This window comes from Cydia splendana, chromosome 26, assembly GCF_910591565.1.
Source record: "Cydia splendana chromosome 26, ilCydSple1.2, whole genome shotgun sequence".
Lineage (NCBI taxonomy): Eukaryota > Metazoa > Arthropoda > Insecta > Lepidoptera > Tortricidae > Cydia > Cydia splendana.
Genome location: NC_085985.1, coordinates 7620703 through 7742598, shown reverse-complemented (window position 1 = coordinate 7742598; position 121896 = coordinate 7620703). Strand labels below are relative to the sequence as shown.

At 40.2% G+C, this 121896-nt stretch overlaps 5 protein-coding genes across 6 annotated transcripts; 2 read left to right on the top strand and 3 right to left on the bottom strand.

The window, feature by feature from the left end:
* The first annotated feature begins 7847 nt into the window (after nucleotides 1-7847).
* LOC134803075 (hemolin-like) lies at nucleotides 7848-20629 on the top strand. The gene is made up of 14 exons (XM_063775782.1): nucleotides 7848-7948; nucleotides 8375-8433; nucleotides 8835-8970; nucleotides 11213-11696; nucleotides 12556-12675; nucleotides 12826-12940; nucleotides 12974-13050; nucleotides 13096-13214; nucleotides 14946-15212; nucleotides 15367-15489; nucleotides 15680-15798; nucleotides 15974-16111; nucleotides 17575-17703; nucleotides 19725-20629. The coding sequence occupies exons 2-14, from the start codon at nucleotides 8388-8390 to the stop codon at nucleotides 19847-19849; spliced, it is 1998 nt and encodes a 665-aa protein (XP_063631852.1). The 5' UTR covers nucleotides 7848-7948; nucleotides 8375-8387; the 3' UTR covers nucleotides 19850-20629.
* A 332-nt stretch (nucleotides 20630-20961) lies between these two features.
* LOC134803095 (uncharacterized) lies at nucleotides 20962-22927 on the bottom strand. The gene is made up of 2 exons (XM_063775804.1): nucleotides 21874-22927; nucleotides 20962-21105 (listed from the first exon to the last, which is right to left on the bottom strand). The coding sequence occupies exon 1, from the start codon at nucleotides 22827-22829 to the stop codon at nucleotides 21933-21935; it is 897 nt and encodes a 298-aa protein (XP_063631874.1). The 5' UTR covers nucleotides 22830-22927; the 3' UTR covers nucleotides 20962-21105; nucleotides 21874-21932.
* A 189-nt stretch (nucleotides 22928-23116) lies between these two features.
* On the bottom strand, nucleotides 23117-24262 carry LOC134803074 (uncharacterized). Its single transcript, XM_063775780.1, has one exon. The coding sequence runs from the start codon at nucleotides 24260-24262 to the stop codon at nucleotides 23117-23119; it is 1146 nt and encodes a 381-aa protein (XP_063631850.1).
* A 17421-nt stretch (nucleotides 24263-41683) lies between these two features.
* LOC134803152 (uncharacterized) lies at nucleotides 41684-46165 on the bottom strand. Its single transcript, XM_063775857.1, has 3 exons — nucleotides 45873-46165; nucleotides 45666-45775; nucleotides 41684-43362 (listed from the first exon to the last, which is right to left on the bottom strand). The coding sequence occupies exon 3, from the start codon at nucleotides 43325-43327 to the stop codon at nucleotides 41969-41971; it is 1359 nt and encodes a 452-aa protein (XP_063631927.1). The 5' UTR covers nucleotides 43328-43362; nucleotides 45666-45775; nucleotides 45873-46165; the 3' UTR covers nucleotides 41684-41968.
* Nucleotides 46166-63796: 17631 nt separating this feature from the next.
* LOC134803053 (protein TEX261) lies at nucleotides 63797-92036 on the top strand. Of its 2 annotated transcripts, none has more exons than XM_063775757.1 (5): nucleotides 63797-63966; nucleotides 80241-80320; nucleotides 86030-86251; nucleotides 87245-87356; nucleotides 90008-92036. In XM_063775757.1, the coding sequence occupies exons 1-5, from the start codon at nucleotides 63897-63899 to the stop codon at nucleotides 90124-90126; spliced, it is 603 nt and encodes a 200-aa protein (XP_063631827.1). In that variant the 5' UTR covers nucleotides 63797-63896; the 3' UTR covers nucleotides 90127-92036. The 2 variants fall into 2 exon arrangements, with proteins under 2 accessions (XP_063631827.1, XP_063631828.1); XM_063775758.1 differs by having other exon boundaries at nucleotides 80241-80324; nucleotides 86034-86251.
* Nucleotides 92037-121896: the final 29860 nt, after the last annotated feature.

Here is a 121896-nt window from a genome sequence, read left to right as displayed (position 1 = left end):
CGCTCAGGTTTGCGACGCTGGGCTACAGGTCTGCTCACTCAAGTCCTTCATACACGTCCCCGTCGACCCTGGATCTGCCGCCGCGGACCAGGGTTGAACCCACCCGGGGTTCACTGCTGGGTGGGTCGTACACCCTGGAAATGCTAGTGGTCTTAACGAGCGTCGCACTATTTACCAACAACCTCGGGCCACTAGCAGCTAAGTATGAGGGCCATACCTGGTGTGACAGTCCCACCCGCCAGGTAATCCTTTTCCCCTACCTTATCTCCCGTCTTAACATCCTGTGATCCAAATAGTCATTTCCCGTCTCTACTCCTATCTTTATCCCTCCTCTCTCTAATCCCTCCCTTCCCTATTTCCCCCTCTTTGCTCCCCTTTCCTACTCCATTTCCTCTCCGCCAATCCAAGGTGTCATACGTACCGTGCCGATGGATGCGTGGCTGGTGGCGAGACCAGTCTCTAACGGCGTCTCTACGAAACCGGGGCGAATCGTAGCAGTATTTAGTCCTTCAGTCGGCAAGCGGGGCTCTGCCGTTCTGTGACGAATATTTCCCTTGCTACTCGTGGGACGTTCATGGAAAATAATAACAAAAAATTAGAAAGTTTTGACGCCATGTCCTCAGCTCTGGACTTGATCCAGGCTGAAGGTAGTATCGGGGCGAAGGAGGCTGCAGAAGCCTCTGGCACGCCCGAGGTTTGCTCTCAGGGAGGGGAGGGGGTAGCTGAGGTCGACAGAGACGACATCGTCTCTGGTGCGCCCGGCGACAGCTCCTCGACCAAAGAGCCGAGTGTTTTCAAACGCATGTCGGGTGCTGCTCGCAAGAGGTTCCGCAGGCTTATGGGCGACGGGGTAGCCAAAGAGCAAGCCCTGTCATTGGCCCGTAAGCCTTGGGTGGACATCGCTGTGGAGAAGCCGGCCAAAGAGAAAGGCCCTGTAAAAAGGGTCCGCTCTGAGGACGAATCTCCACAGGGATCAGCGAAAAAGGCCCCGAAACTCCGCGCTGAAACCTCAGGGGAGCCTCGTCAACCGAGCTTCAGGGAGGTAGCGGGGTCCTCACGAGTAGGGATCCGTAATTCGGACCCTATGAGTGAGGACCAGATGAAGTTGGTCCACCGTCACCTAAATCTCGCCATGGTCACCCAATGGGCGAACGCGAAGGGCGGTGCACCACAGTTTCTGGGCTTCATTCACAAGACAGGCTGGATACTGGTGACCTGTGTCAACCAGGTTAGCAGGGACTGGCTTGTGAATGAGGTCCCGAAGCTAAAGCCGTGGCCGGAGGCGAAACTCTCCGTCATCCCGGAGGGTGAATTGCCCAAACCAGCCACGGCCATCACGTTCATTCCAGAGTCCGAGGCGGCCTCAGTGGAGGAAGCCTTGGCGCTGATCAGGGTCCAGAACTTTGGCCTGAATACAGAGCTCTGGAAAGTTCTCGGGGAGAAGGCTGAGCAGGGTGGCAAGGTGGTCACCTTCGCTCTGGATGAGCCTTCCGCCGAAACCCTTAAGGCCAATCGTGGGGAGGTAGCGATTGGCTTTAAGAAGGTACTGTTCCGACTAAAAGGGGGGCCAAACGCTCCCCCAGCACAGCAGACGGAGCAGCAACCCCAGCCCCTCGCTGAATCTACTCCCGGGCCAAGTACCATGGTACCTAGCGGCCGAACTCCTATACCCCAGGGTTCTCGTGGCCGTGGGGGCGGGCAACCGGCAGCTAGAGGCACAAGGGGCATGACGAGGGGCATGGTACCCGGTAGGGCCAGACCCATAACCTCGGTGACAGGAGGGCCTCAAAGGACTCCTGTTGCGAGAGGCAGGGGAGGGCCACAACGGGTCACCAAGAGGGCCAAATAAAAGGCCTTGGCCCTACGGCACCCGCGAGGGTCCTGCAAGCAAACATCCACCATGCGGCAGCAGCCACGGCCATTGTTGAAAGCCGGCTTGCAGGACACGTCGACCTCGCACTACTTCAAGAACCTTGGGTGCGGAACTCAACCATACTAGGACTGAACTCGGTTGGTAAAGTTTTATACAATACTAACGGAATTAAGCCTAGGGCTTGCATTGTTTTTGGCAAGAACATTGACTTTTTACCTGTTCCAGAGTTATGCACAGACGACCTGGTAGCAGCGTATGTAAATTTCAAGGGATGGAGCGGGCAGAGAGTTATACTCTGTTCGGCATACCTCCCTGGAGATAGGAACGACCCCTCTGCGGAACTCACAACCGTGGCCGACTATGCCCGCAAACACAACGCAGAAATACTGGTGGGATGTGATGCCAACGCCCACCACACCAACTGGGGGAGCACCGACATCAATGATAGGGGTGAGTTACTACATGACTTTCTTCTATGCAATAACTTCCAAATTCTAAACATAGGATGTTCACCCACCTTTGTCACTAGGGTTAGGAAGGAGGTTTTGGACTTGACTTTTGCATCTTCAAATCTAGCCAGGCATATTCAGAACTGGAGGGTAAGTGATGTAGAATCGTTGTCAGATCATAAGCACATCTGTTTTAATATATCTTTTTCTCTCAGCGTTCAAACGGTCATCTTCAGGGATCCCCGGAGGACTGACTGGGAAGGCTACAGGAGCTGCCTAGAACGTAATCTGGAATCCGCAGGGAAGGTAATCAAAACGCGGGAGAGTTTAGAACTTGCGGTAGAGGTGGTCTCAAATGGCATTGTAAGTGCCTTTGAAGAAAACTGTGCTCCCAAGGTCAAATCTACTAAACGTGTGGTCCCGTGGTGGAACTCCAACCTTAGGAGGCTCAGGGACAAAACACGCAAGTTATTCAATAGGGCTAAGAGGACAGGGGAGTGGGAGGTCTATCGGAAAGCCCTAAATGAATACAGTAAAGAGATTAGGAAAGCTAAGAGAGCGTCATGGAGGAGGTTCTGCGAGGAAATTGAAAATACGCCTCAAGGAGCGAGACTTCACAGGATACTCTCCAAAGCTGGAAGCAATCAAGTAGGCCTTCTCAGGAGGCATGATGGCTCCTTCACTGCTAGTGAGACGGAGACTTTGGAGCTCTTAGCTGAAACTCACTTCCCAGGGGCAGGACAGTCGCACCAGTCCCAGGTGGTCAGAGGCCTGTACAGGCCTCGCCCGGAGGACTGGAGGCAAGCTGCCCTCGTCATAAGGCCCGGGATAGTGAAGTGGGCTATAAACTCCTTTAAACCTTACAAGACGTGCGGCCTGGACGGAGTAAGCCCTGTGCTAATGCAGCGAGGAGCTGAAGTCCTAATCCCGCATTTGGTTAGAATCTTCAGAGCTAGTTATGCCTGGGGACACTTACCAGAACAGTGGAACAAGGTCAAGGTATTATTTATACCGAAGGCTGGGAGGAAGGATTATGCTTTAGCCAAGTCCTTCAGACCGATCAGTCTCTCCTCGTTCCTCCTTAAAACCTTGGAAAAGGTAATCGATAAGTATATCAGGGAGAGCTGTCTTCTGAGAAAACCCATACACGACAGTCAACATGCTTACCGCAGGGGCAGATCTACAGAGACTGCCTTGCTGGAGCTAGTTGACAGAGTGGAAAGGGCCTTGGAAGACAAGGACATAGCCATGTCGGCCTTCCTAGATATTGAGGGCGCTTTTGATAATACACCCATTCGGACACTGGTGGAAGGGCTTAGGGCCAAGGAGGTGGATTCCACCACTATCCGCTGGGTGCAAAGCATGCTCTCAAGCAGAGTGGTTAGGCTAGACTTGCTTAACACTACTCTCGAAGTGGCCACTGTGAGAGGCTGCCCGCAGGGAGGTGTCCTATCTCCCTTGCTCTGGACTCTCGCGGTGGATGGACTTCTGCACAAGATGGCGGAACTCCGAATCGACACTCAGGGGTACGCAGACGACCTTGTTGTGACGGTGAGGGGCAACTGCCAAAGTACTTTATCAGACCTTATGCAGAGGGCTCTCAACACCATAAATACATGGTGCGGAGAGAATGAATTGTCTATCAATGCAGATAAGACAATTATAGTACCATTCACGAACAAGAGGAAACTGGACAAACTTAAACCACTTGTCATGAATGGTAAAACTATTCCGTTCTCAACAGAGGTCAAATATCTGGGGGTAACACTGGACCAGAAACTGACCTGGAACAAGCATGTGGACGGAACCATACAAAAGGCTAAATCAGCCTTGGCAATATGCTGTCGTTTGGCAGGCAACAGATGGGGTCTAAAACCCAAAATTGCCTTATGGCTGTACACATCCATAGTGAGGCCGATAGTGTCTTACGCCTCTGTAGCATGGTACAGGAAAACGACGCAGAAGGTAACAGTGATGAAGCTTGGCAGCCTTCAAAGAGCTGCCTGTGTCATCGTCACTGGGGCCATGTCATCCTCCCCGACGGCAGCCCTAGAAGCCATACTAAATCTACCACCCCTCCACTTGCATCTAGAATTGGAGGCGAGATCTAGTATGCTTAGAATAGCGGGCGTGAGGAGAGGTAATTGGTTATCGCAAACTCTGAGACTGTTTAATGAATCAGTGTACGATATTCCTGTTCTTGGGATGCCAACCGACACTATGTCACCCAAATTTTGTCCACTCAAACTTTACTCAGTGGAAATCCCCAAACGGGAGGACTGGTCAAACAGTCAAATTAAGTGGAAAGAAGGAAGCCTGAGGTGGTACACTGATGGCTCCAAATCCGGATCTGAAGTAGGTTGCGGAGTATACGGTGAAGCGCCTAGGAAAAGCATCAGCTTAAACCTAGGACGTTTTTGCTCTATATTCCAGGCAGAGGTATACGCCATTCTAGAATGTGCGTCAATCAATCTGCAAAGCAACTACGGCAACCATACTATCTATATCCATTCGGATAGCCAGGCGGCACTCTTAGCTCTAACCTCCGATGTCACCACATCGAGGCTGGTTGAGAACTGCAGGCAACTATTGAACAACCTTGGAGCCAGGAACAAGGTTGTTCTACGTTGGGTCCCGGGGCATGCGGGTATCGTAGGAAACGAGAAGGCCGACGAACTCGCGCGAGCAGGGGCTAAGGGGAAGAACTACAGTCCTGAGCCCTTTTGTGGTATCCCCAAAAGCCTAACGCGGCTCACCCTAAAGACCTACTGTCACTACAAAACCATTCAACTCTGGAGAGAAACAACAGGTTTGAACCATTCCAAAGCGCTTATCAAGGCCTTCAGCAAAAAGGCGTCCTCGAACGCCTTAGCGCTGTCTAGGAACCAACTGCGCAACTTGGTAAGGGTGCTTACCGGGCATTGCGGCCTAAATAAGCACATGCGCACCATGGGGAAACGTGACATAGGGCGGTGCAGACTCTGCATGGAGGCGGAGGAGACGCCCTTGCACATCCTCACAGAGTGCCCTTGCCTAATGCGTACTCGTGACCTAATCTTGGGCGGACACATATTACGCCCGGAGGAGGTAAAGTCTCTCGAGACCAAAAGGATCCTGCAGCTATTCGAAGTTGCAGGGTTGGATCGAGAGTTGTAATAGGTGGCGATCACAATAGATCAGGAATGGTCGCAGTGATACATAGGCTTTGGAGCCTTATATAGCCCCTAATAAAGAAGAAGAAGAAGAAGAAGAAATAACAAAGAGAAACCATAAGGAAAATATCAAAAATCGGTAAAGTTACTGTTTGTTTTTAAGGTTAGAGTATCAAAAATATTTATAAATATTAATTCTAAGGCTAAACAATTTATTTCAGCTGGTAATCATAACACGGCGTTAGTCTGCTAAATATTTGCAAGTATTTCTTTAATTATATTTACAAATACGTTTTTTTATTTCTTGTAAAATGGCGACAATTTTTAAACAGCCTACAGGATAGTTGGAGAGCATTATAATCTTAGTAGCTGTGCTGTGTAATAAATAGAGTGTCTTTTACAGCTTTTGTAATTAAAACAGCTTTATAATAGAATATTTGTATTCGTTTGGCTGTATTTCGGTTCTCCGTACATAAGTTATAATTCTCTTTAGAGATCCGTATAACAAATAAAAAACCTGTACTGTAACTGTCATTCATTAAAAACATTCGTAAAAACTAAAAAACTAAAACTAGTGCCTACGTCAAATCATGGGATTAGTTGTCAAGCGGACCCCAGGCTCTCATGGGCCGTGGCGAAATGCCGGGATAACGCGAGGAAAAAGAAGATTGTAACTGTCATATATTCCTTTAGTTTTATAATACACTTATTTTCAGAAATCATTACACTACTATACTTATACGAGTGTAAAATTACGCCAAAAGATTGTTATAAGCGACTCTATCAGTAATACAGAAAAAAGCTGTACTATAGCTGCCATTTATTCATTTGGTTTTATAATACCCTTACAGACAGAAGTTATACAACTACTATTCTTATAGGAGAGTAAGATTACGCCATAAGAAATAGCTTTAACACGGGGTTGACAGATACATTTGTACAGCTACAAGTGCCAAGTGATACTACAATACAGCCTGTATACAGCTTTTACGATAAAATTAGCTTGTAGTGTTTCATAACACTTAATGTTTTAAAACGGAGTTGACAGATACTTTTGTACAGCTAAAAGTGCCAAGTGTTACTACAATACAGCCTGTATACAGCTTTTACGATAGAATTAGCTTGTAAGTCTCTCACAACACTTTTAGTTTTATAGTAGATTTTTTATATTCTGATAAAGCACCCCATGCTTCCGCAGAATCCTTTATAATGATTTTATACAGCTTGAGCTGTATAATGTCTATAAAGTACCTTTTATACAGCTTAAATCTTTTCTGACACTCTTATACGTCCCTTAAATCACTCTAAGTTCTTAATTGGCTGCTATATTGATGTTGCCGACACTTCCATGCTACTTGGGTTATTCTTTCACTGATATGTGTTAACTTATTAAATATTAATATTAACGCCATGTTTTCGAGCGATGGCGCCATAACGTTCAGCCTATGCTCGAGTAGATGGCATTAATATTTAACAAGTAAATGAACTACATAATTTACCATGACAGTAACTCTCTACTTCAAATTCTCTTTGTAGGTGCTAACCGCTTGAAATTGGGGTTTGGCAACTGTCAAAGGTTTGCATAGATGGCGCCATCATAGCTTGCCCTTTTCTCTAGTTTCTATGAGATTTGGCTTAAAGGGCTGGCATCCAGACATAAAATTCTATAAAAAAACAAGAATTTGTCACAGTTCTAGGGATTGTCAGGACAAGCTATGCTGGCGCCATCTGCTAAATACTTCGACCGGCCAACTCCAACCCCATTCACCACGAATACAGCTGAGAGAACGTTTGGCGTTTGGCTTCGTTAGTAAGTACCTACAGTCGCCATCAGATATATCGCAGCGGTCAAGGCGTTCACAAATATCTGAACACGCCTCTATTGTCAAGGCGTTAGAGTGCGTGTTCAGATATTGTGAACACCTTGGCCGCTCCCATATATCTGATAGCGACTGTACAGTCAACGTCAAAGATATGTTTACACTTTTCGCCTTATTACAAATGAGTAAGGTGCAAAAGTATAAAACATATCTTTGACGTCGACTGTACCTAACCTTTTCTGTTCCTGAAAGTTAAAGGATAATGTACTGGAGCCCAATTTTGGGTTGTGTTTTATATCACCCGCGTCCTATCTCGATGCAGTAAAGCCTTTATTATCAATATGTTAGGGTGCATGGTCAGGTATTTTTGAGCACCTTAGTCGCTCCGATATATTTGGCGGCGACTGTACCAACATTATTATTGTTTATCCACTCTGTGTGTTTATCACACGATAAACTCAGTTGTTGTCGGCCGGTTCTTTACCTGCGGTATAGCTTAGGTATTTATATGTAAGTAATACAATATTATTCAGACTGCGGGTGACGATTTATGACCAACGAGGAAAGCGCCTGTAAATATGTGCCGTATAAATACGCTCCGCGTCGGCCATGGCTGCAGTGGTTGGGTTCCCGCCAAAGTGTCTACACTTACGGGTGCGTTCAGTTTTTAATATTTCATTTTTTAATTACACATTTATCCAATATTCTGGCTAGCCAACAGTATCTTAACTGGAATTTTATAAATCTAGATGTTAAAGGTTTATTTTTTTTATTTAATAATAATATTTATTTCGGATAACTAGATCCATATATTGCAATAATTAACAATTAATGTTTAAATGACATTATTAGTAATAGCTAATTAATTTAAAGCATTGTCAAATCATAACATAAAAATGAGAAGAATAAAAAGAAATAGATAAAATGTTTGGTAGGTACTAATTTGATGTAGAAAAAAATATTTAAAATATTAAGATTGCAACTTTTATTGCAAGATGTTCTATTTTTTATTTAATATGGTCTTCTTTTCATGAGGACATGAATGGCAGGCTAGATTATGAATAATTTGTATATTTCTAGGTTTTCGATAATCATGGCTGTAAAAGTGTTTCTCCTCTTCGCTGCGAGCGCCGCTTTGTGTAAGTTTTATTTTCTATTTTGTTTCTAGTTTTATTTATTTAAATTATAAAAAAAAATAAAAAAATAAAAATAATAATTCAAATATAACTTAACCTACACTAAGCCTAATATAACCCACCCTGCATCGTACCTGGCTCAAAGGTCCCCATAATGCCTGCAGCATTCCCCCGCTGAACTGCTATGGAGACCTGTTGAACCAAGTACGACCCAGAGCGAGGATCACCACCTCTCTCTCGCAAACGCCAGCCTATTTCCCCAAAAAGTCGGCGAGCTTCCACTCCCCACGGCCCCGCTGTCTCTAGCTGTATTTTGTTTTAAAATCTTATTTTCGTATTTAAACTATCGTGAGTCTTGATGTCGTTAAGTTGCAATAATGTTAACCGTTCTTATTTGAATCCAGGCGCCGCTCAGCCCGTGGACAGCAACCTGCCGGTCCTCAAGGAGCCTCCCCGCGAAGTCACCTTCCGGGTGTCGTCCGCCAAAGCTCACCCCTTCACCATCCCCTGCGCCACCACCACGCCCAACGACAAAGTTGTGTGAGTATATACATATATACTAAGATATCTGTATACTCTGTATCTTTAGGTATTTAAATAAAAGTAAACAAAATCTACCCTCAAATGGCTCCTTAAGCCAGTTGACGGTAGTTGAAAACATTACATGATCAAATAATGGTTCAGTGACTGATCCAGCGGTAGTGGCTCTACTGCGCCAAAATTGCCTTTCGACCTTTTTTAAAATAAAAACTCTACGGTGACTGCTGGCCACCTAGCTAGACATGACGATGACATATTGACATACTGAGAACAGCCTTCATTGTTGAAAATTGCCGCATCGGATCTGTTCTTTCGCATATTAAGTATTTAAATAAGAAGAATCCTGCAAGTTAAATACATATCGCTCCGCCGCAATATATCATGAAACCGCTTTAGATTTTGTGGACAAGGACTACGGACGAACGGGGTAAGTATAGTAATCTGCGAGTATAAATTTCTTTTTAGCACCGCCGTCCACGACAATCTTATCAAGCGGTTTTGCATTTGGTTGGTTAACCAATAAATGTTATAACTACCCGAAAATGTACAAATTGTTTGTTTACTTTTTTTTAAATACCTAAAGATACAGAACAGACTATAGCGTCAGAGATCCCTGGGAGGTCGCCGTCACCGTCCACCAAACCGCACCCTTTCACCATCCCCTCACCACCACGCCTAACGACAACAGACTTGGTAAGAGGTAGCCGTAGCCTATGGACGCCTGCGAGGTATTACATGCCCGCTATGGACTCTTTAGAAACCTAGCTGTACACTCCATTTTGAAAAACCTCGTCAGGGACTACCATGTTGCTCCGGGTTGTTTCCAGACTTGTATATTTAAAGCAAATCTTAAGAGTTTTGCTCTTGTCGGTGGAGTAATCGCCAATCATTTCTTTCTTGTGCCAGTCTTTTAATTTCCTCATACGACGCATTATTTTTTATTTGGCTGAGATATAAATCGCCGCGACTAAACCGTAGAGTGAGTCGTAAGACCTAACCAACTGACTATTATGTCTATTATTTTCAATTACATAGTCCAATTTCAAATGAATCGATCATTGAAGATTTTAACTGAATCGAACCATCGCCTGGAAGTGGAACGAATCCTTAATATAGGTACCCTTCATCACATTGTGTTCAACTTGAATTAACAATAGAAACCAATGGTAGATTGTTAACCAACGGATGAAAGGCACTCATTTCTGCCTGATGCGTTCGAGCGCCAATAGTCCGAGGCTGAAATGATGCCTTTCACCCGAGTCACTCTACTTTTCATTACGAATACGAGGAAAGTAAAATGCATGTGTTTTTTTAAAACATGACTAAGTATACTTTTTTATAGTATTTTTGAGGGTACTTTCAATTAACAATTTAGGCAAAAGTATCATTATTTATAAGTAGAATGGCGAGTCAAATATCAGAATGGAAATTGTATCACAAATCCATTTATACCCAAATTTGAATTGCTTATCGTAAAAAAAAATCGTACCTACTTGGAACCTAAAATGCTCTAGTGCAGAAACGTATCATTTTCTGCACACCTTTTAGAACAGCAATGACCCTCTTTCAGAGCATGAGAAATGAAAACAATAAAGATGACGCCTGTGCATATATTTCACCTCACACACATTTATAGCTCAGATTTGTTACACTGCTTTTACCACAAGCAAAATGTAAACTTCCCTTGGCTTTATTTATTTATGCTTGAGTCATACTGAGTCAGTATAGCCTTATCTGTTTTGTCATAGTACAAGCTAGGGCTTGTGCACAAATCACGCGAGGTTCCATAGGGGGAGGGGGGATCACGAAAAAATCACGATAGATCACGTTGGGGGAGGGGGGTATAAGGAAACCTCACGTGTATTTTTCTACAGTGAACGAAAGTAAGAAAAAAAAACCTACCACATGAGTAGTACTTCTTCTCGGTTTCGTTAAACATAAATCTTCACTCTGCGCTTCAAAATAGCGAGTCTATTTAACGAAAATAGAAAAATAAACAAGATTTTCTATATACAATACTATTTATCTTAAAATTAGGTCGAATGAAAAAAAAAACACGTGAGGTTGTGTGGGGGGAGGGAGGTAGCCAAAAACCTCACCAAATATCACCAAGAGGGGGGGGGTCAAAACGTAGCCGAAAACACCTCGCGTGATTTGTGCATGCACAACCCCCTAGTAATGTGGCTCAGTTTATATCACAGTCAATTTCTGTAGGATTACTAAATTAAATAATGTTCAACAGCTACACGTGGACGAAAAACGGCAAACCGTTCCCCGTCAACGAGAAATCCCAAGACATCAAAATGCGCGCCGGCGAAGGGACTCTCATCTTCAACAACCCCAAGGACTCGGACGAGGGCGTATATCAATGCCTAGCCACATCGACTGAAGGCGTCGCTGGTTCTAGACCCATCAGCGTCAAGAAAACCTTCGTAGATATCCCGAAGTACACCCTTCAGAAGCACACGCCTGAAGAAGGCAAGCCGTTCAAAATGGAATGCTCAGTAACCAAAGCCTACCCTAAGCCGGTCATTGAATGGTACAGACAAGGGAAGGATGGCAAATACTTGGATATTATGGAGAAGAGGCTGCTGGAATCGCCGGAGGGTGATCTGTACTTTACTAATGTGACTAAGGAGGATGTTTCTAAGGATGTGAAGTATGTGTGCTTGGTTGCGACGCAGGCTGCAGATGATAAGTTGGTCGCTGCGGAACATATCATTGAGGTTAGTAACTTAAAGCTCTACCTCAACTTATGTTAACTATTACCTGTTTCGTTTAATATTGAGAAACAATTTATTATATTTGTAAAAAAATTTGCCTGTCAAATTGTGTCGAACAAACTGTTAATATCTGGGAGACCGAGCTTTGCACGGAAGACATATAAAAATTCAAAAATGCGCGTTTTCCCAGAGGCAAGACCTAGCTAGATCGATTTATCGCCCCCGAAAACCCCCATATACCAAAATTCATCGAAATCGTTAGAGCCGTTTCCGAAATCCTCGAAATATATATATAAATAAATAAACAAGAATTGCTCGTTTAAAGGTATTATACTGGTATTATATATAGATAGATAGATAGATAGATGAGTAGGTAAGGGTTTTATAGGACACAGCAACCCGCCGCGGCTTCGCACGGGTTACACAAAACCTTAACAAATGATATATCTAAACCTTCCTATTGATAGGTGAAAACCGCATGAAAATCCGTTCAGTGAGTAGTTTTTGAGTTTATCGCGAACATACTAACACAAACAGACAGACACGGCGGGGGACTTTGTTTTATAAGGTGCAGTGAAAGTGATACAAAGCACGACTCGCTGGAGTCGCTGGCCCAACTCTATGAAGGATATTTACTTACAGATGTAACTAGTGCATAATTATAATACTTTCCTTCGTAATTTCACGGATAATTCTATTTCGGTACAAAAAGCACTGAGGTTTACTGTAGTAGCATGACAAATACGAACGTTTCCGCGAAAATACGATGGAAAACAATAATACACTACATCGGTAATAGATGTATTATTAACCCCTTATGTTTTACTAAAAAGTATGAATACCCATCAACGTTCGCTTGTAGGACCTGACTCCAGCCAAGGGCCCCAAGAGCGGAGAGCTGACGCCGCAGTACCTGAGCAAGGACATGACAGCCAAGACTGGAGACATCGTCGTCATGATGTACTGCATCTACGGTGGCACGTAAGTTTGCTTGTAGGACCTGACTCCAGCCAAGGGCCCCAAGAGCGGAGAGCTGACGCCGCAGTACCTGAGCAAGGACATGACAGCCAAGACTGGAGACATCGTCGTCATGATGTACTGCATCTACGGTGGCACGTAAGTTTGCTTGTAGGACCTGACTCCAGCCAAGGGCCCCAAGAGCGGAGAGCTGACGCCGCAGTACCTGAGCAAGGACATGACAGCCAAGACTGGAGACATCGTCGTCATGATGTACTGCATCTACGGTGGCACGTAAGTTCGCTTGTAGGACCTGACTCCAGCCAAGGGCCCCAAGAGCGGAGAGCTGACGCCGCAGTACCTGAGCAAGGACATGACAGCCAAGACTGGAGACATCGTCGTCATGATGTACTGCATCTACGGTGGCACGTAAGTTTGCTTGTAGGACCTGACTCCAGCCAAGGGACACAAGAGCGGAGAGCTGACGCCGCAGTACCTGAGCAAGGACATGACAGCCAAGACTGGAGACATCGTCGTCATGATGTACTGCATCTACGGTGGCACGTAAGTCTTTAGAAAATTGCTCCTATTTACTAATGTTTGATCGTGTTTTTGGTGCAGCTAGGGTTTAGGCAAACTCGGCTCCGTTCGGCTCAGCATTGCTCCGAGCAATTATTAGGGTTGACACAACTTGACGTCCCTTTGCGTGCACGATCACAAATAAGATAATTACTTGAATTTTGACAATCCTAAATATTCGAAAGGGATAGTGCCATAAGTTAGAAAGGTCAATCGCTGTCAAACTTCGGTTTTGTAAAAAGTGTCCTTTCTGTACGGTAGTACCTACTATTAATTACTTATTCTGTGGTATAGGTAGTTAGGTAATAGGTATGTACAGAGTACAGATGTAGTGCATAATTGTTTTCCATCGTATTTTCTCGGAAACGTTCGTATTTGTTGTGCTACTTCAGTCAACCTCAGTACTTTTTGTACCGAGACTGACTGAAATATCAAGACACGTTCGTACGTTTCCGTGACAATACGTCCATAGTCTAATAAAACATGGTCTTCTATTCCCAGAGTGACACAGGCCTACGTCACAATAACATGGCCGCTATATATAGCGCTATCGCATATTATCATATAGCGCTGTCGCATGATGACGTAGGCTTGTGTCACTTAGGTGACCTAGAAAAGACGGGAATGGAGTACCAGGCGGAGTATATTATTATACCATGAATACGTCCACTATCCACTATAAGTACTAAGCTACTCTAGCTGGTAAGAAAGACAGGGAAACAACATTATTTTCTTACCCTCAGAGCAGGAAGTCTCCTGAAAAAAGAAAGACCATATTAAAATAAAAATTAAAAGGTATTACTTAATTTTAAACATATTTAAAAAATGTAAAAAACGGACAAGTGCGAGTCGGACTCGCCCTACGAGGGTTCCGTACTTTCTAGTATTTGTTGTTATAGCGGCAACAGAAACACATCATCTGTGAAAATTTCAACTGTCTAGTCTATCGCGGTTCATGAGATACAGCCTGGCGACAGACGGACAGAGGAGTCTTAGTAATAGGGTTCCGTTTTTACCCTTTGGGTACGGAACCCTAAAAAGGGGGATATTGTTAGTGAATAGAGTAAGACCAAGAAAAGTCTACAGAGATTTGTGACACGTGTCACAGCACACGCAGTGCAAGTGTTACTTATACGTCATAATTTCATAGAAGATTGACTTTTAAAATAACACCTGCACTGTGTGTGCTGTCAAAATCTCTGCAGAGTTTTCTTGATCTAACTCTATGAGCATAAGTTTGCTCATCTGATGAGGATAGCAGAGTCGCCCAACTGCGATATCTGCGACTCTGTCGAGGATGTACAGAGGGGCTACCGCGAAAACCGAAATTCGCAAATTGCTGGGATCTTTCTCTTTTACTCCAATGAAGTCGTAATTAGTGTGACAGAGAAAAATGCCCGCAATTTGCGAACTTCGATTTTCGCGGTTATAGTACAGCACTTCCTAATGGAATGTGTTCGGACTCGAGACAACAGGGCACAACTATTTGAAGCTAGGGGCTATACATTCAGTAACTGATGTTGGGATATTCCACTCGATATTGGCGGAACCCCTGTCTAAAACTGCGAAATTCGTGTACAGTTTTTTTTATATCTAGTAACACTTATTGAAACTCAAATGTAGAGCCCAACGGAGCCGACATGTCTCATTGATAAAGGCTCCTTTTAAATATGTAGATTAAAAAAAAATGATCTCATAAAATGTTATTACCCCCAGCCCTATGGCCCACCCGGACTGGTTCAAGATCTCCCGCGACGGCACCCGCACCAACGTGAACGGTCAACCCGGCGACCGCGTGACGCACCGCAACCGTAGCGCGGGCCGCCGCCTCTGGATCACCAAGGTGTTGGCCGATGATGACGCGACTTATGAGTGTGTCGCGAACAATGGAGTCGGCAAGCCGCAGAGCCATAAGATCAAGCTGACTGTCCAACGTGAGTATTCAAAATGCAAAATAAACGCACCGCAACCGCAGCGCGGGCCGCAGCCTCTGGATCACCAAGGCGTTAGTCAAGGATGACGCGACGTATGATAGTGTGTCGCGAACAATGGTGTTGGCAAGCCGCAGAGCCATAAGATCAAGCTGACTGTCCAACGTGAGTATTCAAAATGCAAAATAAACGCACCGCAACCGCAGCGCGGGCCGCAGCCTCTGGATCACCAAGGCGTTGGTCGAGGATGACGCGACGTATGAGTGTGTCGCGAACAATGGTGTCGGCAAGCCGCAGAGCCATAAGATCAAGCTGGCTGTCCAACGTGAGTATTCAAAATGCAAAATAAACGCACCGCAACCCCAGCGCGGGCCGCCGCCTCTGGATCACCAAGGCGTTGGTCGAGGATGACGCGACTTATGAGTGTGTTGCGAACAATGGAGTCGGCAAGCCGCAGAGCCATAAGATCAAGCTGACTGTTCAACGTTCAAATTCAAAATAAACCCACCGTAACCGCAGCGCGGGCCGCCGCCTCTGGATCACCAAGGCGTTGGCCGAAGATGACGCGACTTATGAGTGTGTCGCGAACAATGGTGTCGGCAAGCCGCAGAGCCATAAGATCAAGCTGACTGTCCAACGTGAGTATTCAAAATGCAAAATAAACGCACCGCAACCGCAGCGCGGGCCGCCGCCTATGGATCACCAAGGTGTTGGCCGAGGATGACGCGACTTATGAGTGTGTTGCGAACAATGGAGTCGGCAAGCCACAGAGCCATAAGATCAAGCTGACTGTTCAACGTTCAAATTCAAAATAAACCCACCGCAACCGCAGCGCGGGCCGCCGCCTCTGGATCACCAAGGCGTTGGCCGAAGATGACGCGACTTATGAGTGTGTCGCGAACAATGGTGTTGGCAAGCCGCAGATCCATAAGATCAAGCTGACTGTCCAACGTGAGTATTCAAAATGCAAATAATGGTAGGATGTGCTTGTTAGAGTTCTAAAGTTACCACAAAGATTTTAGTTCTGTCTAGCAGGAAGAAGGAATTTCAAGAATCCATAAGATTAAGCTTACTCTTCACCGGAGTGTCTCATCGGCAGAGGGCGGAATTGCTCAAGGCAAAAATCAAACGTCAATAGAGTTGGAACGTTGAATTTTATCGACTTTTTCAGCTGTCGATAAGTTCAGTCACCTTTTACATTTTATACGATGAAAATTAGTTCACAGGTGATTTGAATCCTTAGGTTGTATTATTGAAACTTACGTAGTTAATAAAGTAGTTTTTAAAATTATCGTTTTATATTGTATTTTATTTAAATGTTATTCCGTAATGTTCATATGAAATCTACTATTGTTTGCTTATGGAGTTGAGGTTTAGTTTTGTTATAATAAATAAATAAAAATACGCTAGGTAAATATAATTTCAGTTTATTCGATAGTCGATAAAATTCAACGTTCCAACTCTATTGACGTTTGATTTTTGCCATGAGCAATTCCGCCCTCTGCTCATCGGACTTATTAGTGCTATAAGATGCAAAAAAGCTTGAAGCTGAGCGTTACGTTACGGACAATTTGGAAGTTATATTTTTCATTCTGAGCCAGAGTATACTTATTTAAAAAATAGTTCATCTAAAGGTAGTCTTCGCCCCGCTCCGGTTGCGGCGCTAGTGAAGTGAAAACCACCTTAGATGAACTATGTTTTAAACATCTGATACAACCTCTTTGACAGTACATAAAGGCGACAAAATTTAAAACATGTAGGCGCGAAGGGTTGATCTTCTATAGAAAATTTGAATTTCGCGCCTTTTTCTACTGACTAGTTGGGTGTGTTTGAGTATATTTCCTTTCTCATATACCCTAAACGTAAAGGTTTGCCCTTTAACATAAGTTTGCCCACCGCGAGTACCGCGTCACAGTTTAGTAAAACCGAAATATTTAGCCTTACTGAACTGTGACGCGATGGGCAAAGTTATTTTATTTTATTTTATTTTATTTTATTGAAAAATGTTTACATGACCTTACAGACAGATCCAATGCGCCATGAAACTTAACATTAACATATACCAAAGGTACATATTATAGTTATGTTAAAGGGCAAAGTTTTATATTTTTACGGTACTTGAACTCTGCAGCGCCGGCGATCTATGGCCAAGGAGTGTTCCTTTTAAAACCAGTCATGGGTTCTAGTTCTAACCAGCTGATGGTAATTTATATACTTAACTAGATGACCCGGCGAACTTCGTTTCACCTATAATTATCTATCCTTTTTTAGCGCTTTCTTAATTTTTCTTTCATAAGAACGTTCTCCTGACAATAACAAACACAACAAAAAAAGTATTAGCGAAATTGGTCCACCCTTTCACGCGTGATACCGTGGCCAAATTAAAAATTCATCGATATAATTATCTTTCACAGAGGCCCCTGAGTTCACGAAGCAGCCAGAGCCCGTGATGCTCGCCAAGGTTGGAGACGACGTCACCATCCCCTGCAAAGTTCGCGGCGCCCACAGAATCTCCTGGTCGTTCAACGGACAACCCCTTGAAGGTAAGATTTATGTATTTTTTTATATTTAAGGCCTGGGAAAATACGTGCTTTGAATTTGACAGCTCATATAGATGGTAACTCAGAGAGCCTACCCTGAACACCGAATTAATTTGGTATAAAAGAATTGCATTGGCGAACTTCGGTGTTCGCGGTAGACCCTTTGGTATATTTGGCTTCGCGCTGATTCGCGCACGAGTGTGTGGCGGGCTTCTGTGCGGTTACTATCAGTTTGTCACTGACATAAACGCCGACGAGAACGTAATTTACTTTCTATACATCTCGCTCGCACTCGCATATTAGTGCAAACGGGATGTATAGAAAGTAAATTACGTTCTCGACGGCGTTTATGTCAGTGACAAACTGATGGTAACCGTACTGGTTATCGAAACTTGACATTTTGACAACCTAGTGACAACAAAACGTGGCGTAATACCACAGATTAATAAATAGTTACTACGTAATAGATACCTCATTCCCAAACAAATGCAAAAATACCTACGCTATAATAGCCTACAGAACCCTAATAATAATACCTGCTGCTCAGGACAAGAAGAAATGTACCATAATTACGCGCACAAAGAGTCGAGACTGTATTGCCCGCCGTTCGAGTCACGTGCCAACGCGTCATCGTAAGAATGCGCTAGGGTTGTAGCTACCCTACCTATGATGATTATTGTAATAAAACGAATGTTGCGAATCAAATATGTTTTAGTTTTAATATAATGATTTATAATTTTTTCACTTCTCGGAATTATCTGTTATTACAATTTTATAAGTAGTTGAAAATATCCTAAATCGCGTAAATAATTTTAATAAATATTCAGGAGCAAAGCAACGGACAATCAACGGTTTTTAAAAGTTGTAATACGGTGCTACCAGGCCGATTAATTATTACGTCGTCAAAATTATTTAAAAATACTTTTTCTAACCCTTCAATATAATTATTAAACTTTCAGGTGGGACCTTTAGCCCGCCATAAAAAGATGAATTTTTATTATAAGCTTTTTCCTTTGTTTTTTTTACTTTTTCACCCATCTACTGCACAATAATTACGTGGTTTCGGCATTTCGAAGCATAAGCGCGGGAAACGCGCGGTGCAATGCGGTGCGAGCGCTGAGGCGGGCGTTCGGCGGCCCTCTGTCGGTTGTATCGTCGACGATACGCCGAGCGGTAGGCATATAGCGCGTGGCCTTGAGCGTGTGACGGAGGCCTGGTAATACAGCGTTATATTTCAGCTGTCTCAAATCGATTATTTTTTTCTTACTCCTTTATTCATAAAACTTAGCAACCGCATCACTCTGAATTTAGTCTCTTTCTAAGAAACTCAGAAATGACAAGACGACGGATTATCAACGGTTTGTTGGATTTGATAAACGTTTAAGAATAATACGTTTAGGGCCGATACCACAGAATAAATAATAGTACTAGGTACAGAAGACTCACTCTAACAAAACGCGTCTGTTACGATCAGGACAGGTATGGCCGCTAGGTGGCGACAGCGCCACGCGCGGCTTATGGCTAGCCACCAAAATTGGTGTGGAACGTATGTACTTTTAGCTACCTGTAGCAAAGCGACGAAATCGCGGAGTGAGCCACGCCTGCCGATACAGACGGACTGCAACCCGACTGCAATTTGTATGGGAACTGCACGCCAACTGCAACGTCGGCGTGCAGTTCCCATACAAGTTGCAGTCGGGTTTAGGGTTACCAGAGGTCAGGAATTTTCCTGACATGTCAGGAATTTTGGCCGTTTGTCAGGAATGCGGTCGGAATTCGAAAATATCAGGGGTTTTACTGAACTGACAGACTCTTTTATTACGTACCTAAAAATATACATTATTCAAATTTACTTACATAAATCCAAAACAAATGTATCTGGTAACCCTAGTCGACTTGCAGTCCGTCTGTAGCGGTCCTTAGACTTTGCATAATCTGATTAATCTGCTACCAAAGAATCTGTTTAAACGTAAGATTGTCAATTTGTACTATTCTCATTAACATTAGTTACTATTTTTCCCCAGTCAAAGAGCCCACGGACACCCTGACCCTGAGCAAGGTGCAGAAGAAGGACAACGGTTACTACGCCTGCATGGGGTCCAGTGACGTCGGGGACGTCTACGCGGAGACCCTAGTGCACGTCGCTTAGATGTTTCACTTTTATACTCCCTTCTGTTGTTAGTAGAGATGCACCGGATATCCGGTTACTATCCGGTATCCGGCCTATCCGGCCATTATTTTAGGATAGTGACCTACTATCCGGCCGGATACCGGATAGTAACATTGCTTGAGTTCGGAGTAAACAAATTCTATTTAAGAAACAGACACGGTCATAATCGTACTTGTTTATTATTTTAAAACAATTTAATCATTCCACTGACTTTGCACATTGCGCTCATTTCGAACCTCGGAATGAGTCCGCGCGAACGTTTATTAGGAAACAGGTCAAACCTGCAGTATGCGCACCTGAAAAACCGAAATGTAGGTATAGTTCCGCTGGCCGAAAATTCGGCGGTATCCGGTATCCGGCCAAACAACTATCCGTTGCATCTCTAGTTGTTAGGTTGATACGTTGAATGCACTAGGCTATAACAGGTACAGTGTGATGCGAAATCGCATGATAAATTCGCCATGAACTTTTGCGGCTGATGGTACAGATAACATATGTTTAACCGTCAAGAACCTATTCAAAAACAAATATGTAGTGCTACACATTTATACGAGTAGCATGTTTTATGTTATTTACTCGTGAGGAAAAAACATTGAGCTTTTAAATTAGTTTCGAATTCAGTGTATTTCAATCTAGGACCAAAGATTCTCAGTCTACTTGTTACGAAAGAGGTTTAACAAACAAATAATTTATTGACCTAACGAAGAAATTTTTGTATTGCTATTTTATAAGGAATTTAATAAATAAACTTTACCAATGTTTAATGGTTTAATTTTCATTTGATACTTAATTCAATGTTTACCATTAAAATCAATTTAGTCGTGATTTTTTCATCACTTTACCTGAGCTTTACCTCTACACAAATAATACTTACACCCCACCAGGCGTGGCTCACTCCGCGATTTCGTCGCTTTGCTACAGGTAGCTAAAAGTACATCCGTTCCACCCGTTGGGGAAAGCCATAAGCCGCGCGTGGCGCTGTCGCCACCTTGTGGCCACCTCTCCCCCAGCCACTTACGGTATACAAATAAGACCGTAAAAGGGGAAAGGCGGCCACTAATTATTATTGTTTGTGTGGTGTGGGGTGTAAGAGTAACAGAATGCTTGGCATACATACCTTCATCTCCCATGAAGGATTCTTTATCCTCGCTCTCTCTGATCCACTTCTCTTGGGCCAGAGGAGCCTCAGTCTGCTTCGCTTTACTTTATGGTGGCTGGTTGTTTGACCCCGAGATCTGTGGGTTTAATTGCTCATGAATATGGTATTCTCATACAACCATCACCTTCTATACATATAACTTATCTCTACAACAAAAGAGAACCATCTTACAAGGCCTGATGAAGGTTCTAAGGACCCCCCCCCCGCGGGGGGGTCCGCCGACACATGGTCGGATAACCCGGACGCCTAACATCCGAGCCGAGGCAACTGCCGCACATCGACACGCCTCTAGCCGTGCAGCCGAAACCGCCACGGCTCTCGCACACTGGGGCGCATCTAGTCTACCCAGGTGGAGATGAAGGTTCTAAGGACCCCCCCGCGGGGGGTCCGCCGACACATGGTCGGATAACCCGGACGCCTAACATCCGAGCCGAGGCAACTGCCGCACATCGACACGCCTCTAGCCGTGCAGCCGAAACCGCCACGGCTCTCGCACACTGGGGCGCATCTAGTCTACCCAGGTGGAGATGAAGCCTGGGGCACATCAAGTCATACCCAGACAGAGAAACCTAGTTTGCCTTACCTAAGATGGTCTCAAGAATAGCTTCCACGGCAGATCCCGCGGCAAGCTAACCTCATATGAACTTACTGCTCCTGGATAAAGGGGATCATTGCATAGAGAAACCATACCACCACTGTGAGCACCAAGTAACATAAGATACTTAGCTTTAGACGACTCAGGACAGCTGTGGGCTTCCTCACTGTATATTACACTTTTATGCACTCACACGCTTCGCGCCATACTGGTTTTTACCTTACAACTTGCCACGTTGGAATAACTTACCACAGTTCCACTCAGAGGGCGCTGTTCAGTGTTGCCGCTAGGAAATTTGTATTGTGACATTAGATATTCGTGCTTGTCACGACACACCCCGCCTCAGGCAGCAACACGGCGACTAGATTGCTGGTCCATTCCTTGATCTTCTCAAGGGCTCTGAGAGCTGCCGCTCTCTTAGGTCTTGCTTCGTCGTGTTGTTCTTCTGGCGCAACTTCCTCTAGGTGGTGTGACTCGGGAACAGTGTGGTCGTAAAACTCGAGGTCGACGACCGCGAGTGGTTCTGGTTCGGACATAGACTTAGGCTTAGGCTCGTTTAACTCACTAGATATAGACTCAACTGTTTGTTTAGAGGAACACGGTTCCTCTTCTGGCGAGGCATGAGGCTGTACTTCTTCTGGTTGATCTCTTACTTCTTGAGTGGATATTTGCGCAGGTGGAGGCTCAGTAACGTCCTTGAGGGATTCCATCGTCACGTCATCCTTGTCTGGTGGACGTTGAAGATCAGGAATCTGCACCGGTTCTTCTACACTTTCTTCATAAGATGATGTTTGTTTACACTGTTCTTCTCCATCTTCGATCTCTAACGGGTAGAGATGTGCGATAGATCTTGTATACTCTGTATCTCCTACTCGTACCGTGGCGACCCTACATAAACCGTCGGCGCCTTCCTTTAAAGATACTATTTTCCCAACTTTCCAATTTATCCTGTTCTTCGTGTCACCTTTAATCTGCACGATTTGACCTATCTGAGGTGCTAACTTTGATGTTACTCTAGGTTCTTTAGTATGGTGGGAATATCTTTCTCTCAAATTTAGGAGATACCTGTTCTCAAACATCTCTTTAAATTCTCGTAGAATTATCCGTGCTTTCTTCCAACCTTTAATTAAATTGTCCTTAGTCACCGTCCCTTGCGACGTCGTAGGATCCTTATCTGAAGTTTCCATAATGATACACTTTCCCATAGTAAGAAAGTCTGAAGGTTTTAGTACATGATCCGGCTCTGAATCTACGTAAGTTAAGGGTCTTGTGTTAAGAACTGCTTCTATTTCTTTCACCGCTGTTACTAGCGTCATTCAACAAATGTTTCTGTAATGTTTTCTTCATACAGTTTTTAACCAAACCAACTAATCTCTCATAGAATCCTCCATGCCATGGTGCTAACTGTGGTATAAATTTCCATCTTATCTCTTTCTCTACGCAGTATGGGTTCTGAAGAATCTCTGAGAGTAACTTGTAGTGAGCCGCATTATCAGACGTTATTAAGGTAGGTACAACCTCTTGCTGAAATCATTCTACGTAAGGCCATTAAACCTTCTTCCGCAGTTAGGTCCTTTACAACTTCTAAGTGAATGGCTCTTACGGCTAAGCATGTGTAGAGGCTAATCCACCTTTTACAATTGCCATTCCCATTGTTGACTAGAAGTGGTCCCAGATAGTCGGTACCAACGTATGTGAATGGTGAGCTATAATTGACCCTCTCTTTCGGTAACGCAGGAGTTTCTGGTAGTTTATATGGCCCTCCGTCCTGCTTCATACATTCGGAGCACTTCTTCAAAATCTTTTGAACTTGGCTTCTTCCTTGTGGTATCCAGTAAGTTTCCCTTATCTTGTCTAACGTGTGACTTACTCCAACATGCTTATTTTCTTGATGAGTCTTCATTATAATTTCGTTGGTGAAATCTGAATCTTTTGGTATAAGTATAGGGTAGCGTTTATCGAATGTCCAGTCTGCGTGTTTCATACGACCTTTACACCTTAGTAACTCATCTATGTCTTTAAATATGCCTAAATTCAAACTTAAACTAGTTACCTTTCCTTCTACCTCTAGAGGAAAGTATTCAGCTTGAATTTCTTTCAATTTTAGTAACTTATCTGGCATTTGATCATTGTCATGACTCGCTACTTCCCTTTCAGTTATACTGTCCTCCGTTTCCATCGGACTAACGTTGTGTATATCCGGATCAACTATTTCCATCAGTTCTTCGTCTTCTTGGATCCCAAGACCCTCCCCAATCAAGAGAGAACTGGTTGGTCCACCGCCTGAAGTTGTTGGCCACGTCTTCGGATCTTGAACTATAAATTGTGGACCACTTAGCCATTTCTCCCTGTCCTCTCTCGAGCAGGTGGGTCTGGTGCCGACGTCAGCTGGATTTAGCTCTGTTGGAAGGTATCTGATCTCCAGATCTTTATTTGTTTTGATCTCTTCTATCCGCCTGGCAACGAAGGGTGGCAATAGCTTGTCAGATTTGCACCATTCTATGACGATCTGGCTGTCAGTCCATAAGACTTGTCTTACTATCTTCTGCTGGAGAAACTTAAGAACGAACTTTATCAGTCTACTGCCAATCAGTACTCTGTGACTAGTCGTATGCCTATTGCCTAGTATTGGCCTCATTTTTCATTACAAAACACATAAAATAGTAGGAAATACCTTGTAATACTAATGTCCCTTGCGGTCACATATTTCGTTCATGATTCCATTGAATATTCTAACAATTGGAACTTGAAGCACTTGATTCCATGTTTCATTATTTATCAGATGCATTTTTGTTTAATTAATCCTTATTTTAGCTTAGAAATAAACAAAATAAGCCTTCAGAAAACAACCAACAACAAATAGTATTGAGTTGACAGTGACATTAATGACAGCTCGACGTTCCGTTACGCTGAAGCCCTAGTACAATTTCGAAACATGAAATTAAAATTCGTAAGACAAAAATAAATATTATAATAATTAACCCTCTAGATCCCAGATGGCTTAAATAATATATTTGATACTAATAAACATAAAATACTTCAATACAGGGACGATTTTCAGAAATAAACTTAAAATATCTTAAAGTAAAATAATGTTAACAAATTCGTACGTGATGTTTTCGAACGTTCTTTGCTGCCTATGTGTGCGTAGACGTCATTAAAATTAGCTCCATCTTTCTCTAAACTGCATGAATGAAAGGGACATGATTTATACTTTGCAGTAAGCAATTGTGAACGTTAATATTTAAGGAATATGGCTTAGTAAACAAAATGGAGCTTATGATCTTTCTTCTAACGTCGTTACATGCCACGAGGCTAATAACTTCTTCCTCAGTTCTGGTGCCCTGGTATATTTGGAATAGCGTTTGTCTCTATAATTCACTGTTATGTCACTATTGTGTCGCCGATTATGTCACTATTGTGTCACCGTTTATGTCACCAATTTGTCGCCGATATGTCGCCGTTATGTCGCCGTTATGTCGCCGATGGGTCGCCATAATGTCGTGGGTCCCTAATAGGTCGCCAATACGTCGCATGTCGCCAGTACGGCGCATGTCGCCAATGGGGCCCCAGAATGTCTCAACTTGTCGCCGGCATGTCACTATTAGGACGCTAGTATGTCGCGAGACGCCAGTATGTCGCAAGTATGTCCCCGTTTAATCGCCAATATGTCGCATAGGTCGCCGGTTCGTCTCTAGAAAAAGTTATAAAAGGCGGAGCGGACCGTCGACTCGGTTCATTCATTCTTCAACCATCGGACTAGCAGTGACTCTGGTTTTCGGGCGTTACGTAATACTGGTAAGTGAAGTTACTCTGCTACTTTTTCTGTGTTTGTTTTACTTGGAATTATCCTGGTAAATTTAAACTTAGAATTTGTGTCTGTGTTTGGTTTTACGGAGACAATATCGTCGTAACGCTGGACATGGGCTGTTGTGGAGTTTCTTTACTGCCATGTATGGGATTTTAGTTATTGTGAGGTTTCCTACGCCGTGTGTTCTGAGTGCCGTCATATTACGCAGTGACAATGTCGTTGCATGGACGGGGCTTGGAATGGAACAGTGTTTAAGGGAACTTCACTTTTCTATTAAGTTAGTTTAATTTTGCGATAACTTAGCTATTTTTAGTGTTTTATTATGGGATCTTTTTGCTATTTTAAAACCAGATCATTGTTTGGACTGACAGTTTGTCCTGCTAAGCATTCACTCCGCCTAACGGTGCCAAAGGATTGGATGGTTAGGAGTCTTTTGCTCCAAGTTTGAGAGGACTTGGCGTCTCTTCTATATCAACATAAGAGACGAATTATCTCACTAGTCTCAAGGTCCAGCTGTTTAGATGGATGTGGGGACGTCACGTGCGCGTCATTGGGTGTAAATCCTGCCTACTGAAGTCGACAGTAATTGAGACTAGGTCTCCTATTAAATATATTTATATATTTCGGTGCTCCGGTTCATACTAGTGCTGGTGGCGGGGAAAGGCTTCTGTCATGACTGATATTGCACTTATAGTCTTTGTTGCGGCAGAGTTTTCCATGTGATCGGTATGTGTGTGTGCTAGGGTACTGATACTCTTATATACACGGAATAGGGCGACTTATTCTTATCCACCATGCCCGCGGGCGATAAGGAGGGAGTCAAATACACTGGCCTGTAGGTTGCCTTCTCGGTTTCGCCTGCCGAACGTTACAGCTTCTCGTAGGGACCACACTTGCGTATATTACAAAGCATTAGGTCGATGGTAAGAACGAACTATGCTTTGAATGTACTAGATTAGGGACAATGGGTAGAGTTAGGGTAGAATCACACACTCATTTTGTTGTTTATTAGGGTTCTTTTTTTAGTTCTGGTCTATGCAATTGATATGGTTGATATATATTTCTCTTTAAGGGTTTAAAAATATGGTTTCTTAATCTTAAAATACGAGTGTTTAAAAGGTGAAGGGTTCATCTGCCTAAATCTTCCTAATTACTAATTTATATGGGGATCATTAACGGCTTTATAAATTTTTATTTTTCATTTCTGGTTGTCTGGTGTAGGGACGAGGTACTGAGTAATACAATCAGGTATTTACAACATAATCTCTTAATTATCAATCTGGATCTAGGAACGCAGACTATTCTGGGATTGAAGAACGGTTTGCTTTAGGGAACCTTTGTCAGGCAAAAGCAGTACAAAGGATAAATTGAGTGAATACTCAATTTCGGCCTCGATTAAACATAATAATTAGTGAATAAACTCGGTACTTCGTTTATACATCTAGAAAACTAGGAATTCTGTCTAGATTATCAGCTCTGGGGAATGGGACTAAGGGATTAGCATCCCTAGCTTTTGAACATAAAAAAGATAAGTAATTATGATGATTGATGGATACTTGACACTTCTTTTCATCATCATCTAGGTGCGCTTAAGTTACGAAGTGTTGGTCATAGCCCGTCTGGCTAAACTGGTAGGGTAGGTGTTCCGATTAATACTTGCAAATCGGACTAAGAGCTTCCAGACCTGCATCGGGCGTACGGAGCAGCACGTGTGAATAAATCACACATCGTTTAGAAGATGATAGTTAACTATAAATATCCTTGAAATGCTAGGGTGTAAAAGAGCTTATCTCAGGAGTGCTGCTTCTATGTTATCCCGGGAGCTTAATAGGTGTGGCAGGATTTTACCAACAACATTTTTATATATTTATATCATCATATATGCTGTAATACTTAAATACATTATAGTAAATTTTACACCATCATTTACATTGCACTAATAAATTCTAATAATTTTCTATTTTTGTAATTCATTTTTCTTTAAATTATTTCTTACTTGCATAAATAATTATTTTATTACCATAAATATCAGTTCTCAAAATCTAGGTAATAATAAATAAAGTCAGAGTCCAAAATTTAGCTGATACTCATTAAAGAATTTGAGGTTGCCGCGGTTCACTTCAAGGGGTCCTAACCACTAGCTAGACGATCACATGGCCATATTTTAGGGGTATATCTAAAGGGGGTGTTCATATTACGAGTAGGTAAGTAAGTAGAAAGGGGGGGAGGTACATTTTGGTGAGTCCGTGACGCAGGATGTAGTTTACCTGTGTTACTACGGTTTTTTAAGGTATATCTATGTAAAAGTAGCCTTTCAGGCTACATTTTGTTGTACGTGAAATGGAATGGGTACACTTGATTTTGGACTCTGCTTTTAAAACGGGTTTAAATAAAAGTCATGAAGCATTAATTTTATTATTCAATAGTTATTATGTACACGTGGAAAGGTCTTAAATAAAAGTCATGAAACATTAAGTTTATTATTCAATAGCTACTATGTACATGTAGAAAAAAAAAACTATTACTATTACTATTACTGTAGTAAGGGTTACTATCCGCAGGCGAAAACAACGTAATTATCTTAGTCGGTTTATTTATTACAACACTAACTATGTACAATTACTCATAACTTGTGCGTGGCTGCTGTGACCTCAGCAGGGGTATGCACTTATGCAGCCAACCAAGCATTAATCTTCTCCTAACATTTAAAAACTATCGGTAATTTGCATCTCGGATATCAAGATTCTACGTTGACACGTCGTTGGCGCGTTCTATCTCGGAGGTGGCGCCATCTCTTGACGAGTTTGGTACTACATTTTTTACTCGTTCTCTGCTCGCCGTAATTAGGGATTTATTTTCATATTCCTCAGCTTAAGATGTTTGTCATCACTACTAAGATCCATCTTATTGCGTCTTTGATATCTGAAAAACAAAGTAACAAAATTAAAGCCTATGTAGTATAACATTAGCACTTATTAACGCTTATTTTAAGCGAAAACAATCAGTCTTATTTATCTCCTGTCATACATTCATTAAGAAATTAGCTTCATTGCAGGTACCAATAATAAATAAATAAATATTCTAGGGACAATCTTTCACATATCAACTTGGCGTCGGGCTAGGCAAAGTTTGTACTGCTGGTACTAGGAGGCGCAGTACATACTTGTATAGATAAATACATACTTAGATTAACAAATAATGTCCATGACTTGGAAACGCATATTCGTGGTAGATGCGCCTTTGCCAGGCATCATTTGTAGACATACTTCAGGTTGGGTTAGGAGGCTGTTACCATAGTCTAGAGATAAAATTAGTTTACCTAAGTTAGCCTAGGATGTGGTCAGATAAGATATCTAGTTGTGTAAGCACATATACTTTAGTCGAAAAATCATGGGGGCGTGAAACTGTTCATTTCACGTAGACTTTCTTGAAATATTAAAGAACCGGGGGCGTATTACAAATATATACATTAGTTGTTAAATTATGGGGGCGTGTAATTGTTCATTTACACGCAGGAATACTAAGCCACTGGGGGCGTATTTCACAACTTTCATATTCTCCCATCTTAAATGTCGGCAATGCATTTGCAACCACTCTGGTTATGCGAGGGAACAGTAATCATTCACCACCGGGTAATTTGTCTGTTATTTTGCCCTCTATATCATAAAAAAATAAATAGCTGTAGGTACTTATATGTCAGAACATTGGAGTTCCATCTTTGTTACATGCTTTGTTTACTGATAAGCTGTCACTATAATAAACTAGTTAAGTTACAGATTGCATAATATGTATGTACGGTCCTGCATAGGCCTGTCAATCATAGAGTAAGAGTAAGAAACAGATATTACAGATAATTCTGTTAGGTTTTATTTGCTTCACGTGTGGGTCCGAATGACAACCACACATGCTAGTAATAAGCTTAAATTTCATTAATGTACGAAAACATCATACATTTGCTACCGTAGGATAAGAAAAATGAGCATTATGTATGTATGTGCTTGGATTTGAATAGGAAATAGTATGTTAAGACTATTTTTAGGCCAATTTATGGATATTTAGGTTAAGAAAACAGTAATAGTACATGCTGCAATCACTATTGGAGCATAAGTAGAACATACACATTTGTATGAAAGTTTATCTACATATTTTTCAGTACGGATCCCTAAGAGTCACAACATTTATCGAGAACAGCGCTGAGATATGTATAGTTTACTGGTTATAGTTATTACTATTATTTACAAGGACTTTTGCGAGCTGCCTTGTAAACCTCATTGTCATTATCAAAGCCGCTCAAATAATTTCATGAAAATCAATTGAGAAATGTAACACGCCAATTAGTTGGACGAACAGCGTGCATACAAAGACATATTTGTACTATGAAGGTAGCTTGTTAACTTAGGATCACAGTACAGTTCTGCTGACGGTACTTTTTATTGTATTTTGATTGCGATCAAGTAATAGTTAGTCGGTAAGCTAGCACGCTAGTACCTACGCTCTGCAACACGTTTTCTATTTTCTTTCTAGTATTCATTGAAGGTTAGAGCGACCTTAACAGCAAAATTCTTGAGATGCCGCCATCGAACAGGAGTCTTAAAGTATCAGCAGTCAGAGGTTCTTGGTAGCCTGGAATAAAATAGACAAGTATTAGGGAAAATTTAGAGAAAAGAGTTGAATAAGTACAATAATAGTAGTAAAATATCAACAGTCATTCATTAGAGGGGGCGCATCATTATTTTATTGTCAAATACACTCATAGGAAATATTAGGTTTCACAAAAGTAGACTAGACAGTACTTAAATTCTTCAAAATCCAAAAAAAAGTTTGAGAATCTTTGCCTTACAGGGCACATTTCCATAAAGTGAGGTCACAAATAAGCTAGATTAAGTTACTTAGTCAACAAAATCATAATAGGATGTAAGGTTAATGGCAGTTTTCATATCTCTGATCTTTCATCCGGAACCTCTTCGCTCATTATTTTGAAATATTAGAGTCAGACATAAGTTAAGAGTTTTTATAGCTTATGATAAGTTTGGTATTTATATAATGAAATAAAATACCCGTCATGACTGGAGACAGTCTATACATGTACATTGAAGGCAGGCATATTGTTACTGCGGAGCGATGCCATTTCTCCGGGAACTCTGAAATTGATAAAGTATAAAAGTTAGCTAAAGTAGGGTATATATAAGAGAACCTATTTATAAGTCTCATTAAAAGTGTTTATTATTTAGTACAAGTAGGGTCTTTACAGTCAAGATAAAAATAAAATCAATTTTTATTTTATTTTTGAGAGCGATGAAAAATTTAGAAGTTTGTTTTTCTAGGTACATATGTATATGTTACAGTAGCTTTTTAGTAGCATGGGTGTTATACTTACTAGGGGACTGTTGAAAGGCTCGGAAGAACCCATCAATGGAAATTTACTCCGCTCACTGACAACTAGGTATTGGGTTTCGGTTGCTGAAAAATAACAGCATATATTGTAAGATGTATTGCAAAAAGAGGCATATTTATGACAGGACTGGGGTTAGGCCCACATATTGTATCAAATTTACCGGAAGACTGCGGGATCCTTTTGTAAAGAAAATACATATTTAGTAACAAATTTTCATTACCATGCAAGAAATCTTGTTTATTTTTAGTTGACATTATCATACAATTATGATTTTTATAATATATTGCACTTCTAAATTCAAAAAGTTAATATTTCCGAAAAAAAATTGAGCCGGGTCATCTTTTTAGAGTGAAAACATTTTTCAAATTCCAAAAGCAGTATGGTCAAACCAGTGAGTAAATGTCTAATAGTAGAAATATCATACTTACGTTTGACAGTTGTTTTGATTCATCGAAAATAGCAAGGGAGTCTTCACAGCAAAATTTCAACTTCTTTTCTTTCGATAACGATATATGTATACCGGGGTTCATTCTAATAAAGTTGTCAGCTTGCTGAAAAATCAAATATACTTTGTAAATCTTATTGCAGCAGAAAACAAACATGTAGTGAAGAACAGATATTACATTAGACAGACAGTATAAAATCAAAAATCAACATGTCATTCCTTTAATACTGATTTTTACTTTGATCACTTTCAAGTTTTGCAGAAAAAAATGTGTTTTGTTGCTGAACAAAGAATAAAAATAAGGCAACTCACTACATAAGGTAAAAACATTACAAGCGTAATGATATGAAATTAGGGAAACCTTAATGTTTGTCTGTATTCGATAAGACCAAATAGAAAGCAGATTTATTGATAGATAGGTCAATTTGTGATCAATTATTTTCCACTGATTGATATTCTAATAAGTGAAACAGCTTTTAAATGGCAGTAACTTGTTTAAAGAAAGAAGAGGAATAAAATCTTACCTTTGTTTGAAGCAACAGTTTCCACATTTAAGTGCATTTCATTCACAGTATCGACAGCTAGACTCATTACACATCCTTTGTACTAGATAGTTCAAACACTAGGTCATAGTTAGGGGCACTAGGTTCACAGAAAAATAGAAGACGCAAGCTGAGAAAAGGTCAGCCATGCGGCGACGAAACGGAACTTTCACTTCATTCGTTTTATAGTAAATTCTTCAAGGGGCTATATTTTGGAAACCATTAGGGCATTCTTGGAGGCAATCCTTACTCGCTACATCGGGTAAAGCTTGCGTCGTGGTATTTTACTGTAGGAAATCATTGTGGAACAAAGGCAATGGCTTGTATTCAAAATGGCGTTCCAATTTTGTTCTGAGCATGTTTTGAGCGATTGTCCGATGTTTAGGTATTTGATCAAAATGTCGCCGGTAACTGAGGTAATTTTAATTATTAACATCACGATTAGTTTACTTGTATTAAGGATAAATGTTTCAAAGAATAAGCATAATGGCGGATCTGAAATGACAGCAGTCAAAATTTGCCAAAGATAAAATTTCGTTTCACTCATGTTTCACTGTCGAACGGTTATAATTCAGTCTCGAATAGTTTTTCAAAACCAGTTCAGTTATTCACGCCATCTATCGGAATTGTTGCTTAACAGGTCGTACTAAGAACCCGACCAAATTGAGTGGGTTGTGCTTAGTATGTTGCCAGGAGTATTAGGACATGTTTTTGATTTTGTCGCATTGCATGGACACACGCGCATCCGTTTACACTCTCGTTCCGTGTCTCGTTTCGCGGCTCGTCTCACCGCTTGTCTTGTACGCGATTGTAAATTGGTTATTAGTATTTTGTCTATGCGTAAAAACTTGTTCACACGAACGATTTCGTTTAGTATTGATAATAATTGCAAAAATCAATAGATAGCGATGGTAATGGTAGCCCCTCACTAGGTGACAGAACGAGACAGTCTTACGTATCTTTCAGTAGGAGTGGCAGCGAAAGCGCTATTATTGGTTGTCCTTGTTACGGTCTCGTGTAGTTGCGTATGTTTTGTCCCTCACGGACGCGCGAGTATAGCACGTCTATAGGATTCTACCATCTATGACGGAAGATCATAGATATCGGAAGATAATGGATGACAGTCGTAATGGTGTTGCTACTCACAAAAACAATTATTGAAGAGTTATAGTTAAATTTATTCGCATTTCTATAGGATCCTATTCTAATCCTAAAATGAGACTGTAGATGGTTTAATAATGGAAATCCTTATGTGAGATAAATGAAAATCATTGTGAGGTTTAGTTTAAGTGCATATCAACAAACCGGGGCCATGTTGTCTGGTCAAAACGTGTTAAAATAAAATATTGCGGTTTCGTAAACGAAACAACTTTGGTTTGAACGGAAATATTTATGTTATTAAGAAGTGATAAAATAGAATGGACAGTGTTTAGAGCGAAAATAAATATAGATACTAACCCGGAAAAGGTCCATAATTGAGTGTAAATGTGTATTTGAGCGAGAAATGGTTAGTTTTACGTGCATTTTGCGGACGCAAGTAACGAGTGCATTTTGAAAACAAATAACAAAAATCATGTAGTTTCCTGTAGTAAATCTATATTGAAATAGTAGAATAGTGTAGTGGGTGAAATTAGTGACGTGATAAAGTGGTGAAAATAGTATTCATCTCCAAGAAACGTGCGTTTAACAAATAAACACGTGAGTAGAAATTTTGGCAAGCCTAGAACAATTGTAGGATATGTTAGTATATAAAACGCATTATAGCTTGTTTACATTATATGAAATAATACTAAATTGACGTTCAGATCTTTCAAGCGTTTCAATATGAATATAATCACATGCTTTCTTGATTTTTCTAAATGGAATTCGGTTAGTAACACGTTTTCAATGGATTCCATAATAATGTGTTCGTAGGTATATACATAGGCATTGCATTATATTACATGGTTTTCATGTGATAAATAAAATTCTTTGTTAGTCATTTAGTGCGAAAAACACTTGAAAAATAAAACAAAACAATAAAACACTATGTTATGAAAGCCATTGTTAAATTTGTCGTCACTTGTAACTCTCCCGTGGTCTAGTGGATATCAAGGTGGACAAATGTATGAAGATTACTTGAATGTGGAGTGGGTTCGAATCCCGGCGAGCAAATAAGTTTTTTTTTTGTTTAGTTTTTTTTTAATAATTCGTTTTAATTTATTAAACAGGTTTGCAAGGTTATTAATATATTTAGGATCCCTTTAGAACTTTATTTTATTTTAGTCCTGTGGTCTGTTTGCTTACAAAATTCTTAAAAACTATGCATAAATAAAATTTATTTTGGATATGTATCTACGAGTAGCGTTATAAAATAAACTGGAGTTATGAATAAATTTATGTTCAGTAGGCTATTTTTTTAAATTATTTACACAAACGAATTGTTGCACAATGATTAGATAAATACTTATCTACTTACTCTTTATATCAAAGATGGATTAATTACCTACCTAACCCTGCCAATGCATTTGTATTTGTATTAGGAACACCTGGGTACTATTTCTTGAAATACCTGGATGTTCGCTCACGTATTTTTGATCACTCGCGCGGCATGTTTCAGAGTGCCTAGGCCTCCATTTTTAAGCGCTGACAGTGCATAAACGAGTCAGTAGGTCTCACAATAGTAATTTGAATACCATGTCTAATCGTATTGTGATTCGGGAGATTTCTTTTATAGGTACGTTAAGTCAAACGGTGTGTGTTTTATGGTGTAATTAGACGTGTTAAAATATTTTCAAAACATTATAAATGTTTTTCTTTCTTTTGTTTATTTATTTATTTATTTATTTAAACTTTATTGTACAAAATACAAATAAAATGTACAAATGGCGGACTTGATGCCTGAAGGCCTTAAGTCTTTTATTATTTTATTTAACTTATTTGTGAGCATGTTTGCATTATTTTGACTGGCCAATGAGCTAATGTAGAAGAGTCAATAATTATGATTATAAATGTATGGATCGCATTACCGCTTTAGGTCAGTTTTTTATGTATTGGCTTTACCTGGTGATGGGGTATTGAGATTAGGGTCGTTTAAATGCCATACAATGTACGGTTATGGGCTTCTTATAGAGTGATAGTTAGACGTTAAAAACAGCCGCGTGGACTGCCATGGTTTGGCAGCGGAATGGTTAAGCGCGTATCAAGTTCGACTCGTTATTGTCTGTATACTTCCGCGGTGGTTTATTGCATAGTAGGTTGTCGATGCTGCGCGTTGAACGACAGTAAGAGAGCGAAAGATAGGTATTATAGAGAAATTAATCGCGAAGCGTTATCATAAAATCTAACAACAAAAGTGCAGATTTTTCTTTATGTGCGTATCATTTGATTCTAATACTTAGTCAAAGTACGTTTAACTAGTAATTACTAAATAAAAAATAAATAAACAAAATAAAATAATTAGTTGGAAAATTGAGGGATTTTAAAATCATCTGGGAATCATCTACATAAATGTTGGGATAGTGTGAGGCTAGGACAAAATGAGTATGTTTTTTTTTCTTCCTTTTCAAATGATTATGAGACAATAAATATATTTTATTTTTCTCGTTTTGATTACTAATCGATGCGTTGGCTGTCTGTAGAAATCAGTGTGAAAGTGTAATAGAGGAGGAATGAAAATGTGTGTGCATTGAGTGTTTATAGTTATGAGTCTGTGGTGATTTATGAAAAAGATGTATGATATGAGATGACGGATGTCAAGTGGATGTATGTACTTTTATTGGAAAGATTGGATTGATACAGATAGACAAAAGCTGGAGGGTAATCAAACTAGATTTGTCGGTATTTGCAGGGGAACAAACTGGGGAGGAGATGGGATACACAACTAGCCAGAAAAATCTTATCGGTAGGTTAAAATTTCGACCCATTCACAAGGGTAGTTTTTTATGGCTAGTACTACACAAGGTAATAAGACCCTTACGAAACCCACACACTCATTTTGGATGAGATATATCTGACACTCGACATATTTGAGGGCCGGGAGCGTCTAAAAGGACGAGGCTCTTTTCAATAGGTTAATTAAGTACAATTATATATTGTGAAGCTTTCATCAATATAAGGTATAATAATAAGCAAATATTTAATTTATTTTTGTCGATTTTTTTTTTCAAACAAAAATATCTTTATCATACCATATTGGGGTATTTGCTTATGTCAATTTTAAGTTTGTTTATATATAATAAAAAAAAAACACACCCAAACAAACTTAAACGTTGGAGTATTTTATTCAAGTATGAGACATACGCCAAGAAAACGTGGCTGAGGGTGATAAGGCAGTGAAATTCTGTTCGAATTTTGGCGATGGAACTTGAAAGCTTCGTACTTATAAAAAGGTCTCTTCGCTTTGCTTGGAGGGTTTTTGCTGTCTCGACAGATGCTCTTCTACGGAAGTGTACGGCGCAATTCGGGTAGAGACAAGAGTAATACTCGACGCGGCCGGGTTGAGCTAGCAAGAACGGGTTAATTAGTAGCCTGCCAGATCCACAACCTGGTATTATTGGTGAAGCGGGGTGGCTGAGGAAAGAGCTGTCACGGTTCATTGACGGAATTCTGATGAGCTAATTTCAGGGCTGAGTCACTAGCGGTCACCTAGTATTGAGACACACACTACACGTTTAGAAAAGGGGGGATATATCCGACTAATCTAGAGTAGATTGAAGTCTTTTACAAATTACTGTAGTAATTCATAAAACACTTAAATCGGGGGCGAACTGTGACTAGTCGTATGCCTATTGCCTAGTATTGGCCTCATTTTTCATTACAAAACACATAAAATAGTAGGAAATACCTTGTAATACTAATGTCCCTTGCGGTCACATATTTCGTTCATGATTCCATTGAATATTCTAACAATTGGAACTTGAAGCACTTGATTCCATGTTTCATTATTTATCAGATGCATTTTTGTTTAATTAATCCTTATTTTAGCTTAGAAATAAACAAAATAAGCCTTCAGAAAACAACCAACAACAAATAGTATTGAGTTGACAGTGACATTAATGACAGCTCGACGTTCCGTTACGCTGAAGCCCTAGTACAATTTCGAAACATGAAATTAAAATTCGTAAGACAAAAATAAATATTATAATAATTAACCCTCTAGATCCCAGATGGCTTAAATAATATATTTGATACTAATAAACATAAAATACTTCAATACAGGGACGATTTTCAGAAATAAACTTAAAATATCTCAAAGTAAAATAATGTTAACAAATTCGTACGTGATGTTTTCGAACGTTCTTTGCTGCCTATGTGTGCGTAGACGTCATTAAAATTAGCTCCATCTTTCTCTAAACTGCATGAATGAAAGGGACATGATTTATACTTTGCAGTAAGCAATTGTGAACGTTAATATTTAAGGAATATGGCTTAGTAAACAAAATGGAGCTTATGATCTTTCTTCTAACGTCGTTACATGCCACGAGGCTAATAACTTCTTCCTCAGTTCTGGTGCCCTGGTATATTTGGAATAGCGTTTGTCTCTATAATTCACTGTTATGTCACTATTGTGTCGCCGATTATGTCACTATTGTGTCACCGTTTATGTCACCAATTTGTCGCCGATATGTCGCCGTTATGTCGCCATAATGTCGTGGGTCCCTAATAGGTCGCCAATACGTCGCATGTCGCCAGTACGGCGCATGTCGCCAATGGGGCCCCAGAATGTCTCAACTTGTCGCCGGCATGTCACTATTAGGACGCTAGTATGTCGCGAGACGCCAGTATGTCGCAAGTATGTCCCCGTTTAATCGCCAATATGTCGCATAGGTCGCCGGTTCGTCTCTAGAAAAAGTTATAAAAGGCGGAGCGGACCGTCGACTCGGTTCATTCATTCTTCAACCATCGGACTAGCAGTGACTCTGGTTTTCGGGCGTTACGTAATACTGGTAAGTGAAGTTACTCTGCTACTTTTTCTGTGTTTGTTTTACTTGGAATTATCCTGGTAAATTTAAACTTAGAATTTGTGTCTGTGTTTGGTTTTACGGAGACAATATCGTCGTAACGCTGGACATGGGCTGTTGTGGAGTTTCTTTACTGCCATGTATGGGATTTTAGTTATTGTGAGGTTTCCTACGCCGTGTGTTCTGAGTGCCGTCATATTACGCAGTGACAATGTCGTTGCATGGACGGGGCTTGGAATGGAACAGTGTTTAAGGGAACTTCACTTTTCTATTAAGTTAGTTTAATTTTGCGATAACTTAGCTATTTTTAGTGTTTTATTATGGGATCTTTTTGCTATTTTAAAACCAGATCATTGTTTGGACTGACAGTTTGTCCTGCTAAGCATTCACTCCGCCTAACGGTGCCAAAGGATTGGATGGTTAGGAGTCTTTTGCTCCAAGTTTGAGAGGACTTGGCGTCTCTTCTATATCAACATAAGAGACGAATTATCTCACTAGTCTCAAGGTCCAGCTGTTTAGATGGATGTGGGGACGTCACGTGCGCGTCATTGGGTGTAAATCCTGCCTACTGAAGTCGACAGTAATTGAGACTAGGTCTCCTATTAAATATATTTATATATTTCGGTGCTCCGGTTCATACTAGTGCTGGTGGCGGGGAAAGGCTTCTGTCATGACTGATATTGCACTTATAGTCTTTGTTGCGGCAGAGTTTTCCATGTGATCGGTATGTGTGTGTGCTAGGGTACTGATACTCTTATATACACGGAATAGGGCGACTTATTCTTATCCACCATGCCCGCGGGCGATAAGGAGGGAGTCAAATACACTGGCCTGTAGGTTGCCTTCTCGGTTTCGCCTGCCGAACGTTACAGCTTCTCGTAGGGACCACACTTGCGTATATTACAAAGCATTAGGTCGATGGTAAGAACGAACTATGCTTTGAATGTACTAGATTAGGGACAATGGGTAGAGTTAGGGTAGAATCACACACTCATTTTGTTGTTTATTAGGGTTCTTTTTTTAGTTCTGGTCTATGCAATTGATATGGTTGATATATATTTCTCTTTAAGGGTTTAAAAATATGGTTTCTTAATCTTAAAATACGAGTGTTTAAAAGGTGAAGGGTTCATCTGCCTAAATCTTCCTAATTACTAATTTATATGGGGATCATTAACGGCTTTATAAATTTTTATTTTTCATTTCTGGTTGTCTGGTGTAGGGACGAGGTACTGAGTAATACAATCAGGTATTTACAACATAATCTCTTAATTATCAATCTGGATCTAGGAACGCAGACTATTCTGGGATTGAAGAACGGTTTGCTTTAGGGAACCTTTGTCAGGCAAAAGCAGTACAAAGGATAAATTGAGTGAATACTCAATTTCGGCCTCGATTAAACATAATAATTAGTGAATAAACTCGGTACTTCGTTTATACATCTAGAAAACTAGGAATTCTGTCTAGATTATCAGCTCTGGGGAATGGGACTAAGGGATTAGCATCCCTAGCTTTTGAACATAAAAAAGATAAGTAATTATGATGATTGATGGATACTTGACACTTCTTTTCATCATCATCTAGGTGCGCTTAAGTTACGAAGTGTTGGTCATAGCCCGTCTGGCTAAACTGGTAGGGTAGGTGTTCCGATTAATACTTGCAAATCGGACTAAGAGCTTCCAGACCTGCATCGGGCGTACGGAGCAGCACGTGTGAATAAATCACACATCGTTTAGAAGATGATAGTTAACTATAAATATCCTTGAAATGCTAGGGTGTAAAAGAGCTTATCTCAGGAGTGCTGCTTCTATGTTATCCCGGGAGCTTAATAGGTGTGGCAGGATTTTACCAACAACATTTTTATATATTTATATCATCATATATGCTGTAATACTTAAATACATTATAGTAAATTTTACACCATCATTTACATTGCACTAATAAATTCTAATAATTTTCTATTTTTGTAATTCATTTTTCTTTAAATTATTTCTTACTTGCATAAATAATTATTTTATTACCATAAATATCAGTTCTCAAAATCTAGGTAATAATAAATAAAGTCAGAGTCCAAAATTTAGCTGATACTCATTAAAGAATTTGAGGTTGCCGCGGTTCACTTCAAGGGGTCCTAACCACTAGCTAGACGATCACATGGCCATATTTTAGGGGTATATCTAAAGGGGGTGTTCATATTACGAGTAGGTAAGTAAGTAGAAAGGGGGGGAGGTACAACTCCTAAAAGTTCAAGACGAGGTATCTTGAGACTCTCCTGGTCCTTTATTGGTATCAGCCGAGATTTACCAATAATGAAGCTTTTCTCCGAGCCGCAGACTAAAAAGACTGATGCTGCATAAGCCTGTAGAGAGGCATCGGTGAAACAGTGTAGTTGGTAGCCTTTTCCCACTGGTGTCTTCATGTAGCATCTGTCCACCGACACCTTCCTAATGGCTTCTAAATTCTGTCGGATCTTGTTCCATTCTTCCGTTAGTTCGCTCGATAATGGTGAGTCCCATGACACTCCAGCTTTCCAAAGCTCTTGTAAAAATAGTTTAGATGATAGGGTATAGGGTACTGCATAACCACATGGATCGTAGATTGATGCGATAGTCTTCAGTATTCCTCTCTTTGTGACAGCTTCTTCTTGTAAGTTAGGTTTCAACTGAAGAGTATCCTTTTTGATGTCCCATTCTAAGCCAAGTACCTTTACTTTATCTTCTTTACATGTATCAGAGACTTTCTTCATAAATTCCTTAGAATTTGAACTCCAATCTCTGAGTGACATTGAAATATCTTGAAAAGATCCTTTTAGATTTTTGTAGAGTTTCATCGCCTCATCCGTAGTGTCGGTACCCGAAACAAAGTTATCCACATATATGTCATTTGCTTTCTGTCTGACTTGCTGATCTTCTGCATTGGACAGGTGGTGCTTAATAGTCGCATTAAGCAAAAACGGTGATGAAATGACGCCAAATGGAACTCTACAAAACCTAAGGTATAGTAGGTTGTCTTGAGATACAGGTTTAGAGGTATCTTTGAGCCACAAGAATCTGGTTACATCACGATCCTTCTCGTGTAACGCCATCTGTAAAAACGCCTTTTCAATATCCGAGGTTAAACCTATCCTATGAGTTCTAAATTTTATAAGTAAGCCCGTGAGGTCTTCTAGCATGAGTGGTCCTCTGTACAAACATTCGTTCAGACTCTTGGTGTCCTTGATACTCTTAGAGCTAGCATCATAAACTATTCTCATAGGTTTTCCTCGATGACGTACTCCATGGAAAGGTAGGTAGTGAATGACGTTACCTGTTGATGTTCTTGAAGAGGGTACAACTTCTATTATACCCTTATCTAATTGTTGTTTAAACGTATCGCTGTATGCTACCAACGTATCTTGATCCATACGCTTCAATAAGCTTGATAAACGACCAAAAGCCATTCCAAAATTATTAGGTAAATCCGGTGGATAAGTTATCCAAGGCCAGCTTACCGTGTATCGATTATTTAATTTTAAAGTTGTATCATTAAAATATTTGATGGCTTCTTCTTCTCTAGTTGCTCTTGGGGAATCACTAATACCTATGCATTCTAGTTCCCAAAGGCTCTTTATGTCTCCATTACAAAGAGGTGGATCTGGCTGATGAAGCTTCGTTTCAATGCAAGTCTGAGTGTAAGTCACTACGTACGACTCGTCTCTAAGCTGTGGTTCTGCTCTACCACTAATTATCCAACCAAGTGCAGAGTCGATTAGAAACAAATTGCTATCCAGTTGTACCCTTTTCTCGTAAGTTATGTTGCAGTAATATTCGTTTCCAACCAAGATCTGTACAGGTCCGCTCAGCGACCCGTCGTCCGCTAGTGTATATGACTCCGGTAAGTTCTTCATCTTGACATTAGGTATATAACCTCTGGAGATATACTCTACGCAGTTAGCCTGTATTACTATGTTCTTGTTTGTTCTAGATAGTAGATGAAGAGTGACTATTGGGCTATGTATCTCTCTGGGAGGATCGTCGCCGAAGGTGAATACTACTAGATGACTCTCTTCTTCGACGGGAAGCTTTAGTTCCTTTGCAGTCCGGAATGTTACATAAGAGCGTTGGGAACCTGGATCTAAGAGAAGTCTATATTTAAATAGTTTGTTCTTATTATCTAGGGGGCTTGCATAAACTGTTGCCGTTTGGAGTGCAGTGATTCCCTCTTCTAGAACAGTCAGGACTGTTTCTTCTCCGTTGTATCCTTCTGAAAATTTGAAGGACATAATGCTCGATTATGCAGTACTTCACTATGGCAGCGAGCGCATTTTTTCTTACTCTTACAGTCTTTTGCCAAGTGATTCTGCTTGAAACAGATGAAGCATCGTCCTTCAAGTCGTTTCTTCCTTTCGGCTAAAGTAGATGCTTCAGGGCAGCTATCGTTATAATGGCCCCCTTTGCAAAATATACAATCCAATCCCTTCCTGACCTCTTGAGGACTTCGCTGAGTTTCTGTCTGATCCTTGCTTGAAGTTGAAGCTTGGTTTGGTCTGTTGCCTCTATTGCTATTTTTCTTGAAACCCTTAAACTTCTTCTGTACAGGTCGCTTATCGAAGTCTCTCTGCTGGTTTTGTTTACTCTGTTTACTGTGATGTAGTTGGGACTGACTTGCGTATCTCGCGCGTTTCGCATTCACATGAAGAATCCCGACCGTACTAGCTTCTGAGTCCAGAGGGCGTTTCCTACTCGATATCCTCTCCGCATCCTCCTTGGCAGTGATTATTTTGTCCATTTGGCTTCTCAGTTCTTGAATGGAATCATCCTTAACTTTAAGTTTTATCTCATATACTAGATCAGAAGGAAACTTCTCTAGTAGCATGAAGCGCAGGTGATTATGATTAATGTTCTCACCTAGTGATTCTAAAATCTTAAGGTTCCTTTCAATCTCGTTGAAAGTCCTTCTGCAATCATCCGCATTGCCTTTGGCCATCTTAATTTTATATAATGTGGCATAATGCGCATCTATGAGATGTGAAGTTTTCCCGAACCTTTCTTTCAGTATTGAAACCGCAATAGCATAGTTGGTGCTAGTAGTCGCTAGACCGTCAATGGCTTTTTTGGCATCTCCCTTGACTGAAGTCTTAAGATATGAAAGCTTGTCCACTTCCGGCAGGTTCCTTGCATCGATGTTGCTTCTGAAGGCATCCCAAAATTCATACCACGCCAGTACATCCCCATTATACACCGGCAGCTGAAGCTTAGGAAGTCTGCACGAGGAGTTCGCTTCAGTCAGCTTCTCTGATGGTTTGCTTGATGTAGATATTTGGTCGATCTTCACCTTAAGTTCCGCTAAAGTCTCTTCTGCTTGAAGTTGAAGTCCACTTATCAAGCAGATTTCATCCGATGCGGGTGTCGAAGCCAGCCTAAAGTACTCCGTCAGATCTCCGTTAAGTCTTTTCAGTGATGCTTCTAATTTACCGTAGGTAATCTGAGCTTGCACTAAATTTTCTAAATTAACAGTAACCGGAATTACTTCTAAGTCTGTTGTGAGTTTGTCATTAATGAGCCTAAGCCTTGCTAAAAGAATGTCGTCCATTCTGGTATTTGTCTAGACCGTAGTCTTGTCTAAGCCTGTAACGCACAGAAACAAACCCGTTTAACTTTAATTCTCTAATAATTTGAACGGTCACACCAATAAAATAATTTAATCTTTTAGGTTAATTAACCTTTAATAACTCCACTTATTATTTATTTTAATAATCTCAAAGTATTTAAATTTAAATCCAACTAAAGTTCTCTAAAATCCATTTAAATTTGAAACTAAAGTAAGAAAGTTGAATTCCTTTTAATTTAAATTAATTAAAACCATTGAATTAATTATTAACCGATGTCTCTTTTATTTGAAGTTATTATGAAAGGAAGTAAAATAATAAATTTATGGTAGGCAACATAACATACACACTGACATACAAATGTGTAATCTTTGTTTATCATTTATTTATAAATTACACCAGCCTAAGCCATGTCAAAATCAGCAAGTGACGTTGACGTTTATACACTGATACCACAATACAAAATCTTCTGTCACTAACTTAAGCTCACTCGCAGCTTGATGAAAGTTAACGTTTTTATTTTATTCATTTGTTTGGTTTATTTATTTATTAACCTTTTATTTAGACTTCACTTGTTTGATAGTTAATTATTTAAAAATTATTTAGTTTTATTTCACTCATTTGTTTGTTTAATTATTGGAACACTTCAACGAAACACTTATTTAATAAATCTAAAAACACATAAATGTCACCACAATATCCTGTAAAGAAGATGTTAGCTTATACAGGGTGTAATTTAATTCACTGGCCAAATTGAAACACCCGAAAGAACTCGAAAAAATATTAAACACGTGTTTTTTCTTTTAATACCGCTCAGTACATTTTTTTCGAAATAACTCATCATCAAGTTGTCCTAAAAACCTCGTACGTTATGGTGAACCGACAACTACCCACTACACCCGCTTCTCTCTTATCAGTTAAGGTCATTGACACCCCGCCCCTCCCGCTGTTTGCAATCGCGTCACCAATTATGAACCCTATTGCAGCGAGATAAGACGCTTACCTACATAAGTTGCTAATTTTTCCTTCATACTTTAACGGGCTTAGAGCCATCAAAATGCAAAGGCAACCCATTTTTAATCTAAAATATTATTTCTGACTAATGATTATTAACAAAACGTCCGTGGCTTAAAAACAATGAGTAAAAACTAGGTCAGGAATCTTTGCATTCAGGCGTATTTAAAAAATTGAATCATCTTATGTACTTACATTTGATTAAAAGTCGACGCAATTAACGAAAGTCCCACGAGATGGTACTCTTGGATTCAATCCTTGTCTGCGAAGGCGTGGAACTGATTCCATTTCGTATAATCTTTGTGCACCACGTAAACACTCACCACTTAATAAATAACACCGTACCATTTCCTAATATTCCCGGTTCGAAAACATTTTTTTAAACCTTAGTACGCGCGCGATTATTATTTTAAGGTTGGCGAGTGACGAGTGACTAATCATTTATGCTAACCGTTATGTTTACCGCTAGCGCGGAATGGTTTAGACTACCCTCGAAATTGATAAACCTGCCTACCATCGCCAACACTAACTAGGTGGACCCTATTGCAACGATTATAAGGTTTAGTGAAGGACAGATAAGGGTTTTGCTGATGTTGTTGTTAAAACCTACTATTAGGTTTGTTTACATTTGTGGTAATAGGGTGACCACGACTCGTGGAAAGTATTTAAAAATTGAAAAATGAAAATTAAAAAAAAATGTACTCTTTTTTTTCGCTAAATAGATTCCTTAAGTGTAACCTAGTGCCTGGAATGAATATGGCCAGTGATTTAAATTTCACCCTGTATATATACACAGCACAATTGCTATTTTTATAAACTGCAAACCCAATCAGAAAGGAAGCCAGTTGTATTTCTAAACTTCCAACAAGATGCATGATAAAATAAAAATATACCTATTTATATATCTTAAGAACCCTAGAAAATGTAAAAATATTAAAATCCGCCATGTACATCCGCTGCTCTAGAAGATTCTACTACGACTCTAAACTAAACCACACTAATACGAACCGTATTGGCATAATAATAGGGTCTATTTTCCTTTACCATATTTCACCTCGTCAATTCTAGAAAGTTAAAATATTTTAATAAAAGAACGTAATAGACCCGTATCTCCATTGTGATTCGCATAAATATCGAAAGAAACTTCGCTAAATTAGATGATTTTCCTTGTTTGGTTGGACGTCCAAAGTTAGTCCAAACTAAATAATCATGGCTGCCGTCCCACGCCGAAGCAAATGACGATCGCATTTTCTTGTTTTATTTAAGAATTCAGTCGTATTGCTGTAAAGTAGATGCTTAAAAACTTACCGAGAAATAGTCTTGTCCTGGTATTAAACAGTCTTATCCGGGGTTTTCGTCAATTCCGATGAAAATTTTTGTCTCGTCCGGTGTGGTTGACGGAGGCGAGTTCACTGTACCTATGAACGTAAATGAAGACATTTTTGATGATCCTACTTATTTACACGCTAAACACTTCGTCGGTGCACTTTATATTACAATATTTGTCTAAATTACCTGTGTAATTTAAGGAACCTTCCTGGGGAACTCGCAACTGTTCGGTGACCTTCCGCCAACAATTTAAAATGGTGGGACGAGTACTGTACAACTTTCAATGTTGCCAAAGTCAACATAAATTCCCCCAAAATTTCTATAAACTTTAAAACGAATTTCGGACTCTTATCGGTAATTTTCGCAATATTTATGTTTATTCCTTATAAATAGCCATACACTTGAATTTTTAAAACTAAATTTATAATTCTAAAGTAAAAAGAAAACATGCGAGGTAAATTATAGAGTGTATAAAACCGTCTTTACTACGCGCATATTTCCTATAAGATACTTATTAGGTTATTACGACTAGTATTTCTCTTCTTATTATATTCCTATAAATCAGCCGATCTTTCAACATGTTAACAGTTAATATGTCACAAAATTAAATAGATTACCTACTTATATCTAGAAACAGCTTGTTATAACTTAATTATCCAACCGTCTAATTGGAAAATCAGTTCTCGCATAAATTTTCCAAGTCGAATCCGTTTAGTAACCGATGTCTTCATCTTCTTTAGTTATCTTGATAATCCCGACAATCCGTACTCTTCCGTTGATTTTGTGGGTAATCTTCTTAGTGTAGCAACACCTACTCTCATCTTGCCGCCATTACTAGACACCTTGCGTAGCCTATTCTTGCTATTATGTTGGTAACTCGAAGACACTATTACACAATGGTATTTCTCTTAATAATAAATTAATAAATATCATACTTAATAGATACAGACAAATGCTGCAATATTTTTTACTTTTATCTCTCAATATTCTTCTTGATAATTTACAACTATACTCTAATTGTAAAATAAATCATAAATACAACCTCGACGGAAACGTAGTTGTCCTGTTTCCGGTCACCATATGCAATTTCTTCAAGTTGGTACTCCGTACATTCCGTACAGTTGATATTCCGCTTGTTACGCAAATAAAAATATGACTTATTTACTCAAATTATCTTCAATTAATAAATACAAATGCCAGCCTCTTTATTTAAACGAGCCTAAATGAATGCCGAACCAGACTTCGTAAGAAAACACTTCAAACATATATTCGTAAAAAAGAATATCTCGCAGCTTCTGATACCAGTAGCGCCATCTATGATTTCTGTTAGTAAAGATGTCTGATTATATTGAAATGCAGGGGAGGGACACTTCAAATGTAGTTAACGTCAGTAAAGATGCAGGCGACTTCTATATCTTGCTTCTGACAAAATTAGTTGACTTCCGATTACACAAACTACTTCACCAGATGTCACTATAAAATGTATATAATTTTAGTGGCATTAATATTTAAATTAAAATAAGTACGAATTCATATTTGTAATTATTATAATTTACTATAAATTTTGAAAAAAAAAAGAATTTTGTTATAAATTGATTTAATTATGCTGTTTTTTTATGCTGGCAACACTTGCATATCCGCCAAGACATGCAATTTTTTTGCTGTCACTGGAAGAGGGTAAATTTGAAATATTTTAGTGATGGTTCAGCCATTTCCTTCATTACGGTTCTGAAAGAAATTAGATTATAGCCCGAATTAAAACACATGCCCTGTTATGAAAACCTCGAAAGTGCGTTGAGTTGTACCTCTGTGTTGGTCCGCCTTGTCGTTGAGCATTCGCTGTGTGCTGTGTTATTTTGTGCGATATGGACGCTATTTTACAGTAAATTTATTTTGTGGTAGGTACCTAAGTACTAGTAACTTTTGATAAGGCAGGCCACTATCGATAAATCTGCTACAATGCTTAGACTATGTGCTGCTGTAAAAACGCTGGTAAGTTCATTTTCACGAATTATGGTACCTAATACATACAAGTTCAAGTTCTTTATTTGCATTCATGTTGTACATATAGGTATTAAATAACAAATGAGTTGTTTCAAACATGAGCCCTACAAGGGCATAGCAATTACTGAATCTAACCTATACCTAATACAAATAAAAATGAAGAATTACTTATTAGAATACATCTTAAAACTTATCATTTAAATATTATTAATTAACTATAAAATAAACTATAAGAATCTTCTCATATCTATGCATATGTATAGTTTAAAATCCCATATCTAGATACTCCAGACATGGTATAAAAATATGTGTCATACCTACTTATTTTAACATTATCTTACATGTATCAGGCAAACATAATACAAGGAGAGTGAATTTATTTTTTCAGGAACAATAACCCATCGCTTTCCAAATCCTGACAAGTATCCAGAACAATTCAAATCTTGGGTCACACTTGTTGGTGGCAAGTTGGAATAGTCTTCGGATTATGAGTACCATAAGAAGAGGATCATTTGTGATAAACATTTCAAGAATGCAGACAAAAACCGTAACCACCCGTTAAATAGATTAGCAATGCCTTCACTCACTTCACTGCATTTACCTGGTATGAATCTATAAGATTATCTTTCAGAATTAGTTATACGTATGTAGGAAAAATCAGTCTCTCTTTATAACGATGTTTTTAGGGTTCCGTACCTCAAAAGGAAAAAACGAAACACTTATAGGATCACTCGTGCGTCTGTCTGTCTGTCCGTCTGTCACAGACTATTTTCTCGGAAACTACTGGACCAATTAAGTTGAAATTTGGTACACATATGTAAATTAGTGACCCAAAGACGGACGGACGTGTAACGTAAAGAAATGAATTTTAAACATGGGGGCATTGGGGGGCCACAGTTGGGCGGTAAATGAGAAAGTTTAAAAATAAAGTTTTCAAACTATATTTATATACACCAAATGAAAGAGCGCATTTTAAGTACATATATTAAATGTATTTATTTTATAATAGAAGTTATTTAAGAAAATTGCCAAAAAATACCTTGTACACACGTAATAGTTCTTTTCTCAAACATGCAATGAAATATTGATGTTATGTTCCCTAAGCGAGGCTGCGAAGTATGACGTTTCAGGAGGCCTACCGCGAACCACGTTTGACGTGTTGCCTCCCTGTCACACTTACGTACGAATTCACAAATGCGACAGAGGCAACTCATCGAACGTGGTTCGCGGTAGGCCTTCAGGTGCAGCTAGGATAAGGCCGGCAAAATCCTCTTTTTAGGGTTCCGTAGCCAAATGGCAAAAAACGGAACCGTTATGGATTCGTCATGTCTGTCTGTCTGTCTGTCCGTCCGTATGTCACAGTCACTTTTTTCCGAAACTATAAGAACTATACTGTTGAAACTTGGTAAGTAGATGTATTCTGTGAACTGCATTAAGATTTTCACACACAAATAGAAAAAAAAAACAATAATTATTATTATTATTATTTAAGTTTTGGGGGTTCCCCATACTTAGAACTGAAACTCAAAAATTGTTTTCTCATCAAACCCATACGTGTGGGGTATCTATGGATAGGTCTTCAAAAATGATATTGAGGTTTCTAATATCATTTTGTTCTAAACTAAATAGTTAGCGCGAGAGACACTTCCAATGGTAAAATGTATGTGGTTTGAACGAGATCTAGTAAGTAGTTTTTTATTACTACGTGATAAATTGTAAACCGCAATTTTATTATGTTACTTGCTGTTACGGAACCCTTCATGGGCGAGTCCTACTCGCACTTGGCCGCTTTTTTTAATTTCCATTTCACAAATATTTGTGATACAGGGCTATAACCGCAAAAATTGAAGTTCGCAAATTGCGGAGATTTTTCTCTGTCACTCTAATTACGCCTCCATTGGAGTAAAAGAGAAAGTTCCCCGCAATTTGACAATTTCGGTTTTCGCGGTAGCCGCTCAGCATCGTGGCATTCATCCATAAAAAAAAAACTAGAGGCAGTATTTGCTTTATTGGCCGTAACACACAGAAAGCGATATCTCTTTCTCGCTCTTACTTATCGGTGCGTCGCACAATGACCTTGGTGTGGTGCGATAGTCTGTTACCACTTTATGGTTCGTAATGACACAGTGACACTCTGCCACTACGCCTATAAAAAAAACAATGTTTGCTATAATTTGCAGTTTTATTTGTGTAAAATCAACATGAACATAATAAATAATTCATTACTAACCAAATTCTATAATTTTAAATTATAAATTTAACTACACAAATAAAAACATATAAAATATTTCATCTAAACGTTAGCGGTAAGAAGGTCTACTCAAACACGCGTAGTTATTTTTTTTTATTGTTATGGAGGCAAAGTTGGAAAGTTTTCATTCATTCTGTATTTCTGTTTTATTGGATTTATGGTGCGTTGTTGATTTTTTTACTTTAATATGAGTTCCGACGAAATAATGAAATTAATATTAATTGTAATCGTAGGAGTTGGAATTGGGAGCGTAAGCAGAATTGATTTTAAATAACTTGCTACCTCTGCCGCCAAGTCAAAGACGAAGTATGTATATGGTTGCTTATGGCAATTTTATTATTTGAGAAACTAAGGAAAGTGGCTTACAGTTTCTTAGAAAGTTTTGTGGCATATTTTAAAGAAATGAAAGTAACTACAAAATCGTCAACACTGGAAATTATACTTATTTACTCCATGCATAAAGCAACTATGTATGTGAAACATGATATGAACATGAAAAACTATGTAAACTTATGTGACAAAAACGACAGTCAGACGGATACAAGGCGAACAAATCAAAGATACATGAAAATATACGGGTAGTAAAAATACACGACTCGTGTAAAACATACCCGTGATAAAGATAGTAGTATTTTAGGTGTAGTTTACTTTTAGTTTTTTCTATAAATAAAACTTGGGTTTCGTGGATTTTTTATTTTATTTATTTCATTGCATGTTTGAGAAAAGCACTAAGTATACATACCTCGGCGTGAAAAGGGATTGTCGGCCTCAGGCCTATCCGTCTTCTATAGCGGTTTCCGGATCTGAACTATCTCTTCGACCGTCCCATAAGGCATAGTACTAATAGTATGCATAATTTTTATAGGGATATTTAGAGAAAAGAAGCCATTACTTGCAATGTACTGCTGACAGAAATAAGGTCAACGTAGCTAATTCTGTCATATCAACTATTCCGTCCATTAACGCACCAGCCAACCTCTCTACCTTTTTACAGAACAAAGGCATGTTGACAACTTGGAAATTTCGCATGCTACTCAGCCAAACATTAATGAACAAGCCTCTACCTCAAACTTACAACAAGTTTCTAATGAAGCACCACAGCAGGCTGCATTAGCAACCAATACGGGTAATCTATATATTTTATATTATATTTTTAGGGTTCCGTATCCAAATGGCAAAAAACGGAACCCTTATAGGTTCGTCCTGTCTGTCTGTCTGTCCGTCTGTCCGTCTGTCCGTCTGTCCGCCTGTCCGTCTGTCCGTCTGTCCGTCTGTCCGTCTGTCCGTCCGTCCGTCCGTATGTCACAGCCACTTTTGAAATTTGCACACCAGGTTAGATTTATAAACTGTACAAGAGATAAGAAGCGATTTTGGAAATTCAACCCCTAAGGGGGTTAAAAAGGGATGAAAGTTTGTATGGGGTTCAAGTTTTATTTTATGCTAGCAATTTCAAACTTCGTAAAAAGATATATTATTAAAATACAAGAAAATTAGTTTCGGCATTTTGGGAAATTCATCCCCTAAGGTGATGAAAAAAGGGGTTGAAAGTTTGTTTGTTTGTATTTGTTGTTTGTAAGCGATAATTTCCCTTACCGAACAGGCTACCACCGTCTTTTTGTTAATCGCCACAGTTTCTCTTTTTCTAACGTTATTTATATAAAAAATTGATTTTTTCAGATGTTTTTGAAATGCCTCAAGCCGCCTTCTTTCTGCACTTTCAGAGTGTCAGTACACCAACAGAAAGCAATTCCGCAGGTAGGTTTTTGCTTAAATAATACCATAGAGAAATATAGTAAGACAAGAGTGCTCACTCCATACATCAGTTTCGGTACCAAAAATATTAGTATTTTCATAGTCGGCATCTAGCATCGAGTAGCGGAATTATCAGTACCGCTACTCGATACTAAATGTCTCTCAAGTGCCGACCAACGAAATTTTTATTGAACAACAATTTACAACTAATTTACAACTAAGGGGTTGAAAATAGAGTTCCGGTTAATCAGTTTATAATATTAGCTGAAAATTGTTGAGCATTAGACTTTACGGTCGCCGCTACATCTATCGTCAAGTAGCAGTACTGATAATTCCGCTTCTCGATGCTAGATGTCGACTATGAAAATACTAATATTTTTGGTACCAAAACTGATGTATGGAGTGAGCACTCTTGTCTTACTATATTTGTCTATGATAATACGTACTTACCTAAAATTTGTTTAATTGCTTGTAAAGGTACATGTTTTTTTTGTAAAATTAAGCAATTAAAATATGGAATGTGAAGGAGAGTATTCTAGCAGTTGCCTTCTATTTCATTCTCATAGAAATTTTACTTAATGTCATGGTTTCATGAGTGACAGACAACCTCATCCCAAACAAGGGAACACATAATAGCGACTGGAGGGCAGCATGAGGCGCACCCAGCTCTATGCGGGCAGAGACATTATCCACAGCCATAGCCTCAGAGTACGAGCAGATTTCATCAAATTCGATTCAGTTATTTCCGGTTTAGCCGTACCTTACTCAACACTGTACCACAGAATAACTATTACAAGCTTTTATTTAGTTTCACCTGACCGTTGTCTGTCTGTCTGTCTGTCTGTCTGTCTGTGTGTAATAAAATCTTGCAAGTTAAATTTGATCCACTTCCCGGTTTCCGATTGAGCTGAAATTTTGCATGCATGTATAAATCGGATGACAATGCAATATATATGGTACCATCGAGCTGATCTGATGATGGAGACAGGAGGTGGCCATAGGAACTCTGTGATGAAACAACGTAACCTAATTGTGTTAGGGGTTTTTAGAATTGTCTCGATGAGTATTAGTTGTCTGTCGTAAGAAAAGTACAGTCAGCGATAAAAGCTTGTACCAAAAAAGAGATTTTTGCCAAAAACTTATTTAGTAGGTATAGATAATGGATAGATGAAAACAATCTTAATACTTTTTCAGCTAAACTCAAGATACGAGTGCTGCTCAAGCTCGCGCCGGTGTAATCATGGAGCATAATTACAGCGTGATAAGCAAATCTAAATGGGCTCCGGTGCTTTGGGCGGTCAAGGTATATTTACATTTATACATAACATTATCATGATAAATGAGTAGCTTACTTTTTGTTCACCTTTTTAGTCTGTTCGAGATCTTGAAAACAGTGAAAAATAGAGATACTACTCCTAAAAATACGTGTGATATCTCATTCGTCATGATGCCTAGAAAAATGTATTGGAAGCGTGTAATGCACACAAAAAATATCCAAAGTAATATACAAAAAAAGAGGGACAATAGTAGATATTAGTAGAACTTTGACGTACAATAATTCTTAAACTACAAGTTTGAGAATATATGTAAAGCATGTTAAGTCCTATATGTCACTGAAAATTCAGAGTTCTAGCTTTAGCCAGCACAAAATCGCTTCGGGAAAAGGATGGTACGGCCGTGCGTCTTTGTTTTGCTCGACTCGGCGGGGGCACTACCGTGCCCCCAGATACTTATTGCGATATTGGGGAAATAAAAAATAGTATGCCTGCTCAGAAAACCTGCTCAGAAAACTATCTTTATTGGTACCAAATTTCATAAAAATCAGTTTAAGATAGAATAGGTAAGGAGGGTATCGTCTTGGGTCGTCCCATTCGTTTTTCGTCAAGTTCTTAAATTAGCCCTATTCTGCTTTGGTCACTCATTCTACATTGAAAGCCACCGACGATTGTGACGAATGTAGATTGGGTGACGAAAGCAGAATAGGACTAATTTAATAACTTGATGAAAAACGAATGGGACGACCCAAGACCATACCCTCATTACCTCTTCAATCTTAAACTGATTTTTAATAAACACAATAAACATACAATAAACATATAAATAGTACAATAGGGAATATTAGGCAAAGCTCTGCGTAGGTGGCACCACTAGCACATACAGTAAACAAACTACGTCAATCACATGGCCTACCGCGAAACACGACAATCGAAAGTTCGGTTTTTGCCTCTCTATCACTCTTGCTAATTCGATCGATGGAGAGGCAGATAAAGAAATCCCGATTTTCACGTTTCGCGGTAGGCCACCTGTAAGCAAACCACCTTGGTGCATCAATGTCAGAGTGAAAACTTGTCAAAAAACTGTTTAAGGCCTAGTATGTATAAGTTACTCTATGGCAGTGGTTCCTAACCTGGGGGTATTTACCCCCGTGGGGGTAAACCTGTTATTTTGCGGGGGTAATAAGCTGACCTAATATCAGGTTCCCTAGTTAGTCATAGGGGTGACCGAACTGAAAAGGTTAGGAACCACTGCTCTATGGTTTACTAAACAAATTAATGCTGCTCTTTGGCGGCAGAACATGGCAGTAATAGTCTCTATTGTAACAGTGCGGTTTGTTATTTTAACCATGCTTCCAAATTCACACATTCAGTTTTGTTTTTCAGATGGGCTGAAAACAAAATCATCTAGCACCAGCTTAGAAGAATCAATCTCACTGCGTACAAAAATCAAGCGGCTACGTACGGAGATATTAAGGTTACAGAAAAAATCTAAGTCATTTGCAGCGAGGCTGGCAAATGCCGAAGACCTCACAACCAATCCTGCATTCCAGGATATTGTAAATAACATGACAAAACCAGCGCGACTATTTATGCAGATGCAGCAGCAAGCGAAAAAAACACCAAAAGGACGACGCTTCACTGTTGAAGAAAAGGTGCTATCATTAACCGTATACAAAAAGAGTCCGAAATGCTATGCATTACTTCATAAATATTTTACGTTGCCATCTACAAAAGCTATGAAGCGCTTATCTGGGCCAGATAAAACTTAGACCGGGGATAAACCCTATAATTTTCAAAAAAAATAAGGAAACTGTTGCGAAGCAAAACCTATCCTAAAATATTGTGGATGTTATCAAACACGCACAAAAATCCGGTCTCATAATCGTGAACACTGTTTGTGATCAGAGCCAAGTAAATGTTGGAGCCATCAGGGAACTAGTAAATGACACAAAAAAAGAAAATAAACAGCTAGGTACAGAAGGAGTCACCATATGAACATTTTAAAATAAATGGCAAAAACATTATCCATATTTATGACACTCCCCATTTAATGAAGGGACTCAGGAATAATTTACTTTCCAAGGACATGCGCTACGTCACAAACGGGCAAGAGAAAATAGTGATGTGGCAATATTATGAAATGTTATATGCCTCCGACCGAACATATAGAGAACTACGGCTAGTGGACAAGTTGACCGAAGAGCATGTTAATCGACAAAAAAAAATCAAAAAATGCGAGTCATATTAGCGACCCAATTATTTAGCCATAGCGTAGCTGCATGTAGCCGCTGAACACCTATCGGCCAGTGGCGATCTGCCTCAGGATTGTCGTCAGTTAATTGACATTACTTTGATGCTCGACGACCTATTCGACAGCTTGAATGGAAATACCATAAGCATTCCTAACGGAAAAAAATACATAGGATGCGTGAAGCGGAATTCGCCACATCATAAACTATGGCAAGGCTGTAAAACAATTTTAAAGACAGTAACATTTATAAAAAAAAACAAGAAATGAGTGGGAATAAAATGCGAAAATTCGAACAGACCGTCCCATCTGTTATTAATTTTATTAAAACTATAGAAGGTGTAGAAAGAATATGGTCAGTTTTGTCGGAAAAGTTCGGTTTTGACATTTTATTAACCCGACACTTAAATCAGGATCCCTTAGAAATCTATTTCGGGAACATTCGCAGCTATGGGGCAAGAAACAACGCACCTAATACTACGGCGTTTGAAGCCGCCTTTAAAGCGCTTTTATTAAACAATTATAACTCGCTCCATTCCAAAAATGCGAACTGATTATCCTTTTAAATGTTTTATACATAAAGATAAACTGACCCAGTATTTCACAAACACTACAATAAATACAACTGTACAGTTGGTGCAGATCAGTTAATCGCATATTATGTGGTAAAATAAATTATAATGATGACGAAGACGAAACTAAACGTGCAGCACAATCATATTACAACAAACATAAACATTACAAAAATAAATAAATAAATTGAGTTGGCACTGGTATAACGCATATTTTTAGGCTCTATTAGGTATTCGTAGTAAATTTTCTTATTAACATGTATTTTCTTGTGTGTGAATGCTTTTTCACCACACGCTTTCTTTTCTATTATTTACCAAAAATTGTACTTTCCTAGCGATAATGTGGTGTAAAACATGTATTACTCTAGGCAGCAAAGTTTGCTCGCTTCTCGTGACTCTGCAACGCTCAAGATTCCACTTTTTAAATCTCTCTATACACTAGTAATTTTGGAATATTTCGCATGTTTTGACCTCGATATAAGCACGAGAGGTAAACAACAAGTTTGCTTCTTTACGAGTACACTTATTCTATTGTCTCTGTTACTATTTTCCCTACACTTATTGTATTACTTACGCTATCAACAAAATGAAAGTAATAAACATATTTACTTCAATATTCTGTTTTTTTTCTATTCCATTATTGATAACATTAACGTTTTCCACATAATGTTACGTCTTATCTTATCTTATTATCTTATCTTATTGTTTTCGGGGGCCCTTGCGGATACGCTTCGACCCATAGGGATACAATGTTAGGTCTACTTGGGCGGTTTACGAGTACATTTTTTGTTTGACTTCTTGTAAACAATTACAGTTATTTGTTACAAGAAACCAATCAAAAAAAGGACTTGTAAACCGACCAAGTAGACCTAATATTATGTGGGACGAAAGTACACATATGGATGCATATGTAGTTGTACACGCACACATACATACTTAGTTTCGGGGGAGAATCAGAGATGGCGCTTTCAAATGAGTTTCCATAAAATGCTTCAAGAGGGCTCTCTTTACCTATATTACTTACTTTACTCTTTGTTGAAATGTATGCCTTGCATTCTTTATTTATATTATAAGCCTTAATTCCTTATCTACTGGATCCCAGCACCTCCACCATTGTGGCCACCTCTCCCCCAGCCACTTACGGTATACAAATAAGACCGTAAAAGGGGAAAGGCGGCCACTAATTATTATTGTTTGTGTGGTGTGGGGTGTAAGAGTAACAGAATGCTTGGCATACATACCTTCATCTCCCATGAAGGATTCTTTATCCTCGCTCTCTCTGATCCACTTCTCTTGGGCCAGAGGAGCCTCAGTCTGCTTCGCTTTACTTTATGGTGGCTGGTTGTTTGACCCCGAGATCTGTGGGTTTAATTGCTCATGAATATGGTATTCTCATACAACCATCACCTTCTATACATATAACTTATCTCTACAACAAAAGAGAACCATCTTACAAGGCCTGATGAAGGTTCTAAGGACCCCCCCCGCGGGGGGGTCCGCCGACACATGGTCGGATAACCCGGACGCCTAACATCCGAGCCGAGGCAACTGCCGCACATCGACACGCCTCTAGCCGTGCAGCCGAAACCGCCACGGCTCTCGCACACTGGGGCGCATCTAGTCTACCCAGGTGGAGATGAAGGTTCTAAGGACCCCCCCGCGGGGGGTCCGCCGACACATGGTCGGATAACCCGGACGCCTAACATCCGAGCCGAGGCAACTGCCGCACATCGACACGCCTCTAGCCGTGCAGCCGAAACCGCCACGGCTCTCGCACACTGGGGCGCATCTAGTCTACCCAGGTGGAGATGAAGCCTGGGGCACATCAAGTCATACCCAGACAGAGAAACCTAGTTTGCCTTACCTAAGATGGTCTCAAGAATAGCTTCCACGGCAGATCCCGCGGCAAGCTAACCTCATATGAACTTACTGCTCCTGGATAAAGGGGATCATTGCATAGAGAAACCATACCACCACTGTGAGCACCAAGTAACATAAGATACTTAGCTTTAGACGACTCAGGACAGCTGTGGGCTTCCTCACTGTATATTACACTTTTATGCACTCACACGCTTCGCGCCATACTGGTTTTTACCTTACAACTTGCCACGTTGGAATAACTTACCACAGTTCCACTCAGAGGGCGCTGTTCAGTGTTGCCGCTAGGAAATTTGTATTGTGACATTAGATATTCGTGCTTGTCACGACAAGGTACACCACAATTATAAATTAAAACATATTTATAGTCTAGCAAACCAATTTTGTCAGTAGGTAAAGGTGCGAAATTCAGATTTTATATGGAAGATCGACCCTTCGCGACAGCATATTTCAAATTTGCCGCCTATTCCTACTGACAGAAATGGCTTGCCAAACTATAATATATATACTAAAGTTGCGGGCGCAGCACGGTTCCATTTTTATCGACTATCACTATGCGCGTCCCTTTCGCACTTACATACTTGTTTAGAACGTGACGGGCATGGTGACATGGGATAAAAACGCGACCGTGCTACGCCGCCTGGTCAAGCAGATCTTGTAGTAGAAAAAGGCGGCAAATTTGAAAAATGTAGGCGCAAAATGTAGGATATATCATCCCATAGAAAATTTTAATTTCGCGCCTTTTTCTACTGACAAGATTTGCTTGACCAACTTTAGTAATATATTATAGTTTGGCAAGCCATTTCTGCCAGTAGCAATAGGCGGCAAATTTAAAATATGCTGTCGCGAAGGGTCGATCTTCCATATAAAATTTGAATTTCGCGCCTTTACCTACTGACAAAAGAACAAAAAAAAACTATACTCATCCTTTTCTTTTGGGTGCTAGTACTACTTGAAGACAAAGATAGTATGATTCTCTCTGTCTATGTTTGAAATAAGACAGTCCTTTGACACACTATAATACAAAAAAATGGTATCGCGCCATGAATCTAGTATAGGATCCTACCTTCTATGTATCGCATGGTATCGCACACAACAGTATTCGGGAGGACGGCCATTAGCCCCCATTCCCACGGGCGCTTTTACAACGCGCGTTAAATAAGCGTTTGAATGACACAAATGGATACATGTGTATTTATTCACACGACAGCGGTGGCGCTTTTTATCAAGCGTTGTTGAATTTTCGACTTTAAGCCTTGGTCGTTAAATCGAATTTAGCGTGTCGACGGATTCAAGCGCTTTTTTAACGCGCGTTGAAAAAGCGCTCGTTATTATGAGGCCTTAGGTAAGAGTAGAGATAGCAATATAAACGTATACGGAACTATAGTTTGTCAAAGCACTGTCTCATTTCAAACATAGACAGAGAGAATCATACTATCTTTGTCTTCAACTAGTACTAGCACCCAAAAGAAAAGGATGAGTATAGTTTTTTTTTGGTTCTTATTTACTGACAAATTGGTTTGACCAACTATATGTATCAAGCATAGAAGGTAGGATTCTGTAGAAGTGGTATACGCGTGCCTCCGTGAGGGACAAAACATACGCAATGCGACACTATGATTGGTCGAATTTATTTCTTGCCCACCATAATCCATATTAAATTTACGGTGGGGAACAAAAAATATGAGAGACTGTGACAAGGACAAACAATAATAGCGCTTTCGCTGCTACTCCTACTGAAAGATACATAAGACTATCCCGTTCGGTCATTTCCCCCCACCCCTCATGCCAGATACAGTTATATCCTTGATTCATGGGCCCAGTTTTATAAAGTTACAAGTTACAAGTGTACAGGCGTTTACTGGCAACACTTGCTCCGTTTTTTACAATTTGCGTTTTATAAAAGTACTGTGTTACAATTTTACAGGTTACAGGTACAAGTGCCTGTAGCTCAACCATAGACGAAAATATGGGAGTTTAATATTTTTAAACTCATAATCGAACAAGCGTTTTATAAAAATATTGTAAATTACAAGTGTAGATTGATACACTTGTAACAAAAACTGACATACGTCTTGAGTCCTGTAATTCTTAAGTTTTAATTAAAATTATTCGTTTTCTGAGCGATTTTAAACTTTACTCTTTATTGTTAGGCACCAATGCGAACGATTTTGCCAGGGCATGCATACTTTTCCATGCACTGACCTTATCAGTTTTTGTTAATGTAATTACCTATGTGTAAATAGGAAATAAAGTGACAATATGTTTGATATTGATTTTATTGATGATATCGTTTTATTTTATCTACTAGGAAACGGAAAGGGATTGGTGCCGATATTTGTCGTTGATTTATTAGCATTCGTCTCTTTATTTAAGTATAGTGCATTCACAATTCACATTATGGTAAAGTGTACTATTCATCATTTTCGATACACAGCGTACTTATCTTTGAGCCGCTACCGAAACGATACATTTTATAATGTAATGTGAAACAGTATTTATTTACTTATTAGGTAAATATTTCATGAAATCTAACTTAATCTGAATCTGAAAACGGCCCGAAAAGTATATCCTTGGCATCGAACACCGCTCTCAACCACTCGATTTTTCCTTCATTTCTGGGCATTTTTCCAATAATTAATATTTTACAACAAACAATAAGGCCCCATTCGCACGACAGCTTTTTCAACGCCCGTTAAAAAAGCGTTTGAATGACACAAATGGATACGTGTGTATTTATTCACACGACAGCGGTGGCGCTTTTTATCAAGCGTTGTTGGATTTTCGACTTTAAGCCTTGGACGTTAAGTCGAAATTAGAGTGCGGACAGATTCAAGCGCTTTTTTAACGCGCGTTGAAAAAGCTGTCGTGCGAATGGGGGCTAACACAGCATTTATAGTGCGTCAAGCAAATCTTGTCAGTAGCAATGTAAAGCAAACTAAAGTAGGGCAACACTCAAAGAGCAGTATTGCGCTAAGAAAAGCAGCAATGTACGTCGAACCAAAACGAATATGATTTTTTTTTCGCTGAGCGCGCCCTACGTACGTCAATTCAAATTGTCACTTGCGGCTTATTGAAAATTTTAGAAATTGTTATTTAATATGGACGGACAATTTAAAAGCCATGTTAGTCAAAATGATTAACAAATTTGAAGATATCAAATTACAATTAGAAGCGGACTATGCCATTAAACCATTCTGAGAGAACTCAACACGACGTGACATCATACTGGGGCAAGTTGAAGGCAAGCGCGCTAGAGGAAGAGCCCCTGCAAGATGGTCGGATTCCATAAAACAAGCATGTGGTTCCATGCAGAGGGCAGCCCACATAGCCCTTGTTCGCGACAAATGGAGGGACATAGTTATTGGTCACGATCCTCAGTCATGAGGGAACGACAAAGAAGAAGAGATGCCATTAAACTAGAATGTATGAATAAAATCATTGCTTCCGCAGGTAGATGTCCTACTGGATTTTAATATTTTATTAGATTTCTCAGTTGGAATTCAATTTTAATCATAGCAAAATGGAAAATGTGGAATATTTGATACTTACAATATAATATGCCACTTGTTAATGTAAATTAGTGTACTTTTCTGGATCAATATCACTTACCTACCTGTGTAATATTTTGATTGGTATATATTGTACAATATACATACTTAATAAAAATAAAACAAATGATATTTGGGTGCTTATTTCATTTAAATGTAAGAGAAGATAAGGGTCACGTTAACTTACCTACACTTTAATTCAGGGCATTCATTGAAAAAATATGAAGTTACCAAGGTTACCTGGTCACTTCAACCAAGCATCATAATACTCTGTAGTCATCTATTGCATCTTAAGCATAAAACAGATTTGTTACAAAATGTGTAATTTAAGTTTCCAAACATAAGGAGTTAACTCCTTTTATCTTCCCTATATAACTTTAATTAACTTACAATAAACATTTCTTGATTTATAATTTGTAGGGTTCTGTGGCAGGCATAAAATAGATTCTTTATGTAGTTTGGCCCAGGACTGACTGTCTAAAGACAGAGGGAATCATACTCTTTGTCTTATGCTAAAGCTATGACTATGGATCTTGGATCTGACTAACTGGCTAGTTGTGTTTGCCAGGCTAAAGTTTAGGAAATATGTTTGAGAAATATAACACAATTATAATATTGTTATGTTGTGTATGGTATGTATAATTATAGTTCAGGGATACTCTTTACATGCTAGTTTGGTAACATTTTGCTCATGCTGCTGTTTTGTGTATGGGCTAAAAATGTTACACATATCAGCTAAATTATAGTTGGTATGCTGATAATTAAACAAGGCATTTATATATCAGGAGAATACTGTTAGGAAATTTTATTAACTTGCACATTAGGCTATTCAAGATTTGTCATTTTGGAAATGTGAAAATACTTTTCTAAAATTATACCTACACTGCGTCTAGTGCTCCATATGAATGCTGACTACATTATTTTCTTTTATTGAGCAAACAGGTATGTAAAGCGACTTAAAACTTATTTTAAAGGTAAATAGGTACAGTCAGCAGCAAAAGTTGCTAAGCGGGCCAGGTATTCAAAATTACCTTGACACATTCTTATTCTCTTAATAATAAAGCCGCGTCAAGATCATTTTGAACACCTGGCCCGCCTAGTAACTTTGCTGCTGACTGTACCTGTTTCAACAAGTATAAACTAGGATTTCCCATAGGTATATATGTGCAGTAGCTGAGAGCATGAAACAAATTAACCTAAATAATATATTTTCTTGATAACTAACATAAGGACAACTTATACAAGAATAATCTATTCCATCAATATTTAAGCTCTCAATATTTTTGTTACATTCTTAACTAATAAATTTATTTTTCGTCTTGGTTGCGCTGTACACGTATATAAACCGCCGTAGGTAAGTATTGTCTGACTGAACTTCTGAAGAGAAACTACCTACTACAAACGCCTCATATTGAGCGAGATTTAATCCTGCAACAAACATATGTAAGGATTAGGTAATGTTGCGAAAGAACGGCGATATAATCAAAGTTCTTAATACTGTTTTAAAAGTTTACCTTTGTAAATTATGTAGTCGAATCAGTCGCTGAAATTATCAAGATATGTGGGCCTATGGACGGTTTCCAGGACACAATGTGTGGTCTTATTGGATATATTTAGGCATACGTTTTAATTTTATTTATGCCTTTCAACCCTAAAACAAAAAAAACTGCACATAATCTTAAAAGTTCCCATGTTCTTCCAGTACTTGTCATAACCTAAAATTTTAGTAATGTTTACTATCAACGAGTATGATTATACATTGCAGGCTTAGCTTTGCTTAAGGTAATGCACAATCTTATTAAATATCAGAAAATATCACAGGTCACAGCAGAAATATCTCTTGAAATAAAAACGATTCAGAATGTCAACAAACAAGTTGGCCACAGATAAAACACAGATGACACGCGATTTTGGAATTATTCGAACACAGTGTTGCTAGCCCGCGATTTTTCAAATTTGCCGCCTTTTTCTACTGACAAGATTTGCTTGACGCAGTATAGTAGAGCGTGAGTAGAGCACAGAGTATCTATGACAGACGTTTTTTTTTAAATAGTGATGTCCTTCACACCTGTAGATTTCACATGTAATCGAGATTGACCGTGGTTCTTTACAACTGTAATTATCTATGTGTATTTATAAAACACCTGTAGCCGTTCACAGTGCATTACAGGTGCCTGTAGCCTGTACTCTTGTAACCTGTAACTTGTAACTTTATAAAACTGGGCCCATGGTATCAAGTGACATTTAGGCCCCGTTCGCACGGCAGCTTTTTCAACGCGCGTTAAAAAAGCGTTTGAATGACACAAATGGATAACCATGTATGTATTCACACGACAGCGGTGGCGCTTTTTATCAAACGTTGTTGGATTTTCGACTTTAAGCCTTGGTCGTTAAATCGAATTTAGAGTGCAGACAGATTCAAGCGCTTTTTTAACGCGCGTTGAAAAAGCTCCCGTGAGAATGGGGGCTTAGCCCCCATATACTGGTGGCTACAATTTGAGTTGTTTTAAAAAGATCCACAATGTATAGCAAGCTTTAAATCAGTAATTTATGAACGCACCTGACATTGAACTGACGTTGACGTAACATTTGTCATTGACCTAGCACTTGACAACGCGTATAGCCTCAAAAATACTAAAAAAATATCAAAACAAACGTAAAACTACATAAAGAAAGCATGTGGTTCTTTTACTTATTAACGATTATATCAGTAGTAGTGCAGGCTGTATTTGCCACATTGGCTTTGGGTGAGTATTTTTACATTAATAGCAACATTTTTTTTTGCAGTATATATATTAGAAAAATATAGTTTTATGTATTAAAACGATGTGAAAAGAGCTTCTATTGGGTTATTATTATAGGAAACCAGCCTATTGTTTGATTTTTAATGAAAATCTGTGTTGTAACAGTGTATAATAGACAAATCTGTGACGTTAATATACGCAGTTGGACGCAGCTGTATTTGATTTATAATGGTAATTAATTACTTACAATAAAGTTTTAATGTCGTTATTCAATGCTATTGATAAGCGCGGAAACTTAATACTTCACTACAATTCAAATTCATTCGGTATGTAACTTCCTAACAACTATGATAAAAAAAAGGTGCTTGAGTTGAGTAATCATAATAACATATCTATAAATAATAGTATATTTTGATACCATTTATTTTATAATATTCAGTGTTAGGGCTTACTACTAAAATAGACTGATTACTGAAGCATGGGATGTCATGGGGCTATATAAAATGTGTTTGTATGGACTATATAAACACATTTTATTAAGTTTATAAAAACTTTTTTCCATATTTGATATTTACCAATTGCTTTTCGGTGAAGGAAAACATCATGAGGAAAACGGACTAATCCTAATAAGGCCTAGTTTCCCCTCTAGGTTGGAAGGTCAGATGGCAGTCGCTTTCGTAAAAACTAGTGCCTACGTCAATTCTTGGGATTCATTGTCAAGCGGACCCCAGGCTCCCATGAGCCGTGGCAAAATGCCAGGATAACGCGAGGAAGAAGATAAAACTTTTTTCCACATATGAAGCCAATGAGTATTTAGTGGGCATATTTTTACCATTTGTAACAGAAAAAGAAACTCCTATAAGGCCAACCGGGGTAATAGCATGGGATTATTGCATCTATTTGACTTTTTATTATTATTACAGCTTTATTTATTTCAGCGAATATAATGTTTGTTTATATGTTGTTGTATTATTTGTTAATTCTTTTCACTGATCCCTATTGGGTAAAAGCCTCCTCGAGTCCCTTCCATTGTTCTCTATCTGTAGCTAATTTCATCCAATTTATTCCTGTTTTTCCAACTATTTGAACTATGTCGTCTGACCAGCGCTTCTGTGGCCTTCCTTGATGTCTTTTTCCAGGTGGTCCTGTCCATTCAGTCACAGTCTTAGTCCATCTTTTGTCTGTATATCTTGACACATGACCAGCCCATTGCCCTTTTAGACGCAGTGTTTGTTTTAGGGCATCCACAAGTTTAGTTCTTTTCCTGATCTCTTCATTTCTGACTTTATGTATTCGTCTTAACTTCAACATACTCCTTTCCATGGCATGTTGACATGTGGAAATTTTATTTTTTATTGTATTTGTGTATGTCCATGTTTGACAACCATATGTCAGACAAGGTAGTATGCAAGTGTCCATTATTATCTTTTTTAACTTTGGATGGTAGTCGCCTTTAAGTACTTCTTTTTGTGACCAGTATTTTCTCCATGTGTTGTTTATTCTTCTGTCGACTTCTTCTTCATTTTGTTTTTTATTGAAGGACACTTGTTTGCCTAGATAAATATAGTCATTTACGTACTCCACTTCGCTTCCATTCACTTTTATTATCCGAGTTTTAGAGTTGGTCATTACTTTAGTCTTTTCTATGTTCATGTACAGTCCGACGCGCATGCTCTCATTTGCCAGAGATTGCATCATTTCTTCTAGTTTCTTTGATGACTCGGCAAAGATGACAATGTCGTCTGCAAATCTGAGATGACTGAGATATTTGCCCCGTATCCACAGTCCTTGGTTACTCCAGTTGATTTTTTTGAAGACTTCTTCCAGTACTGCTATGAAAAGTTTGGGTGATAAGGGGTCTCCTTGTCTTACTCCCTTTCTTATTGGTATTTCCTCTCCAGTTTTTTCCAATCTTACTCTGCTGACGCTTTGATTGTAGATGTTTCTGATTATGTTTATGTAGGTTTTGTGTACTCCGCAGGATGTAAGTGCTTTCCAGATTGACTTGTGCGTTATGCTATCAAAAGCCTTTTTATAGTCAACAGGAAATGTGGCCCTGCTAAAATACGATAGAATCATAATCAAAGGGAAAGAAAACCCAGACAAAAACAAAGAAAAGAGGAAACGGTCACCATCAAAAACACCAAGCAAACAAGCCCAGGAAGAGGAGATTATACAAAAGGTGCCCAATAAAATAAATAAAATAAATGCATTCGATAACATGCACAAACTCACAAAACGAAACAAGTAAACAATAGCAACGAACAAGCAGCAACCGCCGGAAGAAAACAAACTTAGACAAAACAAATATATTAAATAACAATCTAACAGCTACAACAACAACAACTACAACAACAACAACTACAACAACTACCACACCATTCCCCAAGCCGGCTGGTCACCGTGGGGAAATAGACCACCACCCTCACCCTCACCCTTCATCCAAGGAAAAACAAAAGTTAAAAATCTGCACCTACAATGTGAGATCACTCTCCACCACAGAGCGACTGATAGAACTACTCCAAGCAATCAAGAACATAGACTTCGACATAATTGGACTTAGTGAAGTCAGAAAAATTGGTAACAAGATTGAAGAGCTACAAGAATACATTTTCTGCTACATAGGAGAAACCTGCGGCCACCACGGCGTAGGATTTTTAGTTAAAAAAAATATACAAACAAAACATTATCAGCTTTGACGGACTGTCAGAAAGAGTAGCAACATTACAACTAAAGTTTGGAGACAAAGTTATAACTCTAATACAAGCATACGCCCCTACCATACAAGCTAGTGAGGAGGAAATGTGCACATTTTACGACGATCTACGAAAGGCACAATACTCACAAAGGCAAACAGTTATAGTAATGGGCGACTTTAATGCCAAAATAGGGCAACCACAGAGACATGAAAATCTAATTCTAGGTAGTTTTGGATATGGCAAACGCAATGATAGAGGAAATACACTAATGCAATACGCCTATGAACAGAAATTATCTATTATGAACACATATTTCAAAAAGAAACCTAGTCGTCGATGGACATGGGAAGCGCCAAATGGCAAAACTAGAAACGAAATTGACTTTATCTTGTGCAATAATCCTAAATGTATAACAAATATAGAAGTCTTGAATCAAATATCTTATCCATCTGACCATAGATTGGTGAGATCAACTGTCATACTACAAACACCAAAAAAGTCCAGAAGATCCTATAAATCCTCACCAATGTCATTAAAAACAAATGAAGAAAAAGCCAAGTACATAACAAACTTAAAAGATAAATTGCAAAAGGAAATGATACAAGATTGTTATGACATACAGAGTTACTACGACAAGTTGGAAAATGTTATAACAAATAGTCTAAAAACCAACAACAGTGCGAGAAATGAACATCAAATACTAAAGAAATCAACAATTAACCTTATAAACAGCCGCACACAACTAATTCGAACTCCAAACAAAACAAAAGAAATGAAAAAAGAACTAATGGTAGAAGAGCCGGCCGCAAAATTTCTAACCGACTTGATACCACGATGAAATGCACAATGGTTTCCCAGAAAAGTTATGCTAAGTCCGAATTCGATAGTCTGCCACGGCGGAACTTGCCGAAAGTACGAAAAAGAAGGCCACTTCCGGTGCGAAAAAAGGGGCTGATTTAACCCATCTGATACCGAGATAATAGTTATGGCAGCAGTTAGAAATTTACATGTAGACACAGAAAAGCGAAGTCTGCCACTATTTTTTTTGCCGGAAGTGCTTGGCAGACGCTCTCAAAGGTGACCATCGGGACCCCTAAATTAACCCATCTGATACCACCATGAAACCAATGCCAGTCGGTAGGTATGAACTCTCATGTCAGGAATATATAAGTCTGCCAAGGCTTTTCCTGCCGAAACACCATGGCAGACGAGATTATGTAAGCAAGGTCGCCATCGGTTACCCTACACTAACCCATCTGATACCACCATGAAACCAATTCCATTCGGTAGGTATGAACCCCCATTTTAGGAATATATAAGTCTGCCAAGGTTTTTCCTGCCGAAACACCTTGGCAGACGAGATTATAAGCAAGATGACCATCGGTTACCGTACACTAACCCATCTGATACCGCCATGAAACCAATTCCAGTCGGTAGGTATGAACCCTCATTTCATGAATATATAAGTCTGCCAAGGCTTTTCCTGCCGAAACACCTTGGCAGACGAGATTATGTTAGCAAGGTGTACATCAGTTACCCTACATTAACCCATCTGATACCTCCATGAAACCAATTCCAGTCGGTAGGTATGAACCCTCATTTCGGAAATTTTTAAGTCTGCCAAGGCCTTTCCTGCCGAAACTCCTTGACAGACGAGATTATGTAAGCAACATCCGCATCCGTGGGACCGGTATACGTGATTACTGTAGGCTTATTTATTACTTTATGCTTTTACATATTTGTATATTATTATGTTATTAATGAAATATATTTATAATTTATTAAACCTATACCTAATACATTGGGAATTCATTACCTGCTTACGGCAGTAGTAGGGAGTAGTGGGTGAGTTCTGGCTCACTTAGCCAGGCCAACAGTCCCTCCCCCTTTTTTTCCCTTGTTGAGGCCCTGCAACCTTACCTTGAACCCAACCTAATGTCATTGTAGCTCGAATCTAACCTAATCTATTTTTATTGCTTTTAGAAAATATTCTAATAACAATTATCTACTTTTGCAAAGTTAAATGTTGAATTCTTTATTTCGCAAAATGGAATTTTAATGTGACTATAATGTATGTGCAATCTACTTAGAAACTGGGTTTAGAAATATAAAAACACACATTTTATATAGGATAATAAGTTTATTCAAGTAATATTCTGAACATATGAGATATAGTAACATCATTACTTATTCTGTGTACAGTGGAGAAAACATGCAAGTTGACATTTTTCGTTTTAAAATAAAGATAAACTAAACAGTATTTGCCACAAACCGATGTAAAAAAACTTTGCAGTTGTTGATTACAATACCATATCTTAAGGCCCCAGTACACAATGGGCCATCGCCGGCCATTCCAAGGGACGCATTTATGCGTTAGAGGGAGCAAATGATATTGCTATCTCATTCTACCGCATGGCTGCGTCCCTTGGAGTGGCCGGCAATGGCCCATTGTGTACTGGGGCCTTTACAATTTCTCTCCATGAACATTTTATGATACCCAACCAACCTTCCGGTTTTCGCCCGAATGAATTAAAATATTCACCAACACCATTGACATCAATATAAATGGCTATCCGATGTCAGCCAGGTTTAAAATCCGGATCTAAATTGATAATAAGCAATTTAAACAGGTGAACAGGTAGCTGAACAAACATTGGCATTTTGTTGGCTGCAAATACATTCGATTCCACGCCTATATTCATTTTACTCATATAGTGTTACACAGAACTCATTTGCTGTCAAGAATTACCGACAATTGTCGTGTTTCTTGTGACAATTGTCATTAGCTTCGCAAAATAAGTACTTAGTATTTGGCGATATAATGGAGTTTTTATTTTATTAACATGTTGGTGGCAAACAAGCACACCGCCCGTCTGATGGTAAGCGGTTACCGTAGCCTATGGAGGCCTGTAACGTCAGTACCAACTGTGATGTCGACAAGTGTCGCACCTGCCACCGTAGTGAAATAGAGGCCAGGCCCCAATTTCACATCGGTGACAGGTGCGACGAATTGTAAAATCACTATCGCTGACGTCACAGGCATCCATGGGCTACGATTACCACTTACCATCGGGCGGGCCGTATTCCTGTTTGCCACCATCATTGTATTATTAAAAAAAAACTTTATTATATCGGAAAAAACAGATATTTCTCCTGTGAAGTTTCTGACAATTGTCAAAGATCTAGAAGAATTGTAGGTAATTCTTGACAGGTAATGAGTTATATGTCGGAATTTCGTGACAATTGCAGTGTTTCTGTGACAATTGTCATAAACTTAGCAAGAGAAATATCTGTTTTTATCTTCTTATCTATCATAAAGTTTTTTTTTTAATAATACAATGATGGTGGCAAACAGGAATACGGCCCGCCCGATGGTAAGCGGTAACCGTAGTTCATGGATGCCTGTGACGTCAGCAACAGTGATTTTACAATTCGTCGCACCTGTCACGTTGGTGAAACAGGGGCCAGGAGTTAAGTCAAAAGCTAGTAAACAGTAATCTCCTCCATAGTCCTCTCTAACTTTCAGGCAGTTTTATTAACTTCTTATGGTATCAATGTGGAGTATAAATAGTCTACTATACATATATCCCAAAAACTTTAACGTTTACGTTTTTAAATACAGGGTGACCTTAGCCATTGGACAAACCCTGAAATCCCACATAGGGTTACTTCTCAGAAATGCTCTAACGGTAATTTCTTTTTAATTAGAACAAAAGATAAAACATTAAATTATCAAACAAAAGTTAATTCCAATAATCGACAACAAAAAGAAACATACTGTATTAATCATTGGCAGTGCTTTTGACAATTTGTTTGAAAATGTGCGGCAATGATGACATTTGTCAAAAGTCAGAATCTTATTAATGTCATAAATAAAAAAGATAATCAAAACGGTCGAAGAAAGTTTTAATTAATTTAATTTAATTTAATAATTAATAATTAATCTTATTTAAAGCTGCAACACGACTGATTAATTGACATGATTGTTCTCCCAGAAGGAGGTTCGTGGGGTGTTAGACTTTGGTACGGTCGTATAGAGGGCGGTCTCGTGACTTCAGAAAATTCCGACTTTTGGCCTACCGCTTCCGGTCAGAAAAATGTTCGACGGCCCGGCCAAACGGTGGGAGGTAGGTGGGGGGTGCTCGACCAAATGTCATAGAGGGACCCTGGCAGTTTTTGACGCCGCCATTTTTTTTCAAAATGGCTGACTTTTTTTTTTAATTTTTTCAAGTTTGTCCTAGCGCGCTGAAATTTTGGTCACGGAATCTCGGGGTCCTCTAGATTCGTATGGGAAAAAAAAATTTCGAAAAAATCCAAGATGGCGGAAAAAATGGCCCCTTTTAGGGGTCATCCATTAATTACGTCACACGAATTTCTAGGTTTTTTGACCCCTCCCCCCCTCTTGTCACATTTGGTCACATTTGGCAAACCCCTCCCCCCCTAGTGTGACGTCACATTTTTTCTACGAAATCGCCAAATCGAATTAAGTAAGTACCTAAGTATTATTAATATTTTATCAAAATATTTTTGACGATATAAATATTAGTAATTTTATAACCCAAAACTGCTTAGGAAAGAAAACTAAAAGAATAAAACGATTATCGTTTTAAAAACTTGTTATTTAAATGTACAGCGAATAAAATAATTAAAAAAAAAAATCGGTTACTGATGAAGTTAAAGTGACGTCACAAAGTTTGTGTCTCCCCCCTCCCCCATGTCACAACATGTCACATTTTCTTGACCCCCTCCCTCCCCCTAAACGTGTGACGTAATTAATGGATGACCCCTTATTTTGTATGGCAACTTTTAAACGGTGCGAGATAGGTGGGGGGTGCTCGACCAAATGTCATAGAGGGCCCCGAGACAAAATAAACTGCATTTAAAAATTTTCAAACGGGCCGACTTTTTTATTTTTATTTTTTCAAGTTGGTCCGAGCGCGCTGAGATTTGGCATGGCGAGAGATAGAAGCCTCTAGATTCCTATGAAAAAAAAAATTTTTGGAAAAAATCCAAGATGGCGGAAATAATGGTCATTTTAATTTTGTATGGCAACTTTTAAACGGTGCGAGGTAGGTGGGGGGTGCTCGACCAAATGTCACCACCGACCGACAAATGTCGACCAGAGGGCCCCGAAACAAAGCAAACTGCATTAAAAAAAATTCAAAATGGCCGACTTTTTTTTTAATTTTTCAAGTTGGTCCGAGTGCGCTGAGATTTGGCATGCGGCGAGCTAGGGGGCCCAGCATTACCATGTAAACAATTTTTTTGGAAAAATCCAAAAAGGCGGGCGACAGGGCAAAATTCAAATTTCCAAGTAGGTTAAGCGAGCCCGAAGGGCGAGCTTCAGGCCGGGAGGCCGAAGGCCGACCCCGCGTAGGGCCGTCAGGCCCGGAGCTTCACCCCGAATATCCAAGCGTGCCCCACCCCCAGTAATTTTGGGCGAGGCCGAAGGCCGAGCTGCGGGAATGACGAACAAAGCAAAATCCTATACAAAAAGTGTGTTAAGCGAGCCCGAAGGGCGAGCTTCAGGCTGGGAGGCCGAAGGCCGACCCCGGCGGAGGGCCGAAGGCCCGGAGCCTCCACCCCGACTCCCAAAACGCGAGGCCGAAGGCCGAGCTGCGTGAATGCAGTTCCCCCAAGCGTTCTACAAAGTCAACTGTCTTGATAAGCGAAGCCGGCGGGCCGAAGGCCCGACGGCGAAGCGTCGAGGCTCGCGAAGGCCGAAGGCCGAGCTCCGCGTAGGGCCGAAGGCCCGAAGCGTCACACGAGAGGGGGAAGTTGGCCTACGGCCTTCGGCCTTCGGCCCGCCGTTTCGCTTGTCTAAGACACTTTTCCTATTGGGTCGTGTTTAAGCTCCAACTTCCCGCTTAAGCCCCGAAGCAAAACCAACCCTCCCAACTGTTTTAATAAGCGAAGCGGCGGGCCGAAGGCCCGACGCTGAGCTTCGAAACCCAGCGAAGGACGAAGGCCGAGCTCCGCGTAGGGCCGAAGGCCCGGAGCGTCCCTTACGAGTTCCCAAGCACGCGAGGCCAGGCCGAGCTGCGGGAATGTAGTGCTTTCACGCGGATCTTTTCGTCCTAGCAAAAGTACAACTTTATTTCTTTTTCCCTTTGGAAAACAAACTACTACTACAACAACAAAAACAACAGCACTAACAACAAACTACAAGAAGACCGCGGGGCCCTCGGGCCCCGCGCACAGGGCAAAATCTAGTCATACTATTTATTACCTCAGGAGCTACTAACACATACAGGTTGCTCCAAAGTAAAAAAATCGTAATTTGTTATGATACTTTGTATACTGATTCTAAATACCATTGACGTGTAAAATTGTATTGATTTTATGAATAAATTATTGAATATTGAATATAAATACCCTAATGCATGGACACCCTGTATATCAACTTGAAAGAGAATGTTCAATATTTCTTTATAGTGCGACTCCTTAGCTCGATTTAGTATGGAGGTAGAGTCTGGCTAATAAAAGATCAACCTGCAAAAATGCGGTCCTGGTCTGACCCATCCTAAATCCTGTCCCATCCGGCAGAAAGCACGAAACTTGGCATGCAAACTTCAAACTTCAACATTTATTCAGCAAATAGGCTGCAAGGGCACTATTACACGCTGCTAAAGAAATTTTCACTTCAAAAAGTTTTGAGATGTAATGTGAAACCAAGTCGGTTATTTAAATTAGTGACACCCCCTGGTGTTAAAACAGTATCAATAAGATATCTTTAATTTGTAATTTTTAGCGAGTTTTAGCGGTGGGCAAAGTAATCCGGTGATTTGGCATCCATACCAACATTGCCCACCACCAAAAACGGATTAGGGTTGTCACTTTCATCTAATTTACCCAACTTCGCATGTAAAATAAGGTTATGTTTGTACACTAAAGTAAGTTTATAAATATATACTGTATTTAATTTGTCTTATTATCCTTTACTTAGATGTTTTATCCCGTTAACTAATGAAAAACACAGCAAAAATCATATTTTTGGCCATTAAACTATTGTAACTAGGGCTTGCAATATCGGACGGTTTCCAATTCCGGAGCTGATTTTCGATATTGGGTCCCAATTCCGGAATTCCGGAACTGGTTCCGGAATTAGGGTTAGTAATATTTTTATTACATTTTTTAATAAAAAACAACAAAAAAAGTAAAATTTTAGTTAAGTTTAGTTTTAGTGGAATTGAATTTGAAGTATTATTAATCGAAAAATATTAATAATAAATAAACAAATAAATATTATAGGACATTACATTAGCACCTTATTACTATGGTCACTTTTATTCACTTCAATGATACGGCGTATTTATTTGGGGAAACTACGAATGCTGGATTGCTGGCATACCATTTGATGCCTAATTTTATATAATGTCTAAATATAATGGCTTCGTAGCCTACCTAGTGGCTCTCTGTTTACGAAGATGAAGGTCCTGATGAGGTTCCGATCTCGGTAAGGGCATTTATTGTGTTCATGTACCTATAACGATTATTTGTTCCTTAGTTAAGGTTGTTTTTATGTATTAAAGTTCAGCTGTACCTATTACCTTTATGCATTGCCGACTAGTGTCCAAAACGTAAGCCTTATTGACATGTAACCAAATGGGCTAAATGATTTCATTAGCGTTTCATTACAGGCTGGTGAGAAAAAGAAGCGTCAAGTAAATTTCTTGATTGCTTTTTCTAATGAAGTGTAAAATAATAACTTTAATGGCTCATAGACCTAATGTAAAACAGTAAGACAGTAACGTGCTTTACATGCTAAAAAGTTACGCTTTCCCAATTTGGTTTTTCCATACTAGTTCCTAATTCAGAATTTAATGTGCTGCTAGCTGCTACACTACAAAATCCGAAATCTTTCATTGAGGAAACTTCTTTCTGAATTGAGAATAAAATATCCAAATATTTATAAATTAATTCAAAAGTTTCATGTACGAGGTAAGATGCTGGGCAAGTAAATGTATGGCTTTGCTTTAGCAAGTATCCAAAGTAAATAATTCAATGGTTAAGTTAATGAGGCATGTTAGTTAATGCAGCATGCTGCTATTAGACTTCAGACTTTTGTCAGCGACGGCTAATAACACCAGCATAGTAAAATAGTAAAATCTAATAAAAGTACTTAAATCCAATTCCGGAATTTTCGATATTCAATTGTCTCAATTCCGGAATTGTAATATCGGAAAATTTGTCCGAGATTCCGGAATTTCGAAATTCCGGAATTCCGGAATGCAAGCCCTAATTGTAACAGATTTTCTCAAAAGTGACAACCCTAGCCTTTGTAAAATGCTTAGGCGAGCCTTATATGGAAATGAGCAAAAACGGGTAGGCAACATTGCCCAGCAAATTTATTTAAAAGTTTTTACACTTATCGCTAAGTTATTAACAGGGAATGGTAGGATTGCCCAAAACCAGTGATCCTTAGACATCGTCATCATACGAGCTGTATTTGAATACCAAATTGACGTGGGCAATGTTGGCGAAAACTCCGGATATCTTTGCCCACCCTCTAAAACGCAAAAAAATGGGTAAAAACACGATAAAAATATTTTTTCTTCAAATAAACTGATGCGTTTGATCACAATGGACGTGCTGAGCAAAAAAAGTAATTACGATTTGTTTTTTTTTTTGAGAAATTAGTGTTTTTTTTTAAATGCGGGCAAAGTTGGTGATAATGACCGGTACCTACTCTTCGAAGACCGCAAAAATATATGACATGCTCTTATGGTTCTACAAATAAGATCGTGTCAGATATTTTTGCGGCCTTCGTTGTGTGTTGTGTAACATAAATTGCAGGTGACTGTATATTAGGAATAATTATTTTATTTAGTTTCAACGAAAGTTTCAAGTTTAGTACGAAAATACTTCAGATATACAATATGCACAAAATGTAGACCTAATCGAAATAAAACATTGCTTTTTATAGTAAATTTTTTTTTAAAACATTCGATACATAGGTATACATAACAATAACCAGGCCACAGCGGTATTGGCCTGTAAGCTTTATCTCGGTCTCCAAAGCCGCAAAAACTCGCTAGTACTTCGTGCTGGTCTAGCCGTTATTTTTTCTTGAAGATTTTCAGAGAACAGCACGTACACGCATTATACATATAGACGGAACGAACGGCATAATCATAATCATTTATTCGTCGCAATCCATGGTATTACTTATACGAATTACATAACGCTTCCTCTTAATAGGCAATATTTTAAGATAAAAGTTCTATAATATATTACAAGATTACAATTGTCATCAAAATTAATTGACGTACAGAAGTCAAATACGTTTTTAAAATGACGCAAAATGAAAATTAATCCCAATCAGTAAAGGATGAGTCTTTAAACTTTTTTCATTTTAAGCGAGTTTTGATTTGAAGGAACATAATACTTAAATTCGACTGTAATCGTATTGTTTTAAGATAGTTTACTGAGGTTTTCAACCATTATGACCCGTAAATAACAGCAAATCAAATTTAAAGGAGACGCGAGCTGATATTTATGTACCCTATTTTTTGAAATACAATTTATCTACTGGTATACTTTCTCGTGTGCGTATATGATTTAATGTCAAATCAAGCTGTCATTTTTATTTGAAGAATTATACGTGTGCTCCGGTGCAGCCCCAGCGGGCATCTGACTTGAAGAAGAATTTTGAGTGATGTCGTCAATGTATGGAAATTGTTCGAAGGTTTACATTTGAGATTGAATTTCTGTGTTGTCTTTGTGAGTAAAAATATAAATCTTGAATTGTCTAGCTTTCAAAATCACACAATAATTCAATTACTGTCAATGACAAAATTGTTTTGCTTCTTTCTCAAACGGAACTCCATATTTTGATATTTTGATACTTTTAGTGTCGATTTGTAGAGAATAACAGCAAATTAAAAATATAATGGCATGAAGAGTCGGTACACGGTTTCTTCGTGAACAAATTTACCTGTAATAATAATAATTATAATATAATATATATTATAGTGGTTTTCCGGGTCAAGGTCCGGGTCCGAGTCCGGGTCCGAGTCTGAGTCCGAGTCCGGGTCCGAATCCGTGTCCGAGTCCGTGTCCGGGTCCGAGTCCGAGTCCGGTTCCGAGTCCGGTTCCGAGTCCGAGTCCGGGTCCTAGTCCGAGTCCGTGTCCGAGTCCGGGTCCGAGTTCGATTCCAAGTCCGGGTCCGAGTCCGGGTCCGAACCGGATCCGGGTATGAGTCCGGTTCTGGGTCCGAGTCCGGGTCGCAGTCCAAGTCAAAATCGAAATTAGAAATCACCAAACGTGTACTATGCGTCGTTGAAGAGTTTTGTTCTGGTCATCATCAGCAGTTCCACTTCATCAAATGCGACAGTTTTTAATGTAAATGCTTGATTTTATGATGAAAATACAAAAAAAATCTATACTTATGCCTTTAATATTTGAGGAGTTCCCTCGATTCCTTATGGATCCCATCATTAGAACTCGAGCTTGACAAAAATGTGACTTTAAAACTTGACTTGCTTAACAAACATAACGAAGAGGAAAAATCGCCAAACGTGAACTATGCGTGGTTGAAGAGTTCTGTTCTGGTCATCAGCAGCAGTTCCACTTCATCAAATGCGCCAGTTTTTAATGAAAATCCTTGATTTTCTGATGAAAATACAAAAATGTCTATACGCATGCCTTTAAGATTTGAGGAGTTCCCTCGATTTCTCATGGATCCCATCATCAGAACTCGAGCTTGACAAAAATGTGGCTTAAAAACTTGACTTGCTTAACAAACATAACGAAGACGACAAATCGCCAAACGTGAACTATGCGTCGTTGAAGAGTTCCGTTCTGATCATCATCAGCAGTTGCACTTCATCAAATGTCACTTTTTTGAATGTGTATGCTTAATTTGATGATAAAAACCCAAAAATCACTATATGTATGCGTTTAAAATTTGAGGAGTTCCCTCGATTCCTCATGGATCCCATCATCAGAACTGGGTTTTGACAAAAACGGAACCAATCTGTATGCATATACATACAATCAAAAAACTAATTTTCAAAATCGGTCCAGGAATGACGGAGATATAGAGTAACAAACATAAAAAAAAAAAAAAAAAACATACAACCGAATTGATAACCTCCTTCTTTGAGATTTGGAAGTCGGTTAACAAACTAATATTAGCCCAAAATCTAAAATAAATGAAGTACCGATCACATAAAAAGTAAAAAATTAAATTAAGTAAATAAAAACAGGAAGGTATCATAAAATGTTAATGAAGAGAAATTGTAAGAGATGGTATTATGCCAACCAACAACTGCAAAGTTTTTTAACATCGGTTTGTGGCAAATACTGTTTAGTTTATCTTTATTTTAAAACGAAAAATGTCAACTTGCATGTTTTCTCCACTGTACACAGAATAAGTAATATGATGTTACTATATCTCATATGTTCAGAATATTACTTGAATAAACTTATTATCCTATATAAAATGTGTGTTTTTATATTTCTAAACCCAGTTTCTAAGTAGATTGCACATACATTATAGTCACATTAAAATTCCATTTTGCGAAATAAAGAATTCAACATTTAACTTTGCAAAAGTAGATAATTGTTATTAGAATATTTTCTAAAAGCAATAAAAATAGATTAGGTTAGATTCGAGCTACAATGACATTAGGTTGGGTTCAAGGTAAGGTTGCAGGGCCTCAACAAGGGAAAAAAAGGGGGAGGGACTGTTGGCCTGGCTAAGTGAGCCGGAACTGACCCACTACTCCCTACTACTGCCGTAAGCAGGTAATGAATTCCCAATGTATTAGGTATAGGTTTAATAAATTATAAATATATTTCATTAATAACATAATAATATACAAATATGTAAAAGCATAAAGTAATAAATAAGCCTACAGTAATCACGTATACCGGTCCCACGGATGCGGATGTTGCTTACATAATCTCGTCTGTCAAGGAGTTTCGGCAGGAAAGGCCTTGGCAGACTTATATATTCATGAAATGAGGGTTCATACCTACCGACTGGAATTGGTTTCATGGCGGTATCAGATGGGTTAGTGTACGGTAACCGATGGTCATCTTGCTTATAATCTCGTCTGCCAAGGTGTTTCGGCAGGAAAAACCTTGGCAGACTTATATATTCCTAAAATGGGGGTTCATACCTACCGAATGGAATTGGTTTCATGGTGGTATCAGATGGGTTAGTGTAGGGTAACCGATGGCGACCTTGCTTACATAATCTCGTCTGCCATGGTGTTTCGGCAGGAAAAGCCTTGGCAGACTTATATATTCCTGACATGAGAGTTCATACCTACCGACTGGCATTGGTTTCATGGTGGTATCAGATGGGTTAATTTAGGGGTCCCGATGGTCACCTTTGAGAGCGTCTGCCAAGCACTTCCGGCAAAAAAAATAGTGGCAGACTTCGCTTTTCTGTGTCTACATGTAAATTTCTAACTGCTGCCATAACTACTATCTCGGTATCAGATGGGTTAAATCAGCCCCTTTTTTCGCACCGGAAGTGGCCTTCTTTTTCGTACTTTCGGCAAGTTCCGCCGTGGCAGACTATCGAATTCGGACTTAGCATAACTTTTCTGGGAAACCATTGTGCATTTCATCGTGGTATCAAGTCGGTTAGAAATTTTGCGGCCGGCTCTTCTACTATAAAAGCACTATTCAAACTATGTAACAAAGCTATAAAGAGAGACTACAACGAGCATAGGAAAAAAATTATTGAAAATAACCTAATAAAATATAGAAGCAGCAAAAGGGCTCAAAAAGAACTAACTACAAATAAAGAATGGATACAGAAACTCAAAAAAGGACAGACTGAAACCAAGACAAGAGATGACATCATAAATGTAGCTACGAAATTTTACAAGGAACTTTATAGTGACTATCCGGATATTAGACACAACGAAGAAGATGATTCCTGGGAAAATATACAAAGCAGTGACTTACAATCAATAAGTGAACAAGAAATAAGTGCACATATTAAAAAACTAAAAATGGAAAAAAGTCCCGGGCCCGATAACATCAGTAACGAAGTGTTAAAAATAGGTGCACCACTATTGCTTCCTTACCTGACACAAATGTTCAATGCGATATTTAGAGCAGAACAAGTTCCCAAACAATGGTGTATATCAGATATAGTTCTTCTCTATAAGAAAGGAGACCCACTAGACATTGGCAATTATAGGCCAATCAGCTTACTGTCTAGCATATACAAACTCTTCACATCAATACTGCTAAATCGCATAACACAGCAAATAGACAAAAATCAACCAGTTGAACAAGCCGGCTTCCGCAGTAGTTACTCCACTATAGACCATATACATACGCTACAACAAATTTTTGAAAAATACAGTGAGTTCAACCTTCCTCTGTATGTAGCCTTTGTTGACTATTTGACTTAGGTACTTGCTAATACAGTTGTATTGCATACCTAATTGTTTTCCATCATATTTTCCTCAACCTCAGTATTTTTTGTACCAAGACTGACTGAAATAGCAAGACACATTTGTACGTTTCCATGAAAATACAATGGAAAAAATTATGCACATCTGTACTGATATTGAGAAGCGAGTAATCATTTATTTAATAACATTTCAGCGGCAGGGCTTTACTACTTAGCTGAGCTGGTGGAAGAGTACACAGTGATGGCCAAATATGTGATCTCATGGACAGTTGCAGTAAGTACATTTCACCCATCTTTAGTAAAATAAATGATTTATGATTATGATTATGATTATGGAATCTTATAGTAGTATTGTATAGAATAACTATGAAGCTATTTTATAATAGCAGGTATATACAGACTGAATACAAAGGCGTAGCCAGCCAGTGACCTAAGTGGGGGAAAGTTGATTTGTATGCCCCTCTGCGGCCTCTGCCCCCACATAGGCCACAGAGGGGCATACAATGTATGTAAAATTTGAGTTCCCCCCTCACTATCTAGCTATCACGGTTCATGAGATACACAGCCTGGTGACAGACAGACGGACAGTGGAGTCTTAGTAATAGGGTCCCGTTTTTACCCTTTGGGTACGGAACCCTAAAAAGCTGCAAGATCTTGCGCTGTTATGACAAATATATCTTGCTAGTCCTCCCATAACTTTCAGTTTCAAATGCCTATATTTAATAGTGACCTCTTGTTATCATGATCAAATGATTTGTCATGATGAGTCACAATACCTACACCTACTAAATGATATGTCATTTTTATTTAGATAGATAGATCAAATCTTTATTTAACCACAATTGTGACACAAATAATAACAAGAGACAAAAGAGAGTTGTAAAGAGAGAATAAGTTTGTGGCAAAAATTTCATTTTTGGTACAAGCTTTTATCGCTGACTGTACTTTTCTTACGACAGACAACTAATACTCATCGAGACAATTCTAAAAACCCCTAACACAATTAGGTTGCGTTGTTTTATCACAGAGTTCCTATGGCCGCCTCCTGTCTCCATCATCAGATCAGCTCGATGGTACCATAATATTGCATTGTCATCCGATTTATACATGCATGCAAAATTTCAGCTCAATTGGAAACCGGGAAGTGGATCAAATTTAACTTGCAAGATTAACTTGCAGACAGACAGACAGACAGACAGACAACGGTCAGGTGAAAGTAAATAAAAGCTTGTAAAAAGGCAACATACAATTTGACACTAATAGCGATCCTGTCATCTGTCATGAGTGATCAATATTGCTCCTCACGATTATGTAGTTTTAATACCTTAATCGCAGTGAATGTGTCTTGAACCATCATTTTTGTTAACATTTTTGCAAACGTGAAGTGTGTTAGTGTTATCTCAGCACAAATAACTGTAAAAGTTCCGGAAAACAGTTCTAAAATAACGCGAGTGTCACTAATAGCTCTAAAGGATATTTATAACTACCCCCAATTTGGCAAGAGTGATCATGGATCTCAACTACCCCCATCATTTTTTATTGGAGTAGTGTTGCCATTAATCTAAAAATAAATCCCCCTAATCAACACTATGAGAGGAGGTGACAAGACCGAGCCAGCGAGCTCAGATTCACCCGATAACTCTAATTTAGCCCATCCAAAAAATGAAGACCAAAATAAACAATCAAATACCCAACTAAACATTAGAAACAAGGTGTACAGCCAACAAGTCTTCCATAAAAGCTTTTTTGAACCTAGGCAGAGCCGAAATTCTCCTAATAACCACCCATCTGGACCGGAGCCGGGGCCAGCTGAACAAACACAGGCCTCCCCTAACAACAATATGCAAACTGAATCTCAGTCTCCAACAATATGCAATAATGATACCCCAAAACCACCTACTTGGCAACGCGTGCCACAACCCAAGAAAAGAAAAATCTGTAGCTCCCCACCACAAGCACCGGCAGCGCCGAACCCCTCAGGGATCTCGACCCAAAATAGATATGAGAATCTTCCAATGGACCAAGCCGATGAGAATGTCGTTGAACCGGCAACGGCGGTAAACTCGAACAGACCCCCTCCAATCGTCCTATATGGGATCGAAGATTTAAATGAATTGTCCAAGCTAATAACCAAGGCTGTTGACCCACAATGCTTCAGGTTTAAAATCGTGAACAAAAATCTACTACGTGTTCTAATCGATACTACTGAAAACTACAAAACAATCATCGATACAATAAGACAGAACGGTCTCATTGGCCATACTTTCACCAGAAAAGATAAGAAATGCTACCGCATTGTCATCAAAAATCTTCACCATACCACTCCACACTCTGCTATCATTGAAGCAGTAGAAAACACTGGCAATAAAGTCAGCGGCGAGATAATAAATTGTTACCGTGGCCCGGAAAAAACACCTACCACAACCTTCTTCGTAAACGTCGTACCTAGCGATCTTAACAAAGAACTTAAAAACATTAACTACATATATCATCAACGTATAAAAATTGAGGAGGCACGAAAATCCAACACAATAGTGCAATGCCACAGATGTCAACAATATGGGCATACTAAAAACAATTGTATGAGACCATACCGGTGCGTGAAATGCGCAGAAGGCCACAAATCATCCGAGTGCAAAAAAGACAGAAAAACACCTGCCAAATGCGCCTTATGCTCCTGCGACCATCCAGGCAACTATAAGGGTTGTGAAATCTATAAACAAATTGCTGCTCGTAGAAACAAATATACTGCCAATAGAAACGCTGTACCCTCCCATCCAATTGTTATTCCAACTGCACCAGTTTACCAACATGCCTCTTCTCAGTCCGTCTCTGGCGAACACAGCACCGACGAGATCAGCGATCAAAGGACATATACAAAAATAAGTACCGGAATGCCTAATATTCAGAGCACCCTAGCCAATCAACAAATTAATACTGGACTTGAAAATCTCCTAATGAAACAATCTGAAAAGATGGACTTACTAATTCAACAAATAGGGTCCCTAGTGGGCCTTTTAACAACACTCGTCACGAAATTAGCAAAATGACCTCCTTGCGCATTGCTGCATGGAACATCAACGGTCTAGCGCCGAACATTCAAGAACTTGAACTATTTTTAAAATTGAATCAAGTGGACGTCTGCCTAATATCAGAAGCTCACACAACCTCTAGAAGTCGGATATGTATATCTAACTGTTGCGTATACTCGACGCCGCATCCAGACGGTGGGGCTCATGCTGGCTGCGCTATCGTAATAAGAAACTGCATCAAACACTGCCTTCTGGACTCCTACGTAAGCGACCACTTGCAAGCTACTACTATACGGATAGAAGATCGATCTGGACCCCTGAATATCTCAGCAATTTATTGCCCGCCTCGTCACTCCATAAAAGAGCCTATGTTCACGGACTTTTTCAAAACCTTGGGTAACCGTTTCGTTGCCGGAGGCGACTGGAATGCAAAGCACACCTTTTGGGGTTCCAGACTGACTGTCACAAGAGGGCGCGAACTAAAAAAGAGTGTCGACATGAATCATCTTGTACCACTATCCTCTGGAAAACCTACGTACTGGCCTTCAGACAGCCGAAAAACTCCGGACCTGCTGGACTTCTTCATAACGAAGAACATATGCCAGCAGTATGTTCAAATTACGTCCAGTCTCGATGGCTCATCAGACCATACTCCAGTAATCCTTACGCTAAGCGCGACGATTTTATCCCACGCTGGCAATCATGAATGTCTCTACAATCGCAAAACTGACTGGAACTACTTCCGAGAATATCTCAACAACAATATTAATTTAAAAATTCGCCTTAAAGATCACGAAGACGTGGAAAAGGCATGCCTATACATTACAAACCTAATTCAAGTGGCTGCGTGGCGCAGTACTCCTGAGCTGACAAAACCAACTAGCCATGTTTCAATTCCGATTCATATTCGTGAGAAATTACGAGAAAAACGTCGACTTCGCCGAGTCTGGCAAACCTCGCGCCTCAAGGAGGACAAGACCCGTCTTAACCGAGCGATCAAGGAACTTAAAGAACTACTCTCTGACTGTACCAATGAAACTATCAAACGACGATTGGAAAATATGTCGCCTTCAGCTTGCGGTGAACACTCCCTCTGGAAAGCAACACGAGACCTGCAGCAACCTCAACAATGTATTCCGCCTCTCAGGACTGCCAACACCTGGGCACGAACCGACTCAGAAAAAGCTGAACTATTTGGCAACCACCTAGCTGAAGTCTTTAAACCCAATGATGCAACCACTCCAGAAGACGCTGAAATAGACCTGATAATCAATCAAGACCTGCAGTTATGCCTACCCCTGCGACCAACATCTCCTGGGGAACTATCGAAAGAAATTGCGACTATGGATCCTAAAAAAGCTCCAGGCTTCGATTTAATAACCCCTAAAATACTTAAAGAGCTGCCCAGGAAATGTATTGTATTTCTCGCAATCCTCATCAATGCCACATTTAGAGTTTGCCACTTTCCTGCTCTATGGAAGGTATCCCAAATTGTTATGATACACAAGTTTGGTAAACCGGCCACCGAAGCGTCGTCCTATCGCCCCATAAGCTTGACTCCGGTCCTATCAAAACTCTGGGAGAGGATCATTTTAACCCGTTTAAAATATCACCTAGACGAACAACAGACCATACCTAACCACCAATTTGGATTCCGCAAGCAGCACTCAACTGTTGAACAAGTTCACCGAGTATACTATTCAATACGACAATGTTTTGAACGCAAGGAATACTGTTCGGCAGCATTTCTCGATGTACAACAGGCTTTTGACCGGGTCTGGCACAAAGGACTCCTTTATAAAATCAAGAAACTATTACCACACAGTTTTTATCCAATAATGGCATCGTATCTCCATGAAAGGATGTTCCAGGTGAAACAAGGTGAAGCTAGATCTTCTCTACATTTCTGCCGTGCAGGAGTACCTCAAGGATCCGTTCTTGGCCCGATACTATATAATATATTTACTTGTGACTTACCCCAGTCTAACAACATTCATGTGGCCACCTTTGCTGATGATGCTGCATTTCTCGCGTGCCACAACGATCCTAATGTAGCAAGTAGAATTCTGCAAGCGCAGCTTGACAAAACCTACGAATGGTTAAATAAATGGCGTATCAGGGCTAGTGCTCCTAAATCGCATCACATGACTTTTACACTAAGGCATGAAACTTGCCCGCCAGTCAAACTAGGAGATTCTGAATTGCCGCAACCATCCTGCGTCAAATACCTTGGGTTTTACTTGGATCGAAGGATGACCTGGAAGGAACATATAAAACACAAACGAGGAGAAGTAAACAACAGATTCAGAAACCTACTATGGCTCCTTGGTAGACAATCCGCACTATCTCTGAGCAACAAATTAAGAGTATATTGCTCAATCATCAAACCAATCTGGACATATGGGATCCAGATATGGTCTTCTGCTAGCAAATCAAACATCCTCTGCCTTCAAAGAGCCCAAAATAATATTTTAAGGGTTTTGTGTGCTGCGCCTTGGTTCACTCGTAACAGTGAAATCCACGAATACCTAGAAATGCCGACTGTCCTTGAAGAGGCAAAACGCTATAATGATATCTACAAGGATCGCCTGATCATGCATCCAAATCCACTGACCATCCCATTACTTAAACCGGACTATGTCAGGCGACTTAAAAGAGCTGATGTGCTGGATATTTAATGGAGGGTAGGGCAATGGCCCTATCATTCTGGAAACGTCATACATATTTCCCTGATCCAATCTGATTATAGTCTTGCGACTGATTGCAGATATTATATAAGGAAAAAAAAAAAAAAAAAAAAAAAAAAAAAAAAAAAAAAAAAAGCGATGTACATAGTTATTTTACATTAGTAATGTGTTGTGGTAAAGAATAGGCGCTGACTCAGCATAAATACAGCGGAGACCGCATCACTGTTCTTCTGTCAGAACCTTAAATATTTCTAATATTTCCAGATAGTCACACTCATCCACATCGGGCTGCTGATCTTCGAAGAGCTGCCCCTCCACATGGACATCCTAGGCATCATCCAGCAGGCCCTACACGCCCTGCTACTCAGAGAGTTCCCCGCGGTGCGGGTGGCCAGCGCACCTTTTATTGCGGCAGTCGGGACGCTTGTAGCACACCACTATTATGCGTTGAAGTTCTTTGGCACTGTGCATTACACATTTTCAGAGGTTAGTTGATTACACAAAATTAAGTTTGGTACAAGTTTTTAGGGTTCCGTACCCAAAGGGTAAAAACGGGACCCTATTACTAAGACTCCACTGTCCGTCTGTCCGTCTGTCACGAGGCTGTATCTCATAAAATATACGCAAGTAAGTATAACAGGTTTTAGCACTTATTGACTAGCACGTTAGCTTTTCGAGGATTAGCAAAGTAATATTTTGGTTTTAATTGACGAAAATACTAACTGGAAAATGTTACAAATCAAATCCAAATGAAGATTATTGAATATTTATTGTACAAAATCACCGTTTAAAAATGTATAATAAAATTTGCATCAACTTACTTTGCCACTGTGACTAATTGTACTTTGACGACCGATCTGGCCTAGTGGGTAGTAACGCTGCCTGCTAAGCTGAGGGTCCTGGGTTCGAATCCCGGTAAGGGCATTTATTTGTGTGATAACACATATATTTGTTCCTGAGTCATGGGTGTTTTCTATGTATATAAGTATGTATTTATCTATATAGGTATGTTTATCGTCGCCTAGCACCCATAGTACAAGCTTTGCTTAGTTTGGGGCTAGGTTGATCTGTGTAAGATAAGATGTTCCCTAATATTTATATATTTACTGTTGTGGATAAAATGCAATTTTCTCATCAGTTCTTCAAGAATGAAGAGAATCTTTACAAGCCGGTGTGGTGAAAATGTATGAACTAAAGTTGGTCAAGCAGATCTTGTCAGTAGAAAAAGGTGGCAAATTTGAAATCTATATATATGGCGTCGAGACACTAGGTCCGTGGGGTAGGGGGGCTCGGGGGCTCCACAAGGAGCTCGGCAAACGCCTAAGGCAGGCCACAGGTGACCCTCGCGCGGGCAGCTTTCTCGCGCAAAGATTGGTCATAGCAATCCAGCGCGGGAACGCTGCCTGCGTGATGGGCACCTTACCAAGGGCGCAAAATTTTTTAGTCTTAGTTTGTGGCATCTATATTTATTAACTCCAGGTGTTGGCGTACTTCACACTATGCCTGTGGATGGTGCCATTCGCTCTGTTCGTGTCACTGTCAGCCAACGACTACGTGCTGCCCACTACGGGGGAGAAACAACCACTACTCAGTAAGTTGAAACTTGACAGACTTCAACCCACCTTATCTTATCTTTTGGGCACTTACGATCATACCCCGGTGCAAAGAGAAGAAGAGACCATCTTTTCGAGCGATGGCGCCATAGCTTTGGCCTACTCTCGAGTAGATGGTGATACTTTTTGACACTAAACAAATTAAATTTGACACTAAACATATCAGTAAAAAAATAAGGATCATAGTCGTTCTAAAAGTGTTAATCATTTGTGTCCAAAGATGGCAGTAAATGTACTGACTACATCATTTACTTTGACAATATTCCTCTATTTCAAATTCTCTTTGCCCGGTGGGTGGGGCAACGATTTCGTGTATTTATAACTAACTCGTGTCTCTTTCGACCAACAACTATATTCTGCCCACTACTAGGGAAAAACAACCACTACTTCGTAAAAGAGTTAAACCCACAGTTTCTTTGGGACCGTTTGTACGTGACCTATGGGACCGTGGGTACCTATTCCACCTCTCCAATTTCTTTGTCGAATCTGTATTTGCGTCTCACATTTTGCTTAATGAGAGAATGAGCCAACCAACTGACCTAGGCTGGGTTTCCACCTGTCCAATTTATTGGTCCAATGTGCATTGCATCTAACTCTCTCATTAAGCAAAATGTGAGACGCAAATACAAAATGGACCAAGATATTGGACGGATGGAATACCACCTATAGTTGGTTTTTATTAGCATTAGAAAGAAGGTAAGCGATCTTGACATGTCTTATAATTGAAAAACGGTTTTTAAAAATCAATAACTATTACTTATGAAAGCGGAAGAATATAAATGATCGTATTAGATTCATGATTGTTACATATTTGCCGTGACTTATTTTTAAAACGTGTTTTTCAATCAAAAGACACATCAAGATTGTTTACCTTCTTTCTAATTCTAAAAAAACTAACTATTTATAATAATCGCATATATTTTATGATTTGGTTTAGCCAATACATGTTTAAATGTAGCTTTATTTCATTTATATACAGGTGTATACGAGAGCATTGAACGTAATCGTAGTTGGGTGCCGTACCATGTTCTAATAGATCGAAGAATCACGGAAGCAAGTAAATGTTGACAAAATATATCATTGTTTAATAGTTTGTCATAGGACTGTCTCATTTCAATCATAGACAGAGAGAATCATACTATCTTTGTCTCACACTAGTACAGTGAAGTGTAAAAATATGGGTGTAGCCAACTTACTCAAAAATATGTCCCATAGTTCTTAATTCGCTGACATAAGAGCTATGGGACATATTTTTGAGATGGTTTGTGCACCCATATTTTTACAGTTGACTGTACTAGTACCCAAAAGAAAAGGATGAGTATAATTTTCCTGGTTCTTACTGACTGACAAATTGGTTTGACTAACTATAAATATAGTTGTGCTTTAAAATACTGGACGTGTGTACATTTGTGTCGTTTCCAAGCACCACGACACTACTACTACTAGCGCCATCTATTAGGAAAGAACTGAGCGACTGAGTTACTGGCCGAGTTAAAGAGTGAGCGAGTTCAGTCAAAAGATATAGTTCATTTAAATCACTCATTCGTGAACGACACATGTCTAAAAACAATGTTCTTTATATTTAAAACTAAAACACCACCGGAATATTAGGCACGTGTGCATGTATGAGAAAATGGTAAATGATTTGTTATACTAGATGGCGCTAGTAGTAATCAAAACTATAGTTCGTTCGTTCGTAGCATTAGAAAGAAGGTAAGCGATCTTGACATGTCTTTTAATTGAAAAACGCATTTTAAAAATCAGTAACTATTATTTATGAAAGCAGAAGAATATAAATGATCGTATTAGATTCATAATTGTTACAAATTTGCCGTGATTTATTTTTAAAACGTGTTTTTCAATAGAAAGACACATCAAGATTGTTTACCTTATTTCTAATGCTAAAAAACGAACTATAAGGAAGTATCTGACTAGTTTTGACGGCTGAATTTTATCGGAAAACAGTTCATGTGAATAATAGTTAATACATTTAAATAAATTCACACCACATATACTCGTATAGTTGAATCATCGAGAGCGTGGAATTGCATATGTATGTATTGTTTGTTTACAGGCATTCTATATTTGAATTTTCTATTTTCTTGTACTATCAGCATACAACCACTACAAATGCAATTCCATCTTCTCGATAATTCAACTATATCTCTAATAATTATTAATTTTGTAGCAGCAGTTTTGTAGCAATTAGGGTAGACTTTGACTAGATTTCATACAAAAAAATACGTTTAATCACATATTATTTATTTATTTATTATGAGCCCATACTGTCCCACTGTTGGGCAAAGGCCTCCCTCTTATTCTTCCACTTATCCCTATCCTCAGAAGTCTCCCACCAGTCTCTGTCAATATCACATTATTATATATATATAAAAAAACAAATTTTGTCTATATACTTCCCACTGCTTGGCACAGGCCTCATCTCAAGCAAGCCCTCTCGAGTTTCCCCACTCCCCACGCTCGCCCAATGCGGGTTGGGGACTTCACCTTTGAATTTTGGTACGAGCCAGGATTTGAACCCGCGACCTCCGGATTGAAAGTCATACGTCAGATCCACTCGGCCACCACCGCTACGTTTGCAATAAAAGTAATATTTTGACATTATTTCCAGGTGATAACAACGTGGTGACGGATTACCTGTCTCGCAAGTCCAAGCGGTACTCGCTCCTCTCGTTCTTCAGCTTCGCCAAGGACTCGATACTGCCGCAGCGGAGCAAGAAAGCTTTTTAGACTACTCTCTAACATAATATACTAGTGGTAGTGATCCGCCCCGGCATCGCACGAGAACCCTTAACCTTTTGGACGCCAAACGGCGCATCCATTTGCCGTGCCACTGACGCCAAGGGGGTAAAATTTAGTTTTGTAAATAAATAATGCCAACCTAAAAGTGCGGTGATTTTCAATAGATTTTCATCAAACAACGATCGACCCCAAATGCCGTCTTTGGCGTCGTTGTCACGATTTTGCGTTGACGTCAATTGCCGTCTGTGGCGTTCAAAAGGCTAAAACGATAGAAAACACGGAACTTACATTGAACGACATCACAGTTATATGTTGCCAGCAACAGCATAGAGTAATAGAGTCAGACCAAGAAAAGTCTGCAGCGGATTTGATAGGCCACGCAGTGCAAATGTTATTTCAACGTCATAATTTCATAGAAGTTTGTCGTTTAAAATAACACTTGCACTGCCTGGGCTACCAAATCAGCTGCAGACTTTTCTTCGTCTGACTCTATAAGTAAAGAAAGAGTGGTAACTCCATACATCAGTTTTCTTACCAAAACGCGAGTTATTTCGTAGTCGACATCTAGCGTCAAGTAGTGAAACTATCAGTACCGTTACTTGACACCAAGATGTCACAAGTGTCGCAACTGACGAAAAATGTACTGATAAAACAATTTACAACTAATATTATAAGCAGAAGTAGTTAAAAATAGACATCCGGTTAATCCGGTTATGATAAAAGCTGAGAGTTAGAGTTTTCGTCCGTCGCGACATCTATTGTCAACTAGCAGTACTGATAAATTTTGCTACTTGACGCTAAATGTCGACTACGAAATAACTCGCGTTATGGTAAGAAAACTGATGTATGTAGACTTGTAGAGTCGGACCAAAAAAAGTCTGCAGCGGATTGACTCTAGTTACCATAGTGGTAAGAAATAGTTCTTTACTTATTTTTCTCTATGGTTGCCAGTGATACATCATGAGCCCTGATACACACACACCTGTGTAATTTAAATTCTAACGTTTTTCATGTGTATCGTGGCCTATTTCATTAACCGTTTACTCTATGGTTTACTCCTTTAATGGGTAAAGGCAAGATATTTGCCGTCAGATTTTTTTTTTCTCTATGAACGCGTTGTCAGTTACTGTTACTATAAATTTTAGTTCACATTGGAGAATATACTCGTACCAATCTACGAATAAAAGGAGACCTCCAGGAGAGTAAAATGTTAATTCTTTGGCAAGATCTTAGATATTTTGATATTGCCTACTTTTGAACAAAAATATCTATGAATAAAATCGGGTACAGATGTAATGCATAATTATTTTCCATCGTATTTACACGGAAACATACGAACGTGCCTTGCTTTCAGTCAGTCTCGGTACAAAAAGTACTGTGGTCGACTGAAGTAGCATGACAAATACGAGCGTTTCCGAGAAAATGCGATGGAAAACAATTATGCTACATCTGTGCGCTTGATCTTGTTAATAATCATAATTGTCATATTTCAAACGTCAAATTAATGCTTTTAAACATTAAAATATCTTACTAATTTATTTGAACAAATTAAATTATTTCAGAAAAATATTTTAATTTGTTTTTTATCAAGTAGAAAACACTACTATATAAATTATAAACTGAAATAAATGTCATATACTAAGAAAAAGTGACCAAGGCCTCTAGTGCCCCAGGCTGGAATCGAACCAGCGTCCTCTGCTATCGCGGCAGGTGCCTAAGCCACTCGGCCACCGGGCCACAGCGGCATAGGTCAAATTTTCCAAGTATATGCACTTCTTACTGAAGGCTTATGGCGCCCCCTGGCCATCTCTAAGGTAGAACAGTATGGTTCAGACCTTCTAACTAGATCACTCATGTGATACCGAGCTAGCGAGAGAGAGTTTATAAAGAGAGGGTTTAGTTTATTTCAGTTTAAAATATCTTATTTTATAAACATTGACGTATTATATCTAAGGACTGGCCATTAGGGCATTAAAAATGGTACTAGTTCAGCGGTGTCACTCACGAATTCGAGCCAATCGTGCAGCCTAACGCAACTATGATGCGAACTCATCAACCAGTCGCGTGCTTGATGCGAACTCGTCAACCAATCGCGCGTGCTTGATGCGAACTCGTCAACCAATCGCGTTGTAGGATGTAAGTAAATTGAGGTAGATATGGTACCAGGCGCACGATCGTGAGCCATTAAATATAGGTTCCGGAACCTATATTTAGTTAGGATTGTACTCGGAGTCACAGCGTTCGGACGTCTACACACACACGCAAATTCGACATTTATTTGTAACAAATAAATAGGCGAATAAGGCGGCCCGGCATCCGCCGGAGGGGACAGCGAAACCACTAGAGCCATCGTCGTTGGTGTGCCCTCGCCACATCTCCCGATCCCGGTCCCGCTAAAACGGACGCCCCGGGGGAGGGAATGTGGGGACTGGCTTAGCCGGCGACGACGAGCGTCGCGCGAACCCGAGAAGTCGCCTTCATATGGAGGAAGAAAAGAAGAAACGCGTGGGTAGACCGCGATCTCGGTCTCGCGGTCTACCCTCATCAACTAGATCGACATCGCGGAGGCGGGGAGCATCACCGCTGCCACCGGTGGACATGGAGGGTAGTTGGGGATCAGGGTTTTTCCAACTACCCCCCGGATTTGACCCCGGCTCACTGGAGGGCAGCGAGGACCCAGACCTCGCCGAGTTCACCGCAGGCGACGCCCCCGCCTCCCGCGCCCCTACCCCCGCCCTGGAGGGGCCCGAGGACACTGACACTGAAACAACAGAAACAGCGGACCAGCTTTTGCCGGAACCCACGACGCGGCCCTTCTCGCCCGTGTCGCCCGCTGGCCCTCCCGAGTCCCCAATGGACCTGCTGCAATCTGACACGATTGTGGTGGCCCATATGATGGGGACCGAACTGGCATCGGCGGGCCTGAAGGCGTGGATGGCCGCTTACATCCGCATTTCATCCCACCTACTAGGGATGCACACGGAGCTTCAGCCCGAGGACCTCCCATTTCTCGAGTTCCTGAGGGCCAACCCGGCCGTACTGAGGCCACCGAAGAGACCCGTCGAGAGCCCTGCGCAGGGGCAAGAAGACGGCAAGAGGCACTGCAACAAACCTACACCACCGAGGGACCCCAGATTGCGCCGCCGATCTAGGTCGGCAGGAGGAGACGCGCCACGGGAACCCTACCAGCCCCCACAAACGATCGCCCCCTGGAAGGCCCCGTCTCCCACTTCAATCCTGGTGAGATGCGGTCTGAAGGGAGTGGTCCAGAGGAGGCTAGAAGTCTTCCCGCTACAACCGGAGGAGCCACCAGCCCCCGCACCCGCGGAGGCTCAAGCAAAGAAAGCCCCCGCCAGCGAGGGCCAGCACGCCCAATCTAGGCCCCCCTCAGAGGAGCCACAGCAGGAGCGATCGTCGCCAGGCCCCCCAACCGAGGAGCCGACACATTCGCAACAAGGCCCACTACTAGAGGAGCCCAAGCCCCAGCGCCCCACCATCAGGAGGCAGCACCAAACCCCGGGACCCAAGCCACTGGATTCCGCAACAGATCCCAGTAAGAAGAAGAAACAAGGGGCCCCGTCGGAGGAGCACCCTTCCACCTCAAAGCAGCAAGCCACCACAATTACCCCGGCTGCAACCCTACAGGGCCCAGCACCAGCGGAGCCCCTACCAACCAAGAAGACAACATATGCAGCAACAGCATCCCAACCCACCCAAAGGAAACCCAAGGATGCCCCCACAGCAAAAGAGAGCACCCAGCAGCCACCCCCAAAGAAGATCAAATACCCCAGCATCGTGGCGCCGGTGCTGCCGAATTGGGGGGCCGTCGTGCAGGAGATCGCTATAAAACTGGGTCGAGCCGTCAACGCCAAACCGGTGGGACGCGGCTTGCGGTTCATGCCCAGAACCGAAGAGGAATACAAGATGGTCTACAACCACCTAGACCAGCTAGAGAACGCCATCGAGTGGCATGTGTACGCACTGGACGCCGATAAGAAGATGAAGGTGGCCCTTCGAGGCCTCCCAGCAGACACCCCACTCGATGACATCAAAAGTGCATGCGTAGAGCTCGGGTTCCCTGTGGAGTATATAAAGCAGATCAACGCCAGAGGGGGCAAGCCAGGCTGCGTCTACTTTCTGCAGCTGGCAGGGCCCCCGCGAGACCACACCGCGATCTACAGGGTCAGCGAGCTCCTCTACTTAAACGGCATCAAAATAGAGGCGTGGAGGGGAAAGTCTGGCCCCCCGCAGTGCCACAACTGCCAAGGGTTCAGGCACCACTCCAAGGGGTGCCACAGGCCGCAGAAGTGCGTGCGCTGTGCAGGCCCCCACCCAGCATCACAGTGTGACCGGCCGAGAGACCAGCCCTGCACGTGCGCCAACTGCGCGGGGCCCCACCCGGCCAATTACAGAAGATGCCCCGTGTACGTGAGAGAGGCCCGCAATTGGAAGGCGGGCACCAACGCGCACACGGTCCCAAAAAAGGCGGGGCCAGAGACTAGGGCAAGCGTAAAGAAGCCCACAGTGGAGGAGTTGGCGCCGGCCTCACTTATGGCGCCGGCCAACGCCCTCACCCAAAGGGGCGCACCAGACCAGCCCGCAGGCTCCAAGGCCCAAAAAAAGAAAAAGAAGAAGAAGAAGACACCCACTCCCAGCACAGAAGCCGCAGCCAAGCCCCCAGCCGCTGCTCCAACCCAGGCGGAAGGGGGCCAAGATCTGGCAGCAATGATCGCTGCCCTACTTCGAGCCGCAGCAATTCAGGGCCCAGAGGCGGTCCAGAACGCCCTACAGAAGACTGCATTACCTCCCCAGCGCGTTCAACCGTAGCCTGAGAGTGGTATTTTGGAACGCGCAATCGCTGACCAGCAAGGAAGCCCTGCTCCGAAACTTCCTACGTGAGCAGAATGTAGACATACTGCTGGTCAGCGAAACGTTCGCAAAACGAGACCTAAAGATGGGGGGCTACGTGGTGTACCAGCGGAACGAGACTAACCGAGAGGGACACCCGTTCCGCGGATTGGCCGTGATGGTCCGCCGCACCATCATCCACCAGGCGGTCGACTTCGTGCCCTATGACTCCTTCCAGGCGCTCGGAGTCGACATCAGGGTGGCAGATGGAGACCTCCGGCTGTACTCCATATACAGACCACCATCCAACTCCACCGGCAGCACAAGAGCGGAGCTTCGTGCCTTACTCCAGTCCCCAGGGCCGACCATCCTGGCAGGGGACTGGAACGCAAAACACACGGCGTGGAATGCGTCAAAAATCGACACAGCGGGAAGAGCACTATACAACGTGTTCCTAGAAGCCAACTACGACGTCACAGGACCTGAAGAACCCACACACTACTCGGACGGCCAGAGGTCCTGCGACATCATAGACTTCGTGGTGCACAAGGAGTGCAACAACATCTTGCACCTGGAGGTGTTACCGGATCTACCCTCGGATCACCGCCCGGTGCTGATGACAATAGAGGCCGCCCCCAACTCCGTCCCAAGCGGGAAAGCGAAGAGGATAACCAGCTGGGAGACCTTCGCCGAAGCCCTTGCCAACCCTCAGATCGGACCCGTCTCCACCGCTGAGGAAGTAGAGTCCGCAGCAGCTGCCATCACCAGCAACATCCAGCTGGCGCTGGAAACCTCGTCGCGCACCATCCCCGCCAGCCAGAGGTGCAAACCCCTTCCGGCGGCGATTAAGGATCTTATACAGCAGAAGCGCCAGCTGAGACGGAGATGGCAGCACACCCGCTGCCCTACCATGAAAGCAGAGCTCAATAACCTCGTGGAGCGGGTTAAAACTGAGCTCCGCCAGAATGCAGCAGCTGAATGGGAGACCCACATTGCCAGCATAGACGAAGACGTGCCCTCAATACATCGTCTGTGCAGGCAACTGGTAGGAACCAAGGAAGCAGTCAGGCCACTCATGGACACAGGGGGGACACTGTGTTACAAGGCCGAAGAACGGGCGGAACTGTTCGCAGACCACCTAGAGCGAACGTTCCAGCCCAACCCATCAACGGATGCAGCCCACGTGGAGGAGGTGGAGAGGCAACTGACAGGGTACTTCGAGCCACCGCTGGAAGCTGAGGAGGACCCGGTCTTCTTCACACCCAGCCAAATTAGACGTGCAACCAGACGGACCAACCCGAAGAAGGCCCCGGGCGCCGATTCGATTCCGAACATGGCACTTCGTCACCTGCCACAGCACACCATAGTGGCGGTGACCCGCCTGTTCAATGGGATCATGCGCTCGGGCCACTTTCCGGAGACCTGGAAACTTGGCCGGGTCATAATGCTGCCGAAGCCGGGGAAGGACAGGAGAAGACCGGAGAGCTACCGGCCTATCACACTGCTCAGTACCCTGTCGAAAGTCTTCGAGAGGCTCCTGCTCAGAAGACTCCAGCCGCACATAGAGCCGAGGCCGGAACAGTTCGGCTTCCGGTCGGAGCACTCAACTACGCTGCAATTAACAAGAGTCCTCTCCCTCATGGCGGAGAAGATGAGCCGGAAGGAGCACGTCGTCGCGGTATTCCTGGACATGGAGAAGGCGTTCGACAAGGTCTGGCACGAGGGCCTGCTAGCCAAATTGTCAACGTCTTCGGCCCCACGCCGAGTCATCCGCGTCGTGAGCTCCTTCCTCACCAACCGGCGCTTCCAAGTGGCAGTTGAAGATGCCACATCTTCAGCACGCCCAATCCTCGCGGGAGTCCCACAAGGAAGCTGCCTGTCGTCCGCCTGTTACGCCTGGTTCACCGACGACATCCCGGTGGTCGGCGACGTCAAGCTGGGTCTGTTCGCGGACGACGCAGCGTACTATGCGTCGTCCATGTCACCACACCACGCCGCACGCAAGATCCAGCGCCAGCTTGACGCCCTACCCGAGTGGCTGACCAAATGGAGGCTCTCGGTGAACGTGACGAAGACGCAGGCGCTCCTTACAGGAGCAACCCATCACCCGCCGCCACTCAAACTCCTGGGCGAGGAGATACAGTGGCAGTATACGGCCAGATACTTAGGGGTCACCATCGACAGGGGCCTCACAATGAAGAAACACACGGAGGAGGTGGTGAGACGAGCTAAAACGGCGCGTACCCTGCTTCGTCCAGTGCTCCACAGCAGCCTCCCCATCCGCACGAAGCTGGGGATCTATAAGACGTACATCAGATCAAGGCTGACGTACGCGTCTCCTGCCTGGTATGCCAGGACGGCCGAGTCAAGCAGGCGGAGACTCAGAGCGCAGGAGACGCTCAGCCTCCGAGCAATAGCCAGAGCCCCACGCGGAGTGCGGAATGTCACTCTCTACAGGGACTTCAAGCTTCAGAGCCTGGACGAGTTCGTCGGACATCTAGCTCGCAGGATGTTCGAGAGAGCAGACTCGTCCCAGCATCCACTGCTGCAGGGTATAGCCCCCTCCACGCCCGCCCCCCTGACGCCCGTCATGCACGAGCCCAACCGCGCGAGCTCGTGCCGCCACCAGACCCCTAAGTTCCACAAAGCCGCAGATTGGCCAACATGACCACAAAGCCATGATGGCCAACACGAAGAAAGAAAAAGAAGAAGAAGAAAAGAAAAGGCCGACACCTTAAACGTTGGCCCCAACAGATCGGGCTGTTGTCACAGCCCGCGAAAGAGACTGCCAAAATGGGCAAAGCCCAGATATGACCACCTCACACCCCTCAACAGGGGAGTGTAAGATGACAGAGCAATAGGCAATATATTTAGTTAGTCGTATGTAGTGTCCGACCGAAACATGTTTTTTTGCCGAAACCGAAACCGAAACCGAATGTTCGGCTTTGGCTCTAGTTTCGGCCGAAACCGAAACCGAACCTTTTGTAGACTTGTTAAAATCGTTCAAAAAATGTCATAAACCGCTTTTACACACATATTATGGGGCTGTCAACACCCAATGTCCTTGAAATTGATGTTACTTAAGCAGTTTTTTAAGAAAATTACTAGAGTTAGACCAAGATAATTCTGCAACGATTATTTTATTTTAAACGTCAAAATTTCTATGAAATTATGACGTATAAATAACATTTGCACTAGTTGCACTGCGTATGCTATCAAAATAATTGCAGAATTTTCTTGGTCTAACTATTCATTCACCACTCACCAGTCAAGCCAACATGTAGATACAGGGTCAAACAAAAACGCGAGCGCAGCGAGCGCGAATTTTTTGTTGACAATATCGCAAGGCCGGCTACCGATCTTCACCTGGGCCTAAACGTCCGAAGTGCCCCAGTGAGGCGAACTTTCATGCGAAGTCAAAGCCGTGCTTCAGGCTTCAGGATAAGTAGTTGAGCACAGACTCCAACCAATGTCCATTGTATTAAAAAGCGAGATACATATTTCCTTGAGCGCTGCACGCTGGTGGCCTAGCGGTAAGAGCGTGCGACTTTTAATCCGAAGGTCGCAGGTACAAACCCCGGCTCGTACCAATAAGTTTTTCGAAAGTTATATACGAAATATCATTTGATATTTACTATTTTCTTTTCGGTGAAGGAAAAACATCGTGAGGAAGTCGGACTAGTCCCGATAAGGCCTAGTTTACTCTCTGGGTTCGAAGGTCAGTCTGATGGCAGTCGCTTTCGTAAAAACTAGTGCCTACGCGAATTCTTGGGATTAGTTGTCAATTTGACCCCAGGCTCCCATGAGCCGTGGCAAAAATTCCGGGATTACGCGAGGAAGATGATGAGTTTTCTTATTATTCCTTTGCCCAGGCCCAGTAACATGCGACAGTGCTATCTCCTCATTTACTCCGATACAATTAGACAGTGTTCACGTTATAGGTATTAACAGCCTCTTAAGACTGCGTCGACCGTCTAGTGGCGCCCTCATTAGTGGAATTGTGTTTTATACAATTAATAATAATAATTAACCAATTAATTTCTATACCTATACATGAATCAGTATATGTAGGTACATATTAATATTGTTGTCCTACTTATTCCCCAACTTTTGGTCTTTGTCACATAGTTTAGTTTCATAGTACGAAGTACCATTTCGTAAGTTTCGGCCCGGCCGAAAGGTTCGGCCGTTTTTTGGCCGAAACCGAAACTACAGCCGAAACATGATTTTTTGGCCGAAACTGGCCGAAACCGAAACCGAACCTTCGGTCGGACACTAGTCGTATGGGTGACGCCAACCTGTCAAGTTGTCAAAATCGTTAGATCAAATTTTAGTTTTGTCAACTATGAACGTCACACGTCTATATAAATAATAGTAGATTGTACAACAAGGGCATAAAGTGACCCATTTTTACCCGAGGCAATTTTTTGGTCTGAGCGAAACGAAGACCATAATAGTAGACGAGGGTAAAAATAGACATTTATGCCCTTGTTGTACACTCTGCTTTTCACTTCGATTGCGAGGAAAATATACAAAAAATCAAATATTTTGGGTTATTTTAACGTATTTATTCAAGACTAAAGAAAATTGTTCTTGGGCCGGTCGGAGGCGCGGGGCACGCCGATCGGGAGAGCGCCGGTCGGGGGCGCGCCGGCAGGGCTGGCAGTTTGTATGGCAGAATTTGGACTTTATTGCTAAGTCAATAAGGGTCGTAATAGATGATTTTACTTTATGCTCTAGAGCATAAAAAGCGATTTTATGTCGTCTACGCACGACATAAAGGTGCACTTTTTGAGCATGAGAAGTGAAAAAGGTCATTGTGTACTGGCTCCATTCTTATTGCCCGTAAAGCCAGCCCTGAGATACTGAGATCAGGCAGGACCTCACCGTATATCAGTGTTTATAAAATATGAATAATTGTCTACGAATTTTCAGTCGCACTATGAAAATGGGTACATTATGTGTATGACATTCATTGACCGCCAATGGTAAATATATTTCCGTCTTGTAACTTCGAAATGACAACAGAAGGAAAAAATAATAGTAAATAGTAGAGATGCCACGAATATTCGGCAACTATTCGGTATTCGGTCACTTTGCCGAATATTCGGTATTCGGCCGTATGTTGTCTACTATTCGGCCGAATCCCGAATATCTGTTGCACCTACCTAAAAAGAAAAATTACACAAAAAAATAACCAAAAACTAGGTATATTTAATACACTGACTTAATAAGTTCTTATTCTATATCAATGATTTAATATTTAAAATGTATTCTTGGAAAGTAGTTAAATACGAAGGCACGTTTTTGAGCATTTGTTGATTACAAAATATTTTATTTTTATCATAGGTCTGATTTGATTCCTATTGATTTTGATTTCTATTTAATTACATTCATTAATTCTGTTCAACATAAAAATATATCTTAGCAAACGTTGTGCTTTGTTGGCGAACAGTTTTCATAATAATTGTGACTCAAAATGTTCGCATATTCGGCCGAGAGAGGGGCCGAATATTCGGTATTCGGGCAAATTCACTATTCGGGGCATCCCTAGTAAATAGTGTACCTACTGGAAAACGTCATTATTTTACGACATTATACAGCACTCTCTTTTGAAGTTATATATCTATGTTTGACCCCAATGTAACTGTAAGCAATAATTAGGACCTAAACCTAGGTAGTTTGTTCAAAGCTAGAAATTATTCGTAATTTAGGTTCTAGTCAAAGACAATTTATGTGAGGTAAAATTATACGTGACACTAAGAGATATTAATAGAATGTGTCACCACCTTTAACCCTTTCAACGCTGTTATTTAAAGGCTTTCAAGTTATGTAAATATGGGCACACTTGTTCCAATAATGTAGGCGTGTATGTGACATTTTTGGATATAACAAATGGCAGACAAAAGGATAAAAAGTACATTGTTACTTTTAACCAGGGATGTTGCGGATGCAGATTTTTTGACATCCGCGGATGCGGATATTTAAAGGCTCACATCCGCGGATGCGGATGTCAAGATTAGGTACTTAGAAAACGTCATATTATATAACATTTTTAGTATTTTTTTATTAAAATAAAACGAATCGTTTAGCATTTGAGCAAGAATATAGGTGCGTTATATTTAATAAACAGTAACTTGGCCATAGATGTAAGTAAATTGAGGTAGATATGGTACCAGGCGCACGATTGTGAGCCATTAAATATAGGTTCCGGAACCTATATTTAGTTAGGCGTATGGGTGACGCCAACCTGTCAAGCTGTCAAAATCGTTGGATCAATTTTTAATTTTGTCAACTATGAACGTCACACGTCTACATAAATAAAAGGTCATTGAACTTGGCCGACTTTTCTGGATCTAGACGATTTCGTTATAGGTAATGACGAAATTACCTAGCACTTACGCCGCCGCTAAGACGTTCCTGTACCAACTAGTTCGACATCCGCATCCGCCAGTGGCGGCGCGTCCATAAAAGCCGATTCCCACCGGCTTGCCTGTTTTTGGACATTTGAGCAGAGTTGTAAAGGAAATATGTAAGCCAAATTAGCCCCGGCTTGCCTATGGATATGTTTGACGCGGCGCCACTGGCATCCGCATAGGCTCCGCATCGATTTTATGCGGATGCGGATGTTGAAAATAATGCGGAAGTTCCGCGGTTGCGGATGCGGATGTTCGCAACATCCCTGCTTTTAACCATGACTGTGTGGTGTATAGATTTTTGATTTAGAAATATTTTGTACTAGTTTAGCTCTGTAAATAAATAGGTTTTTTTATTTAATTTATTGAATTTGTACATACTGTGGTGAAAAAAAAAATACTATTTAGTAAATTTATGTTGTTTTATTCTTTCACATTCCCATTCTAAATCCTTCGTTCACCTAAAGGCAATCAAATCTCAAAGGGTACATATCAATGATATGTACAGTCGCCATCAGATATATAGGAGCGGCCAAGGTGTTCACAATATCTGAACACGCGCTCTAACGCCCTGACAATAGAGGCGTGTTCCGATATTTGTGAGCACCTTGGCCGCTCCGATATATCTGATGGCGACTGTACCTTATAATTCATAAGCATAGAATACGGATTATTTACGTGACTGACATTAAGTGGACATCGTCCAATAAAAATGCATTGCTTACTTAAAAAAAACTTTAATCTTAACATATTGAGTTTATCCAACTATGAGTAAAAAAAAATACTAACAATTCAAACTCTAGTACTCTTAAATAAACAAGTACGCTATGAGTGACAACAACATAACATATCAAATAATGATTAAAATATAATGACGATTTGGTACGAGACATCCAATTCAAGTTGGACAGTATACAGGATGGCCAAAAAATAAGTGCATTCCCGTTGCCAGGGAGGTTATGGGATTATACTGAGCAACGTTTATTATGGGAACAACTACGAAATCGCGAAAAAAATGTTTGCTGTTTCATACATTTTGGCCGGTCCATTTTCCATGTGAGGGTAAATTTTCGCGGTTTCGGGGTTGGTCCCGTAGTTAAAGTTGCTCAGTATAATATCGAAACCTCCCTGGCAAAGGGACTGCACTTATTTTTTGGCCACCCTGTATAGAAAAGACTTAGAAAGTAAATATGTATAAATATAACTAGTTGTCAGCGTCAAAATCTCTCATATCGAATTAGTGTAGTTAATTACCACGCTAGGCTACCACGAGTTGACATTTACTTGAGCGACTGCGTGAACTCGATCGCATCTCATCTCTCTATCGCACCAATACACCGGTGAGAGCGAGATGGACAGCGATCGAGTTTACACAGTTGCTAAGGGGCTATTCATAAATTACGTCATTTCAAATTAGGGGGGGGGGGGTCTGGACATCGGATGACGGTAGCATGAAGTAGGAGGAAATGGGGTCATTTGAAGCATGATTTTTGGATGATTATAGGGGGGGGGGGGTCAAAAATCGCCAAAAATCGATGACGTAATTTATGGACAGCCCCTAACGTAAACGTCAAGTTTCAACTCGTAGTACTGCAACTAGTTTTAGATTTACAATAAAGTTAATTTAATTGTATGAGAAATTAGCAGTTCTACAGCATAAGACGGATACATAATACGAAAGTGGTGAAAAATATTGTGAACGTGGATTTGACAGTTCTAGATGGCGCCATACGTTTTGCGGTAATTGTCAAGTCAAAAGATATTGCTTGACTAGCATAATGTATGGCAGCCGTATAGTGCCATATAGTTCATCTTTCATTGTTATTTCCGTTCATAATATCCATCAAATATGATATCAAATAAATTTTAATCCGATTCCTATTTGTGAATGTTAATTTGAGAAAATCCTGACGCTCACAACTAACAGGCATATTCTAATTTTAATTATAGGATATGAATGCCATACGTATCTAATCCAGATTGAATTCATATCCTATAATTAAAATTAGAATATGCCTGTAAGTTTTATTACACAAAAATCATCTAAACATAACTCAAAAGACCTGGGAACTAAAACGCTCCAACTACCGTTGTCAAATGAACCTTATGCCGTCGAACATAGAGTAATTTTTTTGTGAAAATCGTTGTAGTTGGAACTTTTTAATTGCCAATTTGCAGGCCTTTGAACACGAACATGGCGCCGTTTACATATTTCTGCACGATTCGCCTTTTTAGCCATAGTGCAGTAGGGTAAAACTTTCATTCCTAAAATGTTAGAACTTCATCAATTCTTGATTCAACCACTACCGACACTCAGGAGCGTTGGAGACATTAAATCAATAACTTAACCGTTAATTAATATAAAATATTGCTAACAAAATAAGAAAATATACACGACATGAGCACTGCACTAATAAAAAGTGAATTCAAACTATTCTAAAATAGTGCATTATTAAAAAAATGTGTTATTTGTAAAAAAAAAGTGTCAGTTTTTTAGCCTTAAATAAAAAAAAAAATATATAAATAAAGTAAAATATAGTAGATTGTTAACCAAGGGATGAAATGATGCCTTTCACTCGAGTTAAACACTCTACTTTTCAGTTCGAATACGAGGAAAGTAAAATGCATGTGTTTTTTTTTAAACATGTCTAAGTATAAATTTTTATAGTATTTTTTTAGGGTACTTTCAATTAACAATTTAGGCAAAAGCAAAGACATATGTAACTTCGTATAAGACGAATAAAGTCTAAGGAAAAAACGTGCCTCGGAATTCAAGCAAAAGTCATTCTCGAATAGATGGCGCACACACCTTTAGCCTATCCTCGGCTAGATGGCGTGACGACACCGTTTCATATTTAACAATTTTAACACATAGATATCAGTGAATGAACATGGATCAAAATGATATAAAAATAATAAAATCATTTATCCATATATATAAATTTTTTGATAACTTTATACGTTTTCATTTTGAGTTTTAGTCGTGTGTCGATAGATGGCAGTAAATTTACAGTGACTACAAAATTTACAATGACAGGACCCCTCTATACTATCTATTCTTTTTGGCAAAAGTATCGTCATGCCTGACCAGTAATATATGATCATTGTCAAGAGGGCGCTGTTATTATCATGTACAGTATGACAGTTCAGTATAGTATGAAAAAATTAGTTCCAGTGTAATTCCGCAACATGGCGCGTGATCATATATTCTATAGGTCAGGGTTTACATTTTGTTTCATCCATAAATAAAACATATATATTATATGTATATTTTATGTGATTTTTAAATATTGCGTCGCTGGCAACAAGCATACAGTCAATTTGACGGTAATTATGGACATTTGCAACTACAGGCCCCGTGCATGAACTATAGGGGGCAGCATAGGACCCGTCAGATTTTTGGCGCGAGGCGTAAATGTGTCGTTTATGCTTCCGATGTAGCCCACAAGATGGCAGAACCTCTATGCACAAGGAAACGTACCGACGAGAACGGTAGATATATAGTAGCACTTGCTTTGGCAATGTACAAGTGTACATATGTTTCCGACTCAGGCCACAAGGTGGCAGACCCTCCAACGCGCACGGTCCCTATAGAGGATTGCATAATATTTTAGATCATTCATTTAGGAATACTTTTACGAATAAACCTGAAGTTTTTTTTACAAATAACACAATTCATAGAAATCAGCTTGAACACTTAAACACTTTAAAGAATACCTAAGGGTGGGGGGGTTAGGTGGTACAGAAACGAAGGCACGAGACACGGATACCAAAATATCGATAGATGGCGCTATTTGAACCATATTAGAATCAATGAAAGACTAAAAGATAACGCTGATGAGATGTAGTGCATAATTGATTTCCATCGTATTTTCACGGAAACGTTCGTATTTGTCATGCTACTTCAGTCAACCTCGGTCCTTTTTGTACCGAGACTGACTGAAATAATTATGCACTATAGTTCGTTTTTTTTAGCATTAGAAATAAGGTAAACAATCTTGATGTGTCTTTTAATTGAAAAACACATTTTAAAAATAAGTTACGGCAAATATGTAACAATTATGAATCTAATACGATCATTTATATTCTTCTGCTTTCATAAGTAATAGTTACTGATTTTTAAAAAGCGTTTTTCAATTAAAAGACATGTCAAGATCGCTTACCTTCTTTCAAGTTCTTTCTAATGCTAAAAAAAACGAACTATACATCTATAAAGGAGATGGTTTTGATATCTGAAGTAGATGGCGCTGCACTGATGTCTGTCACTGATCGTTGATTTATTGTTACAATGACATACAATGAAATGGCCTTATTTGGTCCACTATACAGCGCCATCTACTTCAGTTTTCTTTAAAATACGGATAGTTCGCTGCCTAAGCATTAAAAATGGGACAATTTGTATGAGTTTTCCGTTAATATTCTTGTATACAACTACTTTTTCTGTTGTATGTCTGTGTCTCATTCAAGGCTGTATAGAAAGGCCTAGATGTATATACGAATCTTAAACTTAACTATCATAAAACATATAAATATATATATGACTCAGAGTAATCGTATTTTAAGCATATATTTTCTCTTATATAACATTACATGAAAAAACTTATATGACTTTACATATAACTTATTCATTTAATATTCAGAAAATTATATGAGAAATAACAAATACACTTAATTTACAATTCTCGCGCTACGTCACAAAAAACTACTTGCATTTCATGTTAGAAGAAATAGAGCGGGACACAATGATATTTGCCTCTCACTCCAACTCGACACAATTTTAAATCTAACAGAAATTCTGTCACTATGGAATGCTAAATGATAGTACGAATATAATAATTAACATACAATTCTGTATATTTACTAATTAACTAATCATCTTATTGTAATACACGTCAGAGGAACAAATTTAATATACATAGCGTGTAGATAAAGTCATAAACATATGTGACGTTCCACGGAAAAAGGTACCTTATGAGGGTTTCTAGTTTCGGAGATATGAAATGTTTTGTAAAGAGGTGAAAAAATGCTCAATTTTTTTTTATTGTGTGATCTGAAACCTTAATGCGTAACGTTTGTTTACCTGTTTTTATTTTTGTTATAAGTTAGTTATAAGCCTAGTAATGTCGTCTCAGAGTTTAGTAGAAAAGGTACCTTATGGAAAAAAGATTGAAAATTCCCAAAAAAAACTAGTCAATACGGGAAAAGAAGTTTGGTAGAGAACTGTATTAGCATTCTGCAAAACTAATTTGATAATTTCAGTTCTGGTTGGGGCGCCTCGCAAATATTATAACCGTACATCGACCGACATCACAAATTCAAGTAGCCTGCTATTATACCAAAGTTACTCTCGTCAAGTCTTTCTTAACTAGAATAATCTTCATTTGGTTTGGTCGCATGCAGTAAATGAGCCATTGGTTTGCTGAAAAATGCCAATACCCGACGCATTACCTTATGGAATATCTGAGGTCATTGAACCTCAATGCCGCTTATCTTCAATAGCAACCGAAATATATTATTGATAAGAAATAGACGATTTATACCATCTTAACCCCAAAATATTATTAGTTTATCCTAACTGTTCCATCATCATCATGCCTCATCATGTAACTTAATCACAAGGTACCTTTTCATTACATACAAATTATTGGTCTTTTTTAAGATTATTATGACGAAGAACTAATTAAATTTGGGGCAGTTTATGTAAATTAATATTTTCTATTCATAAAAGATAAACTGTAATATGATTGATATTTTGTAGTGATGTATTATTAGATTTATTTCCATAAGGTACCTTTTCGTAAATGTATGGAGCAAATACTGTTATTGTTATGTAAGTTTAAAGTGGCATAAGGGGTTAAATATAGTATTTAGTTGGGGTTTTAGGATTTATTTCATTTGAATGACAGAATTTCTTTCATATGTGCTCAGAAAAATTGATTGTGTGTCACATTAAAAGTAAAAATATTCAATTTTGTGATTTTATATGAAAAAGTCAGAAAATACATTTTCACCTCTAAATCGGTATTGTTTTTTGCTTAAACTGTCTGTCAGTGTCGTTTTCTAATAGATAAAATTTAAATCTTGAGAGCTCATTGCAATCAATCGTGAAAATGAAATAAAACTTTATTTTCAAGAGATTGGTTAGTATACACATAAATCAGTCGATATCAAAAGTTTCTATTTGCATTACAGAACAAGTCGCAATATTTTTTTAATCTCAGATATATAAGGTATTATTATTTGTAGTCAACTATGTAACTTACTTCAGGAACATAGTTTTTTAGGCGGCTAAACTTAAAACTTCTCTATCGTAAAGTTGCTAATTTCACAACATTATTTTCAAAAAATCATATCTCTGTAACTACGCAACCTAGAAGGTTGATCTTTTGTGTTATCGATAGCTTATTTATTGTAGATTACTGGGGTATGCATAACTCCATACCCGCCATAAGGTACCTTTGACCGTGGGACGTCACATATATACGTTACCAAACGCAAAAATATCTGACCCAGTCAAGAAATCGCCAAAACAATTGCTTTTTTGACGTACGTACTTCTATTTCTTTACTTTTAACTCACATTGGCTTGACCAAGATGTTGGCGTGTGAGCGACATTTTTGGACAAGTCAAATGTTATAGGGTTTAAAGTAGCCTTGAAATATTTTTGACCCTTTGCACGTATACATACTTTTGACTTCGTTTGGTCTAAGTGCAAACGCTGGCGTTTAAGACTTTTTTATCCTTAAAGTATATCCGTATAGAATTCAATGTAAAAATGTCATAACCACCAGTGCGTTTAAACCATATAGATTTAAATTATATCTCCATAACTTATATACTAAAGGATTATTTACTTCATGTTTTATCATACAAATATATTATGTAAACTATGGCCTAAATAATATATCTTTAACTATATTTCATTACATTATAATAACATGATATTGATTTTTAATATATATTTTGTTTAACTTTTACTTTTACAACTAAAAATGATTAAAAAACAATATTCGATATTTTTTGACAAGTTTTGTTCAAATAACAACGAGAAAAAGATATTTAATAAAAAGGGGTTATTTTTTAATTTTTATCAAGCAAAAACGTCTGCGACCCATAATATGGTGGAAAGATTTGCTGGCTATGGATGAAGTCTTGGTGGCTCAGATGGCAGAGCGCTGGAGTATCGATCCAGAGGCCGTGAGTTCAAGTCTCCCCCAAGACAGTAATTTTTCCACTATTAAATTTATTCTCAGCTTAAAAAGGGGTTAGATCTATAGTGTGCCATTCTCGAGAACGTTCTCCGTTTATTATGGGGAATGTTCTCACACGAGAACGTATCTACCATAGATCTAACCTAACCCATGGCTATGTGCGAAGTGCGTGGTGGGGGCACTAAAAGGGACTTTTGCGCTCAAATATGTACGTAATCAGGTTCAATTTTTCCTACTGGCATCAGTGGCGTCTGTCAACTGAATGACTAATCTTTACCATAGCCGCCAGGCACGCGCCAGTGTCACGCACATTCCCAAGTTATTTCACTCCAAATTATATATCACAGTCGCCAACAAAAATATTTCTACTGTAGCGTTCAAAAATATCTAAACTTACTAAATGTTTACAGTATAGCCTGCGAACTCGCCCCCACACTCGCGTTCGCGGCTTCGCGCCGCGATTCGCGCACGAGTGTGGAGCGGGCTTAATGCCTTGACCAGTGGTGGGCAAACTTTCTTCATGGGGGGCCAGAAAGTTTGGGAAATTTAAGTGGAGGGCCAGAATTGTAGCCAAATTTTTTTTTGATTTGTGATAATCGTGAGCCAATGCCATATAGCCCATATACTAATTATTTCATAGGACCGGCGGCGGGCCGGATAAAATCCATTCGCGGGCCGTACTTTGCCCACCACTGGCCTTGACAATATTGTTCAGATATTTAAGAGCTCCTTGTCCGTTTCGATATATCTGATGACGACTGTACTCTGTGAGACAGGACTGCAATAATTCATAGTAATAATTATATTTAATATGAAATAATAACGGAACGACACATATTAGTTATCCGTATATAAAATATATAACTATGCTTATACGTTCACGGGACAACACGTAAGGGTTGATCTTTTAATCTAATATGATAGTAAAGCCTCAAATGTATTAAACCGAAAGACAAGTATCTCCTTCTAAAGGTGGTATTCCATCTGTCAAATGTGTATTTGCATCTCACATTTTGCTTAAGAGCCCATCAACGTGCACACTAGCGCCACTGCTAAATATTTATTTATTATATTTTAGAAACATACAGTCGTTTACAAACATTGCTTATACAATATTGCTAAAATTTAGACCTAGAGTTTCATTTGTTACATAAAATCACAGTCTGTTTTTAAATGTTACCCAAACGTAAACAGTTGAGAGCGTAAAGAAAGGAAAAGATGCATTATTACCTAAAGAAAAGCACGTTTTAAAGTATTAATGGAACAAGTAAATATATCTATGTTAGAGAGCTTGTCATTTTCGTTAAATAGTTTGCAGGCACGTCTTATGAATATATTTTGTGCATAACACGTTCTACTGTTGGGAATCGAGAATAACCTTTTCTTCTGACAGTGGCGCTGACGTCTACGAGGAACTCTGAGCTGTATTTGGTGTAGTAGTGAGGGGACATCTAATATATTGCGCATAATTTTATAGAGTAAGACGGAATCTGCGATATCTCGACGGTTACTGAGTGTTTGAAGTTTATGGTGGATTAGTGATTCGGTATAACTAACATGTGTGTGACCAGTTCTAAAATCGAGAGTTTTAAGGAACTTTCTTTGTATCCGTTCCACTCGATCAATATGGATATTACTTATGATAGGGTTTCCAAACTGTACTAGCAAACTCGAGATGGCTGCGAACAAAGCTGTTAAAAAGAATTTTGTATGTCGTACTATTTTTAAATGGTTTACCAACTCTTAGAATGAAGCCCAGTTGTTTGTACGCCTTTTTTATGACAGAATCTAAATGAGGTATGAACGACAGTTTAGAATCCATTAGAACTCCAAGATCACGGATTTGTGTTACTCTACGCAGGTGATTATTACATAATGTGAAGTTATACTGTGCATTATTTTTTTTTCGTGTATAGTTTATTACAGAACATTTATTTATATTTAAAAATAATTCGTTATCTTTACAGAATGTCTCAAAACTTATTAAATCATCCTGCAGCAAATAATAATCTTCAATCGTATTTATGACTTTATAAATTTTCGTGTCATCTGCGTAGAGTAAAACCTTTGAGTGTTTGATATATTTATCTAAATCGTTAATAAATAGCGTAAAAAGTAACGGGCCTAAGTGAGATCCCTGGGGTACACCGGAACTAATTGTTTTCCATTGAGAAGTGTAACCCGATAATACTACACATTGGCTTCGATTTCCAATGTAAGATTTAATCCAACGGAAAAGGTCTCCGTGTATCCCGAGGTGCCAGAGCTTAAAAAGAAGCTTATTGTGACTAATTTTGTCAAAGGCCTTGGCAAAATCAGTGTACACAGCCTCTACGCATGAGCCTCCATCCATTGCGACTAAAATATCATATTTTCTATGCGTCCAAATTTAAAACGGCCGTTTTTGTTTTGAGATCCTAGTTCGACGAATCCAGGAACATAAAAACTAGTTCGATGTATTCAAAAGGTACTGAAATACACAATACAGTACGTAGCGGCCCCCTTTTTTAAATACCTGTCGTTAAATTTAAATAATCACGGTTATTTAGCAGTCGCGCTAGTGTGCACGTTGGTGGGCTCTTAATGACCCTAATCCCGTTTAAGTTTAAACAAAGAACGTTACAACGTTTGAGAAACTAAGAAATACAAATACATATATAATTTGGTCTCCAGAGGGCATTTTGTTTAGGTATATATGTATAGGTGTCGGCACGAGAGTTGAGGTCACACACACAACATTTCATGTAATCATAGCGGGACTTAGAGCATTTAGTAACTGAGCGTTATATAGTTCCAAAAAAAGTGTACATTTCATTCATGTCTTCAAAATATTGACTTCTTGGGCTCATTTTACTCAGAATCATTTGTACATTCACGCCTCATACATGAAAAAATGTGTCCCAAGATTTCCTTTCCAGATCGTCACATTTTTGTATGAATATTTTTTTTATTTGTAGGTATGAACGTGACGCACCGGAAAAATATTTTTTCATACAAAATTTTGGACACATTTTTTCATGTATGAGGCGTGAATGTACAAATGATTCTGAGTAAAATGAGCCCAAGAAGTCAATATTTTGACGACATGAATGAAATGTACACTTTTTTTGGAAAACGCTCAACTGGAGATGTCATCGCTGTCATTTTTTTTACGAAACAGTCTGCCGATTTTTGCGGGGGAGGGGACGTCAAATGTATTGCTATTTCTACATGATTTGTACGTAACGTACAAATAACCATGTCAGTCCATACAAAAGTTTGCACAATTGTGCAAGGTTTTCGGCAGAGGGGTAAGCTCTTAATGGCCACACTAGGTACAGAAGACTCACTCTCTAACAAAACGCGTTTGTTACGATTAGGACAGATATGGCCGCTAGGTGGCGACAGCGCCACGCGCGGCTTATGGCTAGCCACCAAAATTGGTGTGGAACGGATGTATTTTTAGCTATCTGTAGCAAAGCGACAAAATCGCTGAGTGAGCCACGCCTGGTATGACCTCAACTCTCGTGTCTGGTATGTTAGTGTGAAGATTATTCCTAAGGGTAGACTACGAACTGTAATAGCCAGAGGTTTTGGTCGCTAGACGAGGGCTGGCTCGTGGCAACCTGCGAAATAAACACAACATGTTAAAATTCATTTGGGTTCTGTACCTCAGAGAAAACCAAGCTTTTGTTTACAACATTAAAATTAGGATTCCGTACTTTTAAAAAACCGGCCAAGTGCGAGTCGGACTCGCGCACGAAGTATTCCGTACCATTACGCAAAAAGCGGCAAAAAAATCACGTTTATTGTATGGGAGCCCCGCTTAAATTTTTATTATATTTTGTTTTTAGTATTTGTTGTTATAGCGGTAACAGAAATTCATCATCTGTGAAAATTTCAACTGTCTATCACGGTTCCTGAGAAACAGCCTGGTGACAGACAGACGGACAGTGGAGTCTTAGTAATAGGGTCCCGTTTTTACCCTTTGGGTACGTAACCCTAAAAAGGGAACCTACAAGACCGCGTTTTTAGAGACGCGTGGAGGTATTAAAGTGAAATCAATATGATGAAATAAATCAATAAAAAGATTTTATAGTTAATCTCAAATAACGAGGAAAATTGGAAATCCGTAAAATAGGTAAAACTAACTTTATTAATTTAAGAGCGGGCAAAATTGTAGTATTTATATAATTTTTTTACACGTTTTATTCAAGTTAAGTTTGTTTCGATTTATGTTTGATTATTTGATTCGAATTACCACTCCTGGCAGGGTCGCCATGAAGTGGGTTGATAGTTGGAGGGTTGAATGGAGATTAAGTGAAACGAAACATTACCGAAGATTGTTATATTCTCAGTATCCCGATATCCAATTATACAGAGAGAAAGTATGTCTAAGCATAACTTATTTATAGGCTATTATTGCTTACATACTATTTATACAAATATGTGCGTCGCATGTTTATGTTGCAGACAGTAACGTATAGTTACTGTTAATATGTTAATTAAAGGGGCCCACAGATTACCAGTTCGCCGGACGATATCAGCCTGTAAGTTGTTTGGAGCTGTCAAATTTTGCTTCTAACTGGCAGGCCGATATCGTCCGGCGGACTGGTAATCAGTGGGCCCTAGGCATCTATCTTCCTGAGACCCAGATGCAATTGTTTTGTTTTTGAAATCGGAACCCTTAGTTACACAATTTAAGTTCAAAATAGATTTTGGAATATGTACAAAAAATTGTGCGCAGGGACTTAGGAGGATAGTACAGTTTCGCTGCCGGTCGGATAATGTGAATATGGATAATGGGTAGAGATGCAACGGATAGTTATTTGGCTGGATACCGGATATTAGGCCAGACCATCGGCCGTATATTCGGTATCCGGCCACCGAATATTCGGCCTGCGGAACTAAACCTACATTTCGGTTTTTCAGGTGCGCATTGTGCAGGTTTTGACCTGTTTCGTAGTGAACGTTCGCGCGGAGTCAATTCTAGGTTCGAAATGAGTGCACGTACAAGTGCGTGGAATGTTTAAATTGTTTTAAAATAATAAACGAGTACGATTATGCCCGTGACTGTTTCTTATTCCAATTTTGTTTACTCCGAAATCAAGCAATGTTATCCGGCCGGATAGTAGGCCACTATCCGGTATCCGGCCGGATATCCGGTGCGTCTCTAATAATGGGTCTACTTTGTACTGACCGTGCATTAGGTGGGCGATCACGTCTCGTCCCGCTTGTCGGGCTTCTTGGCGGCGACTATGGTCAGGTCGGGCCGGGTCCTCATGAGCAGGCTGGGCGAGGGGGAGGGGGAGGGCGAGGCGGAGGGGGACACGGCGGCGTCGCCGCGGAGCGCCTCGAGCGACGCCACGCGGATGGAGGGCCACTTGCTGCCCGAGGGCGGCGCTGGGGGTACAAAACATTATTTAAAATGGTATCTTTTAGCAACTAGGACTTCGCCTTGAGTTCCGATGCGTCCCGCACATAAAAAAAATCATATAATAACAAAATCGTATAAAAACCCTTCCTTCTGGCAAAGAGAACTTGAAATAGAAGAATATTGTCAAAGTAAATTATGTAGTCAGTACATTTACTGCCTTCTACATCTTTCGACATAAATGATTAACACTTTTAGAACGCCTTTTGACTTTGATCCTTATTTTTTCTACTGATATGTGTTAAATTTGTTAAATGTTAAAAAGTATCGCCATCTATTCGATTCGATTTTCTATCCAAACATATGGCGCCATCGCTCGAAAAGATGGCACCATACAATATTCCATTGACAATATTCCTCTAGATTAAATACTCATTGCTTCTGGTTATGCCATAATGCACTCAAAATGAAAAAAATCACAAATTTCTGCAACAACAATTTTAGAATTTTTTATTAGTGTTTCAATCTAATAACACTCACTGGTAGCGGTGGCAGTGGCAGACTTTTTACCGTCGCTGGTGGTAATCACCGTCGCCGGGATCGGGTCTTCATCCGTTATACTATTTATGAGGATCTTCTTCGGCTGAAACAAAATGCATACGTTAATAAGGCTATTTATCACATGTCGATTGATCCCGTTTTTGTCGAACAACAAATATTATGTAGGATCGTCTGTAATGCTGAATGTAATGTAATGTAATGTTGCCAAACGGACCTCATTTTATATTAACAAAAAAAAATCACGTTTGTTGTATGGGAGCCCCACTTAAATTTTTTTTTATTTTGTTTTGTATTTGTTGTTATAGCAGCAACAGAAACACATCATTTGGGAAAATTTCAAATGTCTATCTATCATGGTTCATGAGGTACAGCCTGGTGACAGACAGACAGACAGTGGAGTCTTAGTAATAGGGTCCCGTTTTTACCGTTTGAGTACGGAACCCTAAAAACTTTCGTATATTTTACAAGTCACAAGCGGTCGATCGCTCCGCGCTAGTGGCTTTGTGAACCGTAGACCACGCGACACCCCTAACTCCGCCATTTTGAATATAATCCAAAACAGTTTCGACAAAAAAGTTAAAATTTTCGAGGTTCGTGTTTCAGAGTGACGGATCTATCTCGAACGGGATGGGCTCGAATTCTGTACACAATACAATATAGATGTATTACCTTGTCGGGCGGCGTGGTGGGGTTGACGTTTTTCCTCATACCTAGTCTTTACTATGTTGGCATAAGACTTCAGCGTGAGTGACGGGTCTATCTCGATAGGGATTGAATTCTGTACACAATACAATGTAGATGTATTACCTTGTCGGGCGGCGTGGTGGGGTTGACGTTTTTCCTCATAGTCTTTACTAGGTTGGTGTAAGACTTCAGCGTGAGTGACGGGTCTATCTCGATCGGGATTGGCTCGAATTCTGTACACAATAGAAAAACCGACAATTAAAACAATTGATTGTTGTAATATCAATATCACAATAAAGTCGAACTAAGCTACGTGCCCTTTGCAATAAAATAGTATGGATGTCATTATGAATTTGAATTTACATTGAAAATATGACGTTGCCACACTTTGTTTTATCAAAATCGGTGCAGAGTTAGCTTAGACGGACTCTATAAGAACAAAAAATAGACAAATAAATTATAAGAATAAAATAACAGACATGCAGTAATGAACAAGGTAAAAAAATAGCGTAATAATAAACACAAAAACATCAAATAAATAAAAAGAAACAACGGGTTGCACTCCGAGGGTGCCGGCAGAAGTGTAAACTCAATGACATTGTAACAGTTTTTCGATCAGGTCACGTGTCCGTCTTACGAATCTTACGGTCACGTGACCTGTTGCGAGTTTAATATTTTTTCCCCATCAAAAAAAGTGCACGGCGCCGCTAAAGAAGTTTTCGGTATCGTCTTGGGTCGTCCCATTCGTTTTTCGTCACGTTCTTAAATTAGTCCTATTCTGCTTTCGTCACTCATTCTACATTCGTCACAATCGTCGGTGGCTTTCAATGTAGAATGAGTGACGAAAGCAGAATAGGACTAATTTAAGAACGTGACGAAAAACGAATGGGACGACCCAAGACGATACCAAGTTTTCACTTCAAAAATAAAAACCAAGTTGACACTAAACCAACAAGAAACTTGAAAAATAACTAAGACTTAATCGCGTACACTTACATTTATTCTTTCCTGACGTTTCGAACGTGACGTTACGTCCTTGGTTTCAAATACATGCTACCAAGAACTTCTTGAGAGATTGGATGAAGATCGGAACGCGAAAAGAGCGTACCTGGGCCGCCCAGCAGGAAGACATCCTATCGGACGCCCCAGGTATCGCTGGTGCGACATGGTGGAGGCGGATCTGCGCGAACTTCGAGTCAACAATTGGCGAAAGGTCGCACAGGACCAGGGGTGCGAAACTTCTGACTTCGGGCAAACTCGGCTCCGTTCGGCTCAGCATTGCTCCGAGCAATTATTAGAGTTGACACAACTTGACGTCCCTTTGCGTGCACGACCACAGATAAGGTAATGGCTTGAATTTTGAAAACCCTAAATAGCCGAAAGGGATAGTGCCATATATTAGAAAGGGACAGCATGATTGGACCCTGAACCGCTGTCAATCTTCGGTTTTGTAGGAAGTTTCCTTTCTGTACGGTAGTACTATTACTTATATTCTGTGACAGGACCGAGAAAAGTGGCGCTGTCTTGTGTTACGGAGTAAGTAAGAAGCTTCATTTGGTGTACAGAATGGTGGTCGAACAGAACTCGCTTGGCGTGGTACAAGGGTTAGTGATACCAACTCGACAATTTACCAACAATTTTCCACCACCCATACATTTGTTGAAACCACTAGTTGGCAACACATACCTGAGTCTATGTTCTTGTATGCAGGGGGCGTACCTCGCTCGACAGGGTTGAGGTCCGCCATGTAGGCGGCCAGGTTGGAGGTGGAGACCCCCAGGGCCGTGGCGCCGGCGTCCAGGGACAGCTCGCCGCGCTGGAGGCGCTCGAGGACCTCCGACGGGCCTTTGGCTTGCCAGAAGTCGCGAGCGGTTCTGAGAAACGAAATTAATCATAAAAAAATATTTCATCGAAAGATGTGGATGTAAGTTGATTAGTGTAAGACCGTCCCATATTTTTTTAAATCACTTGCATGGCAAACCCAGTCAGAAGACCTTACGGCGTAACCGCGAGGGTGAGTCAGATAACTCCCAATAATAAATCAAATATTACTCAGAGGCCTCATATGGCGACCCTGTTAAAGACAAGCAAAAATATCTTGTTGCTGGTAAGAGAGATTTATGGATCCGTAGACAACCCGGTATCGTCCGTAGAGTCCGTAGCTCATGCCCAATAATATGTATCGAATGAACGTAATTACTTACGGGGCAACCTTCCTAGGGTATACAAAACATTCTAATTAGAAAACGCCGTTGACGCAGCTGAAAATTTTCAGGTATGATCCGAAAATAAGTCGCTGACATCCCGGTATACCAGGAGACGTTATGCAGCTAACTTTTAACAACGAATCACACTTATCAGGGGCCTCACATGGCGACCCTTAAAAATAATCTTTTATATTACCGATAAGGTCGTCCGTAGAGGATTCCGTAGCTGACGCCCAATATCTCCGCCGCTTCTGGACCCAATTCTGGACCCATAGCTATCAACCGCAGAATAATAACTCATTTGCTCATTAAATACCTCACATGGCGACCCTGCCCGTACCACTCACCTATCATCAGTCAGCCTTACTACCTAGGCAATAAATATCACTGAAAAATATCAAGCAAGATAAGCAAGAGGGTATATTTACCGGTAAGGGCGATTTATGCAGCCATAAACATCCCGGTATCGTCCGTAGAGGGTTCCGTAGCTGACGCCCTATATCTCCGCCGCTTCTGGACCCATAGCTATCAACCGCAGAATAATAACGCATTTGCTCATCAACTGCCTCACATGGCGATCCTGCCTGTACCACTCATCTATCAGCAGTCACCCTTATTATCTAGGCAATAGAATTCACTGAAAAAATATCAAGCAAGAGGGTATATTTACCGGTAAGGGCGATTTATGCAGCCATAGACATCCCGGTATCGTCCGTAGAGGGTTCCGTAGCTGACGCCCTATATCTCCGCCGCTTCTGGACCCATAGCTATCAACCGCAGAATAATAACTCATTTGCTCATCAAAAGCCTCACATGGCGACCCTGCCTGTACCACTCATCTATCAGCAGTCACCCTTATTACCTAGGCAATAGAATTCACTGAAAAAATATGAAGCAAGAGGGTATATTTACCGGTAAGGGCGATTTATGCAGCCATAGACATCCCGGTATCGTCCGTAGAGGGTTCCGTAGCTGACGCCCAATATTTCTGCTGCTTGCTTCATCTCCAATTCCTTCACTCGGACTGCCTCCATCACCTGTAAATTTGGGATTTTAGTACTTGGCTATTCATTAAACTATGTTTTTGAAAAACTGAATGATAAGCTACTGTTTTGATTTTTGATTAAATTTGAAATTCATGTTATACAAGATGGCTAAAAATAACTGCATTCCCGTTGCCAGGGAGGTTTTGGGATTATACTGAGCAACTTTTACTATGGGACCAACCCTGAAATCACGAAAGGTGGTGGAGTGATGGCGCCATAACCTTTGGCCTACAGTCAAGTAGATGGCGTTAATTTCAATATTGAACAAATTAACACATATCAGTAAAAGAATAAGGATCAAAGTCAAATCGCGTTCTAACAGTTTTAAACTTCTGTCGAAAGATGGCAGTAAATTTACAGTGGCTAGATAATTTACTTTGACAATCCGCCTCTATACACTCTATTTTCTTTGCTTATGCTAAGGTGTTAGATCTTACCCGTTTGACGTAGTTCTCCTCCCAGAACTGAGGGCGTCGTCCGTGACGCAAGTAGTCGTTCAATTTGACGACATCAGTGAATCGCGGATCGGTTGGACCCGACTTGGGGCCCGACGTTTCCGTCACGGCTTCTGGAAACATTAACATTTTGTTTCACTTGATTTTTAAGAGCCCATCAACGTGCACACTAGCGCCACTGCTAAATAATCGTGATTATTTAAATTTAACGAAAGATATTTAAAACAGGAGGCCGCTACGTATGCATCTTGTATTTAAGTACCTTTTGAATACATCAAGCTAGTTTTTATGTTGCTGGATTCGTCGATCTATGAACTCAAAACAAAAACGGCCGTTTTAACTTTGGATACATAAATTTAAATAATCACGATTATTTAGCAGTGGCGCTAGTGTGCACGTTGATGGGCTCTTAAGGGTTTCAATTTGTGCTCTGCTCTTACAGCAATTAGTAACTGGAGACGTCATGACTGCCATTTTCTGTACATAACAGTCTGCCGATTTTTGCGGGGGAGGGGACGTCAAATGTATTGCTATTTCTACATGATTTCTACGTAACGTAATAGCCATGTCAGTCCATACAAAAGTTTACACAATAGGGGATATTACTCCAATGTCCTGCCGCCAGAGTGCAGCACTACCGACTCAGTAAATTCATAGACTAACTTATACATACTGTGCCTTAAACTGTTTTTTGACAAATTTTCACAGACAATAAAATATGACATTGATGCATCAAGGCGGTTTGTTAACAAGGGCCTACCGGTAAACGCGAAAATCGAAATTTAGTTATCTGCCTCTTTATCGCTCGAATATGCAAAAGTGATAGAGAGATTAGATAACGAAATTTCGATTTTCTTGTTTCGCGGTAGGCCATGTGTCAATGTGGTTTGTTTACTGTATGTGCCACAAAGGTGCCACCTATGCAGAGCTTTGCCTAATATTCCCTATTGTGCAAGGTTTAAGCTCTTAAAGGCGACTCCAGTTATTAACCTTTTCGACGCCGTGTCAAACACAAAAGCGGTCACCCGGACGCCACGTCACTGAAGTTTCTAAACTGAAATTGAACTTTATGCATATGCACGTAGGTCTATGTTGCTCTGTGGTCTGTGACCGATTAATCAGTCTTTGGCGTTGAACCTGCGGTGCGGATATATATCGGTCATTGGCGTCTAAAAGGTTAAATGCTCTAAGGCTCTGCTTCATGACAGCTTGTAACTTGTAATAGTAGCGGCCATTAAATGAAATGAATATAATTTATTTGAAACAACACAATCTGAAAATTAATAGATGATAAACATGTGATACAGTTATGGAATTGGTTGTCCCAAAGAGGATACCATCAGCATGTGTCGGAGCATACGCTGACTTGGGACATAACAAGACGTTACAAGTTTCGGTTCTGTCTGAATAGGGAGTATTACTGCAATGTTCTGTCGCCAGAGTGCAGCACTAATTTGTTTAGTAAACCATAGAGTAACTTATACATACTAGGCCTTAAACAGTTTTTTGACAAATTTTCACTATGACATTGATGCACCAAGGCGGTTTGTTTACAGGTGGCCTACCGCGAAACGCGAAAATCGAAATATCTTTATCCGCCTCTCTATCGATCAAATAAGCAAGAGCGATAGAGAGACAGAAACCGAACTTTCGATTGTCGTGTTTCAGGGTAGGCCATGTAATTGACCTAGTGACGCACGATGTGTCATTGATGATGTCAATGAGGTTTGTTTACTGTATGTGCTAGTGGTGCCACCTACGCAGAGCTTTGCCTAATATTCCCTATTGGTTTCATCTTCTGAGTTGTGACTCACGTTTTGGTACAACGCTGTAGGGTTTGTTCTGCATGTTGGGCAGGTCGATGGCGGAGGTGCCCGCTGATGATGACGTGGACGCTGGCGCACCCTCGTTTGACTCCTCATCTAGAAATACAGATTATTTTATAGTCTGTCAAGCAAAGTACGTCAGTAGCATTGTACAGCAAAGTGAAGTAGGGCAACACAAAGAGCAGTATTGCGCTAAGAAAAGCAGCAACGTACATCGAACCAAAACATGAAATTCTCATAATTCATAACCTCAAATTTTACATATATTTACGATCAACGAGCATGATTGTACATTTTATTTTATTTTATTTATTAAGTACAACCACATCGTATGTATTACATACACATATTGTAGGCGCTTTGACTTTGCTTAAGTTCATGCACAATATTATTTAATATAGTGGTATTTAACGCTGACAGCAGAAATTTCTTTTGAAATAGCAACGATTCAGAATGTAAACAAACAAAATGGCTGTCATTCACGATCCACATTCCACAGATAAAACACCACATTCCACAAATTTGCCGCCTTCTGCTACCGACAAGATTTGCTTGAGTATATATAATTAAAACTTTCGCGTTTTGAACACATATTAACTCACATTTATAGACCAGTGACACCTGTGTGACAGTGACCCGTCTATAAATGTGAGTTAATATATATAATTAATTCGTAAACACAAAGTTTTCTTGAAACTTGTCGGAATGCACGAAGGTTGATATAGGAACTGGAACAGGAAGGTGTGCGGCCCACTCGTCGTCGGAGGCGTCTCGCTCCCACGCTGCCGTCTCACTCACCCGCGCTGTTGTCGCCGTCGACCCTGAGCCTGGTGTGCAGGAAGGAGCCGATGTCGGCGGGTGCGTCGGCCCACTCGTCGTCGGAGGCGTCTCGCTCCCACGCTGCCGTCTCACTCACCCGCGCTGTTGTCGCCGTCGACCCTGAGCCTGGTGTGCAGGAAGGAGCCGATGTCGGCGGGTGCGTCGGCCCACTCGTCGTCGGAGGCGTCTCGCTCCCACGCTGCCGTCTCACTCACCCGCGCTGTTGTCGCCGTCGACCCTGAGCCTGGTGTGCAGGAAGGAGCCGATGTCGGCGGGTGCGTCGGCCCACTCGTCGTCGGAGGCGTCTCGCTCCCACGCTGCCGTCTCACTCA

Coding starts and splice junctions, on each gene's coding strand:
- LOC134803075 (XM_063775782.1), top strand. CDS start 8,388: ATGGCTGTAAAAGTGTTTCTCCTCTTCGCTGCGAGCGCCGCTTTGT. Junction 13,051..13,095: donor CCAAGACTGGAGACATCGTC/GTCATGATGTAC, acceptor GTTTGCTTGTAG/GACCTGACTCCAGCCAAGGG. Junction 13,215..14,945: donor TACTGCATCTACGGTGGCAC/GTAAGTCTTTAG, acceptor TATTACCCCCAG/CCCTATGGCCCACCCGGACT.
- LOC134803095 (XM_063775804.1), bottom strand. CDS start 22,829: ATGGGAAAGTGTATCATTATGGAAACTTCAGATAAGGATCCTACGACG.
- LOC134803074 (XM_063775780.1), bottom strand. CDS start 24,262: ATGAGGCCAATACTAGGCAATAGGCATACGACTAGTCACAGAGTACTG.
- LOC134803152 (XM_063775857.1), bottom strand. CDS start 43,327: ATGGACGACATTCTTTTAGCAAGGCTTAGGCTCATTAATGACAAACTC.
- LOC134803053 (XM_063775757.1), top strand. CDS start 63,897: ATGTGGTTCTTTTACTTATTAACGATTATATCAGTAGTAGTGCAGGCT. Junction 80,321..86,029: donor TGATCTCATGGACAGTTGCA/GTAAGTACATTT, acceptor TAATATTTCCAG/ATAGTCACACTCATCCACAT. Junction 87,357..90,007: donor GGAGAAACAACCACTACTCA/GTAAGTTGAAAC, acceptor CATTATTTCCAG/GTGATAACAACGTGGTGACG.